Below are 124047 nucleotides of genomic sequence, written 5' to 3' on the forward strand. Positions count from 1 at the left end.
ACCCTCTTTACGCCGGAGTTTACTACATGGGATGGTCTTCCAACACATAAACATTACATATTGCCGTTTAGGTCATTGGCTATCTACCTAGCTAGATTTCAAGACGATCAGTGGTCATTGGGTTAAAATACAGTCAATCAACGAAACAGCGGTCATATCATTGATGCACAATGATGTCATTACTTGTTGTCTTCAAATCGGTTTCTTTCAGTCAATACGTCCCGCGAAATTACCCATCACGTTTGGTTGTGTTACAAACAAACCAGTTGATTGCAATGAAACCAAACATGACTGGGATAAAGTCACATTTAGTGTGTGTATTGACATCGAATGTGTCGTCGAAAATGGAATGAGACGGAATTCACGACACAAGCGTTTCACAAAATGTTTCATGTTAGGCTATAAAAATGGATTTTATCAAACAAAAGACCATTAATTGTGTAACAATGAGCATTGGGATTGCAAACAGAGGAAGATCGTCAAAGGTAAACTATTTATTTTATTGCAATTTGTGATGTTGTTACGCCTGTGTTGAAATATTTTTTTTATGGGGCTTTGTTCTCAGATAATCGCATCGTATTCTTTCGCAGTAAATCCTTTTTTAAATCTGACAACGCAGTTGGATTAGCAAGATTCTAGGCTTCCGACCAATGTGAGACACTTGTATTTTCATGAATGTTTAATATGACTATTTATGTAGCGATCACCGTATGTTGTTGAATTTAATCCCGCTAACGGGTTCGGTGCGCAGAGAGGTTCATGAGTTTGAGCCAGTCAGTTGTGTTGTAACAAGGTCGGTGTGGTATACAGAAGATAGCCCTATTTGGTAAAAGACCAAGTCCATATTATGTTAAGAACAGCTCAGATAAGTAAAGTGAAACATCAGTCCATCACTACTTTAAAACATGAAGGTCAATCAATACAAAAAGTTTCAAGAACTTTGAAAGTTCTTCAAGTGCAGTCATTCAAAATCCATCAAGCGCTATGATGAAACTGGCTCTCATGATGACCACCACAGGAAAGGATGACCCAGGGTTACCTCTGCTGCAGAGGATAAGTTCTTCAGAGTTAACTGCTCCTCAGATTCGGCCCAAATAAATGCTTCACATAGTTCAAGTAACAGACACATCTCAACATCAACTGTTCAGAGTAGACTGTGTGAATCCGGCCTTGCTGCAAAGAAACCACTACTAAAGGACACCAATAATAAGAAGAGACTAGCTTGGGCCAAGAAACATGAGAAACGGACAATAGACTGGAGGATATCTGTCCTTTGCTTTGATGAGTACAAATTTTGAGATTTTTGGCTCCAACCACCGTGTCTTTGTGAGACGCAGAGTAGATGATCTCTGCATGTGTGGTTCCCACCGTGAAGTATGGTGGAGGAGGTGTGATGGTGTGACGGTGCTTTGCTGATGACACTGTCAGTGATTTATTTAGAATTCAAGGCAAACCTAACAAGTATGGCTACCACAGCATTCTGCAGTGATGCGCAATCCCATTTGTTTTGCACATAGCGGGACTATCATTTGTTTTTCAACAGGACAATGACCCAAAACACACCTCCAGGCTGTGTAAGGGCTATTTGACCAAGAAGGAGAGTGATGGAGTGCTGCATCAGATGACCTGGCCTCCACAATCACCCAAACCATAAGTCTGAATACTTATGTAAATGTATTATTTCAGTTTTTTTTTAATACGTTGCAAAAATAAATAAAAAACAGTTTTTGCTTCTTCATTTTGGGGTATAGAGTGTGGCTAGATGAGCAAAATGTTTAAAAAAAAAATCAATTTTAGAATAAGGCTGTAACATAACAAAATGTGAAAAAGTCAAGGGGTCTGAATACTTTCCAAATGCCCTATAACGCAGGGGTAGAACCTCACCGTAATTAGCAGAGTTGCTGATCTCCGAGGCAAAGTAGATGCCCCTGCCTGCGCAGCCCCCTGACTGGGGCATGAAGTGACTATATAGGCCACCGTTCAAGATGACCGCAACCATTGCCAAGTTGGTGCCGTGCCACAGCAGACGCCGGTTCTCCAGGTTGTCATTCTCCCTGAACCGCTCCGCCTGCCGAAAACAATGCCCACACACAGATATGCAGATAGGAGAACAGAATCCTTGACCTAACGCACTATAATAGAGGAACCTGTGTGTACATTTAAGCCAAAAAAAGAGATTCTCAACTTCATTACAACAATCAAGCTCACAACAAATAAGTAATGAATCAATACAAATTCATTCTGTATTACATGCTAACATTATTTTGCTGAAGTAGTGTCATGTGTTACTCACCTCAGTCTCACTCTCTACCTCCCAGACATCTATAATCTTTGGCTGGCTGTGGCTATGTGCAGTGGCCTTCAGGTATTTCTCAATTACCTTTAAATTAGACAAGAACGAAAATACAATGGAAGCTCAACATTTACTTTCGACTACAGAGAAGAATATTGTATATCATTTTGTCTCAGTAAATAGACCCCTATAATGCATTTACAGTGGGGCAAAAAAGTATTTAGTCAGCCACATATTGTGCAAGATCTCCCACTTAAAAAGATGAGAGGCCTGTAATTTTCATCATAGGTACACTACACATAGGTACACTTTGACAGACAAAATGAGAAGAAAAAATCCAGAAAATCACATTGTATGATTTTTAATGAATTTATTTGCAAATTATGGTGGAAAATAAGTATTTGGTTAATAACAAAAGTTTATCTCAAAACTTTGTTATATACCCTTTGTTGGCAATGACAGAGGTCAAACGTTTTCAGTAAGTCTTCACAAGGTTTTCACACACTGTTGCTGGTATTTTGACCCAGTCCTCCATACAGATCTCCTCTAGAGCAGTGATGTTTTGGGGCTGTTGCAGGGCAACATGGACTTTCAACTTCCTCCAAAGATTTTCTATGGGGTTGAGATCTGGAGATTGGTCAGGCCACTCCAGGACTTCGAAATGCTTCTTACGAAGCCACTCCTTCATTGCCCGGGCGGTGTGTTTGGGATCATTGTCATGCTGAAAGACCCAGCCACGTTTCATCTTCAATGCCCTTGCTGATGGAAGGAGGTTTTCACTCAAAATCTCACGATACATGGCCCCATTCATTCTTTCCTTTACACGGATCAGTCGCCCTGGTCCCTTTGCAGAAAAACAGCCCCAAAGCATGATGTTTCCACCCCCATGCTTCACAGTAGGTATTGTGTTCTTTGGATGCAACTCAGCATTCTTTGTCCTCCAAACACGACGAGTTGAGTTTTTACCAAAAAGTTATATTTTGGTTTCATCTGACCATATGACATTCTCCCAATCTTCTTCTGGATCATCCAAATGCTCTCTAGCAGGGGGACACGTCTGGCACTGCAGGATTTGAGTCCCTGGCGGCGTAATGTGTTACTGATGGTAGGCTTTGTTACTTTGGTCCCAGCTCTCTGCAGATCATTCACTAGGCCCCCCCGTGTGGTTCTTGGATTTTTGCTCACCGTTCTTGTGATCATTTTGACCCCACGGGGTGAGAGCTTGCGTGGAGCCCCAGATCGAGGGAGATTATCAGTGGTCTTGTATGTCTTCCATTTCCTAATAATTGCTCCCACAGTTGATTTCTTCAAACCGAGCTGCTTACCTATTGCAGATTCAGTCTTCCCAGCCTGGTGCAGGTCTACAATTTTGTTTCTGGTGTCCTTTGACAGCTCTTTGGTCTTGGCCATAGTGGAGTTTGGAGTGTGACTGTTTGAGGTTGTGGACAGGTGTCTTTTATACTGATAACAAGTTCAAACAGGTGCCATTAATACAGGTAACGAGTGGAGGACAGAGGAGCCTCTTAAAGAAGAAGTTACAGGTCTGTGAGAGCCAGAAATCTTGCTTGTTTGTAGGTGACCAAATACTTATTTTCCACCATAATTTGCAAAGAAATTCATAAAAAATCCTACAATGTGATTTTCTGGATTTTTTTCTCTCCTTTTGTCTGTCATAGTTGAAGTGTACCTATGATGGAAATTACAGGCCTCTCTCATATTTTTAAGTGGGAGAACTTGCACAATTGGTGGCTAACTAAATACTTTTTGGCCCCACTGTATGTCACAAAATATGACCAAATCAAATTGTATTAGTCACATGCGCTGAATACAACAGGTGTAGACCTGACTGTGAAATGCTTACTTACAAGCCCCCAACCAACAATGCAGTTTAAAAAATATGAATAAGAAATAAAAGTAACTAGTAGTTAAAGAGCAGCAGTAAAATAACAATAGTGAGACTATATACAGGGGGTAACGGTACAGAGGCAATGTGCGGGGGCACCGGTTAGTCAAGGTAACTGAGGTAATATGTACATGTAGATAGAGTTATTAAATTGACTATGCATAGATAATAATAGAGTAGCAGTGGCATGAAAGGGGGAGGCGGGGCAATGCAAATAGTCTTAGTAGCCATTTGATTAGATGTTGAGGAGTATTATGGCTTGGGGGTAGATGCTGTTTAGCAGCCACATGGACCTAGACTTTGCGCTCCGGTACCGCTTGCCATGCGGTAGCAGAGAGAACAGTTTATGATTGGAGTCTGACAATTTTTAGGGCCTTCCTCTGACACCGCCTGATATAGAGGTCCTAGATCTCAGGAAGCTTGGCCCCAGTGATGTACTGGGCCATACGCACTACCCTCTGTTGTGCCTTGCGGTCAGAGGCTGAGCAGTTGCCATACCAGGTAGTGATGCAACCAGTCAGGATGCTCTCGACGGTGCAGCTGTAGAACCTCTTAGTCCTGAATTGACGCTTTGCCTGTTTGATGGTACATCGGAAGGCATAGTGGGATTTCTTATAAGCTTCCGGGTTAGAGTCACGCTCCTTTAAAGCGGTAGTGCGAATGTTGCCCGTAATCCATGGCCTCTGGTTGGGGAATGTATTGGAATATGTTGGGACGATGTCATCGATGCACTTATTGATGAAGCCAATGACTGATGTGGTGTACTCCTCAATGCCATAGGAAGAATCCCGGAACATATTCCAGTCTGTGCTAGCAAAACAGTCCTGTAGCTTAGCATCTGCTTCATCTGACCACTTTTTTATTGACCGAGTCACTGGTGCTTCCTGCTGTCATTTTTGCTTGTAAGCAGGAAGATAGAATTATGGTCAGATTTGCCAAATGGAGGGCGAGGGAGAGCTTTGTACTCGTCTCTGTGTGTGGAGTAAAGGTGGTCTAGAGTTTTTTTCTCTCTGGTTGCACATTTGCAAATTTGGAAAAACAGATTTAAGTTTCCCTGCATTAATGTCCCCTGCCACTAGGAGTGCCGCCTCTGGATGAGCGTTTTCCTGTTTGCTTATGGCGGAATACAGCTCATTGAGTGCGGTCTCAGTGCCAGCATTGGTCTGTGGTGGTATGTAGACAGCTACAAAAAAATACAGATGAAAACTCTCTACATAGATAGTGTGGTCTACAGCTTATCATGAGTTTCCACCTCAAGCGAGCAAAACCTCAAGACTTCCTTATATATTGTGTTATTTACATATTTGAATAGACTGCCACCCAAACATAAGATATTGCAGTTTTTCATGTCCCATTGGTAGTTTAATCTTCCTCGTAGGTCGTCGATTTTATTTTCCAATGATTGCACGTTAGCTAGTAGAACAGAAGGCAGGGGGTTTATTCGATCGCCTACAAATTCTCAGAAGGCAGCCCGACCTCCGTCCTCTTTTTCGCTGTTGTCTCTTCAAGCAAATGGTGGGATTTGGGCCTGTTCCTGGGAAAGCAGTATGTCGTTCACGTCGGGCTCGTCGGACTCGTTAAAGGAAAAAAAAACTTCTGCCAGTTCGTGGTGAGTAATCACTGTTCTGATGTCCAGAAGTTATTTTCGGTCATAAGAGACAGTAGCACCAACATTATGTACAACATAAGTAAATAAATAAGTTAAAATAACACAAAAAAAAAAAAAAAAACACAAACGGTTAGGAGCACATAAAACGTCAGCCATCTTCTCCGTTTCCTTCTTACAATCAGTATCACTAAAGATTTGTATGACTATGATTTTTACATCTACAACAATACAGCCGTGTTTGTATAAAATTAAACTTCCATTAGAGGCCACAGTACCTTGAATTCCTGTGTTTCTCTTTCTAGTAGACAGAGTTTGCAGTTGAGAGACAGATAGTTCTGGTCCAGTGAATGAGGTACTTTCTCTACCTCCATCAGCTCCTGTGTCTTCTCAGTCTCAGCCTTCAGGTCTTGGGCTATCTCTATATCAGCCAGCACCTGCAGGGAACAGCAGAAGGAGGGAGAGATGGGACCAGGCCTGGAAAAAAACGACTAATTATTATGGCCAGGAGTTTTACCTATTACCAAAACTCTGTGTCTTTGTAGGCTATAAAAAAAACTTTTGGCCCTAAATAGTACTGACCAATATCAATGTCATTCCACAAAGTACAAGTTGATTAAGTAGATCTCACCAGAAGCATCTCCTTCTTCTTCTCTATGATCTCAGAGCTGTCGATGACCGGGGGCCTTTTGCGTCCAAAGATGTGTGGGATGATGGTGAAGAACTTGGAGGAGAGCTCCTCCAGTTTGGCCCTGCTGGTCTGGCTGGCGTTCATAGCTCCCTCAATCTCCTCCAGCACTTTAAAGCCCTTGGTGATCTGCAGCTTGCTCAGTTTCCCCAAGGGTATCTTCTTTATGTCTGGTGGGAAGAACCAGGGAAGAGATGATGATTATACACATATTACCGCTCTGTCTGTGTTCATATGTTAGACACGTTTTTTATAGCTCTATGTTGACTGCTTTCCTCTACATTGGTCAATGTGGTTGTTGGGGAACTCACAATACAGCTGAATAAGCTTTGGTCCAAATCAATCAATTGTACAGTCAGGCGCCATTTACATTATTGATCAGGCAGACTGGGTTTTAGATGGATTAGACATTTATCTCCAGATCGCCAGGCTTTACCCTCTACTTAAATGACTCTAGTTAATGATTTAGGATACCTCTTTGATCACAGAGACTTCAGTTGAACAGCCAAGTACTGTATATAATTCCACTGAGGGTAGAATACAATACAACAAGCAGTCCAGTCAAACAGGTAAGTTACTTAATAGAACATGTGTACATAGACAGACCCCACCCAGGCTTAATGACTGAGGAACAGAGGATTGTTTCAGTGCTGTAGCGTTAAAGGTGGTGTGTTGGACTAAGATTGACACCCACCCAGGTCCATGCACTCCATGGCCTTTTTGAACATGTCGTTGCTAAAAATGAGATGGATGAGCTTCTGTGTGGGGTTATTCAGGGTGCAAGGCAGAATGTTTTGGGGCCCCTTGACAATCTTCCCATCAACATTGTCCACCTGCAAAAGCCAGATGAGAGCATGCTATAATTGACACAGCGAGGCAATAATGAGTGAGAGTCAAAGAAGAAGTCTGACTATCTATCAGAGTCCTTAGCAGCACTTAGTCCCTAGCACACCACTGTTACCTTGACCTCTGCATCCTGGCCTCCATCCACCTTTATCAGTGTGTACTTCCCCGGGCGAGACACAAAGTTGTCCCGCTCCTTCCAGCTGTTCTTCGTCTTGTCTGTGAACTTCTTCTCAAAGTCTTTGATGGCTTTGTCTGGGCTGACATAGGGGTCTGATAGTTTTGACTGGCCTATTTCCCCCTGTAGGTGAGGAGAAAGGATTTTGTGCTTCAATCCTAGATGCTCAACCGATGAATAGTTTAGTATATTAATTAAAGTAATCAACAAAAATGTAGATTTACTAAAGTTGACACAGGAATGTGTAGCAAACTACCATCTTGTCTTTGTCTGAAATTAAGCTTACCACTCTCCCCCATTTGGTCCAGCAGTAGTAACAGGCACCTGTATTCAACACTTGAATGACATAAAACTTATTGCTGTTATTTTCAATGTTGGTCTGATTCAGCATACAGTCATAATCTTCATATACCTGTTGGGGAGGAACATGATTTAGGTCACGTTGGCACATTAGATTTTATTAGACACCCCTATATCAAGAGCAATTTACAGGAGCAATTAGGATTAAGTGATGTACTCAAGGGCACGTCGTAAGATTTTTCACCTGGACGGCTCCGGGATACAAACCAGCAGCCTTACGGTTATCTTAATCGCTAGGCTACCTGACTACCCATTCATCTACTGCACTGCACAGTCTGGCCTACTGATGTGACTGCAAGGCTGATCAAACAAATCATTAAGTCAAATGCCTATAGCTAGTGACAGTTTCTCAGAATCTGCTACATATGAATGAGTAACACACACAGCAGTACATTGGTCTTTTGAAACCTCTATAACTGTATGCAGCATATAGAGTCCAGGAGATGTAAGTGACCTCACTTACAGCATTACAACGGAGCAAAGTGTTTTATTTGTATTTATTTGGGATCCCCATTAGCTGTTGCCAAGACAGCAGAAATTATTCCTGGGGTCCAAATGAGACTTACATCACACATAAAGCAAAATATAAAACAGTACATTATATAACATTATTACACCACTACATATCTACAATACAACATGTATAATACCACCATACAACAATATTATAATGTACGTATGTGTAAAGTGCGTGTGCTAACGTGTGTGTGTGTGTGTATGCATGTGTCTCTACCTGCGTGTGTGTGTCTCTTCACAGTACCCGCTGTTCCATAAGGTGTATTTAAAAAAAAAAAAGATTCTACTTCTTGCATCAGATACCTGATGTGGAATAGAGTTCCATGTAGTCATGGCTCTATGTAGTACTGTGCACTTCCCATAGTCTGTTCTGGACTTGTGAAGAGACCTCTGGTGGCCTGTCTTGTGGAGTATGCATGGCTGTCCAAGCTATGTGCCAGCAGTTTAAACAGACCGCTCGGTGCATTCAGCTTGTCAACATTTATTACAAAAACAAGAAGTGATGAAGTCAATCTCTCCTCCACTTTGAGACATGAGATTGACATGCATATTATTAATGTTAGCACTCCATGTACATTTAACCTCACTAGGGGGTGTGGGACGCTCCCACCTGGCCAACATCCAGTGATGTTGGCCATGCGATTATGTGATTATCTGAGAACAGCACCCAGCAGACAAATCATTACAAACAGTAACAAGCCAAGTAGAGGAGTTACACAAGTCAGAAATAGTGATAAAATTAATCACTTACCTTTGATGATTTTCAAATGTTTGCACACACAAGACTCCCATTTACTCAATAAATGTTTGTTTTGTTCGATAAAGTCCATGTTTATATCCAAAAACCTCAATTTTGTTAACGCGTTTTGTTCAATAATCCACTGTCTCAAACAACATCCGGTGAAATTGCAGAGCGTGAAACTCAACAAAACAGAAATTCTCATAATAAACATACATAAAAGATACAAATGTTATACACCAGCTTAAAACCTCTTTATCCTACCCCCTCCCTTTTCGAACATTCTGTTAAAAATCGCGCAACTTTTCAGCGTCCTGCTACTCATGCCAGGAATATAGTATATGCATATGATTAGTATGTGTGGATAGAAAACACTCTGAAGTTTCTAAAACTGGTTAAATCACGGCTGTGACTATAACAGAGCGTGTGTTTCATCGAAAAGCGCAAGAAAAACTGCTCACTGAAATCTGAAAAAAGTATCCATGCGCCCCTTTCATGGATTATTTAAAGGAAACCAAATTTAATATGGAGACGGATGCAATTCATACAGCCTCCACACGATGTCGCCAAAAACGTCATTTTCATTGACAAAAATCCATTGAGGCATTACGAATAGATCATTGATTCCATCCAGCCTACCTCAATCGATTTTGGAAGATTGAAAAATGGACACTGTTTTCTTTTGTAGCTGTTATTGAATACAGATCGCCCAGTGATAAATTTGATCGCTTATTAACGTTTACAAATACCTAAAGTTGGGTTATAAAAGTAGGTTGAAGTTTTTTGTCAAAAAATATAGGCAACTTATATCATTTTTAAACATGACGTTGCGTCTTGGAAGAGAGCTTTTTTCGTGATGCAGACAGGCCATACAAATGGATATTTTGGGCATTCATGGACGGATTTAATCGGGAAAAAGACCAATTTGTGATGTTTATGGGACATATAGGAGTGCCAACAAAGAATATCATCAAAGGTAATGAATGTTTTAGATTTTATTTCTGCGTTTTGGGTAGCGCCGGCTACCGCAAAATCTGTTGTTTACGTGTCGTGCTGGTATTTTGGGGGGTGCATGCTATCAGATAATAGCTTCTCATGCTTTCGCCGAAAAGCATTTTAAAAATCTGACTTGTTGGATAGATTCACAACGAGTGTAGCTTTAATTCAATACCCTACATGTCTATTTTAATGAACGTTTGAGTTTTAACAAGTACATTTAGCATTTAGCGTAGCGCATTTGCATTTCCAGGTGCCTACTTGAGATGCAGACGTCTCAAGTAGGACCAAGAAGTTAAAGATAAAATTATTGTTAATCCAACCACTGTGTCAGATTTCAAAAAGGCTTTACGGCGAAAGCAAACCATACGATTATCTGAGAACAGCACCCAGCAGACAAATCATTACAAACAGTTAGCAGCCAAGAAGAGTAACAAAAGTCAGAAATAGCGATAACATGTATCACTTACCTTTGATGATCTTCATATGGTTGCACTCCGAAGACTCCATGTTACACAATAAATGTTTGTTTTGTTCAATAATGTCCCTCTTTATGTCCAAAAACCTCAGTTTTGATGGTGTGTTTTGTTCAGCAATCCATTGGAACAAAGCACGGTCACAACAGACAGACGAAAAATCAATAAAGTATCATAAAAGTTCATAGAAACATGTCAAACGATGTTTAAAATCAATCCTCAAGTTGTTTTTGTCATAAATAATCAATCACATTTCAACCGGACAAAAGCTTCGTCAATAGAAAAGGAGAAACAGGAAAGGCGCGCTCCCGATTGTGTGCTGGACTCATGTCTGGAAATGTCCACTGTCCTCTCACTGAAAGTGCTGTATCTCCCTAATTTTTCAGAGTAAAAGCCTGAAACAATGTCTAAAGACTGGCCACATGTAGAGGAAGCCATAGAGATCGTGAACTGGGTCCTAAGTCTTTGTATGGTGGATAGGCTTTCAATGGAAAAACAGACTTTCAAACTAATAGTACTTCGTGGATGGATTTTCCTCAGGTTTTCACCTGCCATATCAGTTCTGTTATACTCACAGACATTAATTTAACAGTTTTGGAAACATTAGAGTGTTTTATATCCAGATCTACCAATTATATGCATATCCTAGCTTCTGGGCCTGAGTAGCAGGCAGTTTACTTTGGGCACGCTTTTCATCCAAAATTCCGAATGCTGCCCCCTTTTGCGACTGCACTTGAACTTTCAAAGTTCTTGAAATGTTCCATACTGACTGACCTTCATTTCTTAAAGTAATGATGGACTGTTGTTTCTCTTTGCTTATTTGAGCTGTTCTTGCCATATTATGGACTTGGTCTTTAACCAAATCGGGCTAACTTCTGCATACCATGTATTGTTACAACACAACTGATTGGCTCAAACGCATTGAAAAGGAAAGAAATTCCACAAATTAACTTTTAACAAGACACACCTGTTAATTGAAATGCATTCCAGGTGACTACCTCATGAAGCTGGTTGAGAGAATGCCAAGAGTGTGGATAGCTGTCATCAAGGCAAAGGGTGGCTACTTTGAAATATCTAAAACAAAAATATATTCTGATTTGTTTAACACTTTTTCGGTTACTACATGATTCCAAATGTGTAATTTTATAGTTTTGATGCCTTCACTATTATTCTACAATGTAGAAAATAGTAAAAATAAAGAAAATCCCTTGAATGAGTAGACGTGTCCAAACTTTTGACTGGTACTGTATGTAAATGTGATATTCATTTTTTAAAATGTTTATCAGCAAAAATGTCTAAAAACCTGTTTTTGGTTCATCTGTCACGTTCTGACCATAGTTCTTGTGTGTTTTCCTTGTTTTAGTGTTGGTCAGGACGTGAACTGGGTGGGCATTCTATGTTGTGTGTCTAGTTTGTCTATTTCTATGTTTGGCCTGATATGGTTCTCAATCAGAGGCAGGTGTTAGTCATTGTCTCTGATTGGGAACCATATTTAGGTAGCCTGTTTTGTGTTGGGTTTTGTGGGTGGTTGTTTCCTGTCTGTGTGTTCTCTGCGCCAGATAGGACTGTTTCGGCTTTGCCACATTTGTTATTTTGTATTTGTGTTCATGTTTAGTTTTCTTATTAAAAAATATGAACTCTAACCACGCTGCATTTTGGTCCTCCTCTCATTCGACGGAAGAAAGCCGTTACAGAAACACCCACCACAACAGGACCAAGCGGCGTGGTGACAGGCAGCGGCAGCAGGAGCAGCGCAAGGAGGAATGGACATGGGAGGACGAGTTGGACGGTAAAGGACCCTGGGCACAGCCAAAGAAGAGCTGGAGGTGGCGAAGGCGGAGAGGCGCTGGTATGAGGAGGCAGCATGGCGGCGCGGATGGAAGCCCGAGAGTCAGCACCAAAAAGGTATTGGGGGAGGCACACAGGAAATGTGGCGAAGCCAGGTAGGAGACCTGCGCCAACTTCCTGTGCTTACCGGAGGGCGAGAGAGACCGGGCAGGCACCATGTTATGCTGTGGAGCGCACAGTGTCCCCAGTGCGGTTGCATAGCCCGTTGCGGTACATACCAGCTCCTCGCATCGGCCGGGCTAGAGTGGGCATCGAGCCAGGTGCCATGAAGCCGGCTCTACACATCTGGTCTCCAGTGCGTCTGCTTGGGCCGGCGTACATGGCACCAGCCTTACGCATGGTGTCCCCGGTTCGCCTGCATAGCCCAGTGCGGGCTATTCCACCTCGCCGCACTGGCAGGGCGAACGGGAGCATTCAACAAGGTAAGGTTGGGCAAGCACGGTGCTCAAGAGCTCCAGTGCGCCTGCACGGTCCGGTCTATCCAGTGCCACCTACACGCACCAGCCCTCCGATGGCAGCCCCCCGCACTAGGCTCCCTGTTTCTCCTCCCCGCACTCGCCCTTAGGTGGGTGTCCTCGGCCCAGTACCATCAGTGCCGGCACCACGCACCAGGCCTACAGTGCGCCTCGCCTGTCCAGAGCTGCTAGAGTCTCCCGCCTGTCCAGAGCCACTAGAGTCTCCCGCCTGTCCAGAGCCGCCAGAGTCTCCCGCCTGTCCAGAACCGCCAGAGTCTCCCGCCTGTCCAGAGCCGCCAGAGTCTCCCGCCTGTCCAGAGCCGCCAGAGTCTCCCGCCTGTCCAGAGCTGCCAGAGTCTCCCGCCTGTCCAGAGCCGCCAGAGTCTCCCGCCTGTCCAGAGCCGCCAGAGTCTCCCGCCTGTCCAGAGCCGCCAGAGTCTCCCGCCTGTCCAGAGCCGCCAGAGTCTCCCGCCTGTCCAGAGCCGCCAGAGTCTCCCGCCTGTCCAGAGCCGCCAGTCTCCCGCCTGTCCAGATCCGCCAGAGTCTCCCGCCTGTCCAGAGCCGCCAGAGTCTCCCGCCTGTCCAGAGCCGCCAGAGTCTCCCGCCTGTCCAGAGCCGCCAGAGTCTCCCGCCTGTCCAGAGCCGCCAGAGTCTCCCGCCTGTCCAGAGCCGCCAGTCTCCCTCCTGTCCAGAGCCGCCAGAGTCTCCCGCCTGTCCAGAGCCGCCAGAGTCTCCCGCCTGTCCAGAGCCGCCAGAGCCTCCCGCCTGTCCAGAGCCGCCAGAGCCTCCCGCCTGTCCAGAGCCGCCATTGTCTCCCACCTGTCCAGAGCCGCCATAGTCTCCCGCCTGTCCAGAGCCGCCAGAGTCTCCCGCCTGTCCAGAGCCGCCAGAGTCTCCCGCCTGTCCAGAGCCGCCAGAGTCTCCCGCCTGTCCAGAGCCGCCAGAGTCTCCCGCCTGTCCAGAGCCGCCAGAGTCTCCCGCCTGTCCAGAGCCGCCAGAGTCTCCCGCCTGTCCAGAGCCGCCAGAGTCTCCCGCCTGTCCAGAGCCGCCAGTCTCCCGCCTGTCCAGAGCCGCCAGAGTCTCCCGCCTGTCCAGAGCCGCCAGAGTCTCCCGCCTGTCCAGAGCCGCCAGAGTCTCCCGCCTGTCCAGAGCCGCCAGAGTCTCCCGCCTGTCCAGAGCCGCCAGAGTCTCCCGCCTGTCCAGAGCCGCCAGTCTCCCTCCTGTCCAGAGCCGCCAGAGTCTCCCGCCTGTCCAGAGCCGCCAGAGTCTCCCGCCTGTCCAGAGCCGCCAGAGCTTCCCGCCTGTCCAGAGCCGCCAGAGCCTCCCGCCTGTCCAGAGCCGCCATTGTCTCCCGCCTGTCCAGAGCCGCCATTGTCTCCCGCCTGTCCAGAGCCGCCAGAGTCTCCCGCCTGTCCAGAGCCGCCAGAGTCTCCCGCCTGTCCAGAGCCGCCAGAGTCTCCCGCCTGTCCAGAGCCGCCAGAGTCTCCCGCCTGTCCAGAGCCGCCAGAGTCTTCCGCCAGTCTGCAAGGAGCCGCCAGAGCCGCCAGTCTGCCAGGATCCGCCAGAGCCGCCAGGATCCGCCAGGATCCGCCAGTCAGCCAGGATCCGCCAGAGCCGTCAGTCAGCCAGGAGCTGCCAGAGCCGTCAACCAGCCTGAGCTATCTCTCAGTCCTGAGCTACCCCTCAGGCCTGAGCTACCCCTCGGTCCTGAGCTACCCCTCGGTCCTGAGCTACCCCTCGGTCCTGAGCTACCCCTCGGTCCTGAGCTACCCCTCGGTCCTGAGCTACCCCTCGGTCCTGAGCTACCTCTCGGTCCTGAGCTACCCCTCAGTCCTGAGCTACCCCTCAGTCCTAAGCTACCTCAATCCGGAGCTGCCCCTCAGTCCAGTGGGGCCCCTCAGTCCAGTGGGGCCCCTCAGTCCAGTGGGGCCCTTTGTTAGGGTTCCTAGGCCAAGGTCGGCGGCGAGGGTCGCCACTCAAAGGACGCTACGGAGGTGGACTAAGACAATGATGGAGTGGGGTCCACGTCCAGCGCCAGAGCCGCCACCGCGGACAGATGCCCACCCAGACCCTCCCCTATAGGTTTAGGTTGTGCGGTCGGAGTCCGAACCTTGGGGGTGGTACTGTGACGTTCTGACCATAGTTCTTGTGTGTTTTCCTTGTTTTAGTGTTGGTCAGGACGTGAGCTGGGTGGGCATTCTACGTTGTTTGTCTATTTCTATGTTTGGCCTGATATGGTTCTCAATCAGAGGCAGGTGTTAGTCATTGTCTCTGATTGGGAACCATATTTAGGTAGCCTGTTTTGTGTTGGGTTTTGTGGGTGGTTGTTTCCTGTCTTTGTGTTCTCTGCACCAGATAGGACTGTTTCGGTTTTGCCACATTTGTTATTTTGTATTCATGTGTTCATGTTTAGTTTTCTTATTAAAAAACATGAACTCTAACCACGCTGCATTTTGGTCCTCCTCTCCTTCGACGGAAGAAAGCCGTTACATCATCATTATTGTGTCTTGTATGTATATTGATTAGGGGAAAAAAATATTTAATTCCTTTTAGAATAAGGTTGTAACGTAACAAATGTGGAAAAAGTCAATACTTTCCGAATTCACTGTATGTGGATGGAAACATCTTCTAAATGACTAAAATGTAAAATAATTTCTCCACAGGAGGACATTTGAGTTGAAATAGTACCCAAAACATTTGTCTGATAGGTGGTACAGGCAGCCCAAGAAATTGTCTACTTTGTGCCTTGATATGACATGATGTCCAACTCACCTCTCCTGAATGCTGTTCTGACAGCAAGCATTGCTCATCAGCCTTACTTTTGCCCTTAAGGTGTGGCCCTGCAACATTCAGAGCCTCTATGGCAAAGGAAAAGGCATCCTTTGATGTGTCAGGCTCTTGCTTCACCTTATTTCCACCCGCTTCAGTGACTTTGGTGGAAGAGGCAGCACTTCTCTTTGGTGCCATCCTTTCTCTGTATCTCAAATCACTGCAAAAAAAATAGATACGACGTTATGAATCAACACACTAAAATGAAAGATGATGGATAATCCTCATGCACTTGAGTCAGCAGGTGCTTTTTACTTCATCCTTTTCACTTCATTGTTCATTAGGCAATGGACAATGCCCATAGCAGTGATGTTTTGATGCAGCTAAGTGAGGGAATGGGTACTTCTAGTATCAGAGACGTAGCAGCAGCAGACACAGTAGAAGCTGCAAAGAGGCGCTCAAGGTTGAAGGGCCACGCGTTAAGGGCAAAAGTAAATTCATCAGTTATTCTGCGCTCTGGCACAATCAAACAAGAGTGCTCTGAAATCGGAGTAGATATCCAGAGTGAATTATGAATGGACAATCTGACAACACTCTGAATTTACGAACGCCAAGTACGCACTCTGGCACTTGTGGTGGTTAATTTCTTTACTATCAAATGAGGAGAGACAAACTTATCACACAAGTAAGAGTAATACTTAAACTAAATCTTTAATCACCTATTAATAAGGGAGCAGGTCAATACAACGCACAAATATAAAGTGAATCGATTGAGTGCTCTACGATAATGATGGCTGGTCATGGCTGGTCGACGATTCACGCTCAGATGATTCGTTGAGAGCCCCGAGACAAAAGTACAAAGGTATTTTATAGCCAAGATACACCCCTTTCAACCTATATGACGAACAGCAGATATATAGAATGGGGAACAAGGTTAAGATTTGTATGAAAGATACCTATAATACATAGCAGACAGTATCTGCCGTATCAACAGTTTTCATTGTGTAGAGACCAGTGTCTGGCCCCGTATAGAAAAGAAACATTAACTCATGCTCTGGAATGCTCTTTAGGTTTTATCACCCAAATTACATGTAAATCTCCTGTCAGTGTTGTCACCCAGAGGCCCATCCTCAGTAGAACACACACACAATAGTTAACAGAATACTCTATTCCGTTGCATAAAACAACCATAAAACATGATCTTGAAATATTCCACCACACACTCCAGATTGAATTTACGAACACACCCACAGTAGAAGCAGCAGATACAGTAGAAGCAGCAGACACAGTCAAGCCCTGGCACGCCCTTATATTCCCTGACATGGCAAAGGATGCACTGAGGTGGTTGAGAGTGCTAACTTACCTGCTAGCTAGTTAAAGCAGCTGGCCTAGCATAAATTTCCATGTACAACCCCTCAGTAATATTTTAGCTAGGTAGTTAAATTAGCTTGGTGCAAAGTCCAATAACTAGATTGTGTGGGTTTGTGTAGCTGAACCAGCTAAACACTGTTGCTAGCGAAAAGTTCACACACTAATAGTTATGAGGCTATGGATGTAGCTACAGCTGATACATTTGAAGCTATCTAAACAATTTGCCATCCTTCATCGACTTGCTACTTACCTTACAGTGCAGGTGATCGGCAGCTCGAGCTGTCACTGTCAGAAGTAGCATGAAGATCTCTCACTGAGTCTTTTAATAAACACACCTCTCACTGAGTGCCCCTTCCACTTTTAAAGGAGCAGTTCACTATTTTACAACTGAATGTTAAATGGTTCCTCGCCCTGAAAGTAGTCTATGGGCCAGGAGAAACTCTAATCCATGGTTCAGTATTCTTTAAATCAGCTACTACAAACTCTCAACCCTAATTTCAGGCTTTTCCCAACCCATTCAAATTCAAAAAATAAATGCATTCAGGTGAGAAGTTGTGGGTGGTAAATGTAGTTTGCCTTGATCCTGACTAGTCTCCCATTCCCAGCCGCTGAAAAACATCCCCACAGCATGATGCTGCCACCACCATACTTCACCGTAGGGATGGTGCCAGGTTTCCTCCAGACGTGACACCTGGCATTGGTTTCATCAGACCAGAGAATCTTGTTTCTCATGGTCTGAGAGTCCTTTAGGTGCCTTTTACTGAGGAGTGGCGTCCATCTGGCCACTCTACCATAAAGGCCTGATTGGTGGAGTGCTGCAGAGATGGTTGTCCTTCTGGAAGGTTCTCCAATCTCCACAGAGGAACTCTGGAGCTCTGTTAGAGCGACCATCAGGTTCTTGGTCAGCTCCCTGACCAAGGCCTTTCAAATTAAAAGTATTACTACTACCAATATTCTTAATACAAATGTCTAAGACAAATGTCAAAGAGAATAACAACACAGAGTTGAACGAACCCTCCTATCGGCTACACTCTGACTATTCCCAGCCTCATCCATTTCAACCTGGTAATGCACTGATTTCAGGTTGGAGCCTGCTACGTTATGCAGAGTCCGGACAAGGTGAAGTCAGAGACAGAGAAAATATAAAGAGACAAAGACAAAAACATGTTCCACCAGTGAAGTCTGAGAACCCAACTATCACCCTGATTACCGCTGTACCCCCCCTTCTATCCGAGAGCAAAAGCAAACCTGATGCTGATTTCTACATCAAACAAGCGGTGGAACAGGCATGTCTGTCGGATGATGAAAGGTGGCAGCTCTCCCAGATGTTGGACATGAACAGTGAGGTCTGTACTCTTACACTCGGCCGTACAACCGTCTTCAAAAACAAAATCTATACCCGGCATGAGGTCCCCATTAAGCAGCGTCCTTACAAGCTGTCCCCCACCAAACTGGAAATTCTCAATGAACAGCTCAAAAGCATGTTGGAGAATGGAATTGTGGAACCTTCGTTTTCTGGATGGGCTTCTCCGGTTGTCCCAATTCCTAAGAAAGATGGTGGATATCGATTCTGTGTGGACTACAGGAAGCCGAATGCCATAACAGAAAGCGATGCCTACCCTCTACCAAACATAAATGACATACTGGAATCTCTGGCAGGAGCATCCATCTTTAGTAATCTGGATCTGAACAGTGGCTATTGGAAGGTGTCAATGGATCCCGCTAGTCAGGACAAGACTGCCTTTGTCACGCCTGCTGGTTTGTACTCCTTCAAAGTCATGCCTTTTGGTTTGAAGAATGCTCCAGCAACCTTCCAACGGTTGATGGAGACTGTCCTGGGAGATTTGAGGGGTAGAAATGGTCTTGTGTATCTGGATGACATCATAATCTACTCCTCCTCTGTCGCGGATCATCTGCAAGACATTCAGTCCGTCTTTGACAGACTTAAGGCTGCAGGTTTGACCTTGAACTTGAAGTGTCGTTTCTGTCTGCCAGAACTCAAGTTCCTTGGTCATGTGGTTAATGCTGAAGGTATTCATGCAGATCCAGCCAAAGTTGCAGCCGTGCAGGAATTCCCAATTCCCACATACCTCAAGGCTGTTCCGCGGTTTCTGGGTATGGCTGGATGGTACCACAGGTTTGTGCCTGATTTTTCAAAGGTAGCTGAACCCCTCAACCACCTTAAGAAGAAAGATGTGAAATTCCAATGGACCCCTGCATGCCAAGGTGCATTTGAAGCACTCAAAAACAGTCTAATTACTCCTCCAGTGCTTGGACATCCTAACCTGAATGCTCATTTCATTGTGTACATGGATGCAAGTCAAACAGGCCTTGGAGCAGTCTTGGCTCAACAAACAGGACTTGGAACAGAAGAAGTTCTTGCCTATGCAAGTCGCACCCTTAATTCAGCCGAGAGGAATTATTCAACGACTGAAAGGGAGTGCCTCGCTGTGGTCTGAGCTTTGGAGAAATGGAGCTACTACTTGGAGGCAAAGATCTTCACCGTTGTCACAGACCATGCTGCTCTGCAGTGGGTTCTGGCATCAGGCAAGACCAACAGCCGTCTTATTCGCTGGTCTATCAGACTGCAGAAGTTTGACTTCAACATTGAGTATCGCAAAGGAAAACTGAACGTTGTACCAGATGCCCTTTCTCGGATTACAGAGACTGCCAATGTTTGTCCTCCCTTGTGCAGTACTTATACTACCGCTAAATGTCTGGATGATGAGTGTATGGAGAGCACAGCAGACGGATGCTGCCATCATGGCGATCCACAAGAGTCTGTCTGAAGAAGACTCCAAGAGTCGCTTCAATGACAAGTATAGCATAATTCAGGATAAAGTGTATCGAAAAACTCCAAGAGGAGATAGAATACACAGCACCCATTATTGCGTCTTCATTCCCTCTACATTGTGTGACCAGATAATCCAAGTTTATCATGCCAATCCCATGAGTGGCCATCTTGGAGTTTTTAAAACTTATCGAAGACTACAAGAGGTGGTTTACTGGCCAGGTATGTGGGTTGATACCCGGAAGTTTGTACAGCAGTGTGAAGTCTGCCAGAAATACAAACCAGACATTGGCAGACCTGCCGGGAAAATGCAGCAGACCGTGGTGAACCATCCAAATGAAATGTTGGGAATTGACCTCATCGGACCTTTTCCTCCCAGCCGGGGGACACGGAATTAATTTTTATTGGTGGTAGTGGACTACTACACACACTGGATGGAGTTGTTTCCCCTCCGCAAAGCCACTGCATCAGCCATTGCTCTAATTCCGCGAAGGGAGGTTTTTACCAGATTCGGAATTCCCGACCAAATCCTCTCTGACGGAGGTCCGCAGTTCATATCAGGAATATACAAAGAGCTCTGTACCTACTGGGGTGTAATTGCCAAGCTGACCACAGCCTACCATCCTCAGACCAACCTGACCGAGAGGGTAAACCGAACCCTGAAGGGGATGATTGCTTCATTCGTGGGGGATTAGCACACAAGGTGGGATCAGCATCTTCCAGAATTTCGCTTTGCACTGAACTCTGCCGTGCAGGAGACTTCTGGGGTCACTCCCGCCAAACTCCACCTGGGAAGACCACTAAAAGGTCCGATGGACAGGGTCTTGCAAAGTTCGAATGTTTCACCTGACTGCCCAGCGTTTGATGCCGTACAACACCAACATACCTTGCTAGCCAGAGTGGAGGCCAGCAAAACCAAAGCCAAACAATGACAGCTGAGAAACTATGACAAACATAGACGAGACGTGTGTTTTCCACCCCAGTCTCGTGTCTGGGTACGTTCACATCATCTGTCAAAGGCATCTAAGAAGTTCACTGCCAAGCTAGCTTCGAGATGGAAAGGTCCATACCGTGTAGTGCAGCAGTTGGGACCAGTGAACTACTTGGTCTGTTTGGAGGACACTGGGGAAGATGTCAGGACAGTGCATGTTGTTGACCTAAAGCCCTGCTACCCTATGGCAGAAGAGCTGGATCGCAGGCAAAAGCAACATCTGCAGGACCTCTTCGTGGAGGACTCTGATGATGAGGACTTCCCTGGTTTTGTGTAGCAGGAACATGAACCTGTCAAAGCCTGCGTCTTCTCTGTTTCTACAGGCTTTGTTTTTTCATGGGGGGAGGAGTGTGGTGAAATCTGCTCGGAGCCTTCACCGTGCGCTGCCACTTTAAGAGCGCATGAGCAGTAAGGAAGGAGGAAATAAAGAGAGCTCGTTCAGCTCTTTGGGGAGGGGCTCTTGGGTGGCGCGACAGTTTGATTGTGTGTGCTGTGCTGCAGAAGTTTTGTTTTCAGCGTTTGTAGTTTATAAAGTATTTAACTCAATCATCTGTGTGATCACTTTAGTTCGTGGTTGTTTTTGTTTGGGACCGCGCCCATTATGGATCGCATGGATTAGTAGCAACATTGTTGAGAAGCTTTAACATACAAACCATCGGACAGTCAGACAGTACACCGGCAGGCCTGAAGACCACAGGTAAGATTTCTCTTTTTCTCTCTCTTTCTCTTCCCTCTCGTTCCAGTGCTTTACCCTGCAACAGACTCTATTTTTCAAATGCTCTTCCCATTGAAGTTCATTAGAGCTGGACTATTATTGCCCTGCCAGAAGTATTTGGATGGACATTTTAGTTAAAAGGGAGGTTGCTTGCAAGTTGTGTATTGTTATGTGAACTGTATTGAGGTGAGGTGTACTAATGGCATGTGGCCGAGAAGACTGTGGACATTTTTAAGGCCTTTGTTGTGTCGATGAACACCCCCCACATTCATACCCTCTGCACTCATCCACTAGAAAATAATACAGATTATTGCAAATCCTCTGACTGGGTTCGTTCTTGTATGAAGTTGCTGTTAAATTGCTCTGCCATTATTAGTATTATTGTATGGGGTATTCTTGTTGGGGTTACCCCTGTGCTGTGATGTGGGTTTTATATGGTGTGTATTCTCTTTTCTCTCCACTGGCTATCTGGTAAACAGGCTACACTCTAGGCAGTCTCTTCTGCTGATGTGTGTGGGTCTGGTAGTGGTACTCTCTCTATTCTACTCTTTTCCTTTCGGCATGGTTAATACCTGCCTGGCGCCCGAACAAAATCTTTCTTTACCCCTCTCTAATAAATACCGCTACAACCTAATGTCTCTAGTCTTTCTAGTGTGGGTGATCAGGCCTCATCAGAATGTCAGAACAGAGGTCAGAGGTCAGTCAACCCTATTAAGTGAGTGTTTCTTTCCCTGTACCTCAGACATTATTTAAAGATATTTCAAACATTTCAAATATTTTGTGTATCGGGTTTACATTGGGGTTTTCAGTACATTTCTCATCAAGAGAATTTACATGTGTGCAACAGACACTTCAAAATGTTTATTTGTGTGCCCTTTAAGTTGCATCCTTTCTAACCTATGAAAAAAAAAAACTAAATCCAAAATAAAAAGACCCACCACAATAAATCAGTATTGACACCACTAACAAATATTCATAACATGTAAAAACAAACAAAATGGCCAGGCCTTACTTAATTTGGGAGCTCCCTTAACAACCGGATCCCGGTACCTTTATAATAACTGTTCTCTCAAGGCCTCAGAAAGCATTGCAAGGGGAGAGAGAGAGTCATTGATAAACATGTAAAAAAAATGTTCCATCAGTCCTGGAAGAAGGAAAATAAATATGTGCTTAGTTTTCACATCTTAATCAGTCCTAAAAATTCTTAATCTTAATTAAGTTTACTGCACCTTGGGAAGGAAGTCTTGATAAAACCATACGTATACAGAATTATACTTCAGAAACAGATTAAACAGTGTTCCGTCAAGTGGAATTGGCACCCTCTAAAGTAAACAATCCCTAAGCCCCTCTCTTGTAATCTTATAATTTTGACCTGTTGCATTGACATATGTCCCTGTATAGATTGTCCCATCAACTAGTCAAAATATTCAACCTGTTCTTTAACAAATCTGCTAGAACCTTCAAAAGGTTGGTGCTGGCTTATCAACTCAGTATTTGGTACTTAAAACATTTACTTGGATCTACTTTAATTCTGGACACAGTTCTACGTAATGGAAACAGATTGTTTTAGGTGACATTACCTTCTTACTTAAATCACTGGTGCTTACCCAAACTATAGAATTGAGTAATAATAATTTGAAAATGTCAAAAACGTTTCTTACCCTTATTATTCATACCTCTGTCTCAAATTTCCCCACTGTCTCCCTTACAGCCTGTTTGAGTTCACTGAGTACTGGCTGCTATCTATTGTTCCGCAGTAAACTTATCTTTAACTTAAACACCAGATGGCGGGCTCTAAGTTAATATCAGTCCCAATGCTCAATCCCTCTGTTCATCATGTGACCTTGTATTGAAATATATACTTCTTCAAATTGCTAAGATAGAACTCAAATAATGCAATATCTAAAAGCCACTATAAGGGCACAAGGCGAGACCCAAATGCAGACGCACGCAGGAGGCAGATGGCTGAGCTCCGATATTTATTATACCAAAAGGGGTAGGCAAAAGGCAGGTTGGGGACAGGCGAGGGTTCATAAACCAGGTCAGAGTCCAAACAGTACAAGGGGACAGGCAGGCTCGAGGTCAGAACAGGCAGAGTGGTCAGGCAGGCGGATTCGGCGTCAGGACAGGCAAGGGTCAAAACCAGGAGGGCTAGGAAAAAACAGAGACTGGGAAAAATAGGAGCTAGGAGAAATGCTGCTTGACTTGGCAAAACAAGACGAACTGGCACAGAGAGACAGGAAACAGGGATAAATACACCAGGGACTAAAGAGGAAAACAGGAGACACCTGGAGGTGGTTGAAGACAGTCACAAAGACAGGTGAAACAGATCAGGGCGTGACAGCCACTAATATTACCATTCACTTTGTTGCTTTCACTAGTCTCAATCTGTTTCCTTCAACTAGGACTCCCTTCTTCCCAATAGGAAGACCTTCTCAATCACTACTGCTAATACACTTGGATCACTCTCAAACAATGTTCTCCTTTTTTCCTGATCGCAAGGTTTATAAACAAAACAAACATGTTAACATTCTCCATATTGGAAGGCATTGTTTTCATTTTAGTCTACCCTAACAATGTTACTCAATATATTTATTACCAATTTCTGTTGGATATTCACTTTCTGCTTCACACTTATTAAATGTCTATTTTAAGATTAATATGTAATGCTCTGAATTTATAAAATGCTTTGACCAATTCATAAGGGAAGAGAAACTTTGGACGGAACTTCCTTTTTTAAGGTAGACTAGAGTCTCTTTCTGGGATCAATATTCACAATAACTGGGCAGGCACTGTCTATCAGTCCTCTATAGATGGTGTGCTCTTTCCTAAGTCTCTACCTAGTAAGTTAAACTCTTGTAACGCATTATACATACTTAATACCTTTTACACCACTTACGTACATCTACGTGTAGCTGTATATTGTATATTATTATGATTTTTAGTGTGTTAGATGAAGATCAGATCAAACTTTATGACCAATTTATGCAGAAATCCAGGTAATTCCAAAGGGTTCATACTTTTTCTTGACACTGTATATAATAACACCCCATGCTCAAACACCTTGTGCTATTTATTACCAGTGGCTGCAGACCACATTTACACTTCTTCAATAAATGCTTTCCATGGTACCGTTACTCGCCCTCGCTCGAGTCTTCTCACCATATGACTAGTGAATAGCCTTCTCTCTATAAGACTATGGGTACCTTTTATGCGTTTACTCACCTCATTTTATTGGTTTGATCATTTATTTGATAAAAAATCATTTAAATTGACTTACTGAAATCAGTTGCCGTCTCTCAATTGTTCCCGGATGATGTGTCTCCTACAGGGCAGCTCACTGTAAGGGTCTGGTCTGGGGGGGTCCGCGTCCACTTTTGGTCAGACAGGAATTTCCCTCACGCTTCATAAAATGAACTCACAACTATTGAACTGTTAGTCAACTGTCTTAGTGGACTGTGCCACCAATTAGTAATAGTAATTAGGAAAACATATAAGTTAACCTGACCACCATTGTCATCTATCTATTGTTATGATGTAACGTAAACTAACTCACTTCTGTACATCGTGCTGGTCCGTACAATTGACCTTATTTTAGCGCCCAAAAAACGTAATACTTCCAGATCAACTGTACTATCAATACCATTGTAAAGCACAATTTCTCCCCTTTCCAACAAAATCAATGATACCTTCATGATGCCCATCTCTGCATGATTCAAGAAGGCAATGAGCTCCGTCGGGTCTTTTTAAAAATGGCGGGTGGGGAAGCTAAACCTATTGCGTGATAGTGAGAAAGAGATGTCGTATGGGGAAATAACTTTTTTCACTCTCTGTCCAACTTGTCACCTTATCGCCTCTAGAATGTAAATACAACACCATAAAGAGTTTATAGAATGTGTCATTACATACCTATTTGAAGTGTTGTGTTGAATTTGAATCTGGTTTTTAGGGTGGTGCTAAAGTGATCTTAATAAGTAAACAGCGACTTTTGAGAGCCATGACAGCTTGCAGTGATGATGCAAAAAATGACTAGGTTTCCCCCTTACCCTGTCCTTGTCCCTTTCTTGTTTTTAAACGGTGAGAGAAGTGTTACACCTGGTGGAGAGAGGCTGTAAGACAGAATTAGTTGCTTTATGCGTGCTGTATGTTACACCGTGACACGTCACGATGTAACGTACGGCGTCGGAGGGCTCTTTTTTGTAAACTTTTCTCCAATACTATAGAGCCATTACAATGTCAATCAATGCTTGAATAGAAACGTAGTTCATACCCCAGAGTTTGATGTCAACACAGTCACTACAGTCCCATTAGTTTTCTTTGCAGCCTCGTTTGAATGTTGCGGTTGCGCACATTTATACGGCATGGGGTTAGCTTACGTTAGCTACAAATATAAACATATAATCCTCATAGTCTACATGTTTTTCTTTATAAAAGCACAGATTTGTATGAAACGGTAAGCAAAAACATTGAATTTGGTCATATGCGGAAATGTGTCTTACTGCCTTTTGTGTAATGTCAGTAGTCTAATCAAGGAAGTATCATGCAAAATTTATTGGCACACTCCATTTACCAAGACCATAGAGCTCACCAGCTTGTATATTTTGAGCCTAGGTTTAGGACTACAAGTTAAGACCAGAGGATTCTAATGCCCCATAACTCTTTGCAATTCATGGAACCAGCGTTGCTAGTTAGCAACGCCGCTAGTAGTTATCAATGGAGCTGGTCTCATGAATTTGTAACGCTTCCGCATGGAATTACGGTGCATTCGTAAATTCGCTCTGGCTATCTACTCCGATTTCAGAGCACTCTCATCTGAGTGTTGAATATGACCGGTGTCAGTAAACGTTGGGGAAAAGTGTAATTAAATTGTTGCCAGCAGCACGGTTACAGTCGCCAATGCTCTGGATAACATGAAAACAGCCTAACCAGCTCTTCAAGGGTGAGTAAAATGGTAAGAGTGAGGTGTTCTCCCATTTGTGTCTGGAAGTAGCTAGCAAGCTAGCCAACGTTAGCCAGTTACCTTGTGTGCTTGACTGCCGTTGTGAGGTCAGGACGCTCGGATCAACCCTACCCCTCGGCCAGAACGTCCAGTGTATGCTCCGAGGTAATGTATTGATGCTCGAGTACCAAATCAAATGTCTTTTATTTGTTTTTTTTATACTTATGATTCTTATTTATGTATACAGTTGAAGTCGGAAGTTTACATACACCTTGGGCAAATATTTTTAAACTCAGTTTCACAATTCCTGACATTTTAATCTAAGTAAAAAGTTCCTGTCTTAGGTCAGCTAGGATCACCACTTTATTTTAAGAATGTGAAATGTCAGAATAATAGTAGAGAGAATGATTTATTTCAGCTTTTATTTCTTTCATCACATTCCCAGTGGGTCAGGAGTTTACATACACTCAATTAGTATTTGGTAGCATTGCCTTTAAATGGTTTAACTTGGGTCAAACATTTTGGGTAGCCTTCCACAAGCTTCCCATAATAAGATGGGTGAATTTTGGCCCATTCCTCCTGACAGAGCTGGTGTAATTGGGTCAGGTTTGTAGGCCTCCTTGCTTGCACACGCTTTTTCAGTTCTGCCCACATATTTTCTATAGGATGGAGGTCAGGGCTTTGTGATGGCCACTCCAATACCTTGACTTTGTTGTCCTTAAGCCATTTTGCCACAACTTTGGATGTATGCTTGGGGTCACTGTCCATTTGGAAGACCCATTTGCGTCCAAGCTTTAACTTTCTGACTGATGTCTTGAGATTCAAAATATCCACATCGTTTTCGTCCCTCATGATGCCATCAATTTTGTGAAGTGCACCAGTCCCTCCTGCAGCAAAGCACCCCCACAACATGATGCTGCCACCCCCGTATCTTTGTTTCATCAGAACAGAGGACATTTCTCCTAAAAGTACAATCTTTGTCCCCATGTGCAGTTGCAAACCGTATTCTGGCTTTTTTTGTGGCGGTTTTGGAGCAGTGGCTTCTTCCTTGCTGAGCAGCCTTTCAGGTTATGTCGATATAGGACTTGTTTTACTGTGGATATAGATTTTTTTGTACCTGTTTTTTCCAGCATCTTCACAAGGTTCTTTGCTGTTGTTCTGGGATTGATTTGCACTTTTCGCGCCAAAGTACATTAATCTCTAGGAGACATAAGGCGTCTCCTTCCTGAGCGGTATGACTGCTGCTTGGTCCCATGGTGTTTATACTTGCGTGCTATTGTTTGTACAGATGAACGTGGTACCTTCAGGTGTTTGGAAATTTCTCCCAAGGATGAACCAGACTTGTGGAGGTCTACCATTTTTTTATTTGGATTTTCCAATGATGTCAAGCAAAAAGGCACTGAGTGTGAAGGTAGACCTTGAAATACATCCACAGGTATGCCTCCAATTGACTCAAATTAAGTAAATCAGAAGCTTCTAAACCCATGACATCATTTTCTGGAATTTTCCAAGCTGTTTAAAGGCACAGTCAACTTAGTGTATGTAAACTTCTGATCCACTGGAATTGTGATACAGTGAATTATAAGTGAAATGATCTGTCTGTAAACAGTTGTTGGAAAAATGTCTTGTGTCATGCACAAAGTAGATGTCCTAACTGACTTGCCAAAACTATAGTTTGTTAACAAGAAATGTGTTGAGTGGTTGAGTTTTAATGACTCCAACATAAGTGTACGTAAACTTATGTTTCAACTGTATATTTTTTTATTTATATAGTTTTAAATGTTATGATTATTTATTTGTGTTCCAAATGTCTGAATAAAAATTACAGTTAGGGCAGATTGGTGCTTTCCTTTGGGGGGGGGGCTGCTCATCAGCTTTGTCCATCGAACCATGGTGGAGTTAGTGCCTACAAAAATATACCATTACTATTTCTATCTATATTGCTAAACGCTGTCACCTGCTTTTATAGTACGCCTTGAGGTCGTACCGCCCAGCGCATCTAGAAGGAAGTATATTTCATACCGAACCCCTCGCTTGAGATGACCTAGTGGCACCTTCTCAAGAGGCTTGAACGTTTGCTGCGTTGCGGAAGGGTTTGTACTGATCGAGCTGTTTCCCCAAAACCTTCCCATAAGTTCTTGAACAGACTGAGGTCTGTTTGATCCTGTTTGGTGGGTGTGGCAAGGTGTTCTTTGAAACAATGAGTGGCTTATATAAAGGGCAGTGGCGATGCTGACAGCGTTCCCAAAACCACAACCCAACCCAACATTCCAGAAAATAAAAAACTAATGAACGCAGCCAAGGTGCCTCTATTTCGCAATTTCAGTGGTAGAGTTGAACTGCTAGAGACAAATGTACAGATTTACTACTGAAATACAAAAATATATCACTTTTGTAACAAACTATCAAAATGAAGACCAAAACAGACATGTATGACTATAACTAAATATCTGGTCTTCAATTAACCTTTTTTTTCCCATGAAAGTTAATCTTTAACATCTAAAAGTCAAACAGGCTGACTACACCACTCGCGTCGCGGCAGGGTTTACAGTCAATCACGGATTACAAAAAGAAAACCAGCCCTGTCGCGGGCCAGGATGTCTTGCTCCCAGACAGACTAAACAACTTCTTTGCTCGCTTTGAGGACAATACAGTGCCACTGACATGGCCCGCTACCAAAACCTGCGGACTATGCTTCACTGCAGCCGAGTAAAACATATAAACGTGTTAACCCTCGCAAGGCTGCAGGCCCAGACGGCATCCCCAGCCGCGTCCTCAGAGCATGCGCAGACCAGCTGGCTGGTGTGTTTACTGACATTTTCAATTCATCCTTATCTCAGTTTGCTGTTCCCACATGCTTCAAGAGGGCCACCATTGTTCCTGTTCCCAAGAAAGCTAAGGTAACTGAGCTAAACGACTACCGCCCCGTGGCACTCACTTCCATCATCATGAAGTGCTTTGAGAGACTAGTCAAGGACCATATCACCTCCACCTTACCTGACACCCTAGACCCACTACCGCCCCAATAGGTCCACAGACGACGCAATCGCAACCACACTGCACACTGCCCTAACCCATCTTGACAAGAAGTACACCTATGTGAGAATGCTGTTCGTCGACTACAGCTCAGCATTTAACACCATAGTACCCTCCAAACTCGTCATCAAGCTCAAGACCCTGGGTCTCGACCCCGCCCTGTTCAACTGGGTACTGGACTTCCTGATGGGCCGCCCCCAGGTGGTTAGGGTAGGTAACAACATCTCCACCCCGCTGATCCTCAACACCGGGGCCCCACAAGGGTGTGTTCTGAGCCCTCTCCTGTACTCCCTGTTCACCTACGACTGCGTGGCCACGCACGCCTCCAACTCCATCATCAAGTTTGGAGACGACACCACAGTGGTAAGCTTGATTACCAACAACGATGAGACAGACCTACAGGGAGAAGGTGAGGTCCCTCGGAGTGTGGTGTCAGGAAAATAACCTCACACTCAACGCCAACAAAACAAAGGAGATGATCGTGGACTTCAGGAAACAGCAGAGGGAGCAACCCCCTATCCACATCGACGGGACAGTAGTGGAGAGGGTAGTAAATTTTAAGTTCCTCTGCGTACGCATCATGGACAAACTGAATTGGTTCACCCACACAGACAGCGTGGTGAGGAAGGCGCAGCAGCGCCTCTTCAACCTCAATTCATAAGGGAAGAGAAACTTTGGAGGGAACTTCCTTTTTTAAGGTAGACTAGAGTCTCTTTCTGGGATCAATATTCACAATAACTGGGCAGGCACTGTCTATCAGTCCTCTATAGATGGTGTGCTCTTTCCTAAGTCTCTACCTAGTAAGTTAAACTCTTGTAACGCATTTTACATACTTAATACCTTTTACACCACTTACGTACATCTACGTGTAGCTGTATATTGTATATTATTATGATTTTTAGTGTGTTAGATGAAGATCAGATCAAACCATTTATCCGGAGGCTGCATTCATTGTAGCTGGGGATTTTAAGAAGGCTAATCTGAAAACAAGGCTCCCTAAATTTTATCAGCATATCGATTGCGCAACCAGGGGTGGAAAGACCTTGGATCATTGTTACTCTAACTTCCGCGACGCATATAAGGCCCTGCCCCGCCCCCCTTTCGGAAAAGCTGACCACGACTCCATTTTGTTGATCCCTGCCTACAGACAGAAACTAAAACAAGAGGCTCCCACGCTGAGGTCTGTCCAACGCTGGTCCGACCAAGCTGACTCCACACTCCAAGACTGCTTTCATCACGTGGACTGGGACATGTTTCGTATTGCGTCAGACAACAACATTGACGAATACGCTGATTCGGTGTGCGAGTTCATTAGAACGTGCGTTGAAGATGTCGTTCCCATAGCAACGATTAAAACATTCCTTAACCAGAAACCGTGGATTGATGGCAGCATTCGCGTGAAACTGAAAGCGCGAACCACTGCTTTTAATCAGGGCAAGGTGTCTGGTAACATGACCGAATACAAACAGTGCAGCTATTCCCTCCGCAAGGCTATCAAACAAGCTAAGCGTCAGTACAGAGACAAAGTAGAATCTCAATTCAACGGCTCAGACACAAGAGGTATGTGGCAGGGTCTACAGTCAATCACGGACTACAGGAAGAAATCCAGCCCAGTCACGGACCAGGATGTCCTGCTCCCAGGCAGACTAAATAACTTTTTTGCCCGCTTTGAGGACAATTCAGTGCCACTGACACGGCCTGCAACGAAAACATGCGGTCTCTCCTTCACTGCAGCCGAGGTGAGTAAGACATTTAAACGTGTTAACCCTCGCAAGGCTGCAGGCCCAGACGGCATCCCCAGCCGCGCCCTCAGAGCATGCGCAGACCAGCTGGCCGGTGTGTTTACGGACATATTCAATCAATCCCTATACCAGTCTGCTGTTCCCACATGCTTCAAGAGGGCCACCATTGTTCCTGTTCCCAAGAAAGCTAAGGTAACTGAGCTAAACGACTACCGCCCCGTAGCACTCACTTCCGTCATCATGAAGTGCTTTGAGAGACTAGTCAAGGACCATATCACCTCCACCCTACCTGACACCCTAGACCCACTCCAATTTGCTTACCGCCCAAATAGGTCCACAGACGATGCAATCTCAACCACACTGCACACTGCCCTAACCCATCTGGACAAGAGGAATACCTATGTGAGAATGCTGTTCATTGACTACAGCTCGGCATTCAACACCATAGTACCCTCCAAGCTCGTCATCAAGCCCCGCCCTGTGCAACTGGGTACTGGACTTCCTGACGGGCCGCCCCCAGGTGGTGAGGGTAGGCAACAACATCTCCTCCCCGCTGATCCTCAACACTGGGGCCCCACAAGGGTGCGTTCTGAGCCCTCTCCTGTACTCCCTGTTCACCCACGACTGCGTGGCCACGCACGCCTCCAACTCAATCATCAAGTTTGCGGACGACACAGGCTTGATTACCAACAACGACGAGACGGCCTACAGGGAGGAAGTGAGGGCCCTCGGAGTGTGGTGTCAGGAAAATAACCTCACACTCAACGTCAACAAAACTAAGGAGATGATTGTGGACTTCAGGAAACAGCAGCGGGAACACCCCCCTATCCACATCGATGGAACAGTAGTGGAGAGGGTAGCAAGTTTTAAGTTCCTCGGCATACACATCACAGACAAACTGAATTGGTCCACTCACACAGACAGCATTGTGAAGAAGGCGCAGCAGCGCCTCTTCAACCTCAGGAGGCTGAAGAAATTCAGCTTGTCACCAAATGCACTCACAAACTTCTACAGATGCACAATCGAGAGCATCCTGGCGGGCTGTATCACCGCCTGGTACGGCAACTGCTCCGCCCTCAACCGTAAGGCTCTCCAGAGGGTAGTGAGGTCTGCACAACGCATCACCGGGGGCAAACTACCTGCCCTCCAGGACACCTACACCACCCGATGTCACAGGAAGGCCATAAAGATCATCAAGGACATCAACCACCCGAGCCACTGCCTGTTCACCCCGCTATCATCCAGAAGGCGAGGTCAGTACAGGTGCATCAAAGCTGGGACCGAGAGACTGAAAAACAGCTTCTATCTCAAGGCCATCAGACTGTTAAACAGCCACCACTAACATTGAGTGGCTGCTGCCAACACACTGACACTGACTCAACTCCAGCCACTTTAATAATGGGAATTGATGGGAAATGATGTAAATATATCACTAGCCACTTTAAACAATGCTACCTTATATAATGTTACTTACCCTACATTATTCATCTCATATGCATACGTATATACTGTACTCTATATCATCGACTGTATCCTTATGTAATACATGTATCACTAGCCACTTTAACTATGCCACTTTGTTTACATACTCATCTCATATGTATATACTGTACTATACCATCTACTGTATCTTGCCTATGCTGCTCTGTACCATCACTCATTCATATATCCCAATGTACATATTCTTTATCCCCTCACACTGTGTACAAGACAGTAGTTTTGGAATTGTTAGTTAGATTACTTGTTGGTTATTACTGCATTGTCGGAACTAGAAGCACAAGCATTTCGCTACACTCGCATTAACATCTGCTAAACATGTGTATGTGACAAATAAAATTTTTTTTGATTTGAACTTTATGACCAATTAATGCAGAAATCCAGGTAATTCCAAAGGGTTCATACTTTTTCTTGACACTGTATATAATAACACCCCATGCTCAAACACCTTGTGCTATTACCAGTGGCTGCAGACCACATTTACACTTCTTCAATAAATGCTTTCCATGGTACCGTTACTCGCCCTCGCTCGAGTCTTCTCACCATATGACTAGTGAATAGCCTTCTCTCTATAAGACTATGGGTACCTTTTATGCGTTTACTCACCTCATTTTATTGGTTTGATCATTTATTTGATAAAAAATCATTTAAATTGACTTACTGAAATCAGTTGCCGTCTCTCAATTGTTCCCGGATGATGTGTCTCCTACAGGGCAGCTCACTGTAAGGGTCTGGTCTGGGGGGGTCCGCGTCCACTTTTGGTCAGACAGGAATTTCCCTCACGCTTCATAAAATGAACTCACAACTATTGAACTGTTAGTCAACTGTCTTAGTGGACTGTGCCACCAATTAGTAATAGTAATTAGGAAAACATATAAGTTAACCTGACCACCATTGTCATCTATCTATTGTTATGATGTAACGTAAACTAACTCACTTCTGTACATCGTGCTGGTCCGTACAATTGACCTTATTTTAGCGCCCAAAAAACGTAATACTTCCAGATCAACTGTACTATCAATACCATTGTAAAGCACAATTTCTCCCCTTTCCAACAAAATCAATGATACCTTCATGATGCCCATCTCTGCATGATTCAAGAAGGCAATGAGCTCCGTCGGGTCTTTTTAAAAATGGCGGGTGGGGAAGCTAAACCTATTGCGTGATAGTGAGAAAGAGATGTCGTATGGGGAAATAACTTTTTTCACTCTCTGTCCAACTTGTCACCTTATCGCCTCTAGAATGTAAATACAACACCATAAAGAGTTTATAGAATGTGTCATTACATACCTATTTGAAGTGTTGTGTTGAATTTGAATCTGGTTTTTAGGGTGGTGCTAAAGTGATCTTAATAAGTAAACAGCGACTTTTGAGAGCCATGACAGCTTGCAGTGATGATGCAAAAAATGACTAGGTTTCCCCCTTACCCTGTCCTTGTCCCTTTCTTGTTTTTAAACGGTGAGAGAAGTGTTACACCTGGTGGAGAGAGGCTGTAAGACAGAATTAGTTGCTTTATGCGTGCTGTATGTTACACCGTGACACGTCACGATGTAACGTACGGCGTCGGAGGGCTCTTTTTTGTAAACTTTTCTCCAATACTATAGAGCCATTACAATGTCAATCAATGCTTGAATAGAAACGTAGTTCATACCCCAGAGTTTGATGTCAACACAGTCACTACAGTCCCATTAGTTTTCTTTGCAGCCTCGTTTGAATGTTGCGGTTGCGCACATTTATACGGCATGGGGTTAGCTTACGTTAGCTACAAATATAAACATATAATCCTCATAGTCTACATGTTTTTCTTTATAAAAGCACAGATTTGTATGAAACGGTAAGCAAAAACATTGAATTTGGTCATATGCGGAAATGTGTCTTACTGCCTTTTGTGTAATGTCAGTAGTCTAATCAAGGAAGTATCATGCAAAATTTATTGGCACACTCCATTTACCAAGACCATAGAGCTCACCAGCTTGTATATTTTGAGCCTAGGTTTAGGACTACAAGTTAAGACCAGAGGATTCTAATGCCCCATAACTCTTTGCAATTCATGGAACCAGCGTTGCTAGTTAGCAACGCCGCTAGTAGTTATCAATGGAGCTGGTCTCATGAATTTGTAACGCTTCCGCATGGAATTACGGTGCATTCGTAAATTCGCTCTGGCTATCTACTCCGATTTCAGAGCACTCTCATCTGAGTGTTGAATATGACCGGTGTCAGTAAACGTTGGGGAAAAGTGTAATTAAATTGTTGCCAGCAGCACGGTTACAGTCGCCAATGCTCTGGATAACATGAAAACAGCCTAACCAGTTCTTCAAGGGTGAGTAAAATGGTAAGAGTGAGGTGTTCTCTCATTTGTGTCTGGAAGTAGCTAGCAAGCTAGCCAACGTTAGCCAGTTACCTTGTGTGCTTGACTGCCGTTGTGAGGTCAGGACGCTCGGATCAACCCTACCCCTCGGCCAGAACGTCCAGTGTATGCTCCGAGGTAATGTATTGATGCTCGAGTACCAAATCAAATGTCTTTTATTTGTTTTTTTTATACTTATGATTCTTATTTATGTATACAGTTGAAGTCGGAAGTTTACATACACCTTGGGCAAATATTTTTAAACTCAGTTTCACAATTCCTGACATTTTAATCTAAGTAAAAAGTCCCTGTCTTAGGTCAGCTAGGATCACCACTTTATTTTAAGAATGTGAAATGTCAGAATAATAGTAGAGAGAATGATTTATTTCAGCTTTTATTTCTTTCATCACATTCCCAGTGGGTCAGGAGTTTAAATACACTCAATTAGTATTTGGTAGCATTGCCTTTAAATGGTTTAACTTGGGTCAAACATTTTGGGTAGCCTTCCACAAGCTTCCCATAATAAGATGGGTGAATTTTGGCCCATTCCTCCTGACAGAGCTGGTGTAATTGGGTCAGGTTTGTAGGCCTCCTTGCTTGCACACGCTTTTTCAGTTCTGCCCACATATTTTCTATAGGATGGAGGTCAGGGCTTTGTGATGGCCACTCCAATACCTTGACTTTGTTGTCCTTAAGCCATTTTGCCACAACTTTGGATGTATGCTTGGGGTCACTGTCCATTTGGAAGACCCATTTGCGTCCAAGCTTTAACTTTCTGACTGATGTCTTGAGATTCAAAATATCCACATCGTTTTCGTCCCTCATGATGCCATCAATTTTGTGAAGTGCACCAGTCCCTCCTGCAGCAAAGCACCCCCACAACATGATGCTGCCACCCCCGTATCTTTGTTTCATCAGAACAGAGGACATTTCTCCTAAAAGTACAATCTTTGTCCCCATGTGCAGTTGCAAACCGTATTCTGGCTTTTTTTGTGGCGGTTTTGGAGCAGTGGCTTCTTCCTTGCTGAGCAGCCTTTCAGGTTATGTCGATATAGGACTTGTTTTACTGTGGATATAGATTTTTTTGTACCTGTTTTTTCCAGCATCTTCACAAGGTTCTTTGCTGTTGTTCTGGGATTGATTTGCACTTTTCGCGCCAAAGTACATTAATCTCTAGGAGACATAAGGCGTCTCCTTCCTGAGCGGTATGACTGCTGCTTGGTCCCATGGTGTTTATACTTGCGTGCTATTGTTTGTACAGATGAACGTGGTACCTTCAGGTGTTTGGAAATTTCTCCCAAGGATGAACCAGACTTGTGGAGGTCTACCATTTTTTTATTTGGATTTTCCAATGATGTCAAGCAAAGAGGCACTGAGTGTGAAGGTAGACCTTGAAATACATCCACAGGTATGCCTCCAATTGACTCAAATTAAGTAAATCAGAAGCTTCTAAACCCATGACATCATTTTCTGGAATTTTCCAAGCTGTTTAAAGGCACAGTCAACTTAGTGTATGTAAACTTCTGATCCACTGGAATTGTGATACAGTGAATTATAAGTGAAATGATCTGTCTGTAAACAGTTGTTGGAAAAATGTCTTGTGTCATGCACAAAGTAGATGTCCTAACTGACTTGCCAAAACTATAGTTTGTTAACAAGAAATGTGTTGAGTGGTTGAGTTTTAATGACTCCAACATAAGTGTACGTAAACTTATGTTTCAACTGTATATTTTTTTATTTATATAGTTTTAAATGTTATGATTATTTATTTGTGTTCCAAATGTCTGAATAAAAATTACATCTATTCGCATCTAGAAGGAAGTATATTTCATACCGAACCCCTCGCTTGAGATGACCTAGTGGCACCTTCTCAAGAGGCTTGAACGTTTGCTGCGTTGCGGAAGGGTTTGTACTGATCGAGCTGTTTCCCCAAAACCTTCCCATAAGTTCTTGAACAGACTGAGGTCTGTTTGATCCTGTTTGGTGGGTGGCAAGGTGTTCTTTGAAACAATGAGTGGCTTATATAAAGGGCAGTGGCGATGCTGACAGCGTTCCCAAAACCACAACCCAACCCAACATTCCAGAAAATAAAAAACTAATGAACGCAGCCAAGGTGCCTCTATTTCACAATTTCAGTGGTAGAGTTGAACTGCTAGAGACAAATGTACAGATTTACTACTGAAATACAAAAATATATCACTTTTGTAACAAACTATCAAAATGAAGACCAAAACAGACATGTATGACTATAACTAAATATCTGGTCTTCAATTAACCTTTTTTTTCCCATGAAAGTTAATCTTTAACATCTAAAAGTCAAACAGGCTGACTACACCGCTCGCGTCGCGTGCAAAATAAATGTAGAAATCTGTTATTCAATTATTGCATTGCGTCAAACATCAACATCGGTGCATCGGCGATGACGTACCCACAGCAACTATTAAAACATTTCCAAACCAGAAACCGTGGATTAATGGCAGAATTCACGCAAAACTGAAAGCGCGTGAATCAGGGCATTTGACCTGAAACATGACCGAATACGAACAGTGTAGCTATTCCCTCCGCAAGGCAATCAAACAAGCTAATTGTCAGTATGGAGACAAAGTAGAGTCGCAATTCAACGGCTCAGACACAAGAGGTATGTGGCAGGGTTTACAGTCAATCACGGATTACAAAAAGAAAACCAGCCCCGTCGCGGGCCAGGATGTCTTGCTCCCAGACAGACTAAACAACTTCTTTGCTCGCTTTGAGGACAATACAGTGCCACTGACATGGCCCGCTACCAAAACCTGCGGACTATGCTTCACTGCAGCCGACGTGAGTAAAACATATAAACGTGTTAACCCTCGCAAGGCTGCAGGCCCAGACGGCATCCCCAGCCGCGTCCTCAGAGCATGCGCAGACCAGCTGGCTGGTGTGTTTACTGACATTTTCAATTCATCCTTATCTCAGTTTGCTGTTCCCACATGCTTCAAGAGGGCCACCATTGTTCCTGTTCCCAAGAAAGCTAAGGTAACTGAGCTAAACGACTACCGCCCCGTGGCACTCACTTCCATCATCATGAAGTGCTTTGAGAGACTAGTCAAGGACCATATCACCTCCACCTTACCTGACACCCTAGACCCACTACCGCCCCAATAGGTCCACAGACGACGCAATCGCAACCACACTGCACACTGCCCTAACCCATCTTGACAAGAAGTACACCTATGTGAGAATGCTGTTCGTCGACTACAGCTCAGCATTTAACACCATAGTACCCTCCAAACTCGTCATCAAGCTCAAGACCCTGGGTCTCGACCCCGCCCTGTTCAACTGGGTACTGGACTTCCTGATGGGCCGCCCCCAGGTGGTGAGGGTAGGTAACAACATCTCCACCCCGCTGATCCTCAACACCGGGGCCCCACAAGGGTGCGTTCTGAGCCCTCTCCTGTACTCCCTGTTCACCTACGACTGCGTGGCCACGCACGCCTCCAACTCCATCATCAAGTTTGCAGACGACACCACAGTGGTAAGCTTGATTACCAACAACGATGAGACAGACCTACAGGGAGGAGGTGAGGTCCCTCGGAGTGTGGTGTCAGGAAAATAACCTCACACTCAATGTCAACAAAACAAAGGAGATGATCGTGGACTTCAGGAAACAGCAGAGGGAGCAACCCCCTATCCACATCGACGGGACAGTAGTGGAGAGGGTAGTACATTTTAAGTTCCTCTGCGTACGCATCACGGACAAACTGAATTGGTTCACCCACACAGACAGCGTGGTGAGGAAGGCGCAGCAGCGCCTCTTCAACCTCAGGAGGCTGAAGGAATTTGGCTTGTCACCAAAAGCACTCACAAACTTTTACAGATGCACAATCGAGAGCATCCTGTCGGGCTGTATCACCGCCTGGTACATCAGCTGCTCCACCCACAACCGTAAGGCTCTCCAGAGGGTAGTGAGGTCTGCACAACGCATCACCGGGGGCAAACTACCTGCCCTCCAGGACACCTACACCACCCGATGTCACAGGAAGGCCATAAAGATCATCAAGGACAACAACCACCCGAGCCACTGCCTGTTCACCCCGCAAATGGTTACCCGGACTATTTGCATTGTGTGCCCCCCAAACCCCTTTTTTACGCTGCTGCTACTCTCTGTTTATCTTATATGCATAGTCACTTTAACTATACATTCATGTACATACTACCTCAATTGGCCCGACCAACCAGTGCTCCCGCACATTTGCTGTCCGGGCTATTTGCATTGTGACCCAGCACCCGCCAACCCCTATTTTTACACTCCTGCTACTCTCTTTTCATCATATATGCATAGTCACTTTAACCATACCCACATGTACATACTACTTCAATAAGCCTGACTAACCAGGTTCTGTATATAGCCTTGCTACTCTTATTTTCAACATTTTACTGTTGTTTTCTTTCTTTACTTAACTACAAACACACACACACACACTTTTTTTCTCCGCACTATTGGTTAGAGCCTGTAAGTAAGCATTTCACTGTAAGGTCGACACCTAAACTTTGATTTGAAGGCAAGGTCAGTACAGGTGCATCAAAGCAAGGACCAAGAGACTGAAAAACAACTTCAATCTCAAGGCCATCAGACTGTTAAACAGCCACCACTAACATTGAGTGGCTGCTGCCAACATACTGACTCAACTCCAGCCACTTTAATGTAAAAATTTATGAAAAATGTATCACTAGCCACTTTAAACAATGCCACTTCATATAATGTTTACATACCCTACATTACTCATCTCATATGTATATACTGTACTCGATACCATCTACTGCATCTTGCCTATGCCACTCTGTACCATCACTCATTCATATATTTGTATGTACAGTACATACATTGCCTTGCGAAAGTATTCGGCCCCCTTGAACTTTGCGACCTTTTGCCACAATTCAGGCTTCAAACATAAAGATATAAAAAAAAAAATTTTTTTTGTGAAGAATCAACAACAAGTGGGACACAATCATGAAGTGGAACGACATTTATTGGATATTTCAAACTTTTTTAACAAATCAAAAACTGAAAAATTGGGCGTGCAAAATTATTCAGCCCCCTTAAGTTAATACTTTGTAGCGCCACCTTTTGCTGCGATTACAGCTGTAAGTCGCTTGGGGTATTTCTCTATCAGTTTTGCACATCGAGAGACTGAATTTTTCCCCATTCCTCCTTGCAAAACAGCTCGAGCTCAGTGAGGTTGGATGGAGAGCATTTGTGAACAGCAGTTTTCAGTTCTTTCCACAGATTCTCGATTGGATTCAGGTCTGGACTTTGACTTGGCCATTCTAACACCTGGATATGTTTATTTTTGAACCATTCCATTGTAGATTTTGCTTTATGTTTTGGATCATTGTCTTGTTGGAAGACAAATCTCCGTCCCAGTCTCAGGTCTTTTGCAGACTCCATCAGGTTTTCTTCCAGAATGGTCCTGTATTTGGCTCCATCCATCTTCCCATCAATTTTAACCATCTTCCCTGTCCCTGCTGAAGAAAAGCAGGCCCAAACCATGATGCTGCCACCACCATGTTTGACAGTGGGGATGGTGTGTTCAGGGTGATGAGCTGTGTTGCTTTTACGCCAAACATAACGTTTTGCATTGTTGCCAAAAAGTTCAATTTTGGTTTCATCTGACCAGAGCACCTTCTTCCACATGTTTGGTGTGTCTCCCAGGTGGCTTGTGGCAAACTTTAAACAACACTTTTTATGGATATCTTTAAGAAATGGCTTTCTTCTTGCCACTCTTCCATAAAGGTCAGATTTGTGCAATATACGACTGATTGTTGTCCTATGGACAGAGTCTCCCACCTCAGCTGTAGATCTCTGCAGTTCATCCAGAGTGATCATGGGCCTCTTGGCTGCATCTCTGATCAGTCTTCTCCTTGTATGAGCTGAAAGTTTAGAGGGACGGCCAAGTCTTGGTAGATTTGCAGTGGTCTGATACTCCTTCCATTTCAATATTATCGCTTGCACAGTGCTCCTTGGGATGTTTAAAGCTTGGGAAATCTTTTTGTATCCAAATCCGGCTTTAAACTTCTTCACAACAGTATCTCGGACCTGCCTGGTGTGTTTCTTGTTCTTCATGATGCTCTCTGCGCTTTTAACGGACCTCTGAGCCTATCACAGTGCAGGTGCATTTATACGGAGACTTGATTACACACAGGTGGATTGTATTTATCATCATTAGTCATTTAGGTCAACATTGGATGAACTTCTGGAGAGAGTTTGCTGCACTGAAAGTAAAGGGGCTGAATAATTTTGCACGCCCAATTTTTCAGTTTTTGATTTGTTAAAAAAGTTTGAAATATCCAATAAATGTCGTTCCACTTCATGATTGTGTCCCACTTGTTGTTGATTCTTCACAAAAAATACAGTTTTATATCTTTATGTTTGAAGCCTGAAATGTGGCAAAAGGTCGCAAAGTTCAAGGGAGCCGAATACTTTCGCAAGGCACTGTATTATTCATTCCTTTACACTTTACACTATAAGGTAGTTGTTGTGAAATTGTTAGGTTAGATTACTTGTTGGTTATTACTGCATTGTCAGAACTAGAAGCACAAGCTTTTCGCTACACTCGCATTAACATCTGCTAACCATGTGTATGTGACAAATAAAATTTGATTTGATTTGACTGAAAGACAAATGAGGTCAGTGGCGGTAATGCACCTCATTTCTGAAAGCTGCAATCGCAATATTACATCAAGAGAAGAAAAGGCCTGGAAGGAAGAGCGATGACTAGAAACGATTCAGTTGACCGATTTTTATATGTGGATTAATTGGTGGAGTAGAGGACCTTGTGCATCATGTAAAATAACAACTCAATGTTTATATCCCAGGACAAATGATCTAGCAACAGCAAGCTAGCTAAATAGGACAAATTAGCTAGCACTTGCAAGCTAACTAGCTAAATTGCCATAATTGGTTCAGAGTTTTGATATTTTAACCTGTGTGTCGCGATCGCGTTTGGTGTGGGGGGACAAAATACATGTATGCACGATGGCGCACGCGCTCAGCCGGTTTGGGTTCCTTGTAAGCCGTTTTAAGATGGTCGTAACATCCACATTGATGGGGCTGTTGTGGAGCGGGTGGAGAGCTTCAAGTTCATTGGCGTCCACATCACTAAGGACTTAACATGGTCCACACACACCCCCACAGTCATGAATATGGCACTGCAAGTTCTACAGCTGCACCATTGAGAGCATCTTGACTGGCTGCATCACCACTTGGTATGGCAAGTATGGTATGGCAAGTTCCCTTGACGGGAATGCGCTACAGAGAGTGGTGCAGTCAACCAGGTACATCACTAGGGCCGAGCTCCCTGCCATCCAGGATCTCTATATCAGGCGGTGTCAGAGGAAGGGCCAAAAAATTGCTGAAGACTCCAGCCACCCAAACCATGGACTGTTCACCTTGCTACCATCCGGCAAACGGTACCGGTGCATCAGCTCTTGAACCAACAGGCCCGAGATAGTTTCTACGCCAAAGCAATAAGACTACTAAATAGTAAATGAATGGTGCAGAACTATCTGCACTGACCCTACACACACTCACTAGACTGTGTGTACAAAACATTAAGAACACCTTCGGTGCACCTTGCACCTACCACCATACACCGTTCAAAGGCACTTAAATATTTTTATCTTGCCCATTCACCCTCTGAATGGCACATATACACAATACTGTACATGTCTCAATTCTCTCAAAGTTTAAAAATCCGTATTAACCTGTTAACCTGTCACCCCTTTATCTACACTGATTGAAGTTGATTTAACAAATGACATCAATAAGGGATCATAGCTTTCACCTGGATTCACCTGGTCAGTGTGTGTCTTGGAACGAGCAGATGTTTGTTCACTCAATGTACCAACCCTATACCCACTCACACTATATTGGCACTCCCACACACATTTACATACACTACACACGCCCACACACACATATAACACACAGAGACCGACACAACACATACACACACATATAACACACAGAGACCGACACAACACATACACACACACACACACATACACACACGCACACAAGCATGTGCTGCTGGTACTCTGTTCTTTATTTTTGAAAAAGAGCTGATGTGAAAAGTTCTGATGTGATTGGTCGAAAGAGCAATTAGTGGGAAAAATATCAGTATTGAGCTGCCTGTGTAACTGCAACCAGTATGGCAACTGATGTAGGAAATTATCAATTTGTAATGCAGTCATGTGCCCTAAAATGGAAGATCCTTTTGTGGTATGTTATGCAAATGTCCTTATCTCAAATATTTGCATGTCCACTTAGAGCTACAATTGACTGTGACTAACTGATAGATGAATAGTCTATGATAAGAGGAACTGAGAGGAACTAAGAGGAACTAAGCTTTACTGTGGGAATGTTGATATACTTCAGTTTGCTGCTATATGACTGATTTCACATTTGTCTCCAGAGATTATAATTTAAAATATATCTAAAGTGTCATCTATATTTACAATTCCATTATCCAAACAAATTATTAATTTACATAACTCTTAGCGGCGTTTATCAAGTTGTAAATTACACTGAATGGAGAATGCTGTTATTTCTATCTGAAAAAATGTAATAGATGCTTTTTCCACTTGTAACCGGTACATTTCGGAAGACCTTAGTAATGCTTTCCTGGCTCGTATTGTTGCTGGAATTATAAGGGAATTAAGTCAAGGTTAGAATACGGTGTATCTGTAGACACACCTCCACCACACCTTAATTTATTTGATCTCCACCCAATACAAATAGCAAGTGAATAGTACACTATTCTCATGGTTAAGTTCAAGGTCAGAATACGCATAGAGAAAAGTGCATAAAAAGTTAATTACGTTCTTTGGACGTATGCTTAACTTGGGTTGGAATTGGGCCCATGGAGTGGCATGGCCAGAGATTTGCTAACTCAGGACTGTTACAGCAGACACTTTAATCTAGAGCGATTTACAGTGCATTCATCTTAAGATAGCAAGGGAAGAACCACATTCACAGGCATAGAAAGTACATTTTTTCTCAACAACGTAGCTATCAGCAGAGTTAAGTGCAAGTTCTGTTTTTTTTTGGGGGGGGGGGGGGGGGGGGCTGGTTCCACCATTGGGATGCCAGGACCAAGAAGAACTTGGACTAGGCTGAGGGGTGGGAGTGCCAAGAGACCTGAGGTGGCAGAGCAGAGTGCTTGGGTTGGGGTGTAGGGTTTGAACATAGCCTGAAGGTAGGGAAGGGTTTTGTTCTCTTACAAAGTGCCTGTATATTGTATTTCTAGGCTACCTCCCCAGTAACTCTATATTTTATTTTATTAAAGTTAGTCCTGATGTCGAAAAGCATAAATTATACCCTCTTGGAAATGTTGCACCTGTAGGAAATTGCAGTTGTCCTTCTAGAATATAAGGGTTGACATGATAACGGCTACATTAGTGCTTTAAAAAACCTGTTTTATATTTTTGATTGAGAGGGACTGGCTGGTAGTAGAGGAATAGAGGTCTGGGCCTCAGTCCCATCCACATGTCTCTGTGGTAGGCTTTGCTACACCCCATTACTCCAACACTGAATGACTCATCTGAGCTTGTCAGAAATGGATCAGTCTTGTGAGGAGCCAACTACTCATCAGTTTTATGAAAAATAGAATAGGCTGTCATATTAGGCCATAATGAAGTGTGCATGGTCTGTGTTGAACCTAGGAATTACAACACATGGCCTCATCTATGGCACATTAGATTGTGTTAATCGTCTGTTCTTTATCTGGGATTAATATAATGTAGGTGCTGTCTGGGATTGTACTAGTTAAATGTATCAGCATCAATAATGTCATATCACTCAAATTAGAATCGTAATTTGTGACAACAATCATGTAAATGTAGTAGATGTACCAGCTGGATTTTGCCTTTGTGGAGAAAGTTCATTTCATGCACACACGATGGCAGTGTTGAATCATGGTTGTGGTCCATCGTTCTAAGAAGAATCTGGCTCGTTCTCTTTCGACTCTTCCGCAGTACAACTTTTGTTTGGTGTATTTTCAAAGGCACCTGCAGAGGATTTTCTCTCATATAAAGTCATGTAGATGCTCCAGCTAATTTTCACTGAGAGGCTGTGGTCTGTTTGGTCTGCATGCTTTGCAGATGGTGAATTAAATAGACAAATATTTGGCAGCTTCCCATTTACTGTACACTTACCAACTTACACTGAATGTACAAAACATTAAGAACACCTTCCTAATATTGAGTTGCATCCCCCTTTTGCCCTCAGAACAGCCTCGATTTGCCAGGGCATAAAGTCAAGATGGTGTCAAAAGTGTTCCACAGGGATGCTAGTCCATTTTGAATCCATTGCTTCCCAAGATGGCTGGATGTCCTTTTAGGTGGTAGACCATTCTTGATACACACGGAAAACTGTTGACCATGAAGAACCCAGCAGCGTTGCAATTCTTGACCCAAACCGGTGCGCCTGGCACCTACTACCATACCCCACTCAAAGGCACTTACATCTTTTGTCTCGCCCATTCGCCCTCTGAATGGCACACATACACAATCCATGTCTCAATTGTCTCTAGGCTTAAAAATCCTTCTTTAACCTGTCTCTTCCCTTTAATTTACACTGATTGAAGTGGATTTAATAAGTGACATCAATAAGGGATCAATACTTTCACCTGGATTCACCTGGTCAGTCTGTCTTGGAAATAGCATGTGTCCTCAATGTTTTGAACACTGTGAAACTAAAGTGAGGAATTGCACAAGGAATTGCACAAGCAAATAGTATTTTCGAGGGGGATTGTATGATAAATATTTGAATCACATAGTGCATACAGTAATATTTGCTTATGCTTCTCGTCTCAAGGTGATTTGCATTATGTCTCCTGATGTTAGAGTTTAGAGTTAGAATGTTAGAGCATTCAAGAGTTGAAGAGGCTCATTACGTGGCAATTGGAGGTGGGTCAAGGTATGCCACTGGGAAATAAGGTACGCTTTGTCTGGTTGAGGGAGTGGCATTTGTAAGCTGCTGGTATATTTTTATCAGTAATGGGTTCCTGTGATGTGGCTATGCCAGTTATCAGGCCGCCTGAAAATGCCACGGTGTTAAATACTGGAAAATGCCAACTGTTGATGTAGTTTGAGCTTGAAGTTCTTGGAGGTGTTTCTGATGGTTACTCATGCCGAGGCTCCAGGGTGATACAATTCTGTAATGACATTCATTTTATTCACCTTTCCCCAAATGCTCTGTGGAATTCAAGAGCAGCGGTAACACGTAGGAGAATGGTTTCTATGCAACATAATACTTGAACTAAAACACACACACTAGCGTTTGATCACCTCCTTGGTGACTGTAATGTGTCTTCTGATTGAATGACAGTTTAACTACAACACATTTTGTTTCAGCCAGACAGCCTGTGTATGAGAGTTATAAAATATTCAACACATCTGTAGTTTTCATATTAATAAAAAAAAAATACGTTTTATTTACATAAATTACAAGAAAGCACAAACTGGTTCACCAAAATCTACATTAAAAACATTTTGTATATATTACATTTAACAGATTTACTATAATTTACTCCATGTCTGAAGTAAAATCTTCAATAAAAAGAAGGGCTATAATACTGACATCTCTTTTTAAAATCGCTACCAGTCAGAGAATGAAAACAGAATCGGGACATTGTACTCACAGCACTAAGAGGATAACAAAATCTGGACAATCTTCTGTGTGACCTCTTTATTATCTGAAACAGCTGATTCTTGACTAGTGGTTATAGAAGTGTATACAATGGCAGCAGAGGAACATGAGGCTCAGTCTGTCAGTCTTCACAAAGATGAAGTCGTGGAGTCCACCACTTCTCGACCATTACACACCGTTGGTACAATATTGGAGGCTGAAGCTGCAGAAAGAGAATAGACCATTTTCTACAACACTTCTATTAGAGGTTAGAGAAGAAGATGGAGTAGAAAAGAACACCTCATTCTAAACTATAGAGACGCTGGTCTGACAGCTCACCACAGGGGTGTTCTCAAGTGACGTGCTGTATCACGTAATGTGTTGAAACATCTCAGTGATTAATAATGATAATGTAAAATTACTTTAACGACCACGATGGAAATAATAATGATGATGATGGTAATGGTGATGATGAAGGTTGTGTTCACCTGCCGGCGGAGTTTGTACCTTGAGAGAAGCTGGATCCGGGGCCGGTGGTGACGCCGAAGCGGGTGGTGGCCACCCGGAGCGAGGTAACATTCTTCTGGGGCTGGAACAGGATGATGTGGGTCTTAGGGGCGAAGAGGCAGCCCAGCACCACCGAGCCACTCAGACTGACAGAGATGCACATGGTGGTGGTCTGCACCTGAAGGGGGGAGAGGGATAAATAGAGAGGATGGGACTAGAGACAACGATTACTCATCTGATAAAGCCAGTACATACCATATTACGGACAGGGTTGGGGAGTAACTGATTACATGTAATCTGATTACAAAAAAACTAACTCCAATCAGTACTTTTGTAAACCTAGATGATTGCTTCTTGGATACCTATACATTTCCCAATGACATTCAATTCAGCAATAAAAAAAGGAGCAAGTTTAAGTATGTTCCGCCTGAACGAGTCTGACCCCTAATAAAAGGGCTACCCAGACCCCTCTTTTACTCTGCTGCTACTCTCTGTTTATTTTCTATGCATAGTCACTTTAACTCTACCTGCATGTACATATGTACATGTACATACATACCTCAATTACCTCGACTAACTGGTGCTCCCTGCACATTGACTTTGTACCAGTACCCCCTGTATATAGCCTCGCTATTGTTATTTTTTCTGCTGCTGTTGAATTATTTGTTACTTTTATTTTACATTTTTTACTTATCTATTTTTTACTTAACTCTTATTTTTCATAAAACTGCATAGTTGGTTAGGGGCTTGTAAGTAAACATTTTACTGCAATGTCTACACCTGTTGTATTCGGCGCATGTGACAAATAACATTTTATTTTATTTGACCACAAGTCAGAGACCACTATGATGGCACAGCAAATGCGTTTGATGGATAATTTGTCTTCTTCTAATGCCTTTTAAGAGAGAAGCAATCCAAAAAAAATCTGATTACGTTACTGATACAAATTTTGGACAGGTAACTAGTAATTGTAATGGATTACATTTAGAAATAACCTACCTACCCAACCCTGATTACGGAACACAACACACCATGGAGACTGAGGAATGTCAAAAAGCAAACAGATAGTAAGCAGACAACCTCAGGAAATAGGTTACATGTGTGCTTGTGTGGTGCTACCAGCAGTATCTGAGAGGAGAGGGGTGTGAGCTGTTCGCCTGTCAGTCCCTCAAATCATCCTACCCCCCCCCCCCCACGTCATCTCCTTCCATCCGCCCACATGCAGTTGTGTGTCATCAGCCAGTCCTTTTATATACAGCCAAGCTTTGTTTTTGTCTCTTCCCAGATTACTGTTTCGTTATAGTGCAGTGCTGCATGGTGGGTGGGTTCTGGGTGGATCTTACCAGTCTGCCATCCACACACTTCCAAGGTGTCTGTCCATGTCTCCCTGAATATTAATATCAGCATTAGAATGAGCTGGGCTGGCAGGCAGAGAGCACCCAGCGGTGGACATGCTTTTCAAGCTGTGCTGTGGCCGTTCACTCACTGCTGTCACTGAATGCAAATTCACCATAACATGACACAAGTGAATCTTTGAGTTGTATAGTTCAATTTGAAATAAATAATTGATTCGTTGACCGTCTCAACTATCAGTCCCTTTGTTGAGCTGTACATTATGTTAAAAAGTTCATTTAAATCTGGTTTATAATACAACTAAATGGTGGTAAACAGATGTCATCCTCATGTAAATAGCTGGATATTATCAAATAGCACACAGGTCCTATATCCCACACTTTCTGTTTAAAAATAGTTTTAATAACAGGGCAATACTACATAATAAAGTGTTAAGCAAATATATTTCTTAGGAAGAGCTGAGAGATGAGAATCTGTCTTCTCAGTCTGGGATTGAATTGTTCATTATGAAAACTGACATACAGTAGATACAGATTGTTGTAAGTACTTTCGATAAGACTTTTAGATACAACCCACTGGGCACAGACGTCAATTCAACGTCTATTCTACATTGGTTCAACAAAATGTAATTGAATTGACGTGGGAACAACATTGATTCAACAAGTGTGTGTGCCCAGTGGGAAGTGTTTGTTTTTAAAAAGCTGTGTAGCCTGTGGTAGCCATACATACTGTCTATTCAGGTGTGGTTTTCCACCTAGAGGAAGCCAGCACAGGAAGAGTGAGATCATCCTACATTTTCAGCCTGGTAACAGGATGTGAAGGTGGAGCATGAATGGATGATTTCAGTGTTTCTGTTGGATTGTAGAATATGAGTATATGAAATAAATGTCACCAATAAAACCTAAAGATACAGGTAACTGTCAAAATACAGTGTTCAATTGGGTTGAGATCTGGTGGCTGAAACACACACACACACACGCACGCACGCACGCACGCACGCGCGTGCGCACGCACACACACACACACACACACACACACACACACACACACACACTTTAAACCCCCCATGGTCATTTGAGACCCCTTTTTCAAAGTCAATGAGATCTTTCTTCTAGCCATGGTAGCCAAAATATTGGGCAACTGGACAATTTTATACATGACAATAAAGATTATGGGATGTTAATTGCATAATTAACTCAGGAACAGGGGTGAAAGTAGGGCGGTATGTTCCGGTAAGGCTTCCTGGCAAAATGTCACAGTGGGGGTACGCCGTACCAGTAAAACATGAGCCTATCACAATAATTAAAACAACATGTCAAGAGAATTGTAGGCTAGTACACCATTATTAATCATTACCTCATAATGAAACATTTGCAAATGGACTTAAAAACATTTGGTATAGACTACATTCCAAAATGCGATGTGGTTAGTAAAAAAAAAAGACATTTTGCGAAGGCAGGGATGAGTGGCCAACACTGAGATGCGTGTGGATGCATAAATTCTTGTTGAACCACATTTTTGGCATCCATGATTTAAAAGAAATCTTGAGGAATCAAATGTAGATACTTCTGATCTATGGGTTACATGAAACACAGGCACTCTTAGCCTTTGGATATGACTGATGTTTCATCACCTTTGTTAACCTATGTCACAGAGGTTGGAGAAAAAGCTGCTTGTCCCTATCAGGGATGACATCTTTAATATTTCATTTGGTAATCATGTTGTAATTCACGCCTCAGTACACCATATTTTGCCTGCTTAAACATTTCATGGATGACATATGCAAATTACTATTTGATTATTCAAGCAGAGATTTCTGAAATCTCAGGGTGTGAGGACAACCATCTCATAGCAAGAGTGTAGCAGAAAGAACACAGCACAGTGACACAGTGGCTTGCGAAAGTATTCACCCCCTTGGCATTTTTCATATTTTTTTGCCTTACAACCTTGAATTAAAATGGACTTTTGGGGGGTTTGTATCGTTTGATTTACACAACATGCCTACCACTTTGAAGATGTCAATGTTATTTATTTATTGTGAAGCAAACAAGAAATAAGACAAAAAAACAGAACTTGAGTGTGCATAACTATTCACCCCCCCCCCCCCCCCCCCACCCCCCTCTGGGATTTTTGCCCATTCTTCAAATTGGATGGGTTCTGCTGGTGTACAGCAATCTGTATTGGATTAAGGTCTGAGCTTTGACTAGGCCATTTCAAGACATTTAAATGTTTCCCCTTAAACCTCTCGAGTGTTGCTTTAGCAGTATGCTTAGGGTATTGTACTGCTGGAAGGTGAACCTCTGTCCCAGTCTCAAATCTCTGGAAGACTGAAACAGGTTTCCCTCAAGAATTTCCCTGTATTCAGCGCCATCCATCAATCCTTCTATTCTGACCAGTTTTCCCAGTCCCTGCCAATGAAAATGGATGGTGTTCTCGGCCAGTCTCCAGATCTCAACCCCATAGAAAATCTTTGGAAGGAGTTGAAAATCTGTGTTGCCCAACAACAGCCCCAAAACATCACTGCTCTAGAGGAGATCTGCATGGAGGAATGGGCCAAAATACCAGCAACAGTGTGTGAACCTTGTGAAGAATGTTTGACCTCTGTCATTGCCAACAAAGGGTATATAACAAAGTATTGAGATAAACTTGTGTTATTGACCAAATACTTATTTTCCACCATAATTTGCAAATAAATTCATTAAATCCTACAATGTGATTTTCTGGATTTTTTTTCTCACTTTGTCTGTCATAGTGGAAGTGTACCTATGATGAAAATTACAGGCCTCTCTCATCTTTTTAAGTGGGAGAACTTGCACAATTGGTGGCTGACTAAATACTTTTTTGCGCCACTGTATACTGAGATCATATGACACTTAGATTATACACAGGCAGACTTTATTTAACTAATTATGTGAGTTCTGAATACTTTTGCAAGGCACTGTATATCCCTCACAGCAGACAAAACAAATCACATGAGCCACTGTTTCAGTTCAGTTGCACCAGAGATAATCAGAGTGGTCAGATTAGATATCTGTGTTGATCTGACACTCTGTTCTGTCCGTGTCCCACTCTTTCCCCTCCCCCTTCTGCCATGAGGTAGGGTCCCTCTGAAGCCCTGAGAGACATACCATAATCCCAGCGCACGGGACACAGCTGGGACTCAACGTCCTGCTCTTTCACACTCCATTCCACACAACTACGCACAGGGATGTTCTGTCCCACCTCCAGACCTCATGCTCTCCAGCCTGCCCATCTGTGTCTGCAGAGGTATAGGGTCACCAGGGGACCTCTCTCTGCCTCTCTCCCCAGCTCCAGTCCACAGAGGGATCCCAGAGGGAACCAAACACCACAGAGCTCAGTATGTCTTTCTGGAACTCTCTCTCTCCGTCATCAGATCTTTAGGTTCAAGACTTAACAATCCAAGTATGATTAGGTCACTTGGCCACAGAAATATTTTTCAGGCTGTTATGCTTTTTGCTCTGCTGTCCACACACCACATACACACTTGTGTAAAGTATACACATACAATATTAACGCAATGTTGGAGAGCATTACTTAATAAATCCATTGACTAATCGTTTGCTCTATGCTAATTGTCATTCAGTAGCTGATTTCAAGCGTGTTTTCAGTCCAAATCCATCCCACCTATTAAAACATATATGATATGATCTCCTCTGAGCCTTTGTTCTCATCTGGAGCAGATTTTTCAGCCACATGAAAAGAGAGCTGCTGCTTTTATCAAAGTTGAAGAGAAGTGTTCAAAGGGATTTGATATCTCTCATCTCAACTCGCAGGTGCTTTAGAAAAGATTCAATGCGCCAAACTCACATTCCCTGACTTATGACTATTAGGACACAGGAAAAACACAAGTAGAATTAACATCAAAGGGATCCATTTTGTGTGTCTTCAACCTCAGCTTGTAAAGTAGATACAGTGCCTTGCGAAAGTATTCGGCCCCCTTGAACTTTGCGACCTTTTGCCTCATTTCAGGCTTCAAACATAAAGATATAAAACTGTATTTTTTTGTGAAGAATCAACAACAAGTGGGACACAATCATGAAGTGGAACGACATTTATTGGATATTTCAAACTTTTTTAACAAATCAAAAACTGAAAAATTGGGCGTGCAAAATTATTCAGCCCCTTTACTTTCAGTGCAGCAAACTCTCTCCAGAAGTTCAGTGAGGATCTCTGAATGATCCAATGTTGACCTAAATGACTAATGATGATAAATACAATCCACCTGTGTGTAATCAAGTCTCCGTATAAATGCACCTGCACTGTGAGAGTCTCAGAGGTCCGTTAAAAGCGCAGAGAGCATCATGAAGAACAAGGAACACACCAGGCAGGTCCGAGATACTGTTGTGAAGAAGTTTAAAGCCGGATTTGGATACAAAAAGATTTCCCAAGCTTTAAACATCCCAAGGAGCAATGTGCAAGCGATAATATTGAAATGGAAGGAGTATCAGACCACTGCAAATCTACCAAGACTTGGCCGTCCCTCTTAGCTTTCAGCTCATACAAGGAGACTGATCAGAGATGCAGCCAAGAGGCCCATGATCACTCTGGATGAACTGCAGAGATCTACAGCTGAGGTGGGAGACTCTGTCCATAGGACAACAATCAGTCGTATATTGCACAAATCTGGCCTTTATGGAAGAGTGGCAAGAAGAAAGCCATTTCTTAAAGATATCCATAAAAAGTGTCGTTTAAAGTTTGCCACAAGCCACCTGGGAGACACACCAAACATGTGGAAGAAGGTGCTCTGGTCAGATGAAACCAAAATTGAACTTTTTTTTTTGGCAACAATGCAAAACGTTATGTTTGGCGTAAAAGCAACACAGCTCATCACCCTGAACACACCATCCCCACTGTCAAACATGGTGGTGGCAGCATCATGGTTTGGGCCTGCTTTTCTTCAGCAGGGACAGGGAAGATGGTTAAAATTGATGGGAAGATGGATGGAGCCAAATACAGGACCATTCTGGAAGAAAACCTGATGGAGTCTGCAAAAGACCTGAGACTGGGACGGAGATTTGTCTTCCAACAAGACAATGATCCAAAACATAAAGCAAAATCTACAACGGAATGGTTCAAAAATAAACATATCCAGGTGTTAGAATGGCCAAGTCAAAGTCCAGACCTGAATCCAATCGAGAATCTGTGGAAAGAACTGAAAACTGCTGTTCACAAATGCTCTCCATCCAACCTCACTGAGCTCGAGCTGTTTTGCAAGGAGGAATGGGGAAAAATTCAGTCTCTCGATGTGCAAAACTGATAGAGACATACCCCAAGCGACTTACAGCTGTAATCGCAGCAAAAGGTGGCGCTACAAAGTATTAACTTAAGGGGGCTGAATAATTTTGCACGCCCAATTCTTCAGTTTTTGATTTGTTAAAAAAGTTTAAAATATCCAATAAATGTCGTTCCACTTCATGATTGTGTCCCACTTGTTGTTGATTCTTCACAAAAAAATACAGTTTTACATCTTTATGTTTGAAGCCTGAAATGTGGCAAAAGGTCGCAAAGTTCAAGGGGGGCGAATACTTTCGCAAGGCACTGTATATGTTAGGCAGTGTGTTGATGTTGTGGTGTTATTCTTTGGAAAAGCACTGACTATTTATACCAGAATAACAAACTCTCTGGGCTCTATTCAGACTTGAGATAAGTTGACTTAACAAGGACTTGAGTCTTTTATGTTTTACTTAAATCCATATTTTATTGACGTAGCCCTTAAACACTCAAACCCGTGTACGGGTATAACTGACAGATATTCTGAACTTGAGCACCGTGCGTGACAAGAAGTTGCCCCCATCCCGGTAATTGGGCAACATTTGCAAATGTTTTGTTTTCTGAGTGATTAAGATGACTCAATGTATTTTGAAAGATGAGATATCGAGGATTATAATAAATACAGCTTTGATGTCATACAAACAAGCCAAACACCCGTGAGTCCAAATGTGAACTTCACATCTCCAAATCATAAAACACATGTAATATCAGTGTCAACATCTATGATCACTGTGTTTGATGTGCAGTTACAAGATAACATGACGTCATACCCCGGGTTGTTCTGGACAGAATGAACAGATGTTCCTATTAACTCCAAACTGTTCCCTTTCAATTGCTACCATACTTATGTATTTTCATATTTATTATGTAAGAAACATTTAAATTTGGCCCTATCCATATATATGCCATTTCCCATGAGTGTAAAGAGTTAAAACAACATATCTCAAGTCTGAATCTGGCCCATAGAGTTGGTAACTCACCCTGTAGTCGCTGGCCGTGACGTAGAAGATGGGCTGGAAGGCCAGCCAGATGATACAGGTGGTGTACATGGTGAACCCAATGAACTTGGCCTCGTTGAAGTTCTCTGGACACTTCCTGGTCTTGAAGGCGTACACGGTACAGAGGATGATGAGGATGCAGTTGTAGGTGAGGGACATGAGCATGCTGGAGTCTTTGCTGTTGCACTTGAGGGTAACTATGTCCCTCCTCTCTGGGCTCACCTCCTTCCTGACCCCCGGGGTCTCCACCAGCAGCCAGACCACCACCACCACCAGTTGGCAAGAGATCAGACCCCCGCAGATGGCCACCTGGGAGGCAGGGCTGATGAACCTCGGCCGCTGGGCTCCATCCTTCACTCCGCTGAAGATGCGTGCGATGCGGTTGGTCTTGGTGAGGAGCGCTGAGTAGCAAACAGCGAAGGAGGTGCCCAGGCCAAGTCGACGTAGGGTACACACAGCCATGGAGGGCTTTGCGATATAGATGAAAGTCATGCTGTAGCACATCAGAACACCCAGCAGGAGAATGTAGGACACTTCCCGCCCACTGGCCTTCACCACGGGGGTGTCGTTGTGCTTGAGGAAGAGGCCAATGATGAAGAGTGTACACATCATGCCCAGGCAGGAGATGGTAACCGGGCCTATAGCCCAGGCGTCCTCCCAGCGGATGTACTCCTCAGGCAGGTTGTAGCAGCCCGTCAAGTTGGCCAGGGGCCATTCGCCAAACTTGCAGTCGGCGCAGGTGAACTCATCCATCAGGTACTGGTAGGATTGGCAAGGGATGCAGATCCAGCAGCACACATCTCCAGGCTGCATGCTTTTCACCTCGTTCTTCCTGCAGGGGTCACTACACTGGGAGGTGGGTACAGCATGACCCTCCCAGGGGATCTGGCTGGTGTTGAAGGTCAGACTCTGGGCCCAGTAGCCCACCTTATGGTAGACGTAGCGCCCATCCTCTTTGTGGTAGTGGAATATGTTGTAGCGGCCCAGGCTGTCTCCAAAGGCATCGAACCTCACCATGTTCTCTGTGTCTGCTGGACGGAATGGAGCTGAAAGAGAAGTTGTGAAAGAGAAGACCATGGACGTGTTATGATAGTTGAAAGTCAAATAAGCAAATTAATGTCTATCCATAACAATACAATATATGATCAACCCTCTGAACTCTGACTAAGATTGGTATTTTGAATGAATTGTGTTTTTCTTTCCTAGCATTATGTGTACAATGAACCAAGGATCTTGGCGTCGACATGTTTTGATGGAATGAGCTTGTTTCTGCTTCATCACTTCACCTCTCTGTATCTCCCCTCTGACATTCCATTCCTTCCACATGGGATTGAACAGTGGCTGATGCATCGGGGACACAGGTGCAAACCCAGCATTTACATAATTGAAGCCAGAAGGTTGACTCTGTTTTCTTTGACACAGGTTTATTGCACTTGAATGTGAATGCGATTCAGAAGTCTGTTTTACTATTCAGGTGCCAAAAACTATGGGTTTACAGCAGATTATACCATGGCATTGTTGAATACTCATTTCTTATTGGCTTGAAGGGAATGATTTCCCTATAACGCATAGCATATCGCCATGGTAGAATTCAATGGCTATAATTTATTCTTAATGTTTTGTTTGAATTGCTTTATAAAGCAAAAGTCGATTTCAAAACATTATTGGTGTTGTTGAATTTGATTTTTGTAAAAGCAAGCTAGGACTAATGGTTGGTTAGCTAAACAAGCACATCTGTTTGTTTAGTTACCACAGCAACTACTGTAGCGATCTAGTAACAAGGCTATGTACAGGGGGAACTGGTACTGAGTCAATGTGCGGGGCTACAGGTTAGTCAAGGTAATTAAGTAAATATGTACATGTATGTAGGGGTAAAGTGACTATGCATAGATAATAGATAATAAACATTAGCAGCAACATAAAAAGGGGGGGGGGGGGGGGGGGTCAATGCAAATAGTCCGCTTACCATGCGGTAGCAGAGAGAACAGTCTATGACTAGGGTGGCTGGAGTCTTTGGCAATTTGTAGGGCCTTCCTCTGACACCTCATGTTATAGTGGTCCTGGATGGCGGGAAGCTTGGCCCCAGTGATGTAATCGGCCATACGGACTACCCTCTGTAGCGCCTTGTAGATGGATGCCAAACAGTTGCTATACCAGGCGGTGATGCAACCAGTGGTGCAGCTGTATAACCTTTTGAGGATCTGAGGACCCTTGACAAATCTTTTCAGTCTCTTGAGGGGGAATAGTTGTTGTCGTGCCCTCTTCACTACTGTCTTGGTGTGTTTGGACCATGACAGTTTGTTGGTGATGTGGACACCAACGAACTTGAAGCTCTCAATCTGCTCCACTACAGCCCCGTTGATGAGAATGGGGGAGTGCTTGGCGTTGAACACATTTCTACTCTAAATGGCCATTTCTAGAGGCAAATGTGTTAAATTATAGAACGGGTTGTTTGGATCCTGATTGGTTGATAGGGGACAACAACTCCCGCAAAATACCATAATTCCACAGTTGCAGGCAGGAAATTAATTAACTTTATCTCCCACTGGGAAAAAAAAGCTTCTACACATTATTTTTCCACACTACTATTTGGTTTGCAACAGTTGGGGGTTTTATAAACCTACCAGTCTCCCTCCTCTATGACCTGTGCAACAATGTATAATTTTACAAATGTCATCTCTCCGGTGCGAGTAGGCTAGCCAGCCTAAGATTGAACAATGAACGTGAAACGAATAATTCACAAGGGAAACCGGCGCAAGGCAGCATATGTAGGCCTATTGGATATTTATTAAATCCTTATTTATTGAAGTTATTGTCTCTCATCATTTAATCTGAGATAGATAGCTACATGACAATTATATAGCAAAGTCGAATTAATAGAATGATTAGAATGAACTACTGGGTCAAAACATGAGAAAATAACCGACCAGCCCGCTTGGGTAGTAACTTCAGAATGCAAAAGTTATCCGATGCGGGCCTGGAGGCAAGGGAAATATCTGTGAGTGGCCATCGGTGTGAGAGCTCACTCAATAGTTATTGGCAGCCCCTAACATGGAGAACATAAAGTGCTGGCGCACCATTTTAGCTGGCAACGAGGTGAGGGGGAAGTCCCTTTCTCCGCCAAAGAAGAGGAAATCATTGGCAGTCACTAACCAGTTCCAGGACCATGGAGAGTTCTTCTAATGGCGTGCCATCAACGGAAACTTCACTATTAACGGAAACTTCACGATTCTCCCAGAAATCACCAGCTAGGTTGGTTAGCTCGGACTCCCCAACCATAAATTGTTGCCTATGTAGGAATATTGGATATTTATTAAATCATTCTTTATTGTAATTCTTGTTTCTCATCATCATTGCATGTCTGCTAGCTAGCTACATGCCAATGATTTGTTTAGCATAGCAACGTCGAATGAATAGAATGATTTAGAATGAACGACTGGGTCAAAACATGAGAAAATACAGTATATCCATAAAAATTATGCTGATTCATGATTTCGACTGGTTTAAAAAAGCTGCCTGTCTGTCTCATCCCGACTCCCGAAACGTTCATTACCATAGGACAGCTAGAGATCGAATTTCAATATTGAAACAATGTTGCAAATGTTGGCGAGACAGACAGCAATGTTATTAAAATCTCCACTGTTGAAAACAAAATGCTAGTCTAGAAGGGAGATCATGTCTAGATGCTTTTCCTGAGTAGATCTAGTATATAAATTGCCTGGCTGATCTGATGAGACAGTGGATTGTGCAGTCAGATGGAACAGAGTAAATAGGCATTTCAACGTCATAGATTTATCCTGTGTTCATTTGTGGAATACGGTTTTAACCAATCAGCATCCGGGATTAGACTCACCCGTAGTATAACACACGATAATCTCCGGGTTCAAGGGCGTTATTGCTTAATTATAGCCATGGTATAAAAGGGATCATTAACTCGGGCTCCGTATGTTCTCTGGAAAATAATGCAACTCCTTGGAAGGTCAGTTCCACTCACCTCACGCGTCATGGAATACACCTTCCACGTTGTTTATTATTTCCCTAGAACGCATAGCCTCTTGTTAATTATCCATTACTTCATCACCCTGGAATAAACAGTTACAATCACTTTGTACCATGTCAAAAATATTGAAAATGAATAAATGTATAATGTCTAACTATGGAAAAACTATTTGCAAGCCATGTATAGAAATATCAATGTATTTATTGGATTTTTTTAGAACCATTCTTAGCTGAATAGGCCCGTTTCTTTTAACTAGAGGAAACATGGCTTTACTATGGATGAAGGATCATTTGTGACCCTGCTGTACTGCCTTCTCCCCACAGATGTCCATACACTTCAGGCCATTGGACGATTGTAGTCTTGTAGTCCAATCTGATGTCTTCTGACAGCAAGATCCCCTGGGGATCCATCTAAAAATCCATGAACGGCTGAGATGGATTGCTTGGGTAAAGCAACCCTCATGGACTTCAAACCACCCACCATTACTCATGCATGAAAAAATTATTGCCTTTTACTCCATCAATACTTTAAGACTACTTACTCAGTCAATAGTTTAGTAGTTAGATAGTCAGAGCATTTGGCTTGGTGGTGTTGTACAGATGTGTTGATGCTATAGGGTTTTAAATAAATGATCTGTTACACTTGCTAACTATCTCTGCTCACCACATGAATGATAGTGTCAATGCCTGATGAAAGTGTTAATGTACAGTAATTCCTATTTGTGATATCCAGGTTCTGGGCCAAATCACTGTCCTCACACTCCAGGCAGATGAGATGTGTGACAAAATGAGCCTCAGAGAGTGAGGCTGGACATGGATGTTTCATCTTTGCAAATTGAATCGTTGCAAGCTGTTATCTTCAGCAGTATTATAAACAACAACTTGAATTAGTCATAGGACTGTTCCTATGTTTAGGTAGGAATTGATACAATGGATCTAATTTGATGTAATCAAATTTGTCACCAAGCAGGGCACTCATGGGTAGATTAGGATTGCAAGATATCATGCAGTGTAGTTTTCATTTTCAACATTATGTGGTGAGAGGATAATTAGAGAAAAGGATAATATAGATAAACCAAATGAAGTACTAAAAAAACGAGTTGAATATGGTCTATTTGTTCTCTGGCAATATTCTAAAGAGAGGATACAGTTAAACTACGGAGGTCATGAAATGTTGTCAGCTGCTGGTGATTGTCATGCAAATCACTGCAGGTCTCACAGTAATTGACCTTTATTTAACATCAACACGTTTAGCATCTCCGGCTTCCACACTTAGCGGACCTTTGGAACATGTACAGTTTTAAAAAGTCTAATAAATCCATTTAATATAGCCTACACTATCACAATAAATCCATGATTTATTTTAGACAGGTCTAAAGAAACATTATGGTATGAAGAAAATGTAGCCTATTTCAGAAGAGCAGAATAGCATATTCTGAGCCATCAATATGTTAGGCCCTGATCTGGCTATGCCATATAGCTGTAGGCTACACTAGTTCATTAGGCGAGATTTGCTTATAATTCCCGTGGCATTATTTTATATTATTTTATAGTAAGAACAATACAATTGAACATAGCTGAATAACATAGAAAGGATATTTTATCCAAACGATTTACGAAGGAGTGAGCACATGCGGCTATTCTGTGTTGAGTGGTTGACAAAGAAACAGGTCCTCCTACATGCTTCATTTAGAGTTATTCATGCAGATTTAGTTGTGATACAAACGTTAGGCTATATGTTTTGATTTCTAATATATTCTAAGGCTGCATGATGCAACTCTAATGAAATTGAGTTGCATTAAAGGCAGGCTGCACACACTTCATCAGTATCTCATTCACAATTTGGCAAGCACTGGATAATATTCTCACCCATCAGACTACTCTCAATTTATTATCTGGTATTTACGTATATCCTACTAATGCTGTATATGTGTGGAATATTTTTTTATTTAGAATGACCCACACTTGAATAGTGAATGGAGGTTACGTTTTAAATACGCCAGGTATGCTACACCGTTCGTAAAACAGATTGATATGCATCATTTTTATTTGATTTATTTTCATATATATATTTTTTGCATTTTCCAATTAAGAACATTCAAAACAAAAGTGAAAAGATATTAGACAACGATGGGACAAAGTGACAGTAACAGACGAGCGTAACAAAAAAATAATTATAATTATATATACAAACATACAATAAGAAAAAAATAATAACGAGACATTGGATCACTACATAGGCTACATATTATACATTACGTGTGAAACATTATGTGAGGATTATATATAGATTCAATCAATGAGATGTGGGGGGAGATTCTCCATATAGTCAATAAAAGGTTGCCAAATTCTGTAAAATGTCTTTAACTTATTCCTCAAGCAGTAACTGATTTTCTCCAAAGGGATACAACTATTAACTTCCGATAGCCACATTGCAACTGGCAGGGAGGAATCCAATATCCATTTCAAGGCAATACATTTCTTGGCGATCGCTAGCAATATTTCTGTTAGCTTTATAGTATGGCTTTGCCTAAGATTGGTGTTAGTAAAGTTACCCAGTAGACAGACCTCCGGGTCTAAAGGGAATGCAACCCCGTGAATTGAGGATATGGTATCGCATACCCCCTACCAGAAACCGTGTAGTTTTGAACACTGCCAAGTGGAATGGAGGAATGTTCCTTCACCTGAGCCACATCTAAAACATAGGGAGGAGATATCTGGGTTGAACTTGTGCAGTCTAGATGGGGTGATATAGAGCTGATGGAGGAAATTAAACTGGATCAGCCTGTATCTGGAGTTCAATGTGGATGTAACACCATCCCTGCATAGGTCACGCCATAGATCCTCATCAAGATCAATACCCAGATCTTTTTCCCATCTAAGTCGGGGTTTATCTAGCCCGGGCAGTGTTAGTCCTGACATAAGAGCATCGTATACACAGGAAATGGTCTTGAACAGTGGTTGGTCTGCGTGGCAGAGTTGTTAATTAGGTGACATCTTAGGTAGGTTCCATTGTCCCTTGAGAGTCACCCTAATAAAGTTTCGTAGTTGTAGGTAGCTAAAGAAGTCCCTGTTAGGCAAGTGGTATTTCTGTTTCAGCTGATCAAAAGACATAAGAACTCTCTCCTCGTAACAATGTTCCAGAAGAGTGATCCCCTTATCAGACCATGGTCTAAAGTTACTATTCTGGAAAAACATAGGGATCAATCTATTGTTCCATAAAGGGGTTTTAGGGGAAAGGAATCCCTCTCGTCCGAACAGCTCATGCAGTTTGCACAATGCCAGGACAGAATGTATGATTAAAGGGTTGTCTGTGATGGTTTTTATAGATTTTCTGTCCCATTTGTAAAACAATTCTGCCCCAGTGTCATCATTTACCTCAAGCTTTTCAATGTTCAACCATGAGGGAGAGGGACCATGTGCATAATTTTAAGAATTTAGCAATAAATATAGCTGCACGAGAAAACTGGGATCCTCTTTTAAATAATGTCCAGTCAAAACTCACATGATTGCGCAATAACTGGGCTTATAAGAACATGTTTCTCTAGGCTCTGTAGGCTATGGGCTCTGGACTCTCCAAAACGTATAGGCTTACAGCCTATGGGCTCTCTAAAACATATAGGCTTATGGGCTTGGCTACATGATACATGCGACTGATTTGAAAAAGTGCATACACTGTTCCTTGCCTTTTAGACTGCACACACTGGGCATCATTCACAAGTGATAATATTCTCACTCATCAGACTATTCTCAATTTAATCTGGTCTTTACATATACTACATTTTTTTTGTGTGAAATTAGTTTTGATTTAGAAAGGCCATTATCATACATCTTTCAGAGCAAGAGTAGTGGAAAAAAGACACGTCATCTGTATGCACTTCAATAGCAAATGGAGGATGCTTTTCTGGTGGTTCATTTTCATGCCAGCCAGGTAGGCTACTCCAGGTGTAAAGCAAAGCAATGTGCTTAATTTTAGGAAGTATGTGAAATAAATATTGTAAGCCTATGTAAGCCTATATGATTGGGTCCTCCTCTTTTTAATAGAGGCCATCAAAACTCTGTTTTCTCACGCAATGCATAGCCTATAGAAATGTTGTACAACATGGGCTTATAGGAACACATTTCTTTCCATGCATCAACCAGCTATAAGGAGCTGGCTCTCACTGACCAACAGGTGATTATATTCCTCTCAAACTGTGAATGGCAGGGCTCCCATGAAGTGTTTGATTTGATTTTCGATTTAATTTGCATTGATGACAGAGTGATTAGAGGGACAATAGAGTGCAGAGTATTGGCGTCGCAGGAGGTTGGTGGCCCCTTAATCGGTTAGGACAGGCTGGAGCGTCAAAAGTGGAATGGTACCAAATATAGCAAACGTATGCTTTCCATGTGTTTCATGCCATTTCATTTGCACCGTTGCTGTTTGGTAGGTTACTAATGACCATCAGCATCATTAGAGCGCAGTTACCGTGGCATGACCCAGTGGTCACGTGGAATTTGACTTGGAATTTAACTCGTGACTGCCGCGGTAATATGGTCACGGTGACAATCCTAGATATAGTATTTTTTTAGGATATAGAACATCTCATTTCTCTGTATACAGTATAGTCATGTAGCCTTGTCATAGCCATACACATAAATCTTCTTAACTCACCATCAAACTTGGTCTTGAGAATATACTCCCTGTAGAACCTCCTGCCGTTGCCTGGCTTCAGAGCATCACAGACCTTGGTGGTGGAGTTGGGGCACAGTGTCTGCCTCATGTTGTGCAGGGCATGAGCCATGGCATAGACAGCATTCACCACAAACATGATCTTCGACTCCGGCTCAAACAGGCCATCGCGCAGTGAGTGCTTCCCACAGCCCAGGTCATGGAGGCTACACTGGAAACGATTCTCCCAGAACTCCCTGAACCAGGGGTTACGTGTGTTGTTGTAGGGGTTCAGGCCTGTGAAGTACTCAGCAAACTGAAGGATTGGGTAGGAGGCCAGCTCGATGGTGAAGGCCCCATCTGCCACAGCCTCGCTGCCTCTCACCACGCTATCCTGTCTCCCCCAGCCGTCGCTGGCCACCCAGATGAAGGACACGTTCATGCGGTTGGCGGCTACCAGCAGTTCCCGGGCGTCCTCACTGCGTGTGAAGAGGATGACCACCTTGGCGTTGGACTTCTGCTGTAGCGAGCGGATCACCTGGTCGTAGCTGTAGCGGTTCATCGAGCGGCTCACCTTAGCTGAAGTGGCGATGCAGATCTGGCTGGCGCGGGCTTCCTGCTGGAAGGCATCGATACCTGTCTCACCGTAGTCGCCCTCCGATGCCACGGTGGACACGTAGGTCCAATTGAAGTAGCGCAGGATCTCTGCCATGGCCTTGGCCTGATAGAAGTCAGGGGGCACCGTGCGGGCAAAGTAGTCGTAGCGGCTCTTGTCACTGAGCTTGGCGCTGGTGGAGGCGTAGCTGATCTGGGGAATCTGGAAAAGACGAAGGAGGTTTGCCACCTGGAGAGAGAGAGAGGTACCATGAGACCATGATCAAGATTTCAACAATACTGTAGGTATTTACTGTATCTAGACTTTACACCGGGGTTCCCCAACTGGCAGCCCACAGGACAAATTTGGCTCATATTAGTTGCCCCCCCGAGTTCTTGGAGCAAAACAAATCAAATCAAATGTTTTGTATTTGTTGGACATAAAATACTGTTAAAACACCACTAAATCAGAGGTCAATTTGCAGTCCACAAATTATTTGTAATTATGTTCCGGCCCCATGACCATCCTCTCAAGAAAAAATCTCCCCCCTGCTAAATCTAGTTGATGATGCCTGCTTTACACCCTCATAATAGTACTGGTAAAGTTTAGTACTATCTGTTATACATGTATTACAATTCACTGCATTAATGGGATTTCTGATATTTTATTGAATCAAAACAGATATTGCGTGTGGGTCATTTCTTTATAACTCATAATTTCGTAAATTGATGAAATGAGCCATATCTGATACAGAATACTGTAGTCTCACTAGCATTTTGGCCAACAGGGACAATCAGTCTCACTCCAATCCGTAGCCTCTCATCTCCCTCTGAGTCCCAGCAGTCTATTTCACAAATCTCCTTTCTGCTGATTGTGTGACAACATCCTGGGGTTGCCACGGGCTCCAGGGATGCCCACATAGCCTACTACCCAGATATGTCATATCTGATCTACCACACTGTCAACAATATCCACCAATAAAGCCATGCAATATCAGATGATTCATTGGCTTGATATGGAAACACATGATATGAACTACATTTAGATATAGATTCTTTATAGATTCCATTTCACTATAAAGAAATGCATAGAAAAAGACACACTGTAACGATCGTTGTTGGGAGGTGCAGCGTGGAAGGCGTTCATCATATTAATTAATGTGAACCAGCAACAAAACAAATAAAGAGTAACAAAACAAACATGCAGCTTTGAAGGGCTAAAAAGCAACAATACAAAATCAAGATCCCACACCAAACAGGTGGGAAAAGGCTGCCTAAATATCCCCAATCAGAGACAACGATAGACAGCTGCCTCTGGGAACCATACCAGGCCAACATAGAAATAAAAAAACTAGAGTATGCACCCTAGTCACACCCTGACCTAACCAAAATAGAGAATAAAAAGGCTCTCTAAGGTCAGGGCGTGACAGACACAGAGAGACAGACAGAAGGGGAGTCTGGTCATGCCAAAGAATGCCACGCCACATGTATTCTCTTTTAATTCAGGGTCTCACTCTCATAGCATAACATCCTGAATTCCAGCAAACCTTTCCTTTAATGAAATTTGATAGCACATCATGATTTACGTAGGTATTCAATACTTTGTTTGACATTTAATTTGTGCAATTTTAAGATACAAGTCAAGAATAAGAAAATTGATTTCTAGGTGTTCTGAAATTATGTTGAAATAGTATGCACGGCCATATATAGAAGATCAGGGTTATTTGACCAAGACCTCTATGAGATATCTAATTAATTCTGTATATCATAATAATTAACGATTATTAAACATTTTTGCTAGTTAAAAATGCAGCGTAAATGAAGCCAAACATTGGGAGATGTCAAGGGAAATCTGTTGTGATGTGCCTAAATGAGTCTTAATCACAGGACTCTTTATTACGTTTTCTGTTTTGCAGACGCTCTTATCCAGAGCGACTTACAGGAACAATTAGTGTTAAGTGCCTTGCTCAAGGGCACATCGGCATATTTTTCACCTAGTCTGATCTGGGATTCAATCCAGCAACCTTTTGGCTACTGGTCCAACCCTCTTAACCGCTAGGGTACCTACCCTCCTTATTATTTTGAGATCAGAGGGATGAATACCAGATGTGATTTCCTAACTGAGATATTTATTCAAATGAATGCATTAATATTATACAATACATTCTACAATAGCAAAATCAGAAGCAGCTGGAATTGAACCCAAGACCTCAATTGTCCAGATACAAACTAGTCATCCATCTAGACTCTAAACCTCAGAATGTCATATATGGTGATTTATATTGCCACGGTATGCGTCACAGGAATTATTGATACACTATTACAGTAAAATGTAACTAAAATATCTTGTTCTTTAAACAAGAGAAGGTGGCAGTCAAATAATATTCAAAATAGTTCTTACGTTTTATGCATGTTGCCATAGAAACTGTTTATAACATATGAGTAGTTGTCTGTTTAATATTTGAAAAGTGTGTTTCCCTGGAGGCTTCCTGCCTGGCTGACTAGAGATTCCCTGACTGGGAGCCCTAGTTATTATTGCCATGAAACATTCTCCAAAAACCTCTCCTTCCCTAACCCACCTCGACAGGCTTTTTAAACACATGTTCAGACAGCTAGCAGCAGCCAGTTTTTCTCCTAGGAGAATTCGAGGACCAACTTAAGTGCCAACTGACACAAGATTCAGAAAGTACAAAATCTATGTCTAACTTTAATCTAAAAATATAACTTCCTAGATTAGCACTACCAACAACCTTTACCCACTGGGGCACAGAAGTCAATTCAATGTCTATTACAAGTTGGTTCAATGTAATTTCATTCAAATTACGTGGAAACAATGTTGATTCAACATGTGTGTATCTAGTGGGTAGTTTGCTCAACTGTAATGCAACAATGATTTTAATTGGATGCATGTAACCCTGAAGTCATTGACAAGCACTGGCGTGTATTCATGGAAGCCAAGGGAAGCCAGGCTTCCCCAAAAAATTGACAGAGAAAAAAATAAAAATAATGTATGTATTTTTATCTTTTGCTTCTCACCTGAGAAAGCTTCAGAGCGCGTGAAACAGCGCCCCTGTGTATGTGTAGGCCATCTATCTGATGCTGTCAGGACCAAAAGAGTATGACATTGTTGTCGCCCGTAGCATTTTTTTGTTTTTACATTAATTTAACTAGGCAAGTCAGTATAACAAATGCTTATTTACAATGACGGCCTACCCCAGAAAAACCCAGACGACGTTGGGCCAATTGTGCGCCGCCCTATGGGACTCTCAATCACGGCCGGATGTGATACATCCTGATTTGAACCAGGTACTGTAGTGACACCTCTTGCACTGAGATGCAGCGCCTTAGATCGCTGCGCCATTCGGGAGCATTGAACGCAAGGGAAGGGAGCATTTGGCCACCCTTGATAAAAAAATAAAAATAGTAATAGCCAATCAGCGTTGAGCTAAACTGATTGAGCTCAACTGTGAATGGTCCTGGCGCACCAAAAGAAAGTCGAGAGAAGCCAGTTTGTATTTGGCTTCACTCCAATCACATCGAATCAAGAGCATACGTCATTGACAGAAACTCGTTCTGCATCTCATTGTGTTGTTGTCCTCTGGTGGCTAATTAGCTCAAATTGACCCATTCCTAAATTAGTCATGGATAGAGATAAGGATTTGGACTTTTACTAAATTCTCTGTAATGGCCAATGATTAAAACGGTAATTATGATCCAACCATAAATTCATACATTGTGCACCTGGCCTGAGAGGATGGAAGTTCAATATGTAGCTAGATGTAGAAGGCAAATGTTCACAAGCTAACCATGCCCTTGAAAGGAAATTAGGCTAGTGAGCAAGCATTTTAGCCAGGTAGCCTAGAACAACAACATATACAAGTGGGTACTGTATGACAGAGTGATGAAAGATGAAAGAGAGGAGGATTCTCATTTCTCTGCAAGTAGGGTGAGTCAAAATGTTTTTTCTACTTGCATGAACACGCATGCACACACACACATTCACAGAAATCAGAACCATGGACAGCCACATCATATTTACAGTTGAAGTCAGAAGTTTACATACACCTTAGCCATTTACATTTAAACTCAGTTTTTCACATTTCCTGACATTTAATCCAAGTAAAAATTCCCTGTTTTAGGTCAGTTAGGATCACCACTTTATTTTAAGAATGTGAAATGTCAGAATAATAGTAGAGAGAATGATTTATTTTAGCTTTAATTTCTTTCATCACATCCCCAGTGGGTCAGAAGTTTACATACATATTGTTTAACTTGGGTCAACGTTTCAGGTAGCCTTCCAGAAGCTTCCCACAATATGTTGGGTGAATTTTGGCCCATTCCTCCTAACAGAGCTAGTGTAACTGAGTCAGGTTTGTAGGCCTCCTTGCTCGCACATGCTTTTTCAGTTCTGCCCACAAATGTTCTATCAGATTGAGGTCAGGGCTTTGTGACGGTCACTCCAATACCTTGACTTTGTTGTCCTTAAGCCATTTTGCCACAACTTTGGAAGTGTGCTTGGGGTCATTGTTCATTTGGAAGACCTATTTGCGACCAAGCTTTAACTTCCTGACCGATGTCTTGAGATGTTGCTTCAATATATACACATAATTTTCCTCCCTCGTGATGCCATCAATTTTGTGAAGTGCACGAGTTCCTCCTGCAGCAAAGCACCCCCACAACATGATGCTGCCACCCCCGTGCTTCACGGTTGGGATGGTGTTCTTTGGCTTGCAAGCCTCCCCCATTTTCCTCCAAACATAACAATGGTCATTATGGCCAAACAAAAAGTACGATCTTTGTCCCTATGTGCAGTTGGCTTTTTTATGGTGGTTATGGAGCAGTGGCTTCTTCCTTGCTGAGCGGCCTTTCAGGTTATGTCGATATAGGACTCGTTTTACTGTGGATATAGATACTTTTGTACCTGTTTCCTCCAGCATCTTCACAAGGTCCTTTGCTGTTGTTTTGGGATTGACTTGCACTTTTCGCACCAAAGTACCATTCATCTCTAGGAGACAGAACGCGTTTCCTTCCTGAGCGAAATGACGGCTGCGTGGTCCCATGGTGTTTATACTTGCATACTATTGTTTGTACAGATGAACGTGGTACCTTCAGGCATTTGGAAATTGCTCCCAAAGATGAACCAGACTTGTGGAGGTCTACAACTGTTTTTCTGGGTTCTTGGCTGATTTCTTTTTATTTTCCCATGATGTCAAGCAAGGATGCACTGAGTTTGAAGGTAGGCCTTGAAATACATCCACATGTACACCTACAATTGACTCAAATGATGTGAATTAGCCTATCAGAAGCTTCTAAAGCCATGACATTCTCTGGAATTATCCAAGCTGTTTAAAGGCTCAGTCAACTTAGTGTATGTAAACTTCTGACCCACTGGAATTGTGATACATTGATACATAAGTGAAATAATCTGTCTGTAAAAAAAATGTTGGAAAAATTACTTTTGTCATACACAAAGTAGATGTCCTAACCAACTTGCCAAAAACTATAGTTTGTTAACAAGAAATGTGTGGAGTGGTTGAAAAACAAGATTTAATGACGCTAACCTAAGTGTATGTAAACTTCCGACCTCAACTGTAGCTTATGTTGATTGTACAATTGTTTTTGATATCTTTTAGTTGTCGCTGTATTAGACTAAGCATAGGTGACTGGATTATGATGAAATGTTGAAGTTAAAATGTTGCTGGAATAGTGGAGGCAGCTCCTGTTCTGTTTTCTTTGCGACTTGTTTTCTTTGCGACTAATTAAGTCCAGGAAAGGCATCTAGTTTACAACGTCTTAGCACTCAGACTAAATTTGACAGATTTCACTTTTTCAAAAACACTAAAATTATAGAGTGAGGAGATAGAAAGAAAATAATATTGGGTCCGAAAAATTAAACAGCTGGATGGAGCAAACTATTTCATTTGTTGAGTCAGCTGTCAGTGTTGATGAATTAATGCAGAGCTATACCTGATTGTGACAGGCAGCTTGATGGTATACTATTGACATAGGACTTGTGTAGCAGACCCATTAAGTGTCACCTAAGTATGTCCACACATCAACATGTACGAGTTGACACATCACTGAGTTTACTATGACTTGGAATGGAAAAGTCTTGAGTTCAGCATCAAAAGAAAATGGTACACACATTTATACGATAGTCTTCTCTGCAACTAAACATACATTTCTCAACATTAGTAGATAACTCCCAATCAATATTTATTTTCTCCTCCATCAAGAATCTTAAGTGTAATTCCCCATGCCCCAGGATGTATCTTATGTTGGTTTTTATTAATCCATACACATTCCCAGATGAGATAAAGCGTAACCCAGAGGCCATGTCACGGGTACAGTGGTATTGTGGGCAATGATTAAAACCATGTATCTGACTTACTTGTCTTTGTCAGGCTTCCTTACCACTCAAATGATGTGAATGCTCTCAGGCCCAGTGATACCTATAACAAATTGTTGCCAGGGCCTTGGGGAATGACATGATCCACCCATCCCTCACTCCTCAAGCAATTAGATTTATTTGCTCAAAGGCAACTCTTAACTTTTGGTCAAATTACTGATCTGTCAGTCTGGTAGACTGAAATCAAATATACTTCAAGCAGAATACTCCCATGTATTGAGAAACAAAAATCTTTCACACTGTTTATCTTTCTTGAATCACTATTATTGATTAACTTCTAGTTCCATATTCACTTTGTACTGCAGCCTAGCTGACTTAAACATATTAGACATGCAGCTCATACTATTCCCGACACGTGGAGACTCCTCCTCCGTGAGAGAGCTCTGTATTTAATTAAGAAAATTAGGGAGCAGGCAAGGAGAGGATTTGTATAGGAAGAGTTTGCTATAGAGCAGATTAGTTGGAACAAGGTTCTCTCTGGAGCACACAGCCTGAGTGTGGAAAGAGAGATTTCAGACAGAGACATGACCGTAATAAACAGCGCTCTGACAGGTTTTTCAGCTCTCATGTATTCTTCACACCGACAAGAAACCCAGCACAGTGGAAGAACAGAGTGCCGAAAGACAAAAGCACAGCCGAGCACCATGTCCACGGCTCAGTATCAAAACACAGTAACCTGACACAGAAACAGAGTAAAAGTACAGGAGTTGAAATAGTGCTAAAGCTAATAGAGACTAGAGTGGTGCAGCACTCATTATTGCATTAATAATAGAAGGCTCCAGGGTGGTGAAATGTTATGTCGTACTAGTGGTACAGCAGTAGTAATAGAAGGCTCCAGGGTGGTGAAATGTTATGTCGTAATAGTGGTACAGCAGTAGTGTCTTGATTAATGTTGGTGCAGAAGATATTAATCTATGGCTAGTTTGGACTTTAGTAGCTAAATGACTTCAACGTTTTCTCCCCATGCAGAGAAAACAATTATTGAATTTACACTTGGTGGGTTTCGGAAATAGAAAACCTGAGGTTGCTGTGCAAGTTCCCCTGTGCAATATTACAGGGAAGAGTCAGATTTCCTAAAGAGGTGCTCAGGTTTTCTGGTGAAAATTTACAGTGAGAATGATTATACAGTATGATCAAAACTTATTGATGATACCGTGTGAAGTATCTGATTTTATTTTGTGCTTGCAAGCACACATCTTTGTTCCATTTGATCAATTCCATTGATTAATGGTTTATGGAAATCATTTTCAAACTGGTTTCTACAAGTTAATGAGCGAGAAGGATCAACAGCAGCAGCCAGCGCAGCCACCATTTCTGTATGGACCTGACTTTGTGCACGGGGGCATTGTCATGCTGAAACAGGAAAGGGCCTCCCCAAACTGTTGCCACAAAGTTGGAAGCACAGAATCGTCTAGAATGGCGGTGTATGCTGTAGAGTTAAGATTTCCCTTCACTGGAACTAAGGCGCCTAGCCCAAAGCATGAAAAACATCCCCAGACCATTATTCCTCCTCCACCAAACGTTATAGTTTGCACTATGCATTCGGGCATGTAGCGTTCTCCTGACATCCTCCAAACCCAGATTTGTCCATCAGACTGACAGATGGTGAAGCGTGATTCATCACTCCAGAGAATGGGTTTCCACTGCTCCTCCAACACCACCCCAACCGTGGCTGCTCGGCCATGGAAACAAATTTCATGAAGCTCCCAAAGAACAGTTATTGTGCTGACGTTGCAGCCAAAGGCAGTTTGGAACTCGGTAGTGAGTGTTGCAACCAATGACAGACGATTTTTACGCGCTGCGTGCTTTAGCACTCGGGGGTCCCGTTCTGTGAGCTTGTGTGGCCTACCACTTCGCGGCTGAGCCATTGTTGATCCTAGACATTTCCACTTGACAATAAAAGCAATTACAGTTGACTGGGGCAGCTCTAGCAGGGTAGAAATTTGACGAACTGACTTGTTGGAAAGGTGGCATCCACGTTGAAAGTCACTGAGCTCTTCAGTAAGGCCATTCTACTGTCAATGTTGGTCTATGGAGATTGCATGGCTGTGTGCTTGATTTTATACACCTGTCAGCAATGGGTGTGACTGAAATAGCCAAATCCACTCATTTGAAGGGGTGTCCACATACTTTTATATCTATAGTGTAGCGAGAGGAAGAAGGGAGCGAGAGAGGAAGAAGAGAGAGGGAGGGGGAAAGAGTGAGGCCAGATAAAGAGAGAGAAAGAGAAGACAAATAGAGAGAATAGAAGAGAGGTAGAGGCTGTCCTTATTCAGGCCACAGCAGCACAGCCTCATGGAAATGCCCATCTGCTCTTCCAATAAGGTTGTCTCAGTGTGCTTCTGCAGCAATAACACAGAATTCCCACCGTGCCAGTCCTGCGCCATGCTCACTATCACACATGCACAGCTGCACACTCATACACTCTCAAACATATATGTGCCCTCAGGGGCGTCATGCACCCCAAAAATCTGAGGGGATACAAAGTATGTGAGGAAGGTTGGATGGTAGTCCGAATGGGGATTAGGCCCCCTGTCCATAAATAGGAGAATTTTGCATTTTTCAAACACCTGAAACAGCTTTTCGCTGCAATCTAGAGCCATCCTCATTATGTATAATTCTATGTAAAAATATATATATATAATAATCAACTGTAATCTTCGGTGTGCCTCAAGGCTCCATTTTAGGACCCCTATTGTTTTCACTATATATTTTACCTCTTGGTGATGTCATTCGGAAACATAACTTTCACTATAATGCGGATGACGGATGACACACAGCCGTACATTTCGATGAAACATTGTGAAGCCCCATTATTGCCCTGAGCTCCTATGTCAGCCACACTAGAAGTTGTGAATGGCTGGGGCTCCATCGGGACCTGTGCATCATAGCTAGACGTTTACTAAACATCCATCGTCACTGTAATTAATTGAACACACTATGGCGGGAGAAGAGGCAATACAAGTACCAGTCCATCTCAATGTCTCCTCTATGGCATCTAAGATTGTCATCTGAGCTTACAACCTCCCCTAGATAATTCCTTGCCCCCACTACCTTAGACCAAAACAGAATAGTTTTTTTAACACTTTCACACCCTGATCTGCTCATCATTTGCACTATTCCTTTTTTTGGATGTTATTTTTATGGAATTGTCTGCCTATCCATGTGAGAGACGCAGACTCGGTCTCGACCTTTAAGTCTTTATTAAAGACTTATCTCTTCAGTAGGTCCTATGATTGAGTGTAGTCTGGCCCAGGAGTGTGAAGGTGAATGGAAAGGCACTGGAGCAATGAACCGCCCTTGCTGTCTGTCTGGCTGGTTCCCCTCTCTCCACTGGGATTCTCTGCCTCAAACCCTATTACAGGGGCTGAGTCACTGGCTTACTGGTGCTCTTCCATGCCGTCCCAAGGACGGGTGTGTCACTTGAGTGGGTTGAGTCACTAACATGATCTTCCTGTCCGGGTTGGTGTTCCCCCTTGGGTTGTGCCGTGGGGGAGATCTTCATGGGCTATACTCGGCCTTGTCTCAGGATGGAAAGTTGGTGGTTGAAGATATCCGTCTAGTGGTGTGGGTGCTGTGCTTTGGCAAAGTGGGTGGGGTTATATCCTGCCTGTTTGGCCCTGTCCGGGGGTATCGTCAGACGGGGCCACAGTTTCTCCTGACCCCTCCTGTCTCAGCCTCCAGTATTTATGCTTCAGTAGTTTGTGTCGGGGGGCTAGGGTCAGTCTGTTATATCTGAAGTATTTCTCATGCCTTATCCGGTGTCCTGTGTGAATTTAAGTATGCTCTCTCTAATTCTCTCTCTTTTTCTTTCTCTTTTTCTTTATTTCTCTCATTCTTTCTTTCTTTCTTTCTCTCTCTCGGAGGACCTGAGCCCTAGGACCATGCCTCAGGACTACCTGGCCTGATGACTCCTTGCTGTCCCCAGTCCACCTGGTCGTGCTTCTGCTCCAGTTTCAACTGTTCTGCCTGCGGCTATGGAACCCTGACCTGTTCACCGGGCGTGCTACCTGTCCCAAACCTGCTCTCTAGAGACAGTAGGAGCAGTAGAGATACTCTGAATGATCGACTATGAAAAGCCAACTGACATTTACTACTAAGGTTGACCTGTTGCACCATCTACAACCATTTTGGTTATTATTATTTGACCCTGCTGGTCATCTATGAACATTTGAACATCTTGGCCATGTTCTGTTATAATCTCCACCCGGCACAGCCAGAAGAGGACTGGCCACCCCTCATAGCCTGTTCCTCTCTAGGTTTCTTCCTAGGTCCTGGCCTTTCTAGGGAGTTTTTCCTAGCCACCGTCCTTCTACACCTGCATTGCTTGCTGTTTGGGGTTTTAGGCTGGGTTTCTGTACAGCACTTTGTGACATCAGCTGACATCATAACCTCTCTGCGTGCACTGCCAGATACACATATACACACACACTTAATACTGAGGAAGGTGATGTTCAAAGAAGATGTAATATATTGTGGTCAGTGTGTGTTGTTGAACTATCTCCTTCCCTAGGTGTAGAATCAATAGCAGTTCACTTCTCAAGAGTTTAGTTGCTTGGCAACCAGGTGGAAATGTGACCCGATTAGACAATAGAGGACTGGATCTCTCTCATCAGAGCTCCCCTCTCACCTTGCCGAGCGATATTGGCCCCCATACTGTAATGGGTCCAGAGGTGGCTAGTGGGAGGAGCTATAGGAGGATGGGCTCATTGTAATGGCTGGAATGGAATACAGTGCCTTGCGAAAGTATTTGGCCCCCTTGAACTTTGCGACCTTTTGCCACATTTCAGGCTTCAAACATAAAGATATAAAACTGTATTTTTTTGTGAAGAATCAACAACAAGTGGGACACAATCATGAAGTGGAACGACATTTATTGGATATTTCAAACTTTTTTAACAAATCAAAAACTAAAAAATTGGGCGTGCAAAATTATTCAGCCCCCTTAAGTTAATACTTTGTAGCGCCACCATTTGCTGTGATTACAGCTGTAAGTCGTTTGGGGTATGTCTATCAGTTTTGCACATCGAGAGACTGACATTTTTTCCCATTCCTCCTTGCAAAACAGCTCGAGCTCAGTGAGGTTGGATGGAGAGCATTTGTGAACAGCAGTTTTCAGTTTTTTCCACAGATTCTCGATTGGATTCAGGTCTGGACTTTGACTTGGCCATTCTAACACCTGGATATGTTTATTTTTGAACCATTCCATTGTAGATTTAGCTTTATGTTTTGGATCATTGTCTTGTTGGAAGACAAATCTCCGTCCCAGTCTCAGGTCTTTTGCAGACTCCATCAGGTTTTCTGCCAGAATGGTCCTGTATTTGGCTCCATCCATCTTCCCATCAATTTTAACCATCTTCCCTGTCCCTGCTGAAGAAAAGCAGGCCCAAACCATGATGCTGCCACCACCATGTTTGACAGTGGGGATGGTGTGTTCAGCTGTGTTGCTTTTACGCCAAACATAACGTTTTGCATTGTTGCCAAAAAGTTCAATTTTGGTTTCATCTGACCAGAGCACCTTCTTCCACATGTTTGGTGTGTCTCCCAGGTGGCTTGTAGCAAACTTTAAACAACACTTTTTATGGATATCTTTAAGAAATGTCTTTCTTCTTGCCACTCTTCCATAAAGGCCAGATTTGTGCAATATACGACTGATTGTTGTCCTATGGACAGAGTCTCCCACCTCAGCTGTAGATCTCTGCAGTTCATCCAGAGTGATCATGGGCCTCTTGGCTGCATCTCTGATCAGTCTTCTCCTTGTATGAGCTGAAAGTTTAGAGGGACGGCCAGGTCTTGGTAGATTTGCAGTGGTCTGATACTCCTTCCATTTCAATATTATCGCTTGCACATTGCTCCTTGGGATGTTTAAAGCTTGGGAAATCTTTTTGTATCCAAATCCGGCTTTAAACTTCTTCACAACAGTATCTCGGACCTGCCTGGTGTGTTCCTTGTTCTTCATGATGCTCTCTGCGCTTTTAACGGACCTCTGAGACTATCACAGTGCAGGTGCATTTATACGGAGACTTGATTACACACAGGTGGATTGTATTTATCATCATTAGTCATTTAGGTCAACATTGGATCATTCAGAGATCCTCACTGAACTTCTGGAGAGAGTTTGCTGCACTGAAAGTAAAGGGGCTGAATAATTTTGCACGCCCAATTTTTCAGTTTTTGATTTGTTAAAAAAGTTTGAAATATCCAATAAATGTCGTTCCACTTCATGATTGTGTCCCACTTGTTGTTGATTCTTCACAAAAAAATACAGTTTTATATCTTTATGTTTGAAGCCTGACATGTGGCAAAAGGTCGCAAAGTTCAAGGGGGCCGAATACTTTCGCAAGGCACTGTAAATGGAACGGTATCAAACACATAAAATATATGGAAACCACATTTATTTTATTCCAGCCATTACAATTAGACCGTCCTCCTATAACTCCTCCCACCAGCCTCCTCTGAATGGGTCACTTAAATATGCTCTGCCAGGGACCCCACAGTCACCACAGCAGACAACACACACTCCAGCTGTCATTCGAAGGAAGGAAATAATTAATGTATTAGAATGCATGCATATCTTAAATTGTGTTGGCACTTCATCTTGGCAGTTTTGTCTTCTGAAGCCCTTTTAACTCTCTCACTCAGTTCTCGTCCATCTTCATCACACAACCAATTCCCATCCTTTCTGTCTCAGATGGAGCATTGTACAAAATGGTCATGACATCACGTGTTGTCCGATCCAAGTGTTCAGGAGGTCCTTCATCCTTCCAACTGAGATCGACTTCTCACCCCCATTTTCTCTCTTGTCACAATAGTATGGCCAAGCAAACTGGGAGTGGGCTAAAATGTTGCCGCCCAGGATCGTAAGGAGGACAGGGGACACACTCATTCAGTGGTGCAGAGGATGATATGGATTTTGAGACTGCATGAATAGTGAGCTCTGCCGAGCCACTGAATAACCAAATTACGTGAATTATTTATTATTTGGGGGGGAACATGTTCCTTACTTTTTCCCTATGAATTATGCATTTCCACTGCATTGCTTTACTGATATCTTTCATCATTATTGTACTTTCTGGCATGAATTCCACCATGTGTGTGCATCCATGTAAAATCCACTGGGTGAGTCATGTGTGCTCCAAGAGATCGGCACTGTCTAGAACCAGATGAAAACCGCTGAGGACTAAAAATAGCCATTGTCTTTAAAATAAGAATGAGATGTTAGAGCTCTCTGTTACCACAGCCCAGAACCTCATTAATATAGTATACATTAGGAGAATTATTCTAGTCTAGTAAATGTCAACCAATATTGTGTGTGTGTGTGTGTGTGTGTGTGTTCGTGTGTGTGTTTGTGTGTGTTATCATTAGACAGAAGAGGCAATTGCCTCAGGACTCACATAATCAAGAGGCCTCATGAGCTGGGCTTTTTTTAAATATATATATAATGTTTCAATATTTCTCAGCTCGTGGCAAAAAACAACAAAAAAACAATAAAAAATCCCCATTAAAATCTGTCTGTCTGTTTCAGCTAGAGCTATCTGGGGTGGGGTGGGGGGGGGGACTATGTGACTAAATCCAAAGCATCCGCCAGTGTCGGCCTTCCGGATCTGCGGCGGTGGATGGTGGCTGAGCTACAGCGGTGTTTGTAAGACCAGGAAAAACGCCGCGAAAATCGGTCTACTCTCGAAAACTTCTGTAACATCCGAGCGGTTTGGGCTACACACTAATATGACCACTCTATTGAAATATTAGACACTCACAAACACAATCCATTTTCTACGACCCCCACAAGTGTCATGGGGCTCGTCTGAAGGCAACCCGGTACCGGGTCGAAAGATTTGTGGACGTGAATACGGCATTTCAATGTAAAAGGTATACAGATAATTCCACTGTTAAAAAATAAAATCCAGAACATTCTAAAATATCTCAGATATAGGACAGACACTTCAAAACATACTTCCTTTTGATTACAGTTTTGACTATCTGTTTTCCATGCATGAATCTGTCATTCAAAGTATTTCAATGGGCTAATAGCAGTAAGGCCAAATTCTACGTTTCATGAAATAATCTTTAAACCTACAGAGGTTCTAAAATTCTAAATCAAATAGCTAATTGATCCTTGGTATGACCATCTTAAAACAATTCCATATGTTAGCTTACTAGAAACCCAGCCCAGACTCAATACACATTTCTTTAGTAAAATGACAGGTGCTGCTGATAATACTGCCATCAGAGTTGAGGCAGACATGTACAATGCCTTCAGAAAATATTTAAACCCCTTGACTTTTTCCACATTTTGTTACGTTACAGCCTTTTTCTAAAATTGATTTTTTTTAAATGTACTCAGCAATCTACACACAATACCCAATATTGACAAAGCAAAGACAGTTTGTTAGAAATTTTTGCAAATGTATTATTTACCTTATTTACAGAAGTATTCAGACCCTGTGCTATGAGACTCGAAGTTGAGCTCAGGTGAATCTTGCTTCCATTGATCATCCTAAAGATGTTTTTACAAATTGATTGGGGTCCCCCTGTGGTAAATTCAATTGATTGGACAGGATTTGGAAAGGCACACACCTGTCTATATAAGGTCCCACAGCAAAAACCAAACCATGAGGTCGAAAGAATTGTCTGTAGAGCTCTGAGACAGGATTGTGTCGATGCACAGATCTGGGGAATTGTGCAAAAGGTCCAAAAGAACACAATGACCTTCATCATTCTTAAATGGAAGAAGTTTGGAACCACCAAGACTCTTCCTAGATTTGGCCACCCAGCCAAACTGAGCAATCGGGGAAGCAGAGCCTTGGTCAGGGAGGCAGCCAAGAACCTGACAAAGCCCTAGAGTTCCTCTATGGAGATGGGACAACCTTCCAGAAGGACAACCATCTCTGCAACACTCCACCAATCAGGCCTTTATGGTAGAGTGGCCAGACGGAAGCCACTCTTCAGTAAAAGGCACATGACAACCCACTTGGAGTTTGCCAAAAGGCACCTAAAGACTCTCAGACCATGAGAAACAAGATTCTCTGGTCTGATGAAACCAAGATTGAACTCTTTGGCCTGAATTCCAAGCGTCACGTCTGGAGGAAACCTGGCACCATCCCTACGGTGAAGCATGGTGGTGGCAGCATCATGATGTGGGGATGTTTTTCAGAGGCAGGCACTGGGAGACTAGTCAGGATCGAACAGGGTCGTTGTCCAACAGGACAACGACCCTAAGCACACAGCCAAGACAATGCAGGAGTGGCTTCGGGATAAGTCTCTGAATATCCTTGAGTGGCCCAGCCAGAACCCAGACTTGAACCAGATCGAACATCTCTGGAGAGACCTGAAAATAGCTGTGCAGCAACGCTCCTCAACCAACCTGACAGAGCTTTAGAGGATCTGCAGAGAAGAATGGGAGAAACTCCCCAAATACAGGTGTGCCAAGCTTGTAGCGTAATACCCAAGAAGACTCTATGCTGTAATCGCTGCCAAAGGTGCTTCAATAAAGTACTGAGTAAAGGGTCTGAATACTTTTAATACATTTGCAAACATTTTGAACAACCTGTTTTCGGTTGTAATTATGGGTTATTGTGTGTAGATTGTTATGGGGAAAAATGTCAAGTGGTCCAAATACTTTCTGAAGGCACTGTATGTGTAGCTCATGTATCTGATGCTGTCTAGCCAAAAATATAATGGTATGTGATACTCTTTTTGGCCAGACAGCATCAGATACATGGGCTATATATAGTAAGACAGAGGAGTGGTGTTTCCCTCACCTGGATGCTTTCTCCAGTGGGTTTCAACCACTTGCGAATTGAAGGAAATTTGACGGGTGCACAGCGCGCTGTTCGGATGCTGGAATTGTTTTGGATCAGGGGTGTCAAAGTCAAATGGACGGAGGGCCAAATAAAAAAATCAGCTACAAGACGAGGGCCGGACTGTTCGAATGTTCATTGAAAAATTTTTAAATGACGCATATAGTCTAGTGAACCTAATTGAACCTACTGAAAACCTAACAAATATATTACAATATGATCAGATAAATAAAGCAATATTTTCTTATGGCTCTGTCAGTAATCTTTAATTTTCAACAGACACAAAAGACAAATTTCCTTTATATAAATATCCCCATAACATGAACATTAAATGAAAGAAACCGGTATTCAAGGCACCATCAGTAGACTATATTTTCTATTTTAGCAAAAGTGGGCTAAATTTACTTCAAAGAAAAAACAATAATAGCAATTTTCTATCATCCACTCAACTGAAATATTTTTAAAATATAATTGGATTGAAATACAAAAAAATAAAGTGCAAAAATCTATTAATCAAAAACAACACTTTGTTTAAGGAGAAGTAACATGCAGTGAAAACAAATATTAAATTTTAACTTTTAAACTTGAACTGAGTAAAAACTCTAAATATGTGATTGCACAGTAATGTTCACTTGTTTGAGGTTGAGGGTGATACTTGGTGGTGTCCCATCTTTTCCACAAGTTCATCAATGTTCGGGGTAAGGCTCTGAGCTGAAGAAATCCTCAGAATTGAGTGGAGGTGTTCAGCAGTAAGTCGACTTCTGTGTGATGTTTTGTTCAGGTTCATCAAAGAAAACAGTTGTTCACACAGGTATGTGCTGCCAAACATAGACAACGTTTGAGCAGCCTGGATGCGCAGCTGGGGCATTGTGCCGGGGAGGAAACGGGCGAACTCCGCAGCACCCACTGCCGCATATTTTGCCCTCAGTGCATCATTGCATTGGAGGTCAATCAACTCCATTTGGAGGTTTGGTGGTGAGCTTTCCACGTCAACAGCAAATGGGTTACCGAGCAGTTCCAACCTGCTTTTTTGTGCTTCAAAGTCAGCAAATCGGCGTCGAAAGTCAGCGGCAAGCATACCTATTTTATCAGCCAACTGTGTGCTCGGGAACGCACTGGTAGAGAGCTTCTCTTTCATGGTCTGGCAGCTGGGAAAGTGGCTCAAATTTTCTTTCCGCATCTGCGTCTCCCACAGAGTCAGTTTGGTTTTAAATGCCTTCACTGTACTGTACATATCAGAGATGACACGATCCCGACCCTGCAGCTGCAAGTTTATTGCATTCAGATGACTCGTAATGTCACACAGAAAAGCCATTTCACACAGAAACATTTCGTCTCGGAGTTGTGTTGTGTCTTTCCCTTTGCTGTCCAAGAACAGACAAATCTCCTCACGAAGCTCGAAACATCTTTGAAGCACCTTTCCCTGGCTTAGCCATCGCACCTCTGTGTGATAAGGCAAATCACCATGCTCCGTTTCTAACTCCGTCAGAAATGCCTTGAACTGGCGGTGATTCAAACCTTTGGCTCTGATAAAGTTAACTGTGCGCGTGATGATGCTCATTACATGCTCCATTTTCAAGGCTTTACCGCACAACGCTTCCTGGTGTATGATACAATGATAAGCTGTCAGCTCACCTGTCGCGTTTTCCTCTTGCATCTTTTCCCGTATCTTCGCCACCAGTCCGCTCCTGTGTCCACACATCGCAGGTGCTCCGTCGGTTGTCAAACCCACGAGTTTTTCCCAAGGCAGCTCCATCTCATTTACACATCTTGACACCTCTTCATACAAATCATGCCCCGTAGTTGTGCCATGCATAGGACGTAAAGCCAAAAACTCCTCTGTCACGCTTAGGTTGGAGTCCACTCCGCGGATGAAAATTGACAACTGGGCAATGTCAGAAATGTCGGTGCTCTCATCCACAGCCAAGGAATATGCAATAAAATCTTTTCCCTTTTTCACAAGCTGCTCTTTTAGATTGATGGACAACTGGTCTACTCTCTCGGCAATGGTGTTTCTGCTCAGACTCACATTTAAAAAGAGTTGCCTTTTTTCTGGGCAAACTTCGTCACAAACTTTAATCATGCAGTTTTTGATGAAATCCCCCTCCGTAAATGGCCGGGCTGATTTAGCGATCTCTTCTGCCAAAATAAAACTGGCCTTGACAGCAGCCTGGCCTTGTGATTTGGCTTTTTTGAACAGAGCCTGTCGAGATTTGAGGCCTCGTTTTAATTCCTCTGCCTTTTGTAGCCTTTGTTCCATGTCCATATTCTTGTTTTTGTCCGCGTGTTTCGTTTCATAATGTCGTCTCAGATTATACTCTTTCAGTACCGCCACACTTTCTCCACACAGAAGACACACAGGTTTTCCAGCTACCTTCGTGAACATATACTCCGACTCCCACCTTGTTTGAAACCCCCGGTTCTCAGTATCCACCTTCCGTTTTGCCATTTTTGATGGGTATCTGAAAGTTAATTTTACTGTGATGCTGACGACTGCTGTGCCAATAAATATTGAAATGAAGCAGCCTACTGCTCGGTGCGTCACCTTTGCATTGTGGGAAATGTAGTATTGGTGCGTGTAAAAGATCTGCGGGCTGCCGGCTTGCTGCGGGCCGGTTCTAATAATAAATCAAGATCATCCCAGGGGCCGTAAAAAACCTTCTTGCGGGCCGGATGTGGCCCGCGGGCCTTGACTCTGACATATGTGTTTTGGATGAACGTGCACATGTAACCTACTTTTTTTATTGATTTATTTGACAATCAAATGAAAACATCATGACTTTGTTATTAGGTGTGTTGCTTTGACCGTATTACCGCCACACCTGTAGTCAAGAATGAAGTCAAAATCCACATGACCGTTTAGTCATGGTAACCTTCGCCTCTCCCGAGTCCATACGGGAGTTGCAGCAATGGGACAAGACTTTAACTACCAAATGGGGAGAAAAAAGTTTAAAAAATAAATAAAAACAAATAAACACTTCAAGACAGCCCAGAGCTCAGTCAGCTTTCTATAGGCTAGGCATGCTATATTTATCTCTCAACTAATATTAAGCACATTGCTTATCTTTACAAGAGAAGTATAGCCTACTGGGCGGGCATGAAAATGAAGCACAGGAAATGCGTCCTCCGTTCGCTATTTAATTGCATACTGTAGATTACGTATTTTCTTCAAGACAGGTGCATGATAATGGTCCATTCTAAATCAAAACTAATTTTACACAAAGTATTTAGTTTATCCTGCCAGTGAAAAGTTTTAGAACACCTACTCATTCAAGTGTTTTTCTTTATTTGTACTATTTTCTACATTATAGAATAATAGTGAAGATATCAAAACCAAAAAATTGTTTAACAAATCAAAATATATTTAATATTTGAGATTCTTCAAATAGCCACCCTTTGCCTTGATGACAGCTTTGCAATCTTTTGGCATTGTGTGGAAACCAGGAGACGCTAAATGTGTTTATGTTAATTCACGATCAATTACCATGAGACCTACAGTTATTTGCTTGACAATTTTATTTGGCTGACGAAATATTGTGACCGCCACACCCCTAGTTGTGTTCATTGCAAATTAAAGGTAATACATTTTTACAGTTAAATTATACTGAAAAAATATATAAACACAACATGTAAAGTGCTGGGTCCCATGTTTAATGCGCTGAATTAAAAGATCCCAGAAATGTTCCATATGCACAAATAGCTTATTTCTCTAAAATGTTGCACACACATTTGTTCACACCACTGAGCATTTCTCCTTTACCAAGATAATCCATCCACCTGACCGGTGTGGTATATCAATAAGATGAATTAAACAGCATGATCATTACACACGTGCACCTTGTGCTGGAGACAATAAAAGGCCACTCTAAAATAGCATGCATTTGGCATGCTGACTGCAGGAATGTCCACCACAGCTGTTGCCAGAGAGCTGAATATACATTTCTCTACCATTGTTTTAGACAATTTGGCAGTACGTACAACCGGCCTCACAACCTCAGACCACGTGTATGGCGCCATGTGGGCGAGCGGTTTGCTGATGTCAACATTGTGAACAGAGTGCCCCATGGTGGCAGTGGGGTTATGGTATGGGCAGGCATACGCTACAGACAACGAACACAATTGTATTTTTATCGATGGCAATTTGAATGCACAGAGATACCGTGATGAGATCCTGAGGCCCATTGACGTGCCATTCATCCGCCGATATCACCTCATGTTTCAGTATGATAACGCATGGCCCCATGTTGCAAGGATCTGTTCTCGTTAATATCCAGCAACTTCGCACAGCCATTGACGAGGAGTGGGATAACATTCACAATCAACAGCCTAAACAACTAAATGCGAAGGAGATGTGTCACATTGCATGAGGTTTTCTGATCCACGCCCCTACCTTTTTCTTTAAGGTATCTGTGACCAACAGATGCATATCTGTATTCCCAGTCATGTGAAATCCATAGATTATGGCCAAGTCAATTTATTTCATGAACTGTAACTCAGTAAAATCTTTGAAATTGTTGCATGTTACGTTTATATTTTTGTTCAGTATACAGGTACGTCTTTCCTATAAATCCCATAAAATTGTTTTAGGATTGGCATGTAGGATGGGCTCAAAATGACCTCTGCCTGGGGCCTTGAAATCACTGTGTGCATGCATTTGTGCGTGCATACATGTGTGTACCTTGCCTGCATGTGTGTAAGTATGTGGCTCTTCTCCTATCAGATGTTGTTACCTCATCCATCTCTAAATGGCGCCCTGTCGGATTAATTACGGAGTCTCAGTGCTGCGTCTGGAGAATGTGCTAAACATTCCTCTTTAAATAACAGGAGGATTCTGGCATGCGCAGCAGGAACAAAAAAGTGCACCCTCTCTCGCAAAGAGCATGGCAAGAAGTGCCTTTGTTTTGACATTCAGACACTATCTTTCCACGCTGTTAGGAATAATCCATATTTATTCTAGTCTATACTACTATGTCTGTTTAATAAACCATCATGGAGATTTCCCTACACAGGGTAAATTCTCTGTGAACCTTCTCTCTGTGTGTCTGAGTATTTCAGCTTCTGACATTGTCTCAGATCTGTTGCTATGCAGCTGATGCGCCTAGGTGTTTATAGCTTGGTTACCGTTAAGGACGGTTTCCTAGCAATGTCAGTGAGTCACGTTTAACAGGACTGTTGTCGGGGGTAACACTGCTGGAGACCCTGCGAAGCATTAATTAGATGTTCCTCGCTGTAATTGTGGAATATAGTGCATCACTAATTAACACACAGCACCCGCATGGCTTGTGATGAGAAATAGCGCGAATGCTCCCTTAACTACTCACTGAAATGTCGATGTCTGTGAAGGCAGCACAGACATGCTTTTGTTGTGCTGAATTATAGGGGACATATTAAAGAGTGCAACATGTGGGTTTATCACTAAGATACAGTGCCTTGCGAAAGTATTCGGCCCCCTTGAACTTTGCGACCTTTTGCCACATTTCAGGCTTCAAACATAACGATATAAAACTGTATTTTTTTGTGAAGAATCAACAACAAGTGGGACACAATCATGAAGTGGACCGCCATTTATTGGATATTTCAAACTTTTTTAACAAATCAAAAACTGAAAAATTGGGCGTGCAAAATTATTCAGCCCCCTTAAGTTAATACTTTGTAGCGCCACCTTTTGCTGCGATTACAGCTGTAAGTTGCTTGGGGTATGCCTCTATCAGTTTTGCACATCGAGAGACTGACATTTTTTCCCATTCCTCCTTGCAAAACAGCTCGAGCTCAGTGAGGTTGGATGGAAAGCATTTGTTTAACAGCAGTTTTCAGTTCTTTCCACAGATTCTCGATTGGATTCAGGTCTGGACTTTGACTTGGCCATTCTAACACCTGGATATGTTTATTTTTGAACCATTCCATTGTAGATTTTGCTTTATGTTTTGGATCATTGTCTTGTTGGAAGACAAATCTCCGTCCCAGTCTCAGGTCTTTTGCAGACCCCATCAGGTTTTCTTCCAGAATGGTCCTGTATTTGGCTCCATCCATCTTCCCATCAATTGTAACCATCTTCCCTGTCCCTGCTGAAGAAAAGCAGGCCCAAACCATGATGCTGCCACCACCATGTTTGACAGTGGGGATGGTGTGTTCAGGGTGATGAGCTGTGTTGCTTTTACGCCAAACATAACGTTTTGCATTGTTGCCAAAAAGTTCAATTTTGGTTTCATCTGACCAGAGCACCTTCTTCCACATGTTTGGTGTGTCTCCCAGGTGGCTTGTGGCAAACTTAAGCACACAGCCAAGACAATGCAGGAGTGGCTTCGGGATAAGTCTCTGAATATCCTTGAGTGGCCCAGCCAGAACCCAGACTTGAACCAGATCGAACATCTCTGGAGAGACCTGAAAATAGCTGTGCAGCAACGCTCCTCAACCAACCTGACAGAGCTTTAGAGGATCTGCAGAGAAGAATGGGAGAAACTCCCCAAATACAGGTGTGCCAAGCTTGTAGCGTAATACCCAAGAAGACTCTATGCTGTAATCGCTGCCAAAGGTGCTTCAATAAAGTACTGAGTAAAGGGTCTGAATACTTTTAATACATTTGCAAACATTTTGAACAACCTGTTTTCGGTTGTAATTATGGGTTATTGTGTGTAGATTGTTATGGGGAAAAATGTCAAGTGGTCCAAATACTTTCTGAAGGCACTGTATGTGTAGCTCATGTATCTGATGCTGTCTAGCCAAAAATATAATGGTATGTGATACTCTTTTTGGCCAGACAGCATCAGATACATGGGCTATATATAGTAAGACAGAGGAGTGGTGTTTCCCTCACCTGGATGCTTTCTCCAGTGGGTTTCAACCACTTGCGAATTGAAGGAAATTTGACGGGTGCACAGCGCGCTGTTCGGATGCTGGAATTGTTTTGGATGAACGTGCACATGTAACCTACTTTTTTTATTGATTTATTTGACAATCAAATGAAAACATCATGACTTTGTTATTAGGTGTGTTGCTTTGACCGTATTACCGCCACACCTGTAGTCAAGAATGAAGTCAAAATCCACATGACCGTTTAGTCATGGTAACCTTCGCCTCTCCCGAGTCCATACGGGAGTTGCAGCAATGGGACAAGACTTTAACTACCAAATGGGGAGAAAAAAGTTTAAAAAATAAATAAAAACAAATAAACACTTCAAGACAGCCCAGAGCTCAGTCAGCTTTCTATAGGCTAGGCATGCTATATTTATCTCTCAACTAATATTAAGCACATTGCTTATCTTTACAAGAGAAGTATAGCCTACTGGGCGGGCATGAAAATGAAGCACAGGAAATGCGTCCTCCGTTCGCTATTTAATTGCATACTGTAGATTACGTATTTTCTTCAAGACAGGTGCATGATAATGGTCCATTCTAAATCAAAACTAATTTTACACAAAGTATTTAGTTTATCCTGCCAGTGAAAAGTTTTAGAACACCTACTCATTCAAGTGTTTTTCTTTATTTGTACTATTTTCTACATTATAGAATAATAGTGAAGATATCAAAACCAAAAAATTGTTTAACAAATCAAAATATATTTAATATTTGAGATTCTTCAAATAGCCACCCTTTGCCTTGATGACAGCTTTGCAATCTTTTGGCATTGTGTGGAAACCAGGAGACGCTAAATGTGTTTATGTTAATTCACGATCAATTACCATGAGACCTACAGTTATTTGCTTGACAATTTTATTTGGCTGACGAAATATTGTGACCGCCACACCCCTAGTTGTGTTCATTGCAAATTAAAGGTAATACATTTTTACAGTTAAATTATACTGAAAAAATATATAAACACAACATGTAAAGTGCTGGGTCCCATGTTTAATGCGCTGAATTAAAAGATCCCAGAAATGTTCCATATGCACAAATAGCTTATTTCTCTAAAATGTTGCACACACATTTGTTCACACCACTGAGCATTTCTCCTTTACCAAGATAATCCATCCACCTGACCGGTGTGGTATATCAATAAGATGAATTAAACAGCATGATCATTACACACGTGCACCTTGTGCTGGAGACAATAAAAGGCCACTCTAAAATAGCATGCATTTGGCATGCTGACTGCAGGAATGTCCACCACAGCTGTTGCCAGAGAGCTGAATATACATTTCTCTACCATTGTTTTAGACAATTTGGCAGTACGTACAACCGGCCTCACAACCTCAGACCACGTGTATGGCGCCATGTGGGCGAGCGGTTTGCTGATGTCAACATTGTGAACAGAGTGCCCCATGGTGGCAGTGGGGTTATGGTATGGGCAGGCATACGCTACAGACAACGAACACAATTGTATTTTTATCGATGGCAATTTGAATGCACAGAGATACCGTGATGAGATCCTGAGGCCCATTGACGTGCCATTCATCCGCCGATATCACCTCATGTTTCAGTATGATAACGCATGGCCCCATGTTGCAAGGATCTGTTCTCGTTAATATCCAGCAACTTCGCACAGCCATTGACGAGGAGTGGGATAACATTCACAATCAACAGCCTAAACAACTAAATGCGAAGGAGATGTGTCACATTGCATGAGGTTTTCTGATCCACGCCCCTACCTTTTTCTTTAAGGTATCTGTGACCAACAGATGCATATCTGTATTCCCAGTCATGTGAAATCCATAGATTATGGCCAAGTCAATTTATTTCATGAACTGTAACTCAGTAAAATCTTTGAAATTGTTGCATGTTACGTTTATATTTTTGTTCAGTATACAGGTACGTCTTTCCTATAAATCCCATAAAATTGTTTTAGGATTGGCATGTAGGATGGGCTCAAAATGACCTCTGCCTGGGGCCTTGAAATCACTGTGTGCATGCATTTGTGCGTGCATACATGTGTGTACCTTGCCTGCATGTGTGTAAGTATGTGGCTCTTCTCCTATCAGATGTTGTTACCTCATCCATCTCTAAATGGCGCCCTGTCGGATTAATTACGGAGTCTCAGTGCTGCGTCTGGAGAATGTGCTAAACATTCCTCTTTAAATAACAGGAGGATTCTGGCATGCGCAGCAGGAACAAAAAAGTGCACCCTCTCTCGCAAAGAGCATGGCAAGAAGTGCCTTTGTTTTGACATTCAGACACTATCTTTCCACGCTGTTAGGAATAATCCATATTTATTCTAGTCTATACTACTATGTCTGTTTAATAAACCATCATGGAGATTTCCCTACACAGGGTAAATTCTCTGTGAACCTTCTCTCTGTGTGTCTGAGTATTTCAGCTTCTGACATTGTCTCAGATCTGTTGCTATGCAGCTGATGCGCCTAGGTGTTTATAGCTTGGTTACCGTTAAGGACGGTTTCCTAGCAATGTCAGTGAGTCACGTTTAACAGGACTGTTGTCGGGGGTAACACTGCTGGAGACCCTGCGAAGCATTAATTAGATGTTCCTCGCTGTAATTGTGGAATATAGTGCATCACTAATTAACACACAGCACCCGCATGGCTTGTGATGAGAAATAGCGCGAATGCTCCCTTAACTACTCACTGAAATGTCGATGTCTGTGAAGGCAGCACAGACATGCTTTTGTTGTGCTGAATTATAGGGGACATATTAAAGAGTGCAACATGTGGGTTTATCACTAAGATACAGTGCCTTGCGAAAGTATTCGGCCCCCTTGAACTTTGCGACCTTTTGCCACATTTCAGGCTTCAAACATAACGATATAAAACTGTATTTTTTTGTGAAGAATCAACAACAAGTGGGACACAATCATGAAGTGGACCGCCATTTATTGGATATTTCAAACTTTTTTAACAAATCAAAAACTGAAAAATTGGGCGTGCAAAATTATTCAGCCCCCTTAAGTTAATACTTTGTAGCGCCACCTTTTGCTGCGATTACAGCTGTAAGTTGCTTGGGGTATGCCTCTATCAGTTTTGCACATCGAGAGACTGACATTTTTTCCCATTCCTCCTTGCAAAACAGCTCGAGCTCAGTGAGATTGGATGGAAAGCATTTGTTTAACAGCAGTTTTCAGTTCTTTCCACAGATTCTCGATTGGATTCAGGTCTGGACTTTGACTTGGCCATTCTAACACCTGGATATGTTTATTTTTGAACCATTCCATTGTAGATTTTGCTTTATGTTTTGGATCATTGTCTTGTTGGAAGACAAATCTCCGTCCCAGTCTCAGGTCTTTTGCAGACCCCATCAGGTTTTCTTCCAGAATGGTCCTGTATTTGGCTCCATCCATCTTCCCATCAATTGTAACCATCTTCCCTGTCCCTGCTGAAGAAAAGCAGGCCCAAACCATGATGCTGCCACCACCATGTTTGACAGTGGGGATGGTGTGTTCAGGGTGATGAGCTGTGTTGCTTTTACGCCAAACATAACGTTTTGCATTGTTGCCAAAAAGTTCAATTTTGGTTTCATCTGACCAGAGCACCTTCTTCCACATGTTTGGTGTGTCTCCCAGGTGGCTTGTGGCAAACTTTAAACGACACTTTTTATGGATATCTTTAAGAAATGGCTTTCTTCTTGCCACTCTTCCATAAAGGCCAGATTTGTGCAATATACAACTGATTGTTGTCCTATGGACAGAGTCTCCCACCCCAGCTGTAGATCTCTGCAGTTCATCCAGAGTGATCATGGGCCTCTTGGCTGCATCTCTGATCAGTCTTCTCCTTGTATGAGCTGAAAGTTTAGAGGGACGGCCAGGTCTTGGTAGATTTGCAGTGGTCTGATACTCCTTCCATTTCAATATTATCGCTTGCACAGTGCTCCTTGGGATGTTTAAAGCTTGGGAAATCTTTTTGTATCCAAATCCGGCTTTAAACTTCTTCACAACAGTATCTCGGACCTGCCTGGTGTGTTCCTTGTTCTTCATGATGCTCTCTGCGCTTTTAACGGACCTCTGAGACTATCACAGTGCAGGTGCATTTATACGGAGACTTGATTACACACAGGTGGATTGTATTTATCATCATTAGTCATTTAGGTCAACATTGGATCATTCAGAGATCCTCACTGAACTTCTGGAGAGAGTTTGCTGCACTGAAAGTAAAGGGGCTGAATAATTTTGCACGCCCAATTTTTCAGTTTTTGATTTGTTAAAAAAGTTTGAAATATCCAATAAATGTCGTTCCACTTCATGATTGTGTCCTACTTGTTGTTGATTCTTCACAAAAAAATACAGTTTTATGTCTTTATGTTTGAAGCCTGAAAGGTGGCAAAAGATCGCAAAATTCAAGGGGGTCCGAATACTTTCGCAAGGCACTGTATGTAGGAATCCTTTCTTTAATGAGCTATTCTGGTATTTGACGTCCATTTCACACCTGAATAAAGAAGCCACAATTCCTTAACAGGCCAAAGTTCATCCATGAACTTCTGTCAATTATCTCTAATGTCATTCAAATATACATTTAGAAATGTACTCATGAAGCTGAGAGTATGCAAAGAGTATGCAAAATGTCATCAAGTGGTTACTTTTAAGAATGTCAAATATATTTTGATTTGTTTAACAATTTTTTAGGTTACTACATGATTCCATATGTGTTATTTCATAGTTTTGATGTCTTCACTATTATTCTACAATGTAGAAAATAGTACAAATAAAGAAAAACCCTGTAATGAGTAGGTGTCTTTTGACTGGTACAGTATGTTATTATATATATATATATATATATATATATATATATATATATATATATATATATATATATATATATATATATACAGTGGCTTTGGAAAGAATTCAGACTCATTGACTTTTTCCACATTTTGTTAAGTAACAGCTTTATTCTAAAATGTATTAAATCGTTTTTTTACGTCATCTACACAAAATACCACATAATGATGAAGCAAAAACAGCTTTTTATTTATTTTTGTCAATTTATAAAAAAATAAAAACAACTGAAATATTACATTTACATAAGTATTCAGACCCTATACTCAGTATAGATGAAGCAGCTTTGTCAGCGATTACAGCCTTTAGCCTTCTTGGGTTTGATGCTACAAGCTTGGCATACCTGTATTTGGGGAGTGTTCCCATTCTTTTCTGCAGATCCTCTCAAGCTTTCTCAGGTTAGATGGGGAGCGTTACTGCACAGCTATTTTCAGGTCTCTCCAGAGATGTTCGATTGGGTTCAAGTCCGGACTCTGGCTGAGCCTCTCAAGGACATTCAGAGACTTGTCCCAAAGCCACTCCTGCGTTGTCTTGGCTGTGTGCTTAGGGTCGTTGTCTTGTTGTAAGGTGAACCTTCACCCCAGTCTGAGGTCCAGAGTGATCTGGAGCAGGTTTTCATCAAGGATCTCGCTGTACTTAGCTCCAATCATCTTTGCCTCGATCCTGACTAGTCTCCCAGACCCTGCCGCTGAAAAACATCCCCAGGGCATGATGTTGCCAGCCCCATGCTTCACCGTAGGGATGGTGCCAGGTTTCCTCCAGATGTGACGCTTGGCAGTCAGGCCAAAGAGTTCAATCTTGGTTTCATCAGACTAGAGAATCTTGTTTCTCATGGTCTGAGTGTCACACCCTGTTCTGTTTCACCTGTCATCGTTATTGTCTCCACCCCCTCCAGGTGTCGCTTGTTTTCCGCCGTGTGTTTGATGTCTCTCGCCAGTTTGTCTTGTATGTTTCCAAGTCAACCAGCATTTTTCCCGTTCTCCTGCTTTTTGCATTCTCCTTTTTCTAGTCCTCCCGGTTTTGACCCTTGCCTGTTTCTGGACTTTGTACCCACCCGCCTGCCTGACCATTCTGCCTGGCTTGACCACGAACCTGTCTGCCACTCTGTATCTCCTGGACTCTGATCTGGTTTTGACCTTTTTCCTGTCCACAACCATTCTCTTGCCTACCCCTTTGGATTAATAAACATTGTAAGACTCCAACCATCTGCCTCCTGTGTCTGCATCTGGGTCTCGCCTTGTGCCTTGATACTGAGAGTCTTTAGGTACCTTTTGGCAAACTCCAAGTGGGCTGTCTTGTGCCTTTTACTGATGATTGGCTTCCGTCTGGCCACTCTACCACAAAGGCCTGATTGGTGGAGTGCTCCAGAGATGGTTGTCCTTCTGTAAGGTTCTCCCATCTCCACAGAGGAACTCCGGAGCTCTGTCAGAGTGACCATCGGGTTCTTGGTCACCTCCCTAACCAAGGCCCTTCTCCCCCGATTGATCAGTTTGGACGGGCAGCCAGCTCTAGGAAGATTCTTGGTGTTTCCAAACTTCTTTCATTTAAGAATGATGAAGGCCACTGTGTTCTTGGGGACTTCAATGCTGCAGATAGGTTTTGGTACCCTTCCCCAGATCTGTGCCACGACTCAATCCTGTCTCGGAGCCCTACTGACAATTCCTTCGACCTCATGGCTTGATTTTTGCTTTGACATGCACTGTCAACTGTGGGACCTTACATAGACAGGTGTGTACCTTTCCAAATCATGTACAATCAATTGAATTTACCACAGGTGGACTCCAATCAAGTTGTAGAAACATCTCAAGGATGACCAATGGTAACAGGATGCACCTGAGCTCAATTTCGAGTCTCAAAGCTCAAATCAAATCAAATCAAATCAAATTTTATTTGTCACATACACATGGTTAGCAGATGTTAATGCGAGTGTAGCGAAATGCTTGTGCTTCTAGTTCCGACAATGCAGTAATAACAAGTAATCTAACTAACAATTCCAAAACTACTGTCTTGTACACAGTGTAAGGGGATAAAGAATATGTACATAAGGATATATGAATGAGTGATGGTACAGAGCAGCATAGGCAAGATACAGTAGATGGTATCGGGTACAGTATGTACAAATGAGATGAGTATGTAAACAAAGTGGTTTGATAGGTTTGATAAGTGTCTGATCACGTATGTAAATAAGGTATCTGTTTTTTATTTGTAATAAATATGCAAGAATTCTAAAAACCTTTTTCACTTTGTCATTATGGGGTATTGTGTGTAGATTGCTTAAGATTTTTATTAACTGAATCAATTTTAGAATAAGGCTGTAATGTAACAAAATGTGGAAAAAGTCAAGGGGTCTGAATATTTTTCGAAGGCACTGTTTATATTTATATACAGTACCAGTGAATAGTTTGGGCTCACCTACTCATTCAAGGGTTTTTCTTTATTTTTACTATTTTCTACATTATAGAATAATAGTGAAGACATCAAAACCTTGAAATAACACATATGGAATCATGTAGTAACCATTTATTTTATATTTGACATTTTTCAAAATAGCCACCACCCTTTGCCTTGATGACAGCTTTGCACAGTTTTGGCATTCTCTCAACCAGCTTCACCTGGAATTCTTTTCCAACAGCCTTGAGGGGGTTCCCACATATGCTGAGCACTTGTTGGCTGCTTTTCCTTCACTCTGAGGTCCAACTCATCCCAAACCATCTCAATTGGGTTGAGGTTGGGTGATTGTGGAGGCCAGGTCATCTGATGCAGCACTCCATCATTCTCTTTCTTGGTCTAATAGCCTTTACACAGCCTGGAGGTGTTTGTGTGTCATTGTCCTGTTGAAAAACAAATGACAGTCCCACTAAGCGCAAACCAGATGGGATTGCGTATCGCTGCAGAATGCGGTGGTAGCCATGCTGGTTAAGTGTGCCTTGAATTCGAAATAAATCACAGACAATTTTAGGCCTTTAGAAGCTACGAGCTTCAGCACTTTGCGGTCCTGTTCTGCGAGCTTATATTGCCTACCACTTTGCGGCTGAGCCGTTGTTGCTCCTAGACGTTTGCACTTCACAATAACAGCAATTACAGTCGACCGGGGAAGCTGTAGCAGGGAAGAAATTTGACAAACTGACTTGTTGGAAAGGTGGCATCCTATGACAGAGCCACGCTAAAATTCACTGAGCTCTTAAGGCCATTTTACTACCAATGTGTGCCTATGGAGATTGAATGTCTGTGTGCTTGATTTTATACATCTGCCAGCAACAGGTGTGGCTGAAATAGCCAAATCCAGTCATTTGAAGTGGTGTCTGCATACTTTTGTGTATTTATAGTGTAATTCTGTGGACCAGACCAAGTTGAATTATTTTTATTTATTTATTTTATTATTGTTTTCCACAGAAAACCAGCCTAGCTGCTTAAAATGCTTGACCTCCAGATGAGAAAGAGGGGCAAGTTCATTTAGTACAATTCTTAAAAGCTTGTTTTGACTTTTCTGTTGCTTATTCTTTAGATGTTTGGGGCTGCTGGTGAACCATTATGTGCAGGCATATTCAGAGTCTTTATGTTGTCTGTAGCTAGGTTTCCATCCAATTTGGCGACAGATTTTCAGGCGAATATTCTAAAATCTGCATAAAAAAACATACTCATTTTCCCATCAGAGTTGTGTTTCCATCAAATTGACTTGTTCACTAAATACGTAGTGCACATAAAAATTACTTTTGCAGTTAAATTCCCATGTACCGAATAATAAATACAAGTTAAATGGGTTTTCATCGCATTTTCAACTCTAGGGCTACTGATGGTTTTGTCATAAATGTTCCATAGGTATAGGAAATGTGCCCACTCTGGTATTGGCACATGCACTTTAGACAACAGCTCACAGATACAGTGTGGGTATAGCCTACATGATGAGATTATTATGGACAAAAGTGCAAGACGGCAAATAAAATAAAATAAAAAAAGAATTTGTCACGTGCGCCGAATACAACAACCTTACAGTGAAATGCTTACTTACAGGCTCTAACAAATCATGCAAAAAAAGGTGTGTGTTTGTGTGTGTGTGTGTGTGTGTGTGTGTGTGTGTGTGTGTGTGTGTGTGTCGATCATGTCAATCATCGATCATCATGTTACCAGAATAAGACCCTCAGTATTCACTGAAAGGGGCATCAAGCTCAACACCATGCATTTTCTCCACCCTGTGAAGTTCATCATTATTTAATCTATCACCTAATAAACTGCATGCTTTCCCATGATGTACTTTACTCGCATAAAAATATTAGATGGAAATCTAGTTAATGTCAAGCCATTTTGAGGATGCTGAATTTATATTTTGGGCAAGCGTATGCATGCCTACAGGACTGGTTGTGTTCATGCCACATATAAAAGGGAATACATTTTAAAAGTTAAATCACAAATATTTAGGCTCTATTGAAGCGTTCTAGGTGTGCGAGGAATAGCCGCTCGGATTGGAGAAAAGATAGAGCACACGTTATGCTTTCGAGAAGAACTGGGCCTGCCAGGAGCTGTTGCCAAATTATTATAGGATGACTTGGGCGAATGATGATCCATAACAGACAGCACATCTAAGTAAAATATCGAATAAAAGTACAAATACAGTCAGACTGGCCTGCTACTATGTCTTTCCGGAAATTATAAACTGTAGAGAGTAGACCCACAAACAACTGATCCAAATGGAATGAAACATCCAAATCACAGGGCTTGTGTGCCATTATTCAAATTAGCATAGAGTAGAATTTTGCAATTATTCATTGCATTGTGGTGTTGTAGGCTAGTCTAAGTAGGATCATTGTATTGTCCCTAAACACTATAAATAGGGGAGCTTTTTGAGCTGCATGTCTCAAGTCTTCACTGTATGTTGGTGTGCAATGTTCCACCTGGCATTTCAGCTTTCTATCAGCTATTCCTATTTGTTATTGTGGATTCAATTGATGTAGCTTTGAATGCTTTTATGTGTGGTATGATTACTAGTTAGCCTATTGCAGATCTGGACAAACGATCCACCAACCAGTATTGTCAACATAGACAGTTAGACTGGTAGACTGTATTGACCTGTGGCATAGTAACAATTAGCGTGCGGAAAGCGTAGTGCACAAGGGACGAAGCAAAACACATTGATATAGGGGAGGCGCATGCAAGCAGATGAGGAAATTTGACATTTGATAGTGCCAATACAATACTGAAATATTCACGGTAACTTGATGCCAGATCAATGAAACACAGTACAATACAATGAGTGACTATTAAACTGTAAGAAAGTTATTTCTACAGTATTTTACTGTAATTACAAGAGATTAGAGTAAGCAGAATGGCTGTAGCCATTTGCATATTACATCATATTGATGAATACTATTTTTTTTTTTAAACCTCTTGAAACTAGGGGGCACAATTTTCATTTTTGGAAAAATAACATTCCCGAAGTAAACAGGCTATTTTGTCAGGACAAGATGCTAGAATATGCATATAATTGACAGCTTAGGATAGAAAACACTCTAAAGTTTCCAAAACTGTAAAAATATTGTCTGTGAGTATAACAGAACTGATATTGCAGGCGGAAGCTTGAGAAAAATCGAATCAGGAAGTGACTCATGTTTTGAAAGCTCTGCGTTCCGATGCATCCCTATTGAGCAGTGAATGAGCTATCAACCAGATTCCTTTTTCTACGTATTCCCCAATGTGTCTACAGCATTTTGACGTAGTTTCATGCCTTTATGTTGAAGAATGAGTGTAAACGACTACATTGTGTAAGTGTCCGGCTGAGGGCTCTCAGAGTAATTCTTGCATAATAGACAGAGGTAGCTATTTTTCCTTCCGGTCTTACTGAAAAAACAGCTTTCCCGGTTGATATATTATCGAATAGATATTTGAAAAAAACCTTGAGGATGGATTATAAACAACGTTTGCCATGTTTCTGTCGATATTATGGAGCTAATTTGGAATATTTTTCGCCGTTGTCGTGACCGCAATTTCCGGTCTAATTCTCAGCCAAACGTGAAGAACTAACTAGTTATTTCGGCTACAAAAATAATATTTTTGGAAAAAATGAACATTTGCTATCTAACTGGTAGTCTCGTGAGTGAAAACATCCGAAGCTCATCAAAGGTAAAAGATTTAATTTGATTGCTTTTCTGATTTTCGTGACCAGGTTGCCTGCTGCTAGCTAGCCATAATGCTATGCTAGGCTATCAATAAACTTACACAAATGCTTGTCTTGCTTTGGCTGTAAAGCATAATTTCAAAATCTGAGATGACAGGGTGATTAACAAAAGGCTAAGCTGTGTTTCAATATATTTCACTTGTGATTTCATGAATATGAATATTTTCTAGTAATATTTTTTGTCTGTTGCGTTATGCTAATTAGTGTCAGTTGATGACAATTCTCCCGGATCCGGGAGAGGGAGTTCCAAGAGTTAATGGCCAAGATAAAGCAAAGCAGTGCGACAAAAAACAACAACACAGAGTTACATATGGGATAAACAAAAGGACAGTCAATAACACAATAGAAAAATATATATACAGTGTGTGCAAATGGAGTAAGGAGGTAAGGCAATAAATAGGCCAATAGCAGCGAAGTAATTACAATTTAGCAAATTAACACTGGAGTGATAGATGTGCAGATGATGATGTGCAAGTAGAAATACTGGAGTGCAAAAGAGCAAAAAAAGTAAATAAAAAAAATATGGGGATGAGGTAGGTAGTTGGATGGGCTATTTATAGATAGCCCATGGGCTATGTACAGATGGGCTATGTACAGCTGCAGCGATCGGTAAGCTGCTCAGAAAGAAAGTTAAACTTCAGCGATTTTTGCAATTTGTTCCAGTCATTGGCAGCAGAGAACTGGGAGGAAAGGTGGCCAAATGAGGTGTTGGCTTTGGGGGTGACCCGTGAGATATACATGCTGGAGCACGTGCTGTGGTGGGTGTTGTTATGGTGACCAGTGAGCTGAGAAAAGGTGGAGCTTTACCTAGCAAAGACTTATAGATGACCTGGAGCCAGTGGGTCTGGTGACGAATGTGTAGCGAGGGCCAGCCGACGAGAGCATACAGGTCGCAGTTGTGGGTGGTATATGGGGCTTTGGTGACAAAACCGATGGCACTGTGATCGACTGCATCCAGTTTGCTGAGTAGAGTGTTGGAGGCTATTTTGTAAATGACATCGCCGAAGTCGAGGATCGGTAGGATAGTCAGTTTTATGAGGGTATGTTTGGCAGTGTGAGTGAAGGGGACTTTGTTGCGAAATAGGAAGCCGATTCTAAATTTAATTTTGGATTGGAGATGCTCACATAGTTAGGGATTAGGTGGGACGCAAATGTCTCAACTGGCCAATTGCCAGGGAAAATGTAGAGCGCCAGATTCAAATAAAATACTATAAAATTCAAACTTTCATTAAATCACACATGTAAGATACTCAATTAAAGCTACACTCGTTGTGAATCCAGCCAACATGTCAGATTTTTTAAATGCTTTTTGGCCTGCACCATCTGCACCAGCAGTAAACAAAGGAGATAGCATATTTCAACCCTGCAGGCGCTACACAAAACGCTGAAATAAAATATAAAACATGCATTACCTTTGACGAGCTTCTTTTGATGACACTCCAATACAGTGGGGCAAAAAAGTATTTAGTCAAAATCAAATCAAATCAAATCGAATTTTATTTGTCACATACACATGGTTAGCAGATGTTAATGCGAGTGTAGCGAAATGCTTGTGCTTCTAGTTCCGACAATGCAGTAATAACAAGTAATCTAACTAACAATTCCAAAACTACTGTCTTGTACACAGTGTAAGGGGATAAAGAATATGTACATAAGGATATATGAATGAGTGATGGTACAGAGCAGCATAGGCAAGATACAGTAGATAGTATCGAGTACAGTATGTACAAATGAGATGAGTATGTAAACAAAGTGGCATAGTATAGTATAAAGTGGCTAGTGATACATGTATTACATAAGGATACCGTCGATGCTATAGAGTACAGTATATACGTATGCATATGAGATGAATAATGTAGGGTAAGTAACATTTATATAAGGTAGCATTGTTTAAAGTGGCTAGTGATATATTTACATCATTTCCCATCAATTCCCATTATTAAAGTGGCTGGAGTTGAGTCAGTGTCAGTGTGTTGGCAGCAGCCACTCAGTGTTAGTGGTGGCTGTTTAACAGTCTGATGGCCTTGAGATAGAAGCTGTTTTTCAGTCTCTCGGTCCCAGCTTTGATGCACCTGTACTGACCTCGCCTTCTGGATGATAGCGGGGTGAACAGGCAGTGGCTCGGGTGGTTGATGTCCTTGATGATCTTTATGGCCTTCCTGTGACATCGGGTGGTGTAGGTGTCCTGGAGGGCAGGTAGTTTGCCCCCGGTGATGCGTTGTGCAGACCTCACTACCCTCTGGAGAGCCTTACGGTTGAGGGCGGTGCAGTTGCCATACCAGGCGGTGATACAGCCCGCCAGGATGCTCTCGATTGTGCATCTGTAGAAGTTTGTGAGTGCTTTTGGTGACAAGCCGAATTTCTTCAGCCTCCTGAGGTTGAAGAGGCACTGCTGCGCCTTCTTCACGATGCTGTCTGTGTGAGTGGACCAATTCAGTTTGTCTGTGATGTGTATGCCGAGGAACTTAAAACTTGCTACCCTCTCCACTACTGTTCCATCGATGTGGATGGGGGGTGTTCCCTCTGCTGTTTCCTGAAGTCCACAATCAGCCACCAATTGTGCAAATTCTCCCACTTAAAAAGATGAGAAAGGCCTGTAATTTTCATCATAGGTACACTTCAACTATGACAGACAAAATGAGAAAAAAAATCCAGAAAATCACATTGTAGGATTTTAAATTAATTTATTTGCAAATTATGGTGGAAAATAAGTATTTGGTCAATAAAAAAAGTGTATCTCAATACTTTGTTATATACCCTTTGGCGATGACAGATGTCAAACATTTTTCTGTAAGTCTTCACAAGGTTTTCACACACTGTTGCTGGTATTTTGGCCCATTCCTCCATGCAGATCTCCTCTAGAGCAGTGATGTTTTGGGGCTGTTGTTGGGCAACATGGATTTTAAACTCTCTCCAAAGATTTTCTATGGGGTTGAGATCTGTAGACTGGCTAGGCCACTCCAGGACCTTGAAATGCTTCTTACGAAGCCACTCCTTCGTTGCCCGGGCGGTGTGTTTGGGATCATTGTCATGATGAAAGACCCAGCCACGCTTCATCTTCAATGCCCTTGCTAATGGAAGGAGGTTTTCATTCAAAATCTCACGATACATGGCCCCATTCATTCTTTCCTTTACACGGATCAGTCGTCCTGGTCCCTTTGCAGAAAAACAGCCCCAAAGCATGATGTTTCCACCCCCATGCTTCACAGTAGGTATGGTGTACAGGGATCCAGAAAATGATGTCATGGTTTTAGAAGCTTCTGATAGGCTAATTGACATAATTTGAGTCAATTGGAGGTGTACATGTGGATGTATTTCAAGACCTACCTTCAAACTCAGTGCCTATTTGCATGACATCATAGCAAAATGAAAGGAAATCAGCCAAGACCGCAGAAAACAACTGTAGACCTCCAAAAGTCTGGTTCATCCTTGGGAGCAATTTCCAAATGTCTGAAGGTACCACGTTCATCTGTACAAACAATAGTACGCAAGTATAAACACCATGGGACCATGCAGCCGTCATACCGCTCGGGAAGGAGACGTGTTCTGTCTCCTAGAGATGAACGTACTTTGGTGCGAAAAGTGCACATCAATCCCAGAACAACAGCAAAGGACCTTGTGAAGATGCTGGAGGAAACAGGTGCAAAAGTATCTATATCCACAGTAAAACGAGTCCTATATTGACATAACCTGAAAGACCGCTCAGCAAGGAAGAAGCCACTGCTCCAAAACCACCATAAAAAAGTCTGACTACGGTTTGCAACTGCACATGGGGACAAAGATCGTACTTTTTGGAGAAATGTCCTCTGGTCTGATGAAACAAACGTAGAACTGTTTGGCCATAATGACCATCGTTATGTTTGGAGGAAAAAGGGTGAGGCTTGCAAGCCGAAGAACACCATCCCAACCGTGAAGGACGGGGGTGGTAGCATCATGTTGTGGGGGTGCTTTGCTGCAGGAGGGTCTGGTGCACTTCACAAAAGGAAGGAACATTTTGAAGAAGGAAAATTACGTGGATATATTGAAGCAACATCGAAAAACATCAGTCAGGAAGTTAACCTTTCTGATCTCCCCATCCCGGATCCGGGTTCGTGAATACAGACTCAAGCTCATTACCATAACGCAACGTTAACTATTCATGAAAATCGCAAATGAAATTAAATAAATATGCCATCTCTCAAGCTTAGCCTTTTGTTAACAACACTGTCATCTCAGATTTTCAAAATATGCTTCTCAACCATTGCAAAACAAGCATTTGTGTAACAGTATTGATGGCTAACGTAGCATTTAGCATTAGCATTCAGCTGGCAACATTTACACAAAAAAACAGAAAAGCATTCAAAAAAATCATTTACCTTTGAAGAACTTCAGATGTTTTCAATGAGGAGACTCTCAGATAGCAAATGTTCAGTTTTTCCTGAAAGATTATTTGTTTAGGACAAATCGCTCCGTTTTCTGCGTCACGTTTAGCTATGAAAAAACCCCTGTATCCAGGATTGTGTAAATCTATCAGCAAGCTCATTAGCATAACACAACGTTAACTATTTATGAAAATCGCAAATGAAATGAAATAAATATGCCATCTCTCAAGCTTAGCCTTTTGTAAACAACACTGTCATCTCAGATTTTCAAAATATGCTTCTCAACCATAGGAAAACAATCATTTGTGTAAAAGTAGCTAGCTAGAGTTAGCATTTCGCGTTAGCATTTAGCGTTAGCATTAGCGTTAGCATCCAGCACGCAACATTAACAAAAACATAAAAGCCTTCAAATAAAATCATTTACCTTTGAAGAACTTCTGATGTTTTCAATGAGGATACTCTCAGTTAGATAGCAGATGCTCAGTTTTTCCAAAAAGATTCCTTGTGTATTAGAAATAGCTCCGTTTTATACATCACATTTGGCTACCAAAAAAAAATCCATAAATTCAGTCCTCAAAACGCAAACTTTTTTCCAAATTAACTCCATAATATCGACTGAAAACATGGCAAACGTTGTTTAGAATCAATCCTCAAGGTGTTTTTCACATATCTCTTCATTGATACATCGTTCTTGGACACATGCTTTCTCTCCTGAATCCCAGGAGAAAATGACTGCACCTGAAGATTACGCACAAATTTAGACAAAGGACACCGGGCGGACCTCTGGAAAATGTAGTCTCTTATGGCCAATCTTCCAATGATATGCCTACAAATACGTCACAATGCTGCTAAGACCTTGGGCGAACGACAGAAAGTGTAGGCTCATTCCTTGCGCAATCACAGCCATATAAGGAGAGAATGGAAAACAGAGCTTCAGAAATTCTGCTAATTCCTGGGTGATGCATCATCTTGGTTTCGCCTGTAGAATGAGTTCTGGGGCACTTACAGACAAAATCTTTGCAGATTCTGAAACTTCAGAGTGTTTTCTTTCCAAAACTGTCAAGAATATGCATAGTCGAGCATCTTTTCGTGACAAAATATCGCGCTTAAAACGGGAACGTTTTTTATCCAAAAATGAAATAGCGCCCCTAGAGCTCTAAGAGGTTAAAGCTTGGTCGCAAATGGGTCTTCCAAATGGACTCCCAAAGTTGTGGCAAAATGGCCCAAGGACAATGCAGTGGCCATCACAAAGCCCTGACCTCAATCCTACAGAAAATTTGTGCGCAGATCTGAAAAAGTGTGTGCAAGCAAGGAGGCCTACAAACCTGACTCAGTTACACCAGCTCTGTCAGAAGGAATGGGTCGAAATTCACCCAACTTATTGTGGGAAGCTTGTGGAAGGCTACTTGAAACGTTTGACCCAATTCTGACCCACTGGGATTGTGATGAAAGAATCATTCAATCATTCTCTCTGCTATTATTCTGACATTTTACATAGAATAAAGTGGTGATCCTAACTGACCTAAAAGGGAATTTTTACTGCGATTAAATGTCAGGATTTGTGAATTTTTTTGTTTAAATGTACTTGGCTAAGGTGTATGCAAACTTCCGACTTCAACTGTACTTTTGTTTCGAAGTAGATTTGTTTAAGACTGATTTAAGCCCACTGCAGTAAAAAGTTCAAATGTGATAATGAGTGATTCTTTCTCCTTCCACAATATTTCTCCACAATGCACCATAATTTACATAATGCTGCAGTAAATATATAGCAATATAGCAGTACTTTATTGTTGAATTGTATTGAAAATGAAATCAGTAATTACTAACAGTGAATATTCAGGGTTCCAGCCCTGAATGCTGATTGGCTGAAAGCCGTGGTATATCAGACCGTATGCCACGTGTATGACAAAACATTTATTTTACTGCTCTAATTCTGTTGGTAACCAGTTTATAATAGCAATTAGACACCTTGCATCGTTCCTAAGAACAGCCCTTAGGCGGTTCTTATATACCACACCCCCTCGTGCCTTATTGCTTAAATATATCACAGCATACCAACTGATAATTAGTGTTTTATATGGCTTTAGGCCTTCTAAACAGACAGTGACTACAAGGCAGACAGATCAAAAGGACATGGCTAGCCACTTAACCATTAAAGGTTTGAGACTTTCTGCTACTCTGATCTGTCCCCTATATATATTTCATTGTTAGGGAACCACTACCACATAAATTGGTACAGCACTCTCACTAACGGGTGCAACAATATAGCCACCTACAAGACATGCCTTAGAATATGCTATTGCGTGAGAAATAATAATACCATGCATTAGTGCTGAGCGATTCGTTTTTTTATGAGGTCAGTTCAGTTTCAGTTCGATTTCAGATCGATTATAAAAAAATTATCACAGTTTTCGATTTTGCCTAAAAATTGTTTTTACAAGAATTGAATGCTGTAACAACACAGAATAGAACAATTAATACAAGTCCCATGATCGTATTGACTGCCCATTACCTCATCACTTATTTACCATCATTTATTCACATTACCTTACTTTAATAAAATATTTCAGTTGTTGTGAATATCACATTTGTTTTATTTGATGACTTTATTGTTTCATTCTAAGTCATCATCTCATCTCTATAGAGCTGCTGCCTACGCTGTCTGACAAAATCACTATTTTGGTAGTTCTTCAATGTAAATAGGGCATTTATGACTGCTGAACACCAACTATCAATCACTTAGATCATGTATTTTCAGGTAAAGGTACCTCACGAAGCAACTGCTCTCTATTCCTCTCGATCGCACATTCTTCGTTTCTTTTTTACATAGCAGTGGTAAAAGAAACACAGATTAGACAATTAGGCACACAATGGATTTTGGTCATTGTAGTTAATTACCAGGTTTTCTGCACTAAATTATGTAGAATATTGGCCTGTTGGAAACTCACTACTGCATCGCACAGTATGGGCTTGATCTGATTTATCTCTAGAGAAACAGTGTAATGTGTGCATTGAGCTCACAGAAAATTCAAATAATTGAACCGACGTTGGTCAATTAGTTGTTTTAAAAACTGAAAATAACTGAAATTTCAGTTAATCGCTCAGCACTACCCACTAGTGTTCAAAAAGGCTTTGGTGCTCCAAAAATGCAGTATGGTACTGTATTCTGAATTACTATAATGATGTGCGCTGAGAATCAGGAAGCAAGTTCAGGAAGTGAGTGTTTTAATAAATAATTTCAAAATTATACAAAATAAGAAACACAACAGCACACAGACATGACACAGGAACAGAAACAATAACGCCTGGGGAAGGAACAAAAGGGAGTGACATATATAGGGAAGATAATCAGGGAGGTGATGGAGTCCAGGTGAGTCTGATGACGCGCAGATGCGCGTAACGATGGTGACAGGTGTGCGCCATAACGAGCAGCCTGGTGACCTAGAGGCCGGAGAGGGAGCACACGTAACAGTACCCCCTCCCTGACGCGCGGCTCCAGTGGCGACCAAAATGACGATCCCAGGAGCGGACCGGTCACCTCTGCTAAGGCGCGGGAAACCTCTCAGTCCAGCTGAGACACGAGAGCATGGCGACCTAGAGCGCCGGAGAGCATACGTGATGGTACCCCCTCCCTGGCGCATTTCGGCTCCAGCCACAGGACGGCAACCAAAGGGACGATCCCGGGGATCAGGAGAGGACCGGTCACCCCTGCTGATGTACGGGAACCTGTCCCTGGCTGGAGCACGGGAACCTGACAGACCAGCTGAGGCAGGGGAGCCTGGCGATCCGGCTGAGGTATGAAAGCCTGACGAGCCGGTGGAAGTAGGGGAGCCTGGCGATCCGGCGAAGGCATGAAAGGCTGATGAGCCGACGGAGGTAGGGGATCCTGGCGATCTGTCTGAGGCATGAGAAGCTGTAGCAGCTCCCGGACCCGACGTCATTCCCACCGAAACAAAAACAAAAAAACACTCCTTGATGCTTCCCTTAGGTGAGGCGTTATTCTATAATGATGTGCGCTGAGAGTTGGGAAGCAAGTTCAGGGAGTGAGTGTTTTGATAAATAAACACAAAAGTACACAAAATAAAAAACACGAATAACACACAGACATGACACAGGAACAAAAACAATAATGCCTGGGGAAGGAACCAAAGGGAGTGACATATATAGGGAAGGTAATCAGGGAAGTGATGGAGTCCAGGTGAGTCTGATGACGCACAGGTGCGCGTAACGGTGGTGACAGGTGTGCGCCATAACGAGCAACCTGGTGACCTAGAGGCCGGAGAGGGAGCACACATGACAATTACAGTAAATTACTGGCAGCAATTTGCCAGTAAGTTACTGTAAAGTTTCAGGACGAGGTTTGTAGAATTACTATAATACAATATATTAACATATTCTGTGCGGTACAGCATTCTCACTCAAGGGTGCAACAAATAAAGTCTCTTACAAAGCTTGCCTTAAATATGTTAATGACACAGACTATCTTTCCCCGCTCACAACATTTTCCCACAATGCACCATTTACAGTATTTTACTGTGCAGTTTACAGTGTTTTAGTGTTTTAATTATAGAAAGGTCATACAGTGTGCTGTAAAACAAATGGATAGTATTTTACTGTGCATTATACGGTAATCTACTGTATCCAGTTATACAGTATCATACTATTGATTAATATACTGTATTTAGTGATAAAATTACAAAAACAGTTAACAGTGTGGGTAAGCCTGTGTGGAGCCTCCAATGGCGTCACAGGCCCTCGCCTCCACACTACCTCCCAATCTGTGTCTGTGGAACACCATGACACCCACTGGCAAGTCCCTGGGCCAGATCCACCCACAGATCACATCGGACTCTGAGACACACCAACACCACCATGCGTCTGGCAGGCTGCAGCAGCACCAACCTTCTCATTGTGACCAGTCCAGTCCAGACTCCCAGACCCAAACTCCCCAGTCTCATACCTCCAGTGGGGTGGAGGCAGCCATGTTCCGGTGCATCTCCATGGTAATGGCGACCTTTAGCAGGGGATTGTGAGGTGTCCTGTGGCCTGCCCATCTCCCTGGAGGCTTCACACACATCAGACGTGACCACCTGGGGGTTCACACGGGGAGGTCAGATACAGTGACCTTTCACACGGCCTGGACGGCCCAGACATGGCCTCTAGTCTGACTCATCAGGATTATACAGGGAGTGCAGGACAGACAGACATAAGAGGAGAGGGCTGAGGAGCCAAAGGCTGCAGAGTAGTAGAACATGCAGCTCGTGTGAACGCTGCCCACACACACTCAATACTCACTTTACCTGCATATCTCTGAATAACATCATTTCAACCAATGACTGGCTGCTACACTTCATCCATCACCATTGTCTGTCTGGCTCAATTTGACAGCCTATTAGGAGCACAGGAAATCATTGTTTATGTGGCCATCACTCGGTGTTTATGAATTAGACACCGCAGTCCGCACCACAATATGAGCCTTTGCAGGAATTACAGTAGCGGTAATTGTGATGACAGTACAGTGTGTTTGCCAAGTGCTGTTCCACAAACCCAAAGTGCTTAAAAATACATGAATGATAAAGGAAGTGCAATACAAGGGAAGATTAGCCTTAATAATGCAGGGCTAGTTTGCTCAGCACACTAAAAGGAAGGCTGAACAAAACACTCAATAAAGCACAGACAGTAGTGTCAGAGTGAAGGGAATGACAGATTCACACTCCCTGGGACCCTATGTAGAGCGGTCCAAGACAAGTTCAATCAGTCCTAATAGACTGGGTCTTGTTCATCAGACAGACACCGACAGGCCCACCGGCTCAGCACTACAACACAGAAAGTGAGAAAGCGCTCCTTCAGCAGCACAAACAAAGCACAAACAGATCAGTTACTAGGCTACCCCCTTCCCCCTCTGAGACTGTGTGTAGTCTAAGTACAGGGTAGAGGTCGTGTGGTTAAAAAAAGTGTTATCCAAAGGCAGGGGGCACCGTCAGGCAGGCAGGTGGGTCTATTCAACCCGCTGATAGATTCCGTGAAGCCACTGTGGGAGAAGCTGGGGCAACCCTAAGAACAGAAACGGGTAATAGCAGCTCTATAAATTAGCACAGGACAAGGGCATGCTCCCTGAGAGGAGACAGAAGATAGTCTTTACCAAAATTATACCTCGTTCATTAAGCCTACGTAGGTTGCATGTTCTTTTCATCCCATACCTCCTCGCAGGCCCTATGAGGTATTTATGTTTGTTTTGGAGGAATACACAGAACAATAGATTGGAGTTAGTAATAGCACATTGCTGTATTCAGTCTATTTTCTAAATTAATTACTTGTAGTGGAGTCTCCAATTCTGCTCTGGTGTTTAGAAAACGTCTGATCAGTGCATGAACGCCGCAGTCGCTGGATCCCCTCTCTCAGCACGAAACTCATCATTAAGGAATAGTTCAAATATTGCTCAAATCATGAGCACCTTTTCAACTATCGGGATTCCCGGCGATGTCATCAGTATCTACAATTAAGCACTGTGACGCACTCACTAAGGCACCCCAGAGAGTGAGCCTTCCCAAGCTTTTTACATACCTTCATGACATACTTTTATCCTGACATATGGGCATATCTCATGCAGAGAGCAAACCCTCCCCCTCTGGGTAGAATGGTCCAATCTATTATTCATCCAGCCCTCCCTGTCTCCCAAGCAGCATAGGATGAAGTCATTCTGCCTATGAAGCAGAGGAGAGGGAAGGAAGCCACCACAGTAACTGGCTGGACCCCAGCATACTGAAGTACCCCCACTGGAGGAAATATCCATGCAGGCTGCACTGATTAAATCTGCTATTTTAATAATGCCTTGGACCCTAATTGAAATCCATTGGTGGTCTGTGGCTGCCCAGAAGGTATAATGCCATGTGTGATGACACGCCTGTTATACTACTGTGGGCTAGCCAGAAGGTAACTACAGTACAATCATTGAGTATGGGGAGGTATCACCTTAGGCTAGAGAAGTTCCTCTGACAGAGCTTGGAGTTGGCTGATGTGTGTATGTGAGCATGTAAATATGGGTGATTGTGTGTAGAGTGTGCAAGTGAATGTCCACAATTATCTATGACATGCACGCACGCACACACTCTCTCTCTCCCAGTCTGGGTGCTACGGAGCATCTCCTCTCACAAGGCAGTGGCTTTATTAAGTCCCAATAAACGTGGGCCCAATTAGTCAGACAGGTCACTCAAGATTGACTTTGAAATTGGACGTCCATCCATGTCCCAAGGAAGTCGGGAGATGCCTTCAAAACCCGCAACTAGGGGCAACGTTGAGCGCTATTAACATCAAATAAGCTTGGATTTTGCTAGGGCAAATTGGTCAAACCGTGAGATCTTGTTGCAATTAGTAGGCCTTTCATCACGTCAGTGTGAGGAGCTCGCCTTGCTTCACCTCACCAGTCAACCGTTACTGATACTATTGTTACTACTACTGAGAGTAATCATGATGTCACTAGTCATCCTGTCAGCCCGTCCTCCTCAACCCAACATCTGCGGCGTGTTTGCATCTGACAGGCCCACTGCTGGAGTTTGAATTACCAGGGAAGAGAGGAGCTCCTCCAAATGAGATCAGCCAAGCATACGGGCAAACAGGTAAACAGATCTGGCATGCGGAACCCATACTCATTAAAGCTACTGTGTTAACATCTCACTAAACATGGAGCACCGTAATTGCATGCCAGTACTTTAAATAAAGAGAGAAAATTATATGATCATCAATCATTGTGTCCCTTTCTCTATTCTATGGAGTGAAACGACAGCTATCTGGACTGTAACATATATTTATAGAACAGTCAGTGCATCAGTATTTACCAAGCATGGATTGTTCAAAACCTGAGACTGGGAGATACTAAATAAACCAGGAGCAATTCAGAATAAAAAAAAAACGTATCACCTTTAGAAAGTATCTTTAGCAAAAATCTAGAAAACTCTCAGTACCCATATCAGCAACCATAGTTAAGATCCAAGTTCGAGCCTATAGAATAGAGCAACATAAACAAATATCGTTAGAGTGTAGAGTCAGTGCTGTACCTGTATGGAGACGTCGCTGTAGGAGCCTCCTATCACCCCAGAGATGGCCAGAGGGACGTCGTCATGGATGGCGTAGGAGCCATCAGGGCAGGTGTACTCGCTATCATCCACCTTGGTGAGGGAGGCACGGACAAACTCCAGGGACTGCTCCAGGGCGTAGGTATCCTTAGAGCAGGTGTCCAGGATGTGGGCTCCCAGCCGTATCCCCGGCAATAGGCGCTCGTCCTTGTTGATCTCGTCCAGGGCTAACAACATGGCCTCCAATCTCTGGATCCCTCTCTGAGCGTTGATTTTCCCACAGTCCTCGGCACCCTCGCCCTTCTGGTGCACAGGGAACAGCCCTCCTATGATCAGGTCCCCGTCCACTGTGATCTCCCTCTTGGTGTCCGTATTGAAGCCTGACATGGGGAGACCCAGTGGGGCTTGGGCCAGGAGGGACACACACACACACAACAGGCTGAGGTGGGAGAGGTGGAGGTGGAGGGGTCGGGGCAGGGTGTACAGCCCCAACCCAGTAGACCTCCCTGGTGACATGGCCCTGGGCCCTGGGTGAGTCTGATCACTGCTGCCGGGTGTTTCTCTTCCTCTGGTTCTCTCTGTTCTCTCTGGAGCTGGGGAGGGTACAGTAGGCTAGCAAGGAACAGAGCAGCGTGGCACGGCGGCACCAGATCTCAAAGAGCCAGTGTTTTTGTCCTGGCTGAGGCCATCTCCTGCATCAGGTTCTGGAGAGTACAGCCTGTGGATCAAACAGAGGGGGAGTCAGTCAATGCTACAATACAACAAGACCTTTGTTTCACACACATACATTCCAAGAAAATCAAGGTGCCTGGGACACATTCTCATTTCCATATACATCATCTTTACGAGACAGTAAAATGTGTGTTGTATGATTCCAATCCCAGTAAAATTAGTGTTGTAAGATTCCAGTAAAATTTGTGTTGTATGATTGCAGTGAAATTAGTGTTGTATGATTCCAGTGAAATTAGTGTTGTATGATTCCAGTAAAATTAGTGTTGTAAGATTCCAATAAAATTTGTGTTGTATGATTGCAGTGAAATTAGTGTTGTATGATTCCAGTAAAATTAGTGTTGTATGATTCCAGTAAAATGAGTGTTGTATGATTGCAGTAAAATTAGTGTTGTATGATTCCAGTAAAATTAGTGTTGTATGATTCCAGTAAAATTAGTGTTGTATGATTGCAGTAAAATTAGTGTTGTATGATTCCAGTAAAATTAGTGTTGTATGATTCCAGTAAAATTAGTGTTGTATGATTCCAGTAAAATTAGTGTTGTATGATTGCAGTGAAATTAGTGTTGTATGATTCCAGTGAAATTAATGTTGTATGATTCCAGTAAAATTTGTGTTGTATGATTCCAGTAAAATTAGTGTTGTATGATTCCAGTGAAATTTGTGTTGTATGATTCCAGTAAAAGTAGTGTTGTATGATTCCAGTAAAATTAGTGTTATATGATTCCAGTGAAATTTGTGTTGTATGATTCCAGTGAAATTTGTGTTGTATGATTCCAGTAAAATTAGTGTTGTATGATTCCAGTGAAATTTGTGTTGTATGATTCCAGTGAAATTAGTGTTGTATGATTCCAGTAAAATGTGTGTTGCATGATTCCAGTGAAATGTGTGCCATGTGATTCCAGTGAAACTAGTGTTGTATGATTCCAGTAAAATTAGTGTTGTATGATTCCAGTGAAATTTGTGTTGTATGATTCCAGTGAAATTAGTGTTGTATGATTCCAGTAAAATGTGTGTTGTATGATTCCAGTGAAATGTGTGCCATGTGATTCCAGTGAAATGTAATGTTGTATGATTGCAGTGAAATTTGTGTTGTATGATTCCAGTGAAATTTGTGTTGAATGATTGCAGTGAAATTAGTGTTGTATGATTCCAGTGAAATTATTATCTTATGATTCCAGCTAAATTTGTGTTGATAATAACTGCTGCATGATGCAGAGATAGTCACTGGATAATGACACATTGACATTAAAGTGATAATAGAACATTTCTAATAGTTACACATGTACAATACTACATAGGCTAATGTATATTAACTTACTACTTCCATTCTCTTGTGACATGCAACTATATTCATAATGCAGCATGCTGGCCCTTTTCCCATTCTACATATTTAATATTCAACAACATATCTTTTTTTAAATAACTAGGGGTCTGTCAAGTCATATAGCAAGATAATGTGACATAATCATCGGTTTCAAAGCCAGAAGGCGACTATACAAATAGGAAATACCACTAAACATGCTGATGTAGGACGCGACAGAAGTCCCTGGTTTTACATATAGTACCCTATATTAGGAAGAAATGTTGTTCTAGTTTCTTTGCACAGGTGTATAACATGCATATATAGGGTGTGTGATGTGAGAGTGAGTGAGAACAGTGGAGGACGCTGGCTGGATTCTCCAGAGTGTTTTCTCATGTCTGAGTTCTTAAGCAGCTCGCTAGCGACCGACCGCATCACTCCCCCATGGTGAATGGCTTCCTCTGGAATAGAATGTGTTTGTCTTCAACTGTGCCTGAGGGGCCATGTGACTGTTCTGGTGCGAAACTCTCTCCATCTCTCCATTTCTAATCTTCCTCGCTTTCTCTCTCTCTTTCCCTCTCTCCATCTAGTTTCCTGTTTGACCGCATGCCTCTCATTGCAGGGAAACGAGTCCACAGCTGTTTGTTGCACACGCAGGCAAGCACGCACACACACACACACACACACACACACACACACACACACACACACACACACACACACACACACACACACACACACACACAGATGCACGCACAAACGCAAATTGTATAAAAAGGTATCCCTTGGGGAACACTGTCAAAGCAAATGATGCAAATGAGACAGATTTATCAAACACAAACACATACATTGTCATACACACACTCACAAAGAGCTGTTGAAATGTCCCTGCAGCAGTAGCTGAAGACTTATTTTCCCCTGATGGATTGAATCTAAACACTGTTTCTACTGCATAAGATTATTCCTACTTCCTGCAGACAATTTTGCATAAATATCATGATATTTACATTGAGAAAGTACTGTAGTGGCAAATTTATAACAACCACAATGACAGTGTTATTACAGTTTCAGTTCTTTCTATTTTTGTCCAACTGAAACCAATGAAAACCAAGACTGCATTCAAATAAATGTAACCAATAGTTGCACAGAGAGGCTGGACTGAGGGCTTGTAGGCCTGTTGTAAGGCAGGTCCTCACCAGACATCACCGGCAACGTCGCCTATTGGCACAAACCCACCGTCGCTGGACCAGACAGGACTGGCAAAAAGTGCTCTTCATGTTCATACAAATATTTACATTTGTTAAGTTCGCTGAAAATAAACGCAGTTGACAGTGAGAGGACGTTTATTTTTCGCTTTGTTCATATCCCTACTAATTACTAACGTTTCCCCAATTCAACTCAAAGGTGAACTGGTTGACCATGCTGATCCAAATTCTTATGTCCACTGTCCCTCCCCTCTGGTCAGTAGGGAGGCAGAGCCAGACCCTGGTTGCATCCCAAATGGCTATTCCATACATAGTGCACTACTTTTGACCAGAGCCCTATGGACCCAGGTCAAAAGTAGTGCACTAGGGAATAGCCTTCCATTTGGGAGGCAACCCCTGTAGAGCAGCAAGGCCCTGGGTGTGGAGCTGTGTGAGGACCCGGACCCAGAGTGGTTCCAGTAGAGATGGATGGATGGGGCCAGAGGAGGGGCAGCAGCCAGCATCATGTCACTCTTCTCCTCCATCCTCCCCTGGGTTTCATTAGCCACACTACAGAGGAGGGAAGGGAGCAGTTTATTGGAGCAGGATATTGAGCCAGTATCATCTGCATGAGCCACTGCCACAAGCTGCCTCTGCCAGTCAAATCCGCTCACTGAGAAAGCTGGAGATTATGAAAATGAGTCATAAAAAAGTCAGTCTGGCTTTGTACACATTCCATTTGGATTTCTCAAAGTGTTTCCTTGTTTTGAGGGTCTGGGAGAACGCTATTGAATTGAAGTACTCTTTCATGTTATCCATCACTATGGCCATCGACCATCTCATGTTGCATACGGCTCTATATGGCAGGATATTTACTATCTAAATTAAGTAGAGTACCATTTTCTGAAATCCAAAAATCTAAAAGTGCAGTTTTTCAGTCATTGCTGTAGATTTTCTCTGCTCGCCTGTGTTTGCGTGCGAAAGTGTGTCTGTGTGTGTGTGTGTGTGTGTGTGTGTGTGTGTGTGCGTGTGCGTGTGCGTGTGCATGTGCGTGTGTGTGTGTGTGTGTGTGTGTGTGTGTGTGTGTGTGTGCAAGTCCACTCAGAGATATATATGCTCATCTCACCGACACATATTCTCCCACCTCTCTATACTCTTTGTTTCCATGGAAACTTGCCCAGAGACATGAAGGGTTGGGACGAGGCGGGCGAGGCCGAGGAGAGGACAAGTGGACCAATCTGACCATAGAGTAACGTCCTGTGGGAGCACTGGGAAAGAAGCCTGCTGTAAACTGGCCCCATCCTCTCACTCGCACACACATTCATACTTCATCCACTACATCCATCAACCAATGCATGGCTCTATTTCACACTTTACTGCCTGGTATTCTATTCTACCTGTAACTTACAAATAAATCACCAGCCTATCTTCAATTCACCAATACACCCTAACCGTCAATGTTATATCTGCTCTGCAGATACTTTAGAGGCAAATGCCTGTGGGTTTTGTGGATGTATGTATGCTAGAAGTGACACGTTGCATTTTATTTTACAGCACCTCTCTGCTGCAGCGTTTTGTGGGCTGACAGGTCTTTTTTTCTCCAATACCAAATGAGAGTGGGAATGTCAGGCGTTTGGCTTAGCCCCGGAGAGTCAGATAAACACAGTGAAACTGTACAGAAACCTCTCCACACAACCACTGTCTGACAGCTAAAGATAATGCGTATAATGCCATGTCTTCTTTACGGTCAACAGGCTTACAATGATTTCCCCGTCCAAAATTGTTTTTGTACACTGCTGCTACTCGCTGTTTATTATCTATGCATAGTCACTTTACCCCTACCTCTATGTACATATTACCTCAATTACCTCGACTAACCTGTACCCCCGTAAATTGACTCGTTACCAGTAAGCCCTGTATATAGTCTTGTTATTGCTATTTTATTGTGTTACTTAATTTTACTTTATTTTATTTAGTAAATATATTTTTTTAACTCTAATTTATTAAAACTGCATTATTGGTTAAGAGCTTGTAAGTAAGCATTTCACAGTAAGGTCTACACCTGTTGTATTCAGCACATGTGACAAATACAATTTGATTTGTATTAACTTCAAAGAGCACCCAGCCTCATTTCATCCTCTCTCCTCCCATGCAGCCATCTCCCTTCTCTTCCCTCTAGTTTCTGCTTTCCGCTTCACCAGATGGCCTTTTTAATTCAAGTGTGTGGAGACTGCCAGACTCTTACACTCTACAAGCCAGGTGGTGTGAAGGAATGGGAAGGTTTTGGAAAGCAGGCAAGGATGGAAGAGGGGGGAGGAGAAGGAGGGAGGGCGGAGAAGAAGGAGGGAGGGCGGAGAAGAAGGAGGGAGGGCGGAGAAGAGGAAAGAGGGGGAAGAGCTTCACAAGGTGTTATTTTGTCTCCGTTTTTTCAATCACCTCCTCAGGCAGGAGTGGAGAGCTGCAGTATTAACATGATAATAGGAAGGCAGGTAGGCTGGGGAGTGGGCATCTATATGCAGGCTGGAGCCCAGGGAAGACCAGGGAGGAGATTCCCTGTGGAATAATTGCCTGGGAGCACAACACCAACAGGAGAGGAGAGAGGAGGGTGATGGGAGCCAGGCTTCCCCCAAAATCAAATTTCCAGCTAACAATGAGAGTGGGCCTGGGTGGAGGAAGACTTGGGAATGGTCTGCTAATGGGAAAGGGAGGGGTCATTGAGTGCTCTGAGCTCTCACATCACCCAACCCAAACAATCCATCAACCTCCTGCCCTGCAATCAGAGCACCACCTGTGGCAACCCCCTTTTTAAAGCAGCAATCTTTAATTCCCAATTCCCATACAACTAGATTTGAGTAATGGATTTATAAGTATGTATGAAAAATATAACCCAGTTATCACAGAAGAAACATGCTTCACGTCAAGAAATAATTTATTGTCATGACACACGCTAACACTGGCAAGTCCACTTCACACCGTTCCAAATGTGATGCCACGCTGTGCCAAGTCTAGCCAGACAGTAATTAATCTGAAGACAATGAGTGGTGAAATCACAATTTCCATCCCCCTAATCTGGCCATGGTAGTGCAATGAGAGAACTACCTTTGCAGTCAGTGGCAGCCTGACAAATATGTCTTTCATTTGGGGCTCCCCCTCAGATATCTCTGCCTAACTCTGTGTCTAACATCTCTCTCTGTCTCTCTCTATCAACTCATTTAGTGACAGTATAGGGTAGATAGATATCGGGGTGGGGGGGGAGGGGTCTGACAGGAAGTGAGCTGGCAACCGGGGGGTTGGTGGTATCAAATCCTAGATGCCATTGCCCCCCGCACCTCTCCAATAGCTGTATGTGTGTATTTGTGTCTTTTGGAGGGGTTGGGTTAAAAGCAGAAGTCACATTTCGGTTGGACCTTTGTGTACAATTGACCAATAAAGTGATCTTAATCTTTAATTATAATCTTATAACCCATTCAGAACTCGCTACAGGTTTGATCATACCTGTTATAGATTGAAAACCACTTCCTCTCTCTCTTTGACAGATTGTGGACTTCAACTTGCCCAGAAAGGCGATCAACTTCAGTGCTAAAAAGTTGTTTAACAAATAAAGTTTCTTCAGGAGCGTTTTCATTCATTTTTATCATGAAGTAACACTTCAACTGCAGAGGAATAACCAGTTAAATCAAGTTCCATGAATCCATGCCTGGGAGATTGACTGGATCAATGATAACCACTGAGGTTGCTGAGGCAAAAAGACAAACCCATCTCCGTAAATGAAGAGCACTGAACTTTCCAAATAAGGTCACTGATACCAAACAAATTAAGGGGAAAAGCGGTAATTGAAGTTTAAACGATAGCAGCCCAGGAAATCTAAGGCCGGTGCTGAATAACAGAGTGGTCACATACAGCAATTAAGAAGATGTCTACCAAATCACGCACTTACTCAATCTCACACCACCATGGTTCATCTCCTCATCATTGAGCTGACAGTAGACCAAGAGGTCCAGACTTTTCAGCTATTGAACAAAGAATATGTTTGGATTTGGTCATGTGTGTCTGTCATTACTAGCTTTCTCTGCTTCTCAGCTCCTCCCTTACAGTAACTCCATCCCTGGCATTCTCTGCACCTGTGTGAGAGAGGGAATCCCCTGGTACAGTTCCATAGTTTCTCCCCTTCCCAGGGGCCTGATTCCACCTCACTGTGTACTACCTCATTTAAGATTCCTCACCTCTCTGTGTTCTCTGTGGCAGTGAGCTCATTACAGGCAGAACTGTGATTGGCCCAGACAGGGTGATGGAGGCATGGTGTTTATGTTTTAGGGGCTGCGTTAGGTTTTCTGTGGGTCTTTCCATTATTCATCACACACACCGTCAATGACAAGAAAGAAACAAGTGTGGACCCCCCTGATCCTAAACTGAAACCTGGGACATGCTTTCATTCTGTCTTGTTATCTCTCAAACACACATTTTACTCACGTGCACAAATACATACATCCCCAATACAGATAGACACAAACTGTACACACAAAAAGACATACATCCCCAATACAGATAGACACAAACTGTACACACAAAAAGACATACATCCCCAATACAAATGATATATGTGCTGCAGGGAACACAGATTCTCACAACATAAACCAAATAACCTTCAGTGAGACAGATGCATGGCTGAACACACATTGTCCCTGGTCCTACATAGCAACCTCAGGGATCCTTGACTGTCCCCAGGCCTCTCTATTAGCTCTACAGGTATACCAGTCCAGGGACACACACAACATCTGCTGCATACTGCTCTAGTTGCATTATTATGGAAACACAAAAATGCCTGGAAGCATAACTCACACGTGAAACAATGTCCTAGAAGATGTTCAGGCATTTATCTGATCGGCAAGTGATTTTTAATCAACTAATGATTTAGTTGTTTAAAGAGTTCCAGACTATTTTGTCAAGCTCATACATCAAACATGGATTCAAGTTTATATTGCAGTCAATGAGCGATGTCATAAACCAGATAGTATGGGAGCTGGATGCAGAGTATACATGTAGGTATAGAAGCACTGTGTGTGTGTGTGTGTGTGTGTGTGTGTGTGTGTGTGTGTGTGTGTGTGTGTGTGTGTGTGTGTGTGTGTGTGTGTGTGTGTGTGTGTGTGTGTGTGTGTGTGTGTGTGTGTGTGTGTGTGTGTGTGTGTGTGTGTGTGTGTGTGTGTGTGTGTGAATTAAAATGAGATCGGTAGCCTAAGAGGCCAAAAGGAGGTGTAAGTAATTAAGCTGTCCTGTTTGATAGGACCACAGCCATTCATCATCCAGCTTTTTAATCACAGATGACGGCTAGCTAATAAAACCCAAATGATGAATAAGAGACCTGGGTGACACTGAGATATCTTATCAGGCATTTGAGTTGTCTTAGCTACTTTGGTTTCCCCATAGAATTAGAAATTAGAATGTAATAGGATCTCTATGGTTTCCCTCTATACTGTATATCAGTTCATGCTCTAACAAAATGATAAAACAGATCCACCCTTGTACATTCACACTGAAGTTGACTGGATTCTATAAATCATTTTCTATACAGTAGATCCATATATTAGACCGTGCTCAATGCATCTGGTGAATGGTGGTGGCATACTTCAAGCTGCGGTGGCTTCAGGACAGGTGAACTGGTGTAAGGTGCTCCCGTCCATCTATACAGCACTTCATAGTCACCCGACCTCCGTGGCCCGTTGCTGGGGGCGCTTGTGTTCTTAGCGGATAAGGAGCATCTTAACACGCTGGGTGCTCAGCGAAAACACTGCTCCGCCATGCTCTGAGATACTTTGAGAAACAGCTACTCTGAAAACACCCAGGGGGATTAACATGATTCCACCCCTCCCCCGTGTGCGCACTTAGCCGTGGGCCACTGCCCACTCTGCACCACACTGATACAGGTGAGCTGGATTCCATTAGGACTAAAGAGATGGGTGCACAAAGAGTGGCTCGTCTCCTCCTCCTGTTCCTGTTTCTGCTCGGATCTCCAGATGCGAAGAGAAGAGCATATTCCTCTTCAGCCACATCTTGAATTATTTACCCTAATCAACATCTCTGCAGTCTGGGTCTGAGTGCTGCCATGGGCTCGCCATTGTTTTACAAGATAATTTGCTCAAAGAAAGACACCAAGATGCATTGCGGTTGTGATAAGGCTTCTTCTCCCCCTTCTCCCCCTTTTAGGAAACATCACAATTTGACCAACTGTATGATCTATGGGAAATGCAACTTGATTTTGAGTCTCATCAATTATCATTAAATATCAGATGAAATAAAAATAAAAGCATTATAGACATAGATGTTGAATGATGGAAATACAGTCAAATATATCATGGATGAGGAGTCCCTTTGGGATTCTCTCATGGATTAGTGTCTCTACTAAATTTGCTCAAAGATCTAAACAGATAAAGATTATTAGGTTGGTGGTATGATCTCATTTGTCTACTATTACAACCAAGTAACCCTATTCTACAGACATTGCATTCACAAAAAAAATCCTTAATGTATATAACCTGTCAATCAAACAAAAGATGTACGAATAATTCTAGACATTATAAGAGGTGTGTCAAAACGAAGTAGGAATAGAATGGGATTAGCCTGATACACTAATCCAGTAGTTTGTATATTGTCATTATCAATCGTTATCTCTTCTATGTCTGTAACAAAGCTTTGTTGCATTGATATAGTCGTACAAATACATCCACATGGTCGTAATCCTGCATGCAGAATGCACGCTGCTGTTGCTGGGAACAAATGTACACAAATAACAAAAGCTCTTACCTGTCAAATGAATCTCACTTCAAAGCGATTCCAAATCGGATAGGTTACACAGATTAGGTCGTGCACTTCATATCCTTGGTGAAGCTTTTGATAAATCTCGTGTTATTCAGCCGAATAAACAATTGGTGGATACTCACGATGAAGGAAGACAGGACTAGGACCGAGAGTGAATGAAGTTTTCGCGCCTCAGAGCTGCGGCGCGCATGAGTAAGTGTCCTTGGTGCTGAAAAAGATTCGGACTAGCGCGCGGATTCCTTTAGATTTTATCCCGTGGCCAGGGTTAAAAAGTACACATTTTACATACCTCAGGCACTAATTTAACAAAATACTTACTTCAGATTACTAACAGCGCGTCGACCTTCTAAACTCGGCTGTGCAACAGATCTATTTGATAACTATTGAGATAGCGCAGTTATCAATTAGCCTGCCTGGAGATGAGAAGACGGTTGAGAAGAAAATGTTTTTCCGGGTGCCCGAGATTTTTTGGTGTCAAATCATTATTTCCCATGCATATCCTAGTTTTACAAAACACAGAAGTCCTCAGGCCATCATGTGAACTGATCTGTCATATTGACACCCAGAAGAGGACAGACCGAACGCCTGTGGATGATAGTGACTCCAAAGAGGTGTGTCTGTGGGCTAACCAGCCTGCATGTTGTGAACGACCACTCTGCAAACAATAAAGGTATTGATTTTGATCTGTGCATTAAGAAATTGGCCATAGTCTTTCTCACATGTTTAAGATGAACTGTTATAATTTATAATAGACTCAAAGTAAATTCAAAGTAATAGTCCATTAATATTAATGCAATGATAAGAATAAGAAGACAAATTCTCTATTATCCTAATGCTCTATTATACTTTTCTGTTTTTGAGAGCTGTTGTTTAGGTTGCACTGAGCGTGCAAATGTGGAGAAGCTCAGGGAATCGTCTTGATTTTGTTTAATCGGGAAAGCACAACCTGTAACAGCAGCTCTTTGGCTACTGCTTAGCTGCATTGCCGCGAGGTTCTGTTCTATTTCCAGTCCACACACAAGTTCTGACATGGCAGCGCAGGCGAGTGAGAGCGCGAGGTGGCTCCCAGGTGTTAAACCTGTGCGTGCTGGAAGTGGACTCGAGATCACCACTGCCAAAACCAACATCACACAGTCATGGAGGGTCTATCAACTGATTTAGTCATCCATATCCACACTTCCGCTGGAATAGGATTAATAATTAACAACATAGGGAAGGCCATATCTTCATGTCCTCAAAACACTAAATATACCCCATGTGGGTTTCACTATTAATTACATCAGTTGTCAAAGCAGTGTGTTACCCCATCTTCAGTATGTAGCCTGCTCTTCTAACTTGCCTTTGGAGAACAGGTAAATCATTGTGATCTGTCAGCCGTCACAGTAGGCAAATTGAAAAGCAAATCTGCATGTGGTAGGCCTACACATTCATTGAACTGATCAGATGGATAACGAGTAAGACTAATAGCTCAATCTAGGATTCAAACAACAACAAAGGGAACCCAGACACGTTTTTGGTAAACATCATTGCTATCTCCCTAGCCCACCCGGAAGGTGCCCAGAGACCTGGGGGGTGAATAGCCGACTTAAGATTCAAATTCAAATACCCCACACTCCGACTCCATGACAAGGAAAACATTTGGGGCCTTTAGCCTCCCTCTCTGGAATATTTCACCTCTGAAATTCGCCAAAATATTCTAAATGAGTCGCAGATGTTTGGTGATTACACGCATGCTTAGAGCGCCAATCCATGTGGAAGAGAATCCACCTCGATGCGCCTAGTGATTGGAGCGAGACCGGAGGGTTGAAAATGCGTCTCACAAAGGACCATTGGAAGCGGAGTGATCCAAACGAGGCCCCGGAATATAAAAGGCTGAGTGTAATATCGAGAAGTCACGGTTTCATAGTGGTTTAATTAAACTACATGACCAAAAGTATGTGGACACCTGCTTGTCGAACATCTCATTCCAAAATCATGGGCATTAATATTGAGTTGGTCCCTCCTTTGCTTCTATAACAGCCTCCACCCTTCTGGGAAGGATTTCCACTAGATTTTGGAACATTGCTGTGGGAACTTGCTTCCCATTCAGCCACACAAGCATTAGTGAGGTCCTTCACTGATGTTGGGCGATTAGGACTGGCTCGCAGTCCGCGTTCCAATTCATCCCAAAGGTGTTCGATTGGTTGGGGTCAGGACTCTGTGCAGGCCAGTCAAGTTCTTCCACACTGACCTCTACAAACCATTTCAGTATGGACCTCGCTCTGTGCATGAGGGCATTGTCATGCTGAAACAAGAAAGGGCCTTCCCCAAACTGTTGCCAAAAAATTGGAAGCACAGAATCGTCTAGAGTGTAAATGTATACTGTAGCGTTAAAATTTCCCTTCACTGGAACTAAGGGGCCTAGTACGAACCATGAAAAACAGCCCCAGACCATTATTCATCCACCAAACTTTATAGTTGGCACTATGCATTGGGGAAGGTAGCGTTCTGGCATCTGCCAAACCTAGATTTGTATGTCTGACTGCCAGAGAAGGCTTTTCCACTGCTCCATAGGCAGCGAGCTTCACACTACTCCAGCTGACACTTGGCATTGGGCAAGGCGACTTTAGGCTTGTGTGGCGCCTGCTCGGCCATGGAAACCCATTTCATGAAGCTCTTGACAAACAGTTATTGTGCTGACTTTTCCAGAGGCAGTTTGGAACTCGATAGTGGGTGGTACGCAATACAGGTAAAACGTGAGCATATCACAATTAATACAACATGCCCAAAAAAACTATAGACTATTACACCATTATTTAACATTACTGCATATTAGCCGCATGAACAATTGGCCAATTGCCTGGAACCGGCTGGTTGGTATACGCTCCAAATTGTTTTGAGGTTTGAGGAGAAGACTTACATTTTGTCTAGGCGCGGATGAGTGGCTGAGACGCTCGTGGACAAGGCGGAGATGAGTGGCCGAGACGGAGACGCGCGTGGATCAATTCAGGCTACCGTACAAGAGAAGGCCCAATGACAATCACAGAATGTTATTATAATACACGTAGGTGTTTTGTAACAGATGTCTCTTTCCATTCATCAAATTGTGAGTGCACAGTGCACTGTTGGGATTTGGAAGCGGCAATTATTTTGTGATTGGACGAATGTTCGCGTAGCCCACAGGATCCCCTTTGTTAAGTGATTGTTTGATAATCAGATGAAAACATAATGACTGGTTGAGTTAATGCCATTTTAAAAGGCATATGAGGCGTGTCCATAAGGCTAGGGGACGCTTTCCCGAAAGTAAATTGATTTACAGTGCCAAAATGATATAGCCTAATTAGCTTACCCCTGTCTATACAAAAATACATAAAATCATAAAAAATAGGCTACTACACCAGGTACCTTGATTGG

At 42.7% G+C, this 124047-nt stretch overlaps 2 protein-coding genes across 3 annotated transcripts in view; both read right to left on the bottom strand.

Moving 5' to 3' along the window:
* Positions 1 to 17331, bottom strand: part of LOC110495181 (poly (ADP-ribose) polymerase family, member 3) — a 21651-nt gene extending 4320 nt beyond the window's left edge. Inside the window, exons 1-9 of the mRNA XM_021570500.2 lie at positions 17292 to 17331; positions 15674 to 15890; positions 7798 to 7923; positions 7452 to 7634; positions 7185 to 7323; positions 6434 to 6660; positions 6081 to 6239; positions 2294 to 2380; positions 1885 to 2068 (exon numbers count right to left, since the gene is read on the bottom strand). Coding sequence (XP_021426175.2) covers positions 1885 to 2068; positions 2294 to 2380; positions 6081 to 6239; positions 6434 to 6660; positions 7185 to 7323; positions 7452 to 7634; positions 7798 to 7923; positions 15674 to 15868 — 1300 coding nt within the window. The 5' untranslated portion in view covers positions 15869 to 15890; positions 17292 to 17331. The remainder of the gene's footprint in view (positions 1 to 1884; positions 2069 to 2293; positions 2381 to 6080; positions 6240 to 6433; positions 6661 to 7184; positions 7324 to 7451; positions 7635 to 7797; positions 7924 to 15673; positions 15891 to 17291) is intronic.
* A 28341-nt stretch (positions 17332 to 45672) lies between these two features.
* On the bottom strand, positions 45673 to 121574 carry LOC110494268 (metabotropic glutamate receptor 2). 2 transcript variants are annotated; one of them, XM_036950357.1, is made up of 6 exons: positions 120640 to 121574; positions 110608 to 111343; positions 63568 to 64408; positions 54897 to 55960; positions 47253 to 47449; positions 45673 to 46987 (listed from the first exon to the last, which is right to left on the bottom strand). In XM_036950357.1, the coding sequence occupies exons 2-6, from the start codon at positions 111139 to 111141 to the stop codon at positions 46954 to 46956; spliced, it is 2670 nt and encodes an 889-aa protein (XP_036806252.1). In that variant the 5' UTR covers positions 111142 to 111343; positions 120640 to 121574; the 3' UTR covers positions 45673 to 46953. The 2 variants fall into 2 exon arrangements, with proteins under 2 accessions (XP_036806252.1, XP_021424883.1); XM_021569208.2 differs by having other exon boundaries at positions 45676 to 46987; positions 47272 to 47449; positions 120640 to 121568.
* Positions 121575 to 124047: the final 2473 nt, after the last annotated feature.

This window comes from Oncorhynchus mykiss, chromosome 17 (genome assembly GCF_013265735.2).
Source record: "Oncorhynchus mykiss isolate Arlee chromosome 17, USDA_OmykA_1.1, whole genome shotgun sequence".
Taxonomy (NCBI): Eukaryota; Metazoa; Chordata; class Actinopteri; order Salmoniformes; family Salmonidae; genus Oncorhynchus; species Oncorhynchus mykiss.

Bases quoted from the DNA above. Each gene is read 5' to 3' on its own strand.
- LOC110494268 (XM_021569208.2), bottom strand. From the start codon at position 111,141: ATGTCACCAGGGAGGTCTACTGGGTTGGGGCTGTACACCCTGCCCCGA. The intron at 64,409-110,607 runs GTACAGCACTGA...CTCTCTCTCCAG, and splicing joins ACAGCGACGTCTCCATACAG to GTGGCAAACCTCCTTCGTCT. The intron at 46,988-47,271 runs GTACAAACTCCG...CTCTTTCTGCAG, and splicing joins CGGATCCAGCTTCTCTCAAG to CTTCAGCCTCCAATATTGTA.